The 144,179-nt window shown below is 40.5% G+C and overlaps 3 protein-coding genes across 26 annotated transcripts; 1 reads left to right on the forward strand and 2 right to left on the reverse strand.

The window, feature by feature from the left end:
• Window positions 1-9,067: 9,067 nt before the first annotated feature.
• Window positions 9,068-29,240, reverse strand: LOC148055757 (uncharacterized). The gene is made up of 3 exons (XM_087758388.1): window positions 26,145-29,240; window positions 19,316-25,836; window positions 9,068-9,742 (listed from the first exon to the last, which is right to left on the reverse strand). The coding sequence occupies exons 2-3, from the start codon at window positions 19,508-19,510 to the stop codon at window positions 9,407-9,409; spliced, it is 531 nt and encodes a 176-aa protein (XP_087614514.1). The 5' UTR covers window positions 19,511-25,836; window positions 26,145-29,240; the 3' UTR covers window positions 9,068-9,406.
• Window positions 29,241-29,381: 141 nt separating this feature from the next.
• Window positions 29,382-66,248, reverse strand: GK (glycerol kinase). 10 transcript variants are annotated; one of them, XR_015704941.1, is made up of 22 exons: window positions 66,020-66,248; window positions 58,075-58,148; window positions 57,299-57,405; window positions 56,654-56,731; window positions 55,592-55,671; window positions 54,442-54,579; window positions 53,822-53,931; window positions 53,154-53,220; window positions 52,026-52,043; window positions 50,971-51,006; window positions 50,309-50,376; window positions 48,672-48,714; window positions 47,903-47,983; window positions 45,939-46,017; window positions 43,959-44,055; window positions 42,216-42,300; window positions 38,694-38,814; window positions 37,603-37,746; window positions 36,565-36,645; window positions 35,002-35,088; window positions 34,237-34,309; window positions 29,382-31,848 (listed from the first exon to the last, which is right to left on the reverse strand). XR_015704941.1 is itself a non-coding variant. In XM_087758367.1 (21 exons), exons 1-20 carry the CDS (start codon window positions 66,095-66,097, stop codon window positions 32,974-32,976), a joined length of 1,629 nt encoding a protein of 542 aa, XP_087614493.1. In that variant the 5' UTR covers window positions 66,098-66,248; the 3' UTR covers window positions 29,382-31,848; window positions 32,947-32,973. The 10 variants fall into 10 exon arrangements, 7 of the variants coding, with proteins under 7 accessions (XP_087614493.1, XP_087614489.1, XP_087614491.1 ...); XR_015704942.1 differs by lacking the exons at window positions 34,237-34,309; window positions 35,002-35,088 and adding an exon at window positions 32,706-33,017; XR_015704943.1 differs by lacking the exon at window positions 35,002-35,088.
• A 163-nt stretch (window positions 66,249-66,411) lies between these two features.
• TASL (TLR adaptor interacting with endolysosomal SLC15A4) lies at window positions 66,412-106,978 on the forward strand. Of its 15 annotated transcripts, none has more exons than XM_087758376.1 (5): window positions 66,412-66,688; window positions 72,034-72,195; window positions 74,126-74,334; window positions 75,851-77,941; window positions 104,922-106,978. In XM_087758376.1, exons 4-5 carry the CDS (start codon window positions 77,850-77,852, stop codon window positions 105,796-105,798), a joined length of 969 nt encoding a protein of 322 aa, XP_087614502.1. In that variant the 5' UTR covers window positions 66,412-66,688; window positions 72,034-72,195; window positions 74,126-74,334; window positions 75,851-77,849; the 3' UTR covers window positions 105,799-106,978. The 15 variants fall into 15 exon arrangements, with proteins under 15 accessions (XP_087614502.1, XP_087614510.1, XP_087614505.1 ...); XM_087758384.1 differs by lacking the exon at window positions 72,034-72,195 and adding an exon at window positions 94,331-94,399 and having other exon boundaries at window positions 75,851-77,969; XM_087758379.1 differs by lacking the exon at window positions 72,034-72,195 and adding an exon at window positions 103,938-104,091 and having other exon boundaries at window positions 75,851-77,969.
• The last annotated feature ends 37,201 nt before the right edge of the window (window positions 106,979-144,179 follow it).

Here is a 144,179-nt window from a genome sequence, read left to right on the forward strand (position 1 = left end):
ACTTAAAACCTTGCATGTATTTGTTGGTTTACAAGTTTGGTTTTAAGATTTTGACAAATTAATTGTCCTTTATTCACGAACTATAGTGATCTTGTTGAAGCTAACAAAGGCTCTCTTGCTAGTTTTGCTTAAAAAAAGGAGTAAATACTGTTCTGTTGCTGCTTTAGAAACAAAACCAAGAAGCCTCTGAATGACAGACATACAACACAGGTGCCACTTGATTTTTGACTGAAAGCTTCATTTTTTTGGAGGTGTTTTAAGAAAAAAGTTCAGGCATGTGGCAGTGGTTTTGTCATGTTTTCCCGGTTGATTGGCTTCCAGTTCTAGTCCAAGATGAAATATATCCTGCTTCGGCCAAGGAGGCTCCCCAAGTATTTGATGGTTCCTTGACTGAAGTTATCTAATAGCAAAATTTTTCCAAATTACTGACTTTCGGGCGTGTAAGCGTTCTTGGTGCAAACGCTCACCTTGTGAGCATTGCCTTCTCTCCAGCAACACTTCTGCAAATGAAGCAGACTCTTAGAAGTGAAAAAATCCAAATAGCTGTGTGAACTTTTAAAGACAACTGTGTGAGTGTTGAACAGCTGTGTGCATGCAGGATCTGTCATGAAAAATACTCTTCGTAATTGAAACGCTATTCTGAGATGTTATTCCATCTGGAATAGCGGCTGATGCACTTTGTATCACAGTGCAAGAGCCGCTGTTCATGTAGAGCTTCAAGTGATCCCCCCCCCCCAATCTAATCGTTTAGAAAAGCAGAGAATGGGTTAGGTGTATCAATTTGCTTTTTTGACTGGCTCTTTCCTACATTGCTAGTTAATCCCTAAATTTGGAATTTTATTCCCCCCTCCAGTGGGACTCGGGTGCAAAGCCCCTACCATTTGTGATTCTTTACAGTGTCTATTTTTTTCTAACAAATCCTTAGTAGGAATTCTGTTCTTGTGAGAGGTTGACTATTTCAAATCCCAGCTATGTTTTCGATATCTAGAACTGAGAAGCAATAGTTATTTTTCCTTCTCCTTGTCTTCCTGATGTACATGGATCAATGCTGAGACTCCCTGCAGTCACTCAGGTCGCTAATCTCAGAGCGCTGCTGTGTCCTGCTGCTTTCTTCAAATATACTTCTCCTCACTGGGAATCAAATGGAACTGACTGACTGTATTGACAGGTGCCCACCACCGCACAGGATACGATCTGCTTGAGAAAAGGGGTAGAGAAAATAGTGCCTTCCAGAACAGGGCTTCTGGGGGGAGTGGGGTGGATGTCTTGGGCTTTCTTATTTTTCTGATGCGACTTCCCAGGAGCCCAGTCACTCCCGTCGCAAACTGGCATTGACTGTGTCTTAACTGTTGGTAGCAGATTTTGGAAAGACGCTGTATGCCAGAGGGTCAGAGGCAAGCGCATCTCGGTGGATGGTCAGATCTTGGATGCCTACCTAGGGAAATTCCGGATCTTTTAAATTAGAGCCCAGTGCATCAGCTCTCTCCCCTCAGGAATCTGCTGCCCTAGGATTTTTTTTACATGCTTAGCAAAAACCCATCGGTGTTCTATGGCGTAACTTGCAGTATAGAAAAACTACTGCAGAAGAGATGTGGATCAAAGAAAAAGGGTTGAGAGATTCCTTAATACTTTGACAAGACTGCCAGAGGCTGATTCTCACTACTGGGGTTATGGAAAATCGGATTATTAGGCTCCAAGCTGTACACCTTCAGTCCTTGTAGGTCAGGGTGGGTGGATACCCTGCCTCTGGCAAGGAGGCTGAGAAGTCTTTGGAGGAAAATGCAAGCGTATACAACTGCGCTTGTCTGCCAGGTGCCAGCAGCTGGGGGGGCGAGGGGCCGGGGCAGTCCCTGGCGAGAGCCCGAGCCTGAGCCCAGCTGCCGGGGGATCCGCGTTGGGCACGCGTGCACGTGCTGCCCCTGACAGACGTCCATCCTGATCCGCTGGAGAGGGGATTGGGGCGAGACTGCTGGTGCCGTTTGTGTTCATGTAAACGCCGAGTGTGTCTGTCCACGTGGATCTGTGTGCCCAGCTGTGTGTATCCATACTTGCGTTTTGCACCCCTCTGCGTACGTGTGCCTATGGGGAACGCGCGTTCAGCCCTGCTGCTGCTCTGACCTGGGGGCACAGAGCAGCTGCAGCCTCGTCGCCATCAGGCTACAGGATTCAGCAGCTCCACACCACCGGCTGTATGTAGCCGTAGATATGCACTTTGGAAAGTGCAGGCCTTCAGGAGAACGGAGCTCATAAACCCCAGGAAAGAGACATAATCATACCAATGACAACAGAGGAATAGCAGGATGTTATGCTAAATATGGCTAAGCTATTTCAGTGTATTCCGATTGTGACATGAATCATCTGTCCACCAAGGAGGGAAATACAGATGTTTTCATGAGCTATAAAAATCACCAAGTGTGTGAAATTCCCACATGGTGTTGCCTGGCTTTAAAAATGAAAGCAAGTTTACTACAGCAATAAATGCAGAGTGTGTAAATGTCTCCCAGTAGTTTTCAAAGCTGTTCCTTAAAACTGGAAGTGAAAGATAACCAATTTGCTCTTTTTCCAGCTCACAAATTTGTTCTAGGAGAGAAACTGCTTTGAAAAAAATTCTCTGCCCAGACAAACGAGGGACCTGTTCCTTATCCAGAGGAATAACTTACTCTCTCCCAGAGAAGAGCTTTATCTTGTCTGGGTTTTTACAACTTCTGCAGATATGCAGTTCTTTATCAAGTCGTGCCATTCTTCAGCTGCCACATTTTTTCTCCTGCCTTTGCCAGTTGCAAGTAAAGGCCTTGCTGGCCTCCTGCAGGTCACTGGTCTGATGCTGAAGATATACACATGCATCTGTCACGGCAGAATCTAGGTAGGTTTATTATGTCGTGCCAGTTTCTTATGGGAAGAGGTCACCACTCATGCTGTTCCATTAGGATTCAGAAATCCCAGCACCACCTCGGACACCGGTTCCTCTCGTGGTCTTGGTCACCTCTCAGAGCCTCTGCTTCCCACTCTCTGCTTTTGGGGCAACCAATCTGAACTACCCGTTTTGAAAGCATGCTGACCCAAGTGCAGCGTATTATCATTAAAGACATCTGAACATCTGATAGTGCCTGTATAATGCCTTATAGCTGACTTTTTTCTGTGCCTGACCAGAAGAGAGTATTTTGGAGCTCAGTTCTACAACTGCATGTGTGGGTCCCGCTGAAGAAGAGAGGATCCAGTTTAGTACGCATGTTTTGGCAGATTAAGATTTTTAGTAACAGAAGGTGTGAGAAACTACAGCCAGTTGCTATTTTTGTTCACAATATTCAGTATTCAGAAAAAGAGTTAGATGACAGTGAGGAACGTCAAGAGTAAAATATGTTGTTTCTTTTGTGTAGTTATTTAAATGAAATACTGTATTCATGGCATTGTGATTAACTTTTTATTGGTAGAGGTTGTCCTTCACGGTTACAAACACACCTCTCAAAAGAAGACAGTGGGGAAATTTGAGAGAAGAGCATCATCTTCTCAAACTGAAAACATTATAGATATGCAGTATTGATCGTGCACAACAGTTATATAAGACCACAATTACAAATAGATTTTCTTACCTTCTTGTTTGGAAGGCCTAAACAAGATTTATCACATTAAACCCCATTCAGTTTTTAGCTTTCTAGTTTTCTCCAATTATACCAGTTTGTTTTCTTGTTGTATTGACAAACTTCAAAATTACCGAATGTTAGCATATCTTTCTCTCAGTAGTTATATTGAAAAACCTGTATCTTAGGAAGTATACAGAAATTAGCTAAAGCTGGGCTTTTCCTTATTGCCATAGCAAGCTTTGTGACTAGTGGTTGTCCCTTATTGTCACAGTGCCACCAGTGACTGTTCACATCTCTAACTCTTCCTAAAGCCAATGAAAAAGGGTCAGATAGCATATAGATAAGCTGGTGCTCTAGTTCTATCAGCCAAGACAGACCTGTCTCAGAAAAGTGCATGGCTTCTGGGAGACCAAGGAGAGGGAGAAAGAGAAGCAAGCTATTCAGCATGTCCCAGGGCTGCCATCACTGCCTAGCTATGTCAGAGATGTGCAAAACCTGGCATGCTTTGGCCTCTTACCTTGTGTGTTTCCCGGACCCCAGCTGTCCCGGGGCCTCCCCCAAAGTAAGAGCCCAAGGACTGCTGCAGAGTTGTGTTTCCTTTCGTTTGATGCTCTCCCACAAAATCTCACAGCAAGAGTGGGGGGGGGGGGTGGTGGTGGGGGAGCGTGAATGAACATCAAAGATAGAAATAGCAACCATATTTTGTGCTAATGTGCTATTCAGCAAAGTCTCTCAGGTTTCTTTCTTCCCCCCCCCCCCCCCCCTTCTGTTTGTAAATTAAGTACATCTTGATAAAAAGAACAAAGTTGTGAAGGCAACACATTGTAGAAAAGAGCAAACGAGCCTATAAAAACATCACTTTGTACTAATTTGCTGCTACAGTATTAAAGATGATCTGCAGTCGATAGGGACATGACTGGAAGCTGTCTTCATTGACACTTCTTGCTCCCTAAAAATGAAAACATTCAGTTGGCATTATAGCATTTACTACCAAGGAAACATTGTTAGTTTCTCGAAATATTTAGCTTGCCTTTTGTTCTTGGTATTACGTGTCTGGTAAAGTTTAATTCTCCTTCTCCTGCCACCCACTTTCTCGTTTACTCCTCATTTTCTCATGTCATCTGTCTGGTACAGTCGTGTGGCTGTTCCAAGTGTTTGTACCATAGACCAAGTTCAGTGCTAACTTCAGCTTGACAGATAAAGAGTATTTTCATCTTGTGATTTCCTAATGTTGTCATCTGTTGAATGAAGAGCTCAGACTATCTATCTGCTCCTGAAACGTTCCTCTCCACTGTCCCAGGTTTGTGTGACTGGCCAACACACCCCTACAGTGGAAGAAGGCTCAGAGGAGATGGGCAAGGACGATGCGCTCTTGAAGCTCAGGGAAGAATATAGGGAGTGACCACAGGTATTGTAAAGGAAGATGGACTCATCCCAACACCAAGGGGACCAGAGGGTGGCCTTTATTGTAGATAGATGGCTGTATCAGTTGTGTGGGTCGATGGGTTGTGTAAATGGCCTTGCCTGTGTTATTCAGAAAAGCATGAAGATCTCCCTGAGCCAGTCAGACCAGCATGAGGTAAGTGTCTGCATGGCTCAGCCCAACACAGAGTATAAAAACTGAGCAATCAACAAAACAAACTTTGAAGAGAGCAACGGGCTTGAGCTGGCTTCAAGCCACGTATTCTTTCCCAGCAGTTGGGGATGCCCAGGATCATGATGGTGAACGTATAAGAATCCCCTTCATATTGTGATTTAGCTATATATTGCAATTGCTTATATTATTCTTATGTTGTGATTTCAGTACAGCACTGTATCATTCTGCTGTATCAAAATCCCATGTAATGATGTCAAATATCTTCAAATAAGTAAATTAGGTATTAAAACATTAAACCCTCCTCCTGTGGAATATCTAAAAGAGCCTGGTCAGAAAGTAGTGAACTCGAGCAGTTTGCTGTTGGGGTGTTAGCTGCATGGATGTTCATTACTTCAGGACTAACAAATCCCACTTCTTTCTTACCAAATATGACTGGTTACTTACTAAACAAAATACGAGGCAGGAGACATCAGCTGAAAGAATGAATACATTGATTTTTCCAGCATGTAACAGTAGAGTGTTTGCATCTGCTTTCAATAATATTAATATTAAACAGCCTTATTTTCTCTCTCTCTCTCTCTCTCTCTCATCACCTTGACCTTATTTTCTTCTTTTTTTGTTTTTTTCCCCCTACCTGACTGGGTGCACAGCGTAATTGAGTCCATTAGTTTGGGGGTTATGTTTCTCAGACATGAACCAACATAAACATTCTACCAAGAGGTAAAATGGATTTTGGACATATTCTCACATAAAATGTTAATGAAGCTGCAATGAATATCTTCAAGTCTCCACAGGATCTGTGTTCGCAAACATATTAGTTCATGAATAAGGGCATATTTACACTTCATACAAAAAGAGAGGTAAGAGGATGACCAGAACTATGGACAAGGGCAGCAGAAAAACTGTGTTGGGGCAGGTGGTGTGGGATGGCTGCACCAGTTTCAGCTGTCACGTCCATCTGAGGTTACAACCCCTCAATGGATCGGGAAGGCACCTAAGGGTAGCGTACGCTGCTGCTGAAGGAACAAAAACTGTGGTAGCGTCTTTAACTGCTGCTGCCATTTCTGAAATGTTCATCTGAGCGTATCTTCAGCCACAGGAGTCCGTGCCCAGGCAGTGATGCACCCCCAGACCAGTGAGAGGCAAGAGACCACACGGGTTTGTGCAGGAAATTGCATGCGCTTTCTCACAGAGGCAGCAATGGGAAGACTGAGAAATGGACAGAAACAGGTAACGTGCAACTGAAAAACAGAAGGTTGGGTAGGACATCTTTTTAAATAAAGCAAGCTAGTGACATTAAAAGCGATGTTTATCTCACCTAAGCTTAGATAGCTACATGGCTGAAGTCTGTATCTGGACTACTCATTTTGGGTCCTCTTTTAATATGGAGAGGAGCCAGCACACTGTGTTAATGTCTCTTGTAAAATAAAACATTTCACCCTAAAAGTGACTCTTTCCCTTTGCATGTAGAAAAACAAGCCACCTACTTTTAATCAGATAAGTCCTACCTTAAGACTAAATTATAATGCTGTTATTGGAGGCTGCTGCTTCAAGGAGCATAGGTGTGAAATACCCCAATTTATTGATGTCCACTTGCAGTGACTGGGAATGGAGAACAGAGTGAGGTGGGAGTAGTGGGGGTCCATGTGTATAACTTCTTGGTGCTGTTTTTTGTGTTACCAATGTCATAAGTGCAAGTGTTTGCTTATTAAGAAATGATATCAATAAATCATTTTCCCTGAACATGTCAGGTCAAAGAAATACTGACAGCATAATGATGCCAAACTCCTTTACTTGTAGCTGTCCTCATCTATTAACAGTCCTCCCGGGCACGATACTTTTTTCTGTATTCAGTTCTGTCACAGATCTATTGTGAGGTAGAAAAGTGGGGACAGTAAGATTAGGAACAACTGTATTTTTGTTTTGTTATCTCTTCAAGTGGAAAAAAAAAGCAGTCTACAGCCTGGTTGTCCAACTGCCTCTCATTTAAAAGAAATGTTGCAGAAAGACAGGTTTTTCATTACCTCTTCTGTTTTGCTCCAGACACGTTGTGCATTGGAGACACAAAAAAAAGCCCCTATCAGAAATACACCCGACTTCACTTGCAGCGGCGGCTGCTGCTGGCTGTGGCTCTGCACTCCCGACCAGCAGCACCAGCAGCGGTGCGGCCACGTCCTCTGGTGACTTTGTCCTGTGTTTAGGGAAATGAAACAAAAACCCCCACCTGATTTCACTAGAATTTTGTAAAGGCCATGTAGTGCAAAGTAATTATTTTACTTAGTAAACTCAGGCTTTGTAAGCATAAAAAAAAAAAATTGAGTTTGATTAATATTACAGAGTGTCAGTAGATAATGTGCTGAAACATCCCAGCTACACAACGCTCAGTGAACTGCCAGTCAACAGAATAAAGACTTTCTCAGCTATCACCTGCAAGCAGGAAAAATGCTTCTGAGCCCTAAGTATTTTATGCATTTTATGGCTAAGACTGGACATGGGAAACAAGCTCAGCTCACAGTGAGAAGAGAGTGGCTGTGCTTTCTTGGTCTAATATATTGTAGCATATTATCTTTGGTTTGCCACCATTTAAAAAATCAGAAATGAAAAGTCTGCAGCAGATTAAGACCCTGCATATGCTGGAGGAAGAGATACAATCTAGATTAAGGTTCTAAATATCACACCATCACTGAAAACCCTGTTGCTTATTTTTTTCCTTCTTTTTTGATTCATTTTTTTAAAAAAAAGGTGACCTGATGTGCTGCGCTAATTCTGAACACTGCAGAAAGATGCACTGATAGCACTAAAGCTATACGACTTAGTCTTACCCATCAGCTTTGACAGGATAAGATATTCCTTTAAAATGTACCTCTTGGTCATCAGGTTACCTTTATTCCCACATGGCAGTAGTACAGAATTTCTAACAGGTTAATCCCAAAGCCCTTTTCAAAGATTTCAGCCATTCCCTACAAAGAACAACCGCATTAATTGAGGACTGGAACAGTGGCCCACGTCTTCCAGGAGGAGGGGGAGGAGGGGGAGCCAAGAGCACAAGTGCTGTGGACAGGGGAGCAATTACAACCTGCTACGCATCTGTCAGATTTATCACCATGACAGATTTTGAAAGCAACAGCAATACAAATTAGTCTCAAATTATATTGAAGCGATGTACGGACTTCTCACGTGTAATGTTTTTCTATTGCTTCTCACTTTGCAATTTATGGAGTTTTGCAGTTGCTGTGGTGGTGTTCAACTGCAGCTAAGTCACCAAATTTAGCAAGGAAAAACTACCTACAAAGGGAATATTCATGATATGAACCACAAGATGGGTGCTCATATCTGTTTTGGTTTTGTTTTTATCTGATAGGAAAATATTGATAGATTTACCTGGTGTTTACCTACCCTGTAAGCAGGCTGTTTGGTATGGTAGATGGGTGGAGGGGTGTGTGTGTACACAAGTATAACGGACAATCCAGTTTACTGATAGCTTGTAGCTGGTCCCAGTGGAGCTGTACACTCGCATGCATTGAATTCATGTGTTAAAACAATAAGAAATACATTATGGTGTTGAAACTATAAGAAATGTATGAACAGGTATAGTCAAAAATGGTACAGAGAATTCTTAGTCTAACTTACTATGCCTGACTAAATATACTAAGCTGTATAGGTTTCCCTGTTATGAATGAAGTAAACAATAAGTATGTTTAATAATTATTTATACTTGCTTTTTCTTTTAAAGTTGCTGGTATGGTAAATTTTAAAGCTATATAATTTGCTGCATTGTGATGAACCTCTTAAAACCCTCTGAACTAAATCCAAGTAGGAGAGATAACAGTTAAAAGACAGCTCTTTAACCAGCATGAGGCAGGCATAAAGAGAAAAGAAACCTGGCAAATGAAATTTCTGCAGCCACTTAATTTTATTGAACCAAAAATGTCCTGAAGGTAATGCCTGCTAAATAAATCAAATGAAAAAATTTATATTTCTGGAAGATAATTAGTATGTGTGATACTTAGACGTTAGCTGCAAAATATCCAGGCGTCAGCACGTAATCAAGCAAACATAACAGCACAACTTGTAGTCGGAAGGCTTATTTTAGACAAGCTGACATTAAGAAGGCTCCCTTCTTTCATTGTTTGCATACAACAGCTGTATTTTGGTTTAAAAGGAAAAAAAAATCCCTATCCCACCTTAACAGCTGTTGCCTTCATTTTCCTTTCACCACCCTAATCATTCAGCCGGCGCCCAGGCGCCCAAGCCCAGCACCCCCAGCACCCCCCCTTGAGAGCCCCGTTTCCTTTTCTGCGAGGCTTTGAGCAGCTGAAAATGCCGGAGCGGGGCTGTGGGCAGCGTCTGCAGCCGTGGGCCCTTGTCCAACGCGCCAGAGGGTCCGAGATGTCGCTGCCCAGCGAGACCCGCGCAGCTCGCCCCTTCGCAGCGCTGCAGGAGAAAGCAGAAGACCAGCGTTGCATCGTCGAGAGCCGCTGCAGACAGCGGGCAGCTCCAGCCCGTCACAAGCTGCACCAGGCTGCTCGTACAAAAGGGGCTTTTGGGAGGCAATGCTCCGATCCTAAAACAAAAGCGAAATCTGACATGAGAGATTTGTGAAAATAGCAGATATGTTCCCCTGTGAAAAGTTCGGAATTATGCTGTTACATGTTACGGCGCCTTTTATACTTGTCTAGGTTTGAAAAAAATCATACAGTGTGGTTCCAAATAGCTGGAAAAATAATTAAAAAAAAATATTAAGGCTCTACCCCACTGTCTGAACAGCAGAAACGATTCCAACATAAAATTAGAAACAAGTCCTACATCTCCTTTGTAATAGTCTCTTTTGCTACTCAGTAAAAAACTTTTTCCTGACCCTATGGATCTGGAGGGGATGTCCTTTGTCCTCTCCCACATTCATACCCTAACACCATCCACGAAGCTGTCAGCCTAGGCTTGAGCAACAGCATTTCTAAAGCCATAGTTATCACTAGTTTGAGACTCACAAGTTGGTCAAACCCCAGAAAGCTTCACTTTCTTCCCAAGCTGCTGCCCGTTCCCTGCAGGGATGTGCCACCATCACCCGTCCCGGCTCGCCCAGGCACCTTCCCTCTCCCGGCTCACCCTGCCTGGCCAGCAGCGGGCTCTCCCTCGGGCTTCTTTTTCCTTTCAGCCCTCCTGCTGCTCGCTTCAAATAGGAAACAAACAGAAGTAGGGTCAGGCTTTCTTTCCCCCCCCGCCCCCCCCTTTCCTTCTGATCAGACAACAGGCTTTTAGGTTTGTTCATGTATTGCTGGGGGAACAAGGTGGGGAGACACCACCAGTAACTTACTAAGCTACTGGGCAAAACCCACAGCTTGACTTCTTATATATGTTAATATATGAGTATATATTTTAATATATGAGTGAAGAAAGTCCCTGGGGAAAGGCTCCTTCTAAGCAAAGGCCGGCTGCCTGGGTTTGGGCTGAGGGCTTTTCCTACACTCCGAGTGCAGCAGTGCAACCCTCCGTTCCCTCACCATGCCAAACAGCCGGTGCCGATCCCTTTTTCATTTCACTGTCCACAATGAGCTGCAGGACCCAAGTATGTATTGGTAAAAGATTTCTTGAATTGGAAAGGGCTTGCAAGAGGTCCAGAGATTTACTTGGTCAAAGTCATTTAAAAGAATTGAAGGTATTGAAGCCTTTAGGTATTGAAGCCCAAGAGAGTAATTCAGGTGATGCTGCAGAGCAGACCATCTGGCTCCTGAAGGTGTCTAAAGTCAATCAGCATTTCAACAAGTGCCCAAATACATGCTCCTACATCCTGAAAAGATAGACTGGTCTGGAAAGATAGATAGAAGATGGTGCAAGTGCCTAGAGAAACCTGATGAGGCGATCGTTGCGTTGTTTGCATAATGGCCTAAAGATTAGGTAAGAGGATACAGAAACTACACTCATTATTGTCTTGTGCAACTCTACCTAATTGGAGAGAAACCAACATTTTGTCTTCTGGGAATTGACTTCCTGTGCCTATAATGTCTACAGCGTTTTTGTTCTCAGCATCTGAGACTACAGCGGGTATTAATAAATCTATCAACTGTACCCAGCTAATGCTAAGGCAGTTGCAGATATATGCTTGCAACACTAAAGTTGCCATTCAGCAAAAGCTTTCCCCTCCAAATCCTAATGAAAACAAAGGGGTTAAATTTCTGGAATATGACATAACACATCTTGATCATGTCATTGCATAAAAGAAATTTAGATCTACAGACAAGCAATGGATCTAGCAGGTACAGCAAATGAGGAATCTCAGGCTGGCATCCTCATCTTTCTAGTGGTGCAGTGGTTAGCTTTACGTAAGCTTCATCAACATCCACGTGCCACAGCTCCTATGCTGAGCAGACGTGCCGATATCATCAGTCCTTCGCTAGGTGCAGGAAAATTACCAAGTACAAACATGCTTAGTAGCCCTATCTTGAGGTCAACACTGCGCTGTTGAGTCTCTCAGTAAAGCTGAGAAGCCGTAAGCCAAAGGAACACCAGGAAACCTTGTCTTTTCCTCTCTCACAACCCAGCCTACCAGACTCATCAAGCAGCTCCATTAATCCTGAGCTGGGATAATGAAATAGTTACTTTTCTAACAAAACACGCAAAGAAAAATATTTTTGAGAAGTTAAGCAGCTGGCCTCCAAGAGGACAGCATCGAAGCCAACGCGTTCCCACACTATCCTCTGCCAGCAGCAAAGCATTACCGCTCTCCCCACTTCAAGGGGTGAGCCACAGAAGCAAGCGTCGTGTGACCGGTCCACAGTTGCGCAGCATACACGTGGCGCAGCTGGGAGCTGGATCCGTACCTCTTACGCACATGATGTAACCCCAGCCCTGACATCAGGGGCATTGCGCAAGAAAACATCATTGATGTTTTCTTAATCAGTCAAATAAAGCAAATTAAACTGACTATACTATACAATCTTCATACTTAGTACAAGTTATGACACAACTGTTCACATTGTCTGGTATGTTCAAGAAGCCGCCCCTGAATTAGTATGGGGAGAAACCCAGCACCTGGCTATATTTTAAATGAAACTTTTATAGTTCATAGACCGTATTCATTCAATCACAGGCCTCAGAGAAAATACTGCTATTCCTTTCTATCTGTGGGTTTGATCCTGTAAGGTGCAGGCACCTTTCATCTTCCCAGTGAGCATAGGGGCAGCTGGGAAACTCAGCACCCCATAGAGCTGGGCTGGCTGATATAGAATCATCCGCTAAAAAAAACCGATGCTGGGCAGCAGCTCTTAACAGGGCATCCAAGTTGGTTTAGACCTCCTTCTTTCTTCACTGCTCTTTTCTCACTGTTTTTTTTTTTTTTAAGTCATCTGAAGATATCTGAATTTATCATATTCGTGTAACTCTGCGTAAAACAATGTAGATCCACATAACGCAAGTAAAACATTTACTGAGAACTACTTAGTACCAATTTTGATGTATGACAATTCTTAAAATACTTTACAGGAATATTTATGAGAATGTAATAACCATTGTGTCCAACATTCAATGTGCATTCTTGAGACATCTGAATTATAGTACTTAAGGAGATTACAATGTAGAGTAAAAATATATTAGACTGGAACATATAGTTTTATTTATTTATAGAAGCCAATTTTATCTTACAGGAAAATACGGAATAAATCAGCTCCAACACTAGTGCAGTTTCTTATTTCCAGCACTAAAACATCTTTGCAATAATGGAAACTCAGTGAAGAATATTAACGGAAAAAGTCTCTTTGGTGTTGATGTACTTGGTTCTCCTTTCAGTAAGGAAAAGCATTTTTGTGTCCACATCTTCCACAGATTTCAATGCATCCTTTTCAATTGATTTGTTACTTGTTTTGACAGTTCGGACTGTATACATGGAGGAAGGTACTGCAGACACAAGTCCAGGCACGACAGAGAATGAATAGCAAAATTTGGTGCCAAAACACAGAGGTTACTTTATCTAGCAAACATAACGACAGGGGTTTAGAACAAGGCTGAATATCACCAAAGTAAATAGCAATATTTTCCATTTCTTCCTATCAGACATAATTACTGGTTAAATATCCCTACCTGAAGACCTAGCATCTCTAGGAAAGATCAGAAATAATCACATCCTTCAAAACTGATAAGTAGTCAAACTGTACCAATTAAATTTTCCCCATTTTGTCTGGTAAAAACTGTCAATCACATAAGATACAGCAAACTGGTTAAAAAACTCTGATTAAAAAGAGCAGGAGCAGAAACAGCATATTTTTTCCCCAAAGTAGAAAAAAATCCCACAGCACATTCTACGTAAAATACAGCAATTAGACACAGGAAGAACGTAAAAGATGCCGTGGTTGAGTTTCAGGTTCACTGTAACTTTCTTTTACTGTAGTTTACAGAATTATTAAAGCAGACACTCAGCACAAAGTCCTTTTTATGATTCCTTCTCTACAGGAAAAGTTCAAATGAAATGTAATTATTTTTCCTCAAATAAAGCCTCTACACAATATTTCATTTCTATTAACTAAGACACCAAAAACTGAAATAAAAACAACTGAATAAATTATAGAGACCATGCTATATTTAACATTCAGATCATCTTCCACCTGGTAAAGAGAAGAACAAATAGGGAGTAAACCACTGGTGGCAGGATTATTTTTTTGGTTTAGTCTTCACCAGTCCCCAAATAACACAGAATTAATTTAGCCAATTTAGTCTTCCTTTATTCACAGGATCCATCTGGAGCTATTTGCTGGTACCTTATCAGGTAGGCCCAAGCAGTGTTAGGGGTTTGGCCCACTGCAACGCTGCACAGCTTTTTCCAGCACATTCCTCTTAATCTCATTTGTGCAGTCAGCATTTCTAGTAAATACAATATGAAATGTCAAGGCTTACATTTAGAATTCCCTAAACAAGTCTTTTTTCCCCCCAACACAATCATTTGATCTGTATTGAGGAAAAAGGGTTATCTGGAGCAATTTATCATGATGTTGGTAGACTATTAGAGGAAAAACTGACAGGAAAGGTGTAAAGCAGAACTAGGCAGATGGCTTAATTTGGGGATTTCCTTGTTCTTTATGTCCTACTGTATATTTAATGTTCAAAGATGATACCTTCTTCCCCAAGAAGCAATAGAAAATATAAGGAAAAAAACCCTTGAATCGGAGACAGAAATTAAAAACTGGCACTGACATGAACACAAGCTATTGAAAAAGGGATAGAGAATTATTTTTTGTCTGAAAAAAACCCATACATTTAAATTTAAGGTGTAATTAAACAGAAGGCTGGCTGGCAATCTAATACAGATAAGATGTCAAATAAACATTGCACAATAGTAAAGTGTTTTGGCTGATGGATGAAATAAAGACAGTATGTCCAAACTCTTTACATCACCAGAAATGAAGACATATCTGTACTGTCAATACCACTAGGAATAAAGTTACTACTTAGGCTGTTGTCCTTCTAGAGGCTAGCCTAACCATCTACTACAGTTATTTCCTAGCTAAAGGTCTGGTATTACATTGCACTACTGCCTGTGCTGTCCAGAACTCCAAAATTAATGCTTTTAAATATTTCCGTGCCTTGAAGCAATAAAGAAACTCTACTAAGTGCATCAAAAAAGCTACTAAAAATAAAAAAAAAAAGAAAAGAAAAAAAAGTCCACATTAATTCCACCTTGCTTTAGACACTTCAGTGTCCAGCTAAGTAAGCAGCCTCGTGGTCTATCTCTCCCTGCTAACCAGATTGCCCCCCTGCAGGGGAATGCGGGGCAAGTCCAGATGCTAACTCAGATCACCTCAAATCCCGACTGCGCTCCAGCAGTGACTGTCTGTGCTGAATACAACTGGGGCCCAGGGCAACAGGGTCAGAGCTGTGAAACTTCAGAGCACCTAAACTGGGGGCATGACACAGCTGCAAAAGAAAATACTTTCCGCACTGTAGCTTGAAGACCTTTCAGTATGTTTTGGTTAGAGAACATGATACTTGCATCCAAGAACATCCTCGTTTGGAGAAGGCAACCAGCAGGATTCAATACCTAGTGCTGAACCATCAGTCGCTCAAGGGTTAACCACATAGCTACTGCTACAAGAAGGCTGCACATTGTCCCTGGCTGGTGGGTCTGTATGGGAAGGCAATGAGCAAATGGTCCAAGCCCTGAAAGCACACACACAAATGCAGCGGTTATGAAGTTTCCTCAGAGGAGGGGGGAATTTTTGGTCACCAGGTCGGTATTTGATCGGCATGTTTTCTTTTACAGCATCTCTGGTTAGTCTAGAATTTATTTATACCAGAGTGCAACATGTAAATGCCATGGGTTTAACATAAAATTGTAGTAAGGATGGGCATAAATCAGCTAATGATGTGAAGCTGGGTAATGATTAACTGAAAAACTGAAATAATAGAACTTAATAAATGATCATGTTAGGGTAGAAAAAAACCCAACCTTTCTTTTCAAACAGAAAGGACTGTGTATGAGCCCTCAGACAGTAACAGAAACTTCAGGTTTGTTGTCTGGCAGCTGGAACGGTTCTTCCTTACATACTATGTGGAGCTAATGGTTTTCCAAAAATAAACAGTTGTTGTGACCTTCAGTAGCAAATATGTAGCTTTTGAGGGTGGTAAAAGTCCTTAACTTTTCAGGGTTCTTTTATCTAATTCAGTAATGACCTGCTAGTGCCTTTCAAAGGATAAATATAACACAAAAATCAATACTGAGTTACAGAAATTTTTGGTACCTTTCCCATTATTGATTAAACTACTTTTAAAATTGAAGTCAATGAAACATTTATTACTTTTTCAAACGCTTTTTTTTTTTTCCCCCCCCCCGTGAAAAATTCTTACTCAGGTTTTGCTGTCCTGTCCTTACATTCATTGATATCACTTTGCTTCAGGCCCTCTATATTTCAAAGAGTCTGTGATGTGAGGTACACACTAAGGTTTTCCCTACTTAAATTGGTTCTCTATATTTTACTAAGTCTCCTAAAAGGACGATTTTTTAAAGGATTGCTGTGCTGGATCTGCATATTCATTGTTCTCGCTCATCAAGGAACCCAGACCTCCTGCCCCTACTGGGGAGGAGTATAATTTAAGCATGTAAATTGTTCGAAGTTGATATCTTATTCTGGAAACACACACTTATTTCTTTCTCATTGAAACGGATAACAGTAAAGTACAGTTAAACACCTTTTCTGAATGGAGACATTTCTTTGGATCAGAGCTATTACATCCAGCACTTTGTCCTGGGTGTTATTTTTTTGCACTTGCCTGTCCTAAAAAGACAAAGAAGAAATGCACCGTGAGTGGAAGCTAAAATCTCTTCCTGTCCTTCAACTAAAAGGTGGGAAAAACACAAGAGGAAATACAACAGAAGTGATGACTAGACATCTTTCGATTTACAGATTTATACTAATCTTAAATCATGTTTCAATTATAAATAAAATAGTGATAAACTATTCCTTCATTGTTTTTTTTTTTTATGAGGCTCTTCGGCTATCAAATGGCAACATGCATTGATAGTTTTATTGAGTTGCAAAATCAAGGTGCCATCAAGTATTCATAACTCATAAAGCCCTTTTATGGTATCTGCTCTAATTTTTATACTTCTCTTTTTAAATACTTATACAAAAATCAGCTTAAGTAGACAAAACCCCACCCAGAGCATGGGCTATATTTTGCACTTCACATATTCATTTTTGGGTTTATATGAAGTACTATCAAAGATCTCTACCAATTTCAAATGAGAGTTACTTCGTTTACTGATATCCCAGCATACCAAGCTGTACGCTCCATGCAATTTCAAACTGAGATGTGGTAGCAGCTACCAGAAAATTGATACATTTGCTTTAAACTCCAGCTTCATTCCACAGAAAAGACACAGCCGTGTTTCAGTGCAGAGAGAAAAGAGCTTACAAATTGTCTGCAAAGCTTTTAAATTCTGTAAGACATGTCAATGCAATAGCTTTCCTTTTCTAAAAATCAAAATACAGTCAGACATTACACACTGTGCATTCAAATCCTTCCTCACTGCATTTACAAAGTACATAGCAAGCATTGAAATAAACACTGCTCTAAGATGGGTTGAAAGTTTTCCCTGTGCAAGTTAATATAAGAACAAAAGTATTGCCTGATATGAGCAGAATTTGTAGCAGTTGTTTGAGGCTTGTGCTTGGGGAGCAACAGGGTAAATCATGCGTGCACCGCTGCGGTGAGAAGTCTATGTCAGGCAGAAAGAGCGACTGGAGCAAGGGACTGACGGCTGCTTCTTCATTTCATGGTCATCATCCGCTCACCAGCAGCTCTCAACAGCGCTCCACCAACACTCGTAAAGCAAATGGTGAAACAGAGCACACACCCCAGTGACACCCCCACAACCTGCTTTCCTGAGCCCAACGAAGCCTCCGGGACAACTGGGAAAATGCTGCTGAGAGGTGGGAAGTGCCGCCAGAGTCAGCCACAGTCAGCGGCTCCCCAAGTCTCCGGCAGCCCAGGCATGGGCTGCCCATGCTGGGCAAGCCACACAGCACGTCTTGTGCCAGCGGCCACTGTGTAGGAATTTCTGGCAACAGCTTCCCTTGAGCTACTAAAAACCCCAGTGGACAGTCAAGTCATTTTTATTCCCACTATTTGCACTTAACTGTCTATTGTTTAATTATGGGAAGGATAAAAAAAGATGTCCTTGGGCACTGCCAAACTGCTCCTTCTGCTAGAGAAAATAAGGAGAAAGCATCCTGTCTTCTCTTGATCCCAGTTCATAGCCTTGGTAACTGCTGGAGGAAGCAGTCTCTTCAGACATAGTCACAGTCCAGTCAACATGTAGGCATGGGCCCTCATCCTTAAACTTTCTTCAGTTATTCCTGCTCACTCTGATGAGGTTTCAGTGTTTGAAAATGTTATTAATGTGCAAACGAAGACCTGATCAGACCCCGTAGACATTTAGAGACCCAAACAACAGCCCACTACATAATATTTATCCTGGAGGAGCTACGTAGACATCACTTGGCTGATTTTAAATGACTAATCATGGCTTGGAATAACAATGTTGTCATCAAAAATTGTTTCTTACCAGCAATTAAGTTCTGGGTTTTTAACTGCCTTTGGGGTATTTTACATAAGCATTGCTCATTAACCCCCTCAGGAACAGCAGAAGCAAAATGAAGGTTATTTTGAAACTAAAATGATCATGCAAGGAAACAAACACTCGGGCTCAAAACTTAATCTGGAGCTGATGGGTTGTCACAGTTAATATGCAATAGATCTGTGATAGATTATAAATAATACAAGTCCCACTATGCAGTCTGGAAAGCACAATAATTACAAGGATTTTACACATTTGTCCACCTACTCACATTTTTATTTTAGAGTAGTCTGTGAACTTCTTGCATTCTAATAATAAACCCCTTTATTCTCTTCCCTCCATCAGAAAAAAAAAACCCAAAAAACAAAAAAAACCCAGACTACAATTAAAACAATTATTCATCATGTTACAGATTAAAGCCTAAAAAGCAGAAAATACCATTTAATTGAAAATAGGGGATCAGGAAAATAAAAATGAGCTATTTGACATACTACAACTGTATGAAGCACTATAATCTAAGTTTCTCTTTTAAGAAAGGGAGGTAATGGAAAAATAATAAACTTCAAGTACAGTATTCCTGACATATTCCCACTACTCTACATAGAGAAAAAAATGAAAGGTACATAGAAATAAAGAGAAGATAAGCTCTAGTAGACTCAATAGACCTTCTATCTAAGAGCTGTCTTCCAAAAACCAGTTAGAGGACAGAAATATGCTGCCACATCCAACAACCAAACACTGTACAATTTGAAAAACAGAATTATTTTTATCTTCTTGAGCTTGAGAGAGAGAGAGATAAAAGATTGAAAAGGTGAAAACTAGAAGCTTTAAAATATTTCTGTATATATAATCACACCTGGAAGAAATAATTTTGGTCCAGAACTCTAAGTACTGTAAAACTTGTATTAAAATAATTAAAGTTAACAACAGCAATCCCATCAGGTAGAAAAGTGATCCCTAGGGAGGGAGAAAGCGGAAAAGCAAAGAACCAATGGCCAGAAAACCATCTGTAGTCCCCTGGAGGAAGGGAATAAATCCTGTATATTGCCCGTGCCCCTTAGGGTATACACCTACCTTCATTTGGTAAATACACCATCCCTGGGGCACACATGAGACATCACAACTTTCCTCATCAGTTAAGAGGCTAACAGCAACAGAGAGGCTGATGGCAATGAAAAATATCCACCCCCATCCTGCTGGTATGAGTAATTTCCTAATGAAGAGCTTTATCTTCCACCCCAGAATCACAGGTGTATCATCGAAGCACATTTTGGATACAGCTGTAAATAATTAAATGCCACCAGCTGCAACTCATTTATTGACCATCTAGGAGTGCGACCAGGGCTCTTCCTAACCCAGGAATAAAGATCAGTGGAGTCTCTTGTTGCCAAATGGATGAGTAGTAATCAGGAGAAAAGCATGGGAGTTGGGTGAAGGAGTATGACAGAGCAGCAAAGTTCATCTTTAGTGTAATGCTGAATATAATATCCAGATAATACTGGATCCTGACTATATGAGGGAACAAAAAGAAGCAGGCTGACAATCCTTCTGAGTTTTGTAACCTTTTCCAGATGTATCCTCAGTAATGGCGCTCTGGCTCCTGCTGGAGCTAATCCTGCAAAATCTGATCTTCATATATTGGACTGCCCCAAAGAAATCCCTCTTTACCTGATAACATCTCTTACCTGGGGAGAGCAACTAACAGCAGCTATTGCAAAAGGCAGAGCCCCTTTTCCCCCCTTGTTTCTCAGAAACCGTCAGGCTTTCTTTATGTGCAAAAACAAACACAGAAAAACAGTAAGGAGAAAGGCTAGACCATGTGAAAACCATTTCTATCCGTCCTTCCTCCTGCCAATGGAGCACAGGAGGGAAGACATAGGAACAGATTTAGGATAACAAGAGGAATATATCCCCTTAGACTTGCTGGGGTTTTTTTGACTGCTCTTGAGACTGGATGAAAAATCTGCCTGCAGAGAGGAGAGGGGTCTGGGCTGGGGGGCAGCTCGCAGTGTGCCCAGGTAGCCCGGAGCTCCGGCGCTCGGCTGTCCCCGTGATCCCCACTGCAGCTGGACGGGGGCGGCCGCCCATCCCGTCCCACCCACCCTCTCCCCCAGTGCATCCAGGGGAGAGACGGATTGCAGATTACTCCAACACAGAGCTACCTGTGTTAAGTTAGGCTCTTTGCCTAGAAATAAATGATGCCAATCTTGTATGAAGTGTGCCTTAATTAGGAAGCATTAAAGAGGGATTGTTAAACTCAGCGCGTTAAAGGGGGAGCTTTTTCTTCCCTTTCCCTGCCCTGTATGTAAAGAAACCAGGTTCTTGAAAAAATGTAGAAGGAAAACTCAGAAAATCCAGCTTCATTTTGCCAGAAAGCTGTAATTCGGGGTCAGTTAAGTCAGAACGGGAAAAATAAAGCTATGGCTCTGAAAAGGACACAGAAGGGAGGAGGGAGGGAAGGGAAAGTGGAAGTGATGAAAGTGCCACCTCCACTTTCAAGCTGTTAATGATATCCAGCTGTTTTTCACCACTGAGAATATTACTTTCCTCCCTCTGAAAGTTAAGGTAATGCATTCTATTAAACAGGAAAGAGTTTGAAGTGATTAATATCCACCCTTGTGCAGAGAGGTTTTGGCATGGTATTTTTATTCTTCTCCTTCCTACTCCATCAGTACAGCAGCAGAGAAAGCCATGTTGAACAGCATTACACATTTAATGCAATTTATGCACTGACATTTTCCAGTAAAGTCCTTTTGCCAAGATTTTATTATAAAACTCGGTGGACTCCTTTTACATACTGAAATAAATTTTAATTAAAACTTTTGTAGTGTTTTAAGTCAACTTCCTTTACACAATTTACTTGACAAATTTGATAAACACGTGCAATTACAGTGCTCTGGATTTTTAAATGGGTTTTACTTTTGTCAAGAAGCCTAGCAGGTTTCTAAATGTCACCTGGGCAAAGACGATGTGATGTGAATATCTGAGTGGGAGCTGCCCTTGTCTGCCATCCTAGTTAAGGACTCTGTCTTAGATCACACTACGCTTATCTGTCTAGGTCCTGTCACTTGAGAGTGATGGCTCTGAGTGAAAGCATCCCAGACTCCTGGTGTGACCAAGGGTGAATTACTGAGTCCTATTGTGAGCACAGTGCCTCACTGTCTTTGAAGGTCCAAAATTAATCCTCAAAGTCCCTGAAGTCCCCCAAAAAGTACAGCCTTGCACTACATGTTGGGTACGAATTTAGGGCATTGGTCTGGCAAGCTGCTGGTCCCACCCCCATGGTGCCCAAACATGACAGGGTGGGGAAGGCAGCCCCTCATAGCCGCGCTGTCACCTCTGCCGGGGCACTAAAACCGCGTGGCTTCAGCTCCTGTGCTTGGTTTTTAGGGGAGGCAAGGAGAACACCACACCGTTAGATGTAATGAATAACCAAGGTGAGAATCTTTTTACTGCCTCATGGCTGGAGGGAGTTAGTGGAGCTGGCGTGTGTGGCTTGCTCTGCTACTACACTTCGTGGAAGCATGATTTTGCCTCCCAGGGCTGGCTCTGTTCTCCCAGGGGACTTCCAGGTGCACTCACACAGGTGATGAGATGAAGCAGGAGGCTTACTGGTCTTGATGGGTTAAGAGCTAGGCTTAAATTTATGTAGACATCACAAACAGGATCATTACATCTGTAATTAACCAGGGTTAAGAGACCCTGCCCTTTTTTCATCTCTACTAGGATACCCAACAAGGCATTTTTAAAAAGGAAATACAGCAGAAGAATGAATGAATAACTGAGTGATGTTTACTGCACAGCAATGGTCTAGCATAAATGTTAAGAAATGGCTAGTTGGATTTAAGTCTTACTTTGAGTCATTTAAACACATAGGGGGTGCCCATAACAAACCAGCCAGTGAATAAAGAGAAGAAAAATAAAGGGAAGAAGATGATTGAATGGGATCCAGAATACCAAGTTGTTACCTGACTGATTCAGCCACAGCTTACCAACAGAAGACCGGCGTCCTTGGTGGTTGTTTGCCCACTTGCTGACAACGGGGTTAGAAACTCTTTCAGTATCTGGTAGACAATTAGCTACACAAGGTCACAGTGTAATTTCAGCGGACATCCTAACACCCAAAGAGATGGTCCAGGTTTAACCGGCAACAAGACTCCACTTGCGTATGTGGCGCATGAGGGTAAGAGAGCAAGACTTAGTTTGTTGCCCACGCAGGGCTTGTTTTGTCAATAAGCAAAGGGCTTCTGTTTGTCATACTGCCAAGTGAGCCCCTGTAATTATAACTGACATTAGCTTTCCTGAGAAATTAACGCAGTCAACAAGTGTCTTTTTTCAAATTATAAACAGCCAGTGCTTTTCAGCAAAGACAAAATGTGATTAAAAAAGCTAGAACAATTCTCTGGTCTTTTGTTAAGAAAAACAATTTATGCTTTAAACTTTTAATCAGTCAAAAACTTCAGATTTAAAGCAGAACTTACCATACCCCTACAGAATTTTTTTATATTGCAGTTGTTTATGAACCGCATAATCATTTGCAATTTTCTCTTGTCACTTGTGACATTAACCTAATGCTAACCCAGCTGACGCTAGCAAATGACAAAAACATCAAAGAAGCAAAACAGATGTATGTTTGTTGAAAATGAACATAATAACATAATAAATATCTGTGCAAAAGGCTTTTGAGTACAGAACATGCTTTGCTTAAATAAGAAGAGTCCCATGCATAGGGCCAGCAATGTCTAGTGATCAAATAGTTTTATTTTTACAGTTAGGACCACATTTCCTTAATATCTGCTCTGGTAGGAAAATGACAGTGATGACAAATCTGGCTTTTTGTTCTTTGGAAAATATCCACAATATGGGATGCTAGCAAAGATCAATCTAAGGAACAAAGGGGACTGGAGGAATCAATCGATCTTACCTGCGCACATATCCAAATGAAGTGATACCACCACTTGAGGGCTTTTTTTAAACTCTTACCCTTAATTCCTTTCTCATATTCTTTAAAAGTTTGTCTTCATTGAAGAAAAATTAATTTTGAATAGACTATACTTATTCTACTTTGTTTAAATCAGAAGCATTATGTGACTTGGCCTGAAAAACAAGCCATTAACATTGCTCTGATAACAGTCTGGTGTAGTTCAAGCCTAAGACGCCAAGGCTATGTCTACAAAAGCATTTCTTAATGCAGAGAAGTAAGATAGCAGTAAAGCAATCATGCTGTGGCAACATAGAGATTTCAGATCAGTCCCCACCTAAAACGCCAATGAAGCCAGTAAAAGCACAGCGTTGCCACTACGTCTAATGTATGTGGGCGCTAAGATACCAACCAGGCAAAGTGTCCTTATACCCACGGGTAGCACAGCTGTGCTGGCAAAGGGTTTCAGTGTGGGACTGACTTCAGCACTGAAGCTGGGATGGAGAGGGAGTATTTGAATTTATACAAATGCAAGTATACAGTGCACCAAATCCTTTTTTTTTCTCTCTCCTGAATGCTGTTTTCCAGAAGCAGTACTCTCTTCTTGTCATGCTGTAAGCCAGATCCATAAAACCCCTCTAAGATACTACCCTGAGTCCCAACGAACACCCAATGTGTGGACTTCAGTGTAACTCTCATTTTGCTCATCCCTCTGTATAGTGTTTCTTTCGGGCTGTAGCTACATGGCTGCCTGTCAAGATGCAAGAGGAAGGATTAGCTCTATAAAGGTGGATAAGGAGTAGGTACTCTGAAGAATGTATCTTTTAAGTATGATGTTGTCTGGCATCTAGATGCATGATGACATGTGCCCTAAGACTGTCAGGTGTTATCTCACTATGGAAGCAGGGTGAGGGGACAGATGGAGAAACCCAGCTTACTGTTCCTGTTCTGAGACGGGAATGCTTTTACTGACACGGCGCCCAGACTCAAAGTGATGGAGTAGATATGCAAATTCAAAATCATAAACTAACAGCTGTTAGCAGCCTTCTGAATAGATATAAAATGTTTGAGGTTTTTTCAGGACCAGAGAAGAGAGAGAGGTGTCTTGGAGATGCCTGGGCAAAGGTCGTAGTTCAGTGTAATTTCAAGCAGCACAATAATAAGAACCCATGCCTTATGCACTACAAAACCTCTAACTTCAAAATAAAAGGAAAAAAGAGACATGGATCGTACTTACATCCATTTTCTTCATCATGGAACATGAGTTCATTTCAAAGTCTAGGCAGCGTCCAAGATTAAATATCCAGAGAGAAAAAAATGTTACTTAATTATACTTTTATGCCTACTTTGTGGATTTGGACTGTTAGGTCCATGTGCAACCTTGGTACTGGAACTCCATGACTTTTGGGTGAAAATTCATAACATAAACAATCTTAGGGGAATATCTGTAAATAAGAATTACCACACCTCTTGTTTTTTATTTTATTATGAAAGAGCTTGCTGTCTTTCCTCATATGTGTTCAGTACTACACATCTACTGCAAACTAGTTTGGCAGTACTGATTTACAGCATGTAAATGAACGGCTCATATGCTGATGTTATCTTTGTTTCTATTGTAAGGTAATACAGCTGTGACTCGTGTTTCTGCATAAACATCTAAATTACACTTTCAACATTTACATTTTGAGAATACTGTGCCAAATGCTGCTGTGATAGCTTCAACAGATGCTACTGTGAAAAGCAAGTGGGAATAAATGATTTTTTTTTTAAATGAAGCTGTAACAAAATCTTCCACCAATTTCAGATATCCAAGGATATTGTCTAAACCAGTATCAGCCTAATGTTATGACCTTCAACCATCCTGTTACTTGTTATATTGATCTACTATTGCATTACACTGGGTTCTGAACTGCTAAAATTCTGGTATGGTTTTTTCTGCCTTTCCTAAGTGCTTACCTCACCCACCAAGTAATAAAACCATACCTGCATATTCCAATATACAATGTGCCTCATCTGCACATCAACTGGGACTCGGTATTTCACATACTCATGAATAAACAAATACCCTATTTCAAGATTAGCAAATAAAATCTTTCCACACTATTATGATATGTTTAATTTAATAAATTAATTTAATTAATACGAATTTTACTGAACATTACTTAGCGTTTAGAAGTTTGACAAACCTTGCATTGCATATGCTTGCTTGTTGGTATAATATCAGCAGTCAAACAGAAAGACTGCTAACAGTCAAAGAAATGATGGCAGGATCCAAAATCTGTTGCTGGGTATGGCAGCCCTCGATAACTCTTGAGTCGGAAGCTCATCAATGAGCTGAAACCCAAACCAAGGTAAGGTATGATTTGTTTACTCTGAGGCTTATGTATTAGAAGGTCACAGAACAGAGCCATCGTGTTGCACATGAGGTGGTTTGCACCTTGTTGAAGACTAACTAGAGTCCAAATAAGACTAGCTTGCATTGGTAATACAAACCTATTTCCTGGGGGGCATGGTCTTAAAAAAGACTTAATGTGTGTCTTGAAGTTTAACTGAGACACAACAATCATTATGTAGAGAACAATATTAAAGTTATCCTCTTGTATTTTGCTTCACGACGGAGACAGGGTTCTTGCATGTTCCAGGTAGGTCACTCTCCCCGCTTTTCCCCTTCTTCCTTAAAACAAAAACACAAAACTTGGAGAATACCTGATGCCTCCAGTATTTGTAGTGTGAGAGCTCTAGAAGCTTTTCTTCTTGTTAAAGTGATTTATTCTGCTGAAGAGTCAATTCTTCAGAATTGTACAACTGAAGAATGAATTCTCCCTGAAAAATCAAAGCTGCCAAGCAGCACTGGCACATTCATTTCCAGAAAATGCTGTCCACAAAAGACTTGGAGTTAGATTCTAGTTATAAGCAGGTAGAGATTGAAGCCATTTACGTAGGTTTTCAAGTAATCTTCCTTCACAATGGGGCAGCACTCACCTTTAGTAGACTTCCACCTTGTGGAAGAAAGTGATGTTGATACTGAAACATCATGCAGGGGAGGGCATTAATATTTGTGTTATGCATCCTCTCAGCTGTCAGCTGACCCCTGTTGTTGGACAAAGAGTAGTAACACAGACGGGATTTCTGTGCTCATAAATGATGATGAATCTTGAGTTCCTCTGTATCAAACAGTAGGCTCTATGGCAGGTTTTCAGTAATCTGTTCACCTGCAAGGAAGACGGATAGGACTGATGCAGTCAGAAAACTTGGCAAAAAACAAGTAGCTGAAGTGATATACTCAAAACTCCTGAAGCTGCTTATGAAGTAGCATAGGAAATGTGGGTGCTGTTGAGCACGCTGACTAACCCATCCTGTTGCCAAAACAAATAGAAGACAACTCCAATGGCTTTAGAGTGGGAGGGAAAACTCTTGTTCTAGACAGCGACAACTGATCATCAAGGCCGTCGTGTCTGCAAGTTCTTCCCTAGTTGCACAAGGCCCAACAAGCGTATCAGGCCAGCCGGAAGCTGGAGCTGCTGGCTCTTCAGTTCTCAGAGCGCTCCATCCCTGCAGAACTGAAAAGTAACGATGCAGGAGATCCTTCCAACTGAAGTGAATGCGCTTTCAAGGATAGTCAGAGAAGGAACTCCCAGATCAGCAGCCCATGGATTTAAAGAAAAAACACTACAGACAAAAAGAAGCCGCTCCCAAACCAATGTCTTCCCATTACAAAAATTTAACAAACCCATATTTTTAGGTTTTGCTAACTACAATTTACCTGTGGTCTCTTTGGAAGCACGTTATCCCATGCTTGCCTTTTGGGCTGCTTTGAAGCACCTGGTGGTATAGTTCTCTATGAAAAATGAGGTGTTAGACTAAACCAATCACGAATCTGAAAAACAGTCATTTTGCTTAAACTCCCACTAGCAACTGCTTAAAAGTTTATCTCTCCAAACTAAAACAAGTAAGATAATAAGCCCACACAATAGGGCTGACTCTTCCAAAACAAATACGTACACAGGGTAACATAGTAATAACTCCAGTTGAATAGCGTTGAAATACAACAGTGGGTGAAAACTGATTCAGATGGAGTGAACTGGTTTTGTCCAAATAAACTAGCATTTCCTTTTCCTTGGCTTTTATTATTAGCTGGCTCAAGCCTTCAGCCTGTGCTGGAGGCAAGTTGTGACTGACCTAATCACAGACTCACAGACCCTCTGAGGCAGGGGTCATCTCTGATCGTCTGGTCCAACCCCCTGCTCAGAGCTGGGTCAGCAAGACCAGGGCTTTGTCCTGTCGCGTTTTGAGTATCTTGAAGGGTGGAGACTCCACAACCTCTCTGAGCAACCTGCTCCTGTGTGTGACCACACTCAGTGTAAAAAAGTCTTTTCTTTTGTTTGAATGGAGTTTCCTGTGTTTCAGTCTGTGGCCATTGCCTCTTGTGCTGTCACTGGGCACCACAGAGAAGGGTCTGGCTCCATTGCCTTTACTCCCTGCGTCAGGTATTTACATCTGAGCTCTTTCCAAGCTGAGCAGTCCCCGATCTCTCAGCTTCTCCCATATGACAGATGCTCCAGTCCTTCAACCACCTCTGTGGCCCATCACAGGACTCACTCTGGTATGTCTGTGTCCCTCTCGTACTGCCGATCCCAGAGCTGGACCCAGCACTCCAGCTGTGTCTCACCAGGACTGCTCAGAGGGGAACGATCACCTCCCTCCATCTGCTGGTGATGCTCTGCTTGATGCAGCCCGGGGTGCTGTTGGCCTTCTTTCTTGCAATTGCTGTCTCATGTTCAACTTGGTGTCCACCAGGACCCCCAGGACGTTTTCTGCAAAGCTGCTTCCCTGCGGGTTGGCCCCCAGCACATCCTGGTGCCCGGGGTTCTTCCTCCCAGGGGCAGGACTTGGCACTTCCCCTTGAGGAACTTCACGAGGTTCCTGTCAGCCCGTTTCTCCAGCCTGTTGAGGTCCCTCTGGACAGCACAGGAAAATCATTCCAGCAATGTTCTTCTGTCATATCCGAGCTTTAAAGGCCTGCTGCTCATTTGCCTGCCCTTATCTCCAGGACTGATGAGTACTACTTCTGTAAATGCCAGTTAATTATAATAATTAAAAAAAAAAACATACTGGGCTTGTGTTACAGCTCTTAATGGGACAGCATTCCAATAGCTACAGATCTAGGATTCTTTAGATGGAGAGATTATGGCTTGGATGCTGATACAGATATTAAGAACCAGTAACAGACTAGACATTGTATTAGCTTTCATTGAACAAAAATTCTTTACACATAGAAAATTATGGTACTAGTTACCTTAAGAAAGTTCTCATTTTGTAATATTCCAGCTTAATGAATGATGAAATTTGAGTATGCTCTTGTGCAGCACAGCTAAGGGCAAGGCTGTAATTTTGCCATGTGAAAGGAAGAGTCTAGAGTCTCACGAGCAGAGGGAGAAGTCTGATATTGAGTAACAACATGTTACCTAAGCTTTCTGTGCTGATACGATATTTAAATGCCTTTTTTCGGGGGGGGGAAGGGTGGTGTTTCTGACTCACACAACTGATTTCGATATAGGGGACTAAAGACTTTGTAAAGACTACGGCTGAAGGCTATATCCTTGGTATAATTATGCAGCACTAGATGTGTAGAATACAACTGGAAGCTACATAGAGACAGAATAAACAGGGACACCCCATACATGTACCCTCCACACACAGACATACCCCACGCTACTTTCTTAAAATAAGAGGAATGCCTTACGCTCCTGGCTAGTGCCCCCAGCAATGTTTTCTATTCCACGAACATTTCTTCCCCCAACTCATAATGGCTTTTTAATCTGTAGCAATTACCAGACCATGGTATAAGAGCAAAAACTGTTTGGCCTGTTGGCCCCACTGCGCAATGTTGCCCGAGACCTTCGGATCAAACCTGTATTACAACTGTGTTCCTTTTCGTCCTTCTACTGGTGTTTTCCTGCTGTTTCCTGAATATGGAGGGACTCGAGGAAATGTGATTTTTAATCCAGTCCTTGAAACTGAATATATCACTGAAAAGCAGAATGCAGTACTGCATGTATTTGAGCCGTGTATCTGAGCAAGTTAAAGCACGTGTCTGCGATACTTAAAGAGGGTGCTCTATTGTTTAATATGCGTCAACGTATACTAATGCCTCATGTAAAAACCATTAACGGAAATGTGTCTGAAAGATAACGTTCAAGAATAAACTGACAGCTTACATCAATTTATTTATGGTATTTTAATACCAAGTTAATGCATTTCTCAAGTAAGAATTTATAAATCTGGTAATTTATAGAAAAAAATAAATCACAGCTTCACAAAAAGCTAACTTTCAACAGTTTGTCCCCTCCCCCCCAACACGCAGTTTACAATATATTTCAACTATGTTGGTAGAAAGTTAACAGTGGTGTGAAATTCTTAAGAAATATTTGCAACAGCAATTGAAAATAAAATAATGATTTTTACTCAGTGAAAAAGTAATAGGAATTGTGTTTCCCACTCAAGGATAAGTCAGAAAAGCAGCAAAAAATCCCCCTCCTACTTATTACGTGCTACCTTTCCCCCTGCCACATACATCATTGGCAAAGGCAATGCTTCAACATTAATCATTCCCAGGTTCAGTGGTTTTGGCAAGAATTCATACCCAGAAGTCCAGTGTTTGAGGTGTGTGCCGCCCTTGCCCTGTGTGCTCTAAAGGCTGCTGTTGCTCCTGTTCCTTGGGGTAAGGTGGGATCAGCAACAGCTTTGAGTAAAGGTAAGGAATATAAAGATTTTTCTATGGGTTCATGTTCATTTTTCACCCTTTCTTCACCTCTCTAATACAAACTGGAAAACCCAGAAATTTTAGTTGTCACACCTCACATTTGAGTATTTATAGGAGATACGGGCCTTGAATGATGTTGTTATATTTTCACCTGTGCACAAAAATCCCCTCTGTTGAATTTATACATGCAACCACAGGACAAAAAATGTTCCTTCTCTAACTTCTTAATTAAAAGTCACATTTTCAAAGGTCATTGCACTTGATAATAAAAAGGCAATTAATATGCATTTGATATTAAATATATTGTACAGACCTGAACTTCTGTGCAATCCATTGCTTCAGACACACAAGTATTTAACATCTTTTTAAAAACTAAGCCTCTAATCATAGTTTAACAAAGAAAACCAAACTTTGTTAAAGACTATTTTTTAAAGACAAAAACCTTTAAGAACAAACACGCACAAAAAAACGCTCCCTTTAACTCCTAGTGCATTTAAACACATCTTTGAAATTCTCCGTGTTGTTCCCACATTTAACCTTGCTATCTTTCTATACTGATCTAATGACACTATACAAGAACACATGTTCTCTGACCCAACCAATAAGGCTGGCATTTGTCATGCTGTTGGTACAAACAGGAAAGCTGAAGAGAAGATTATTGCCTCACTCCTTTACCTGTGGAGGACAAAAAGTTTCAAAGCGGATGCAACTCAGTTTTCACACATGTTGCCTGTGAACTCCAGTGGCCTGTTTCAGGTGTCAAGTGCCTACTCTTCCAAGCCAGGGTTTTGGGATGTCCCAGCATATTTTGTGACAACTTGCTGTTAAAACTATGGACATGGAAACTGAAAGGGAGATTTTGGTCCCTGAGATATACCAAATGAGTTCAAGAACTAAAGCACTGATATTCAATTTGGAGTGGACCCTCTTTAAGGAAAACTAAGTTAGCTTCAACTTTCAAAAGTTTAACAAATAGTCGCTAAAATACCCTTGAGCAGGATGACAGAACACACGCAGCATTGGTCAAGAAAGTGCATTGTACAGAGTAGTTTTGAGAGTTATCAGTTGCCAGGGACCCAGAAGCTGTCCTGTCAATAGCGTGTCTTTCCAAACTAACACAAAAATACAAGAATATGAAACATGGCCTTAACCAAAACATCTACTTACTCCTATCTCTTTCAAGGTACAGCTACAGAACTTAGTGTCTTAAATACTCCTAATGGGCAAACTGACTTCATGCGCCAGAAGCCAAACCAAACTTTTTAGCTTTGTAATTGATCATTTTAACAGTACTCTGTAGACCGTATCGGCAACCTCTTCCATGCCAAACCGGTGGCGATGTTCGCTACTGATAATACATTGCGAGCTAGTGTTTAAAAGGTTTGTACTGTTGAAGGTGTTTCAGACCAGTGACCACTACAATAAAAGATCTTTGGCAACCATAGACATATGAAAGGTAATTCACAGCAGCCGGAAGAATTGTAAGACGTTTACAAATTTCTATAGTGCATCATTAACTTTCTGCAGTGTGTTGTATAAAGTACCAAAACCCTGAAAAGGAGAGGTAAACATCTGACATCATTACCTCAGAAGTTGCAGGGTTTTCTTATACCAACTTTCTCAAACAACACTAGGGCTTGTGAAATTTTAGAGGATGATGTGAGATAGTCCACGCAAAGGCCTCCAGTGCAGTTGGAGTTGATGGTGAAGGGAGCAGAGTAATGAAGGGCTGAAGACTTAAGTTTCAGTGTACCACTGGGAGATTACTCAGAGACTGGCAACAGATGGATTCACGAATGGATTTAGTCACACAAGTAGTGTAATCACATTGGTGGTGGAATCTCTTCAGACAACAACACAAAACGAAACAAAAAAAATCAGCTGCATCCAGAGAGTCCACTAAGTAGTCTCATTTACCAGTACCTTAAATAAGAAAGAACGTGCATTAGTAACATAGAATTTACTCTAAAACATTAATAACACTCTATAACACAGCTGAGCTATAACAGGAATTCAGTATAACCGTCTTTTGTTTTCAATTAATGCAATATAAATTAGATGTATCTTGTGACACCAGATAAGCCAGCATTTAAGTGTGTGGGATGTGCACATAGTAGGAGAGAAGACACCACACTATTAAGATGGGTAAATTTTTAACAAGTAGAAGAACTGAAGGAAGGTACTCTAAGCTTATTTTTTTCTGAATATGAGCTCAGCTTTCAGAAATTTGGGAAATATTATTGCAACCAACTTGCAGAACTGCATAGTGATCCCTATATGTAAATTAGTATGCAATTTGGCAGTAACTATCACAACACAAAAAAATAAAAAGGAAAAACAGAATCTTAAAAGAAACCCCAAAGGGTATTTAAGCAGGAAGAATATAGTATTACTATCAGCACTGATACCTTATTTTGTGAGAATAAAGTCAAAGAACTTTATACCCCAAATGTTACGTAAGATCCTGTATATAGCCAATCCCTACCTTGAGAGGTGCCAATATAATCATGCAAAGGCATTTCTTTAAATTTGAATCTAATAAAATATAGTATCACTTTCAGTTAACTCCCACCCCCCAGAAAGAGTACAGCTACAGAATATGTTGAAATTTGTCAGATGTCCACTTCCAAAACTAGCATGAACTTAACAGAATCTTAGCATAAGGACTCCAGTTGCTACACACAACTTGTGTTAATAGTGAGATAGAACAAAATATTGGCCCTTTCTCCCCTGGGAGAGAAGAAGAATGAAGATCATAAAATAAGGTACAAGTAATTCACCTGATTTTGATGAAATTATGAAATGATATAATGAAATACAGTATTGTTCTTCATATTCAGTCATCAGGTGCTGCATGAAAAAGGCAGTTAGTTTAGCAGTCCTGTAAACGCGTTTTTGCCACGTTAGTGTTCTCTGCTCTGCTGCAGCAGATTTTTCCTTCGCATTTCAGTAGTTGTAAAATCATGGCTCTGCCCTACAGAGACACGTTCAACAACAGCACTGCCGCCATGCAAGACTTACTGCTGTTTCAGCACATGAAGGATGAATTCAATCCTCAGTAGATTCAATCCTCAAACCTACTATACTGATGACTGCGTTGGAGTTCCAGTGTTTCATTAAAAGATAAAATGTAACAAATTAATTAATGGAGTTCCTGCACTGAATTAGAAGGAAAGTCTGGTCAGCTAGTTCCGGCTTCTACAAGCAAAAGGATACTTACCAGAGTAAATATCTAAGGGGGAAGCAGCCCTGCTCCAATCAGCAACACAAATTCTATATATCATGTTCTACTCTAGCACACAGCTGAGCAAAACTACAACTTGAACATATCATCACTCATGCTATTCCTTTTTAGACGTCATCATTTCAAAATAAATAAGAGCTGGAAATTTGTTGCAACTTCTCCTGTCCCCAAGCTTACCATGTAAATAATATACCAATATATTGGTATATAAAGTAATTATATTGGTATATATAGTAACTATATACATATAATAACAGTAACTACATCAATAGTTACTGTCATCTGAAAACAAGGGCAAAAATGGGTTCTGAAGGCCAGAGTGAGTTGAGATGAATGTGTTTTCCACTTGTGGGTCAGAAAGGCACTGACAAGCTTAGGGAGGGGAGAAAAAAAAATATCTTTTTTTATGAGTTCCAGCAGTGCAAGTTTAGATATTTATATGCAGGTTACTGATTAGTTGTTTTTAAAAAGCAATAAACCCAGAATTTAAGTTGCTTATCTGCCCACTTAACATTGATCTTCATATTATTTTAGGTATCCTCCATGTGGTGAAGAACCTGACCTGGAATTAATATTCAAGTTGCTTAGTTCAGCTTGTTAAAAATTTACCCACTTATTCACAGCTGGTTTTATTTTACTCTTCATAATCAAGATTGTTCTTATTCACAGATACATTCCAGAGTTAGTAAATCAATGTCAATCCATTTGTTCAGTTTGATTTTTGCCTAGCATTTGTTTAGTTTGATTTTATTTCTCCTACAAGCTCAGACAGTCTCTGCCATGCAAGGAAAATGACAATTGAATAGTTAATTCAGGCTGAATGAGTAGAAACAAAATACAAACACATCATCACAGGAGCATGCTAGAGTCCTCAATTGTCTGTTTAATTAACACCCCCCGCCCATCCCGCCAAAACCAAAACAAAGAAAGAAAACTAAACAACCACCCCCAAAAAGCTTACTAAGCAGCAACAATGGCTATACTGTAAAATATTTTCTTTGGAATGAAATTATGAAACACAACAACAAAGAACAAATGACATCACCATATAAACTTCTTTTTCTTACCATTGGAATATCTTAATGAAATGTCTTACTTCTGGCATAAGTAACTAACACCGTCATCCATATTAAGAATTTTCTTTTAAAATAAAACATATATTAATAGGTTGAAGATGCATCTTCATTGCATATGCACACAGGCCCTTTCCCCAGTTTTGCAGATAGGCCTTTTAAGGGTCTCTTCTCTTTACACAAAATGAATTCACTTATCCATCAAGAGCTAAGTACAAAAAGAATATTCTATAGATTTAGTAATGAAGATTTCTAACCATACAATAGTTCCAAGGGGACCAGAAAAATGAAAGGGGTGCATGAAGCCTTTCAGGGACAGAAGAAAAGTCTTCACTTTATTTAAAAAAGATCCTCAAAATAATTTTAAACATTATGAGAAGAAATACAGGATAAAGAATGGAACCTTATTCTAACTGCAATGCACACTATAATGCAGGCAATGCAAAACTCTGCTAGGCTGCTCCAACCTATATCTATTTTATAAACTGTATACAGTCTGCATAGCTAGACGAAGGGAAGGGAGAGTTCAAGGTTTCATGTGCATCTAACAAGTATGAGTTTCATGGCACATGAGGATGAATTCACTTGGTTCCCTTAGGTACCATATGTCTAATTCACACCTTCAAACACTCGTGTGCATGAACAACAAAAAGCATCAGTCATTTTTGCTAAAAATAAACAGATTGAATACAAAAAAACCCCAAGACTTAAACTAGTGTAGATAGCTTTTAAAGTGATCTAGTTCATATAATAACTAACCTGAGACGTACTTTGCTCCGATTAACATTATCATGCTACTCATAATAAAAAAACCCAAAGGCAGACTACAGAAGATACTAGTGTCACCTGATGTCATCCAGGGGAGGGTGTTTCCAGTCAAGCAAATCAAAAGAGAAATATATATATAAATTGCAATATATGTGTTAAAAATCATATGAACAGCAAAAAATAACAAATGTAGTGACATTTGCAGAAAAACTAAAAAAGATTATGCATAACCCCCACAATAATTCAAAACAGGCTCTCAATATAAGAGTTCAAATCCAAATTCCACTGTTAGCACTATCTAGGTTGAGCCCATTTCTAGTATTCTTCAACCTTAAATAATCCTAGCAGACAGAAGACAAAGTTTCAAAGCAAGAACTAAGGAAAATAACATTTCCCCCTGCAGTGTTAAACCAGAAAATCACTGAGGGTAAGTTTTGATAAACATATCCCTTTTCACATGAGCTGAAGAACAAGATCTAGTTTTATTTTCTCCAAGGCAGAATTTTCTATCCTTCAAAAGGAAATAAAGATATATAAGTAAGATACACATCAAGCACGTGGGATTTTAGGATACATAACAGAGAGTTTTGATGTAACGCTACTACACCATAATGGACAATACTGAAGTGAATCTTATTACTCATGATAAGTCACCTATTTCCCTTCCAAATAGCCTTGACGGAATTGTTTGTATAACCATGGTGTTAAATAAAGCACTTAAACCAACATATAGGATGGTAAAAGGAAAATTTTAGCTTTTGCTTTCAAGAATAAAGTAAAAGACTTCATGCAGCTTGAGGGCTGCAGCTGTGGACTGTGGGAGGAGTTTACATTTTGAGGATTCTTTACTTAATACTTTTCATTCTAGTAGGTTTTCCAACAAAAGGGAAATGAAATGAAGATAAAGCCCATAAATGATGTGTTGTAGGATGATTCAGGACTAAAAACTTATCCTGAAATAGTGCTGAAATATAAATTCAAATTATACATCACAGAAGACTGCAGGTTTTATTTAATTCAAACCTGACAGATGAAAAAGCCTTCTACTTGAAATGATAACTTCTTGCTCTTACCCCTTGTGGGTCAAACCGATTTTGATGTGGCTATCAATCCTTCCTTCCTATACAGCAAATAATAAAGGCAAGGTATAGCAAGAAAAATCACAGGATGAAACCTTTCTCCTTTGCAACATGAGGTTAAAGTACAAGAAAGTTTATGAAATCCCTGCACTGTCTCAGATCTGTGCTGTATCTCTTCTTCTAGGTAAGACTTTTTTCTTTTGTAAACCAATGCTATTCTGCAAAACCTGCAGTTAGTCTTGGTGTCGTGTCCTTTGTTTTTAGAGCCCTACAAGATACTGCTTGTGCCCTCCTTTCAAGAGGAAGACCTATGTATTTTCCTGCTTTGTTTCCACAGTGGTTTTAAGTAATAATTTTTAAATCATTGGAATGGTCCAGAGATGGTATGAACTTAAAAGGTCACCAAACTCAAGATTAACTACCTAGGCTAACTGGCTAATTAATAATACTTGACCTGCATTAATTTCTGGTTTACCATTTGAAGGAGCTTCAGATGTCTCCCAGTCCATAGATTTCATCACAGCTTTCTTCCATCTGGCATAGCGATATTCACTTTCTGAAATTGAGAAATCGGCAAACAGAAAAGCCTCTCAATGCATATGAATACAACTATGAGTATTTAGGAAGCAAAGACTACAACATTAGCTTTCCACTCTTCTGCGCAGTATAGTTTGCACAGCACAATTATTATAAAATGCTGTTTTGAATAAAAAAAAAAAGAAATCCAACCAAAACAAAACAACCCAAAACCCCACAGTTATGCACAGTAAGGATAAATAAACCTTAAAAACAATTTTCTGCATGTTCACCAATAAGAAGACTTAGAAGTAGGACAAAATGAGGCAATTGCTATTCATATAGAAGCCCTTCAGTGTTGAAAATACTGTCTTGAAGTAGGGATTATAGCAGTAATTATAATCAAAATGGTAAGACAAAATTCTATACCAAAAATTAAGAAATATTTGAACAGACAAAAATGCATTTGTCATGCACATGGATTAATGATGTCAAGTACATGCTTTCCATCTCTAGAAGCACTTAAGAACTGATGAAAAAGATAGTTAGCTAAAAAACAATGATTAATGTAGGCTTTTTAAAGCCAAAAGAAAAGTCTCCCAAAACCAGACAGTCTGTCCTTTCTACATCTGTGAAAACTCACAAATGCACAGGATTTCTTTGATTCTACTTGCTATAAATCAAAAGCTACTAATTGCAATGCCCAGTGCCAAGCTGCTTTCAAAAAGCAGAAAGAAAAAAATCCCAACACATTCCGCTGTGGAGTTATGTTTTTCTAACCATTTTCCAATCTTACTAGTCAATAAATGTACAAAACAGCAAATGAAATGCACTTTTCTCTAAAGCAAACACTACAAAGCTGATCTTCAACATTTGTGAGGATATCCATATATAGCCATTTTTATATCAGTATGTTAGACTGCAACAAAAAAAACCCGATCTGTTGGGCATAAAATATTAAGCTTGCAACTTCTTAGATAATATAAAAGGGTTTTACCCTCCGGGTTGATCTGTGGTTCAAATCGTTCACATGTCACTGCTGTCAAATCGCCAGGATTCAGACTCCAGATTCCAACTCCTTCTGCAGCTCCTGCTGCCATAGCAGCTCCTAGAGCTGTTGTTTCAGGCATTGATGGCTTTACTGAAGTAAATCGCAGAGAAGGCCATGATGATTTTTTAAAGAAAGTCACCCTGATGACATCAGAACTAAAGCTTTACATATATATCTAGAATGACAAATATTTTCTACAACTGCTATATGCTTCCTTTATGTTTACCAACTGCAAACCTCATTTTATTGCCATTCACATGGTTATGAGGCTAACCACCTCTGAGTCATCCAAGTCTTTGAAATATCTCAAATCACTACTTCCTTCAAGACTGAATCATGCAATTGCCCATTTTCATACCACATGCAGGGCTGCTGACCTCAACCAACAGTTTCCTTAGAGTACTCCTGTTAATAATATATTATTTTTTTGTCTTCTCCCTCTCTCCTCAAAGCAGTGGTCATTGGCTAAGTTATCAGTCTTGTTCCCATCCTCTAGATACTGTGTTATTAAAAACTTTTATATTTAGAAAAGGCATCTTAAAAGAGGCTACACACCTGTACTTACTAGCTTGTTTGCCTTCCACAGATGCTATAGAGGACCATCCCACCCCCCAGATGTCAATGGTACATCTGTTCCATTAACTCTAGAACATGAGCGTTGGAGGTGCAAAGTTCTGATTTATCTCTGAGCAAGATTCTTAGGGCCAACATGTTGGAGGAGAGTGTTAATTTCACTGATTTTAAAATCGTTAGATGCTTAGAAATCGATATGACAACTTTAAAGTTCAATACAATTGTAGTGCTGTAATATTTCAACACAAGATAAGTCAGTGATTCTCTATGAAAGTGAATGTCAAAACTGGATGCAAGATCTAAAAACTTTTTCAGAAAAAACCCCCAACATTCTCCAACAGTAGCAAAAGACCAGCAACAACAACAACAACACAGACAGACATCCAATTTGCCCTCATCAGCTGTTGCAAACCAATGTTGTTTTCAGCTTTAAAAAGAAAATAGGAGTTGTAATTTCATCTTACCTACTGGAATACAGAGAATGTCTGATTGGAGTTGCATGAGGATTTTGTTATTGGTCATTCCTCCATCTACTTGTAACTGATTTAGTGGTATCCCACAGTCCTTGTTCATGGCATCTAAAATCTTAAGAGCAATATATGTTATGATTTAATTGCAGAGAAATCCATGATGCCCCCTGAGTGTAAAATACTGATAATTCAGCATTCGCTGGAGTGTTAAGCAGATAATTCTCCTCCCCTATATATCAAAAGGGCAAAACAGAGGTAGTGACAACACAATTTTGTTTAATATATGGCAAATGCATTCTATTTATTACAGAAATCCTAGTGTAGGAGATGTTTCTCCTCTGATGCTCTATATCTAGCCTATGTGTTGCTTATATGGTCTCAGAAGAAGAATTTTGAAGGAAAGCTGATGACAACTAAAACATTTATCAAAGTTAACAAAGGAAGAAGTAATACTAAATGGAGTCCTTCAGCTGATTACAGTTTGTCTAGATACTTTCTCTGATTTGATGCGTTAAAGAATTGAAAAATTAAAATGTTTGAACTGGCAATCTGGAAGACACTTCAAAAGGAACTGCTGAATGTTGAACTGTTTTGAAAGAGCAGCTTCTTGAAATATTTTCAATTAGCTGTTGAAAATTGAGAATTTTACATTACATGACATAGACAGCAAAAACAAACTGTTAGTGTAATCTTTTGTAAAATTCTTTTTCCTTCTTTTGGGCACAGTGGAGAGCTGTAAATAAATGAAAAGTGTTAAAGTGTTTGCAAGGGATAATTAACTAAGAGTGGAGTATTTAAGTATTTAATTCACTGATACCTATCAATATGTGTTTTAGAGGGTTTCCTGAAAATGTAAGATTTGCCTCAAACATTAGCTACTGGTAATACCATGGCATTATCTTACAGGCACCTATTAAATGCAGAAGAGTGGGTTTTCTAGGGTTTTGTGAAAACAGTCAATTAAATGTCTCATTTACATTTTTTAAGGTTAGTGCATTTTTGTTGACAGTTAGTCATTAACTAGTGCAGAATGATTTTTTCTTTGTAATTTTTCAATTTATTTGAATAAAAAAAGAGGTGTGCTTCTCTCAGCTTTAGATGACAAAGCAACATAGACCACAAAAAAGACCAAAACTACAACACATTCTGTGCTGTTCTGTAGTTCACAAAGTACCCAGTTATACAATCCTTACTGGGAAAAGTCAACATGTTTTTTAAAAAGAACAAAAAAATTGTAGGTTTGTAAGGCAGTAAAAACTATATGGAGATGAGCTGTCCAGTAGGTTCTACCCATTCCCAGAAAGTAAGTCAGCAAGGTCCCTTACCAGAAAATCTTGAAAGGAACTAAAAGAACTGCCACAGGATAAACAATGGTTAAAAATTAGAAGGTAAGAGTAAAAGGCCAGTTTTCATGGTGGCAGCATCTGTCTATGGGTCTGCACTGTTCAATACATTAGAAATAACCTGGAAAAGAGGATTCATAGCACAGCAGCAAAGTTCACTGGCAGTGTTAAGCTGGTACTACTCCCCACCACTTACTTTCTTCACATGTATCATCTTACAGTTGTCTATGCTGATTTCATCTGCCATTTTTACCATTCAGGACTTCAGCAGTGCCTCATAATCTCAGCTTTACATACACATACTGTTGGAGGCTCTGGCTTTGTTTATCACTGTGCAAGAGCATGTTGGACCATACTATGCACTCAGTAGAGATTAAAAAAATGAAAAGAATGCTAGAAATCAGGAAGGGATGAAGGAACAAAACAAATCATGATCATGCTGCTGCTGTCTCTATTGTACTGAGGTTGGATGAAGAGCAAGGTATCCAAGTATGGAAGTTTTGTCTAATGACAGCATTGTACAGCTCTTAGAACTGAAAAATTGCTTGTTTTTCCATAATGCCTTCTGGAAGAAAAAATGTAACAAGTGTCATCTGCCTGCACAAGGAAGGAGCTTTTTGGATAACACAGAACAGAGACTTCGAAGGATTGGATGGCACAATAAAACAAGCAAAAAATACAATGACCATGAAATTTGAGGGTTTTCCTTAAAGATACAAAAGACTTCAATTTTAACTGGAATTAAAACAAAAGAACTTTCTTTCTGACAAGGCAGAACTAACAATGTATCTTTGAAAAATGAACATATATTTTATCTGTGTCACTAGGACTTAATCTGTTAATTTAAGCATGTCCAGAGACCTAATCAGTCACTCCTGTCATTGTGATAACAGCACATTGGCTAAATAATGAGGAAGTATTAGATCTGTTCAAACAGTTAACTTCACCCTCACTCAGTCTGAGAGCTTTAATCCCCTCCCTGCTACTCCGTGCCACATGCCCTGTCTCTTGTTCTGACATTTGCTACACCCCTCTGCAAGGCAGCTGAGGTCATTAATCCAGCAGAAAAATAGCCCAGCAAAAAGAGGGATAACTTTCTGCTGGAAAGTTCATTGAGCTGTCACATGAGAGGGAATGGTTGGGAGGTGGGACAAGGAAAGAGAGGAGCAGACAAAAAACTAGACTATCAGTTCAGTTCCCTGTAACATTACCCTGACTTCTAGTACCAGAATTAGAGATATATGCTACTTCCAAGCTCCTTCACAACTTTCTGAGGACTCAGAGGCTGTTAGCATAGCTTCAAAAGCAGACACCGGGGTGAAATTTCTGTCTGTCTTTTTCCACATGAATACTCTATTCTATGTCACTACAGAAACAGCAAGCTGTTTTCCTCCTCTCACACAGTTTTAGCTGGGTGTTATTTTAAAACGCAATATGTTTAAATAACAGCAGTTTAAAAACATGCAATCAAATTAAGGTTTGACTGTTATCCTTTGGGGTCTAGGGATTGCATTTTCTCCTGTATTTGTATGGAACACAGGGAGCGTAAATTGATAGTAGATGGTCATATAAAGATTCTAATGCTCAGAACATACTGACATCAACCCCTTTGATTTGGCTGGAGGATTCATTTCTTCTGTGAGAATTTAGGTTTGCTGTTGTGGAATGCTAGCTAAGGCGATGCAAGATGTAATGGGCTGGAAGCGAATCCAGATTTCCCTTGGTATGTTTGCTGCTGTCTTGCTTTAACTCATTTTTGCTCTTGTGTACTGAAAGCCACATAAGCCATCTCCATCACAGCAGAAAATATAAAATGTAGTCTCCTATGTTGTAGAACTAATGCAACTTTTTAGTTATGGCACTGGCCTTGTAATTTTAATGTTTCTATGTTCTGCCTCTCAAAATATTCACAAAATACGTTCACCTTATTTTAAGTGCTGATAAAACGCAGGATTGCCACAAAATAATGTACCACCCAACCAGATCATTGTAGCTAAGTCCACAGGAACAATTTTTCAACTTTAGCACCACGTAAGAGAAGAAGAGCATTCAAGTACGATATAAAGCATATGATTAATCTTTGTTAAATCTTTTCAATCCTCTCTTCCTGAAGAGCTACAGTCCCTGTTATCATACTAATTTACAATTAACTTAGGACTCAATTTGCCTTTACCTCTCGTGTTTGAAAGCAGACCGCTTCTAATGCAGCAAAGGCGATGTGGTTTTTATTTGTAAACTGAGTAAGGCCACAGATAATACTGTTGAAGAGAAAAAAAACCCAAACAGTTAGGACATACTTCTTTACCAGATATACACCATTACTTCAGACATAGGCCTTCTAATTCAAAGCTCATGCAGTTCTATTGTTTGAGGACTGCTTTTTGATATTAAAAAGCTTGTTTCTCTTTAATCTCAACTCTCTCATCCCTGTTACCCTGACAAACATGCTTTCAGTGTTCAACCAATGCAATTGCCATGAATTAAAATTTTATTGCCAATCTGCATGCAAATGGGTGCATATTCACCCCTACACACACACACACAAATTCTAGTGTTCCTTTAAGAAAAGGAAATGTATGATTGTGGCTGATTTTTCTTTAAAAAATCATATCACCTACCACTAAAATCTTAATAAATTCTCTAGTGCTTTCATTTCTTAAGGAAAAGCCCAGCTGGGTCAGTGCTGTGCTCTAAATGCTTAAAATTGGTTTCAGATCTATTCTGATCATTAGTTGCTTCTGCACCTTCAGAGAGATTTTTGGATATGGAAATTATGCTACATCTAACCATGAGTAAGCTGAATTCTGTCAATGTACTCTGAACTGCAGAGCAAATAATCATTCTTTTATTCTATTTCAACATGTGAGGAATAGTAGCATACTACACAGAAATGCTGCTATATTTGGTGCTGGATACATGCAAGTTCAAAGATATTAAAGGACATTTTTAGTTGTTGCCATTCCAAAGATCAGCTTTTAACAGTTAAAAAGTTAAGCGCTGTGATCTGAAAAACTGTAAAAACATCTAACTCAATGATTTTTTTCTTTCTTACATAGAAAAAGCATGTAAGTTCTAAAGATGCAATTACTCATAACCTTGGGAACTAGATATTCTTTAAGATTTCTTTTTTCATTTTAGGAAAGTTATTTAATATTTAAATTTGTTATGCTTCTGTGACTCCCATGGCATGTTGCGATTCCAGCAACAGCAGGCAAGCTCACAATAGCAGAAAAGACAAATAGAAGGTTATTCTTTGAACTAGTAGTACCAGCTAGTTAAGTCTTAAGAACGAGGAAAGGGACTGGAAGGAGAGGAGAAAAGAGTGTTCAATAGACTGGAAAGAAAGCTGGACATAAGGGGAAGAAGAGGGAGGAAAAGTGAGGAGGAATTAAGCAGCCTGTATCATTTGAGACAGTGAATGCAGCAGCCATGGGAAACTGAGCTCAGAAAAACTAATCAGCACTGAATTCTTCACTTTCTACTTTTGTTGCCTGACAGCTCACAGGTATTCAGACCTCCTCTTTCTCTTTAGTGATATGAAAATCCTTTCAGAACCAGAAATGACTGAAGGGAAAGAGCTGGCCCCGTTAGTGGCAAGAATGATAGATCTTGTACTTGTCTTCTGAAATGCACAACCCTGCCCAAATGTTTTCCCTGCTCCCCGCCTCCTTTTTTTTGGAGGCGAGAGGGAGAGCATGGTGAGTAGCTGAGCTAGCTAATCCTTCTCCCAGTAGCAGATGCTGTTTTGAGCAGACTCAATACAAAAGAGAAACACAGTAGTTGCTTGAAGATATCACAGAGGATGATGTATCCAGACACATCACAGGAACAATTTTGCATACCTGGAAGGACTAGTGATAGCATTTGTAGAATCATTAAATCTCCCTGCACATGCAGCATTTAGTCAGATCCTTACCCCCTTGCACTGGGTTCCCAGTACGGTGCATACAGTCCTGAAAATGCTGGCACGAAGTAGCAGCCATAAGAAGTCCCCACTTCTGCAGCCAGTTTTTCTAATGCACACACAAAAACAGTCTTCACTTAGCTTTTCACAACTGAACCAACACTTAAATATGACAATTAAAGGTGTTATTATTTAAATAGGGAAAACATTCAAAATACGTTAGGTAGCTACAAAAATAATCAAGCCACATACAGTTAGAAAATATACCTAACTCTGGCACTCTGCTCCTCATTAACTAGTTGTCCATTTGCAACAATGTGAATGGAAGATGGGGCATAGGGCATTGTGTGAAATGTAAAATGAAAAATCAAAAGTGAAAACCAAAATCGTGTACTCGATATTCTGACCTAGATTCTGTGAGGTTTTCAAAGGGTATCCTGTGGGTAAGGAATGCAACCTTCAAAGCAGTCCAAAAGGTCACACTTTACTTGCATTTAAGTCACGGCAAGCAAGTGAAACTGGATCAAGACCAAAGGGAGTTAAAAACTAAATTTCCATTAATTTCAAATGGATTTAGAGGTCTAAATTCTCAGCTTACGTGTATAATCACAAGGCCATCTACAAGGAAATCTGAAGTTTCTTAATATCGGAGTAATAACTTTGGGTACCTGAACTCCCCAATATTAAAGTATTTGTAATTTTTAAAATTATATTAAAACATCTAGAACTGCCACGGAAGTAATGCTAATGTGCAGCTCCTTCCTATAACAAGAAAGGAAAGTACTTTTTTTCTGCTTTTGTCAATTTCTTCTGTTTGTATTGATCAGAGAAGCACAGCAATAGAGGAAAGAGGTAGGAAAACTTATTCAAAAAATCTTTTTAAAATGGTACTTTTATACAGAATCTACTTAAAAAAGGAGTGAAGACAGAAGGAGGAAGGAAGGACATGTTCAGGGAAACAAGAAAAGATGACGAAGTCTCACATGACTTTAACAACACTGACAAGATTAAAGTTCTTGAGACTCAAATCTTCCAAAGGTCTACTCAAACTTTTGAAGCCAACAGGTACTGTAGTGTTTCAACAGCTGGCTAATTCATGTGACAGTAGTTTATATGCTTCTGTATGATCTGCAAAGTTTTCTTACAGAAAAACAGACTGACATTTTAAGTTTTTGCTTAATCTTTGAAGTTTTACATAGAATTTGAATTCTAAATTCTTCCACCTTTGAATAAGATATCAAGTTATTAAAAATATGTAATGAATTGCTTTTTAATCCTAAATCTCATTAAATCAGTCACTTTCAAACTGTTACAGTTGAATGCTCCCAACATTTTCTCCTTTTTCAAAGTTTGATATATTCCTAGTTTCTATAATGTCACACACCAGCTTGTTTCAGTTCAGCTCCAGCAGAAAACATTAGCTACCCAAATGCTAAAGGATTACTATATTCTTAGCCAAAACAGATTACCATCCTCCACAATTCATTTAAGAGGCAGCTTTGCAAACTGAAGTCCCTAACTCAATGGATATGAAGCCTTCTACATAAATTGTTGCATATGTAGGGCCTCAGATTCTCATGTTTATGACAGGAATGAATATGTAGGTTTAGGATCAAATATGCTCTGGGTTCTTTAATAGAGACTTAAATACTCTTGGCTCTGGAAGATTCAATATTGTATGAAACAAGGAAATGCACTGTAAGTATAGTATCTTCCTGAATATCTGCTTGCTAGGAAAACTACTAAAAATTACAGATTGTAACAGAACAAAGCTGACAAAGGGTTTCAAAGACTGTATTGATATGCTGTATGAAATACATACATCAATGAACAGTGATTTCATTGAACAAATTGTTCAAACACAGCAACATATATGCATCTTCCAGCTTTGCTTTACTTCAATATTTTGAGCTTTCATTCAACATTAGAGACACCAAGACATTGGAAAAGAAAACTTAAAAAACCGAACAGCTCCAAATTGTGAATACTCACCAACTTCCTGTGAAGTCTTAACGATACCTAGGTTGTCCCTCAGCCAACGAACAACAGCACCGGCTATTGCAACAGATCCCTGAAGGAAACAAAATCACTACAACATTAGGGGACAACAACTGGTAGCTTTGTGTTCCTTTTTACAAGACTGGAGCGGAGGGGTACCTGTGGCCCCCAATTGCAGGCTGACAGTCACAGCTTAAAAGCACAACCAAGAATGCTCACAAACCACAAGTTTCTTGGCAGCTGGAGACTGCCATGTAAAAATGGCAGCCTGTTACACAGGCTCCATGTAGAAAAGGTGCATACTGCATGATTTTTTCATGGAGGGGAGTTACCATGACATTTCCTAAGCAGTCGTCTTGTCTCTGTAATTTAGTCATGAGGTCCAGTAGCCTCAGCCTTCTTTTTCTGACAAATTAAGATTTTTATGCTTTGATTTATAAAACCAAGACTGATTAGAGATAATCAGTCTAAACACAAATGCCCAGACAGACAGAAGATTTAGGCACTTGCATTTGCCAGCCAAATTACTCTGTCCCTTCAGCAAATGGCCCTGAATGGCTCCATCATATCACAGATGAATGGCATGGCTCCCACCTCACTCCAAAGTCCAAATGGACTTGTCTACAAGACAGTCTCAAGTCTATTAGTCGAAGCCTCAGGTAAAACAGGAGCAGCATTATATTTTCATTCAAAGCCATTGCTAGAAGGAGCAGGGTGTTTTCTAACCAGCTAGCTATTACAGTTACAAGATATGGGTTCGATTAAAAGAAAAGGCTGAATCCACATTTCTTGCCTCTCTGGAAAGTGTCTCAACCAGCAGATTGTGGATGATTCTAGCATGGAAACAGGAGAAAGAACACTTAATATCTTCCGTTGATGCCATTTATTCAGACAATATCATTAAAGACAGAGATGAGGAAGAAGCAAAGTATACATACACGTGTTTCAGCATGCAGAAATACAAACCACTCTCAAGACAGTTCCAGTTTAAGAACATGGGTTAAAACTAAAACAAACACCTCACACACCTGCACAAAATGAAACCCCCAGTTTGCCAGAACATGGCAAATGCAAGATAAACTTTCCTTAGGGAAAGAAAAGGAAAAGAACACATCCTCCCACATCCTATTACAGTACTGTAAGCTACAAACTATTCTCCCAGTGAAGAAAATCCTGTGTGTTGTCTTTGTCTGCTTCACATGGAAAACATAGGCTCTCTACAAAAGCTCAATGGCAGCAGAGGATTCAGTATGAGTGTTTTGAGAATAACTATTAGATCAAGCCCACTAAGCAACACAGATGGAACGAACAATAATCATTCTATTGAACCTGATGAGGCTTTGGTGCCAAATAGGTGCTCAGCTGATCTGTGCTTCAGAAGCAGAGCTTTAGAACAATGAACCCTGAAGTAAAAATAGAAGTAGATAGTAAAAGATAGTAAAAATCCCATTTTCTACAGAATTTGGATGTCCTCAAAGTTGTGTGGAGAACTGAGGAATTAAATTCTGGAAGCAGGCACCTAAGTCTTAGTAGGCAAAAAAAGCTCAATTGTTAGAGGATTCTTGTCCCAGAAATTTGATTCAGATTTTTAAAAGTTAGAAGAAAAATCCATTAGAATGAAATAAAAAACAAAGACATTTAGTAATGCCTTTTATTATGAGAGGATAACCGAAACAGTAGTACTTTTTCCCCTCTTTTTTAAATGCAGTTTTAGTGTAAAAATTTTTCTTTTTTATTTATTTATAACATTTATTAAAGATTTGAAAGACTGTGTAAAAGAAAAAATGTTTTAACCATCATGCCCTGAAAATAAAAAACCACACATAAGCCTTGAAGCACACAAGCTATAACAAAGCTATTTTGATTTCCATGCAACTGAAGATAACATAAGGATACTGGAAAACAGAAGTAAACAAGAACACGTATCACTAGAAGAAGGAAGAAATTACTGTACTTACCTCTAGTGCATAACAAACAGGTTTGTCTCTGCCCAGTTTGTAAGCTATTGTGGTTAGAAGACCATGTTCAGAAAACACAGCCTAAATGGGGAAAGGGGAAAGAAAAGGTAAAGCATGAACAGAGGCAGAAAATATTTAAATAACTATATTCAAATTATAATAAACAAGAGACAAAACCTTCACTGGAAAAAAAATTAAATATGGAAAGTTTAAACAAAGTAAATTATCAGTCACTCTAAATAAACACCTAAGAGAGAACCCTCAGATTGCTGGTGTTAATTCTTGTTTCCACAAGCTCTCTCAGATCTTTCCAGCCTCCTTATAGCAAGGAATTAGGAGTCTTTAGAAGGAGATGTGAATGAGAAGGAAGCGAAAGCTTTGCATTATTTATTCAACCACGACTACAAAGAAACAATGGGAGAAAATGAAGGGAAGAAATAAAATAGCCAAGACAAGGAGAAAAGCTTGTAGTTAAGTAAGAACACTCCGCACTTCTGGGTGACGTTAAGAAACATATACAACGAAAGAGCAAGAAACTTGCTATGAAAAGTTCTTTTTGGAAACTTAAGGAGCTAGGAAACGGAGTCTTACTGAAATACCTTGAACAAATTATTACTTTCTATTCTTTCAGATTTCAGTATGCACTTTTCCTTACCTCTAGCAATATGATTGTTGCTAATAAGTTTAAGAAAGGCTAATATAGAGCTGCAGTCAAGAACTTAAATAAAGATTGTAAAAATAAAGTGAACAACCAGAAAATGCAACTGACCTTCTGACCTGTATTGCACAGCAAGAAGCACCCTGTTCCATACCTAGCGTGAAAGCAAAGGAAAGTTAAAACCAGGATGTTTAAAGAATAACCTGTTACTGCAACTCATGAATCCGACTCCCCTGTGGAGAATCAAGACTCCACTTTTTACCCCTTGAAGGTTATGTTGCCATTAACTCATGACAAAACCATCCTCAAAAAGTTGATTTAAATACAGCCTGCAGCTGAAAAATCTAGTCCCGCACCTCTCTCTCTGGCTATTTCTTGTATAATACTTGAGCAAGGAGCAGATATGGCTGAAAATTAAGTGTGAATTCCTCTTTGGTGGCAGTGTTTACCTACTTCAATTTAAGCTGCTTATGAAAGCTACTTTATAAAATAAATATTTCACAATATTAAATTCAAGCTTTTGAAGTGGAAAATTGAAAGAAAATTGAAAAGAAACTGTTACTGTCACAAGGAAGAGGGTTTTCTTTAAACATATTAAGTTCAAAAATTTCTAAAAATGGCATGCTCCTCATTTGAAGACCACATCACATGTATGTGTGCATACACACACATAAAAGGACACAGTTTAATAAAAGGAGGACAAAATACATATAATCCACTCTAACTTATTCTAAGAAATTTTGAGTTCCCTATCTTTTTAATACCCTGAAAATTAATAGCTTAAAATAGTACTGAGGAAGTCTTCAGTTATATTTGGAGAGAAAAAGGGTAAAGCAGTAACGCAAATAGGTTAAAAGAATCTCACTTTGACCTTTTGGTTTAGCTGGATTGTTTTCAAAAGGTCTCTTGTGTTATAGAAGTGTTTGTTATAAAAATACTTTGTAACAATATTACTTAGAACTGTGTTTGTTTTATTAAACTAGAAGGCCACTAACCATTAAATTTGTGTATAAATATAAAAGTGAAGGTTAATTAGCAACAAATATAGATTAATGTGTAATTAAATCTGTGAAAGTCCAATACTGTGTATATACCTACATGCTCAGTTAAGCACACGGTTGTAAATGGAACAGTAAGTCATTTAAGCAGAGAGCTTTTCCTGAAATGAATGTTTGATTACACCACTTGCCTGATTTAACTGATCAGCTATTTTAAACAAGGGACACTAAGAGGCTGAGAAATAGGAAAAAAAACAAATGTAAAATTCTCCACACTGAGCTTGACACAGAAGCAAAACTAAGCACTGCAGCTGAAATGAACCTTTCCCATCCAGCAATGCTGTGGTTTTTTTGTCATTCAAGTCTATGCAATCTAACTCACACGGTCTGTATTTGCTTAACTACAGGTCACAATTTAAATGACACTGCAACAGTTTTAACCTGTATTTTGGAGAATTTTAAAACGAAAAACCTCTTGTCACACAGAGATATTTCCTCACAGTGACTTTGTTCCAAAATATAACTCACAAACCATTTAACTTTAATATGTTGACCGTTTTAGATAAAAGTCAGGACACTGTTTACTTTGTAGGTCAACACAGTCAAAAGATAGAGCTGTAGTTATGTGGCAACTACAAAAGCATTTGGCAGTTAGCATGAAAGAGAACATAATACTAAAAAGAGAACTAATACTAAAAAGAACAAAATACTAAACGTACTGTTTTTCTTACAACTTTCATAATAACTTACGTATTTTTTGCCTGCCCGTCTTGAAAACACGTTTGCCCAACAAGAGCAGCAGACTGGTCACCCAAGCACTGAAAAAAGGGATTTTTTTTTTTAGAAAATGTCTGCACATGAATCACATGCATGAAAAGGGAACATGAACAGATATACTTAACTATAATCTATTAGGACCATGCAGGTAACTGAAAGTGAGGAAAAATCTATAAAGACAACGTGTGCTTTTTATTACTCTTCCCTTCACAAGAACTGCAAATGAAATGTGTCGTGCTATTTATGGTGGACAATTTAAAGAAATCAAAATTTACTATCTTTATGCATGTTGTATTTGAAAAAGCTGAGAATCTGCCCCACATTTCTGGATTATGTATATACTGAACTCCTTTTATATATAAAGCAGAGCTTGCTTCCATTTTGTGATGTTACTTATTTACTTAGAGACCCCAAATTTCCAACAGCACTACCCACACGCATTAAAGCTGTCAGCTGTATTTCCACAGCCAGACCTTAACGTAATAATGAAGAACCCAATCAACTAATAATTCAATTTCAAAAATCATCAGCTTAATTTGTAGCAGGATTCACCCATCTCAAAGCTTTTTCCAGTGAAGATATGTTCATGCAGTATCAGGTTCTCATGCCAGAATCTGAGTTGAAGTAGGACTTACCCCAGAAATTGGTACACCTGTCAAAGCTCCAGATTTCTGATTCGCAAAAAGAGAAAGAAAAGCTCCAAATTAGCTATGACTACAGTCTAAGGCAATGAAAAAGAAGCTAAACTTGTAATGCTCAAAGGAAAACAAAGAAGGGTCACATAAGCATCACAGTTCAGTTCAGGTGTCCATTGAACTTCAGCTTAATGCAGCTCATGCGTAAAACACTAAAAAATAGAGAGCGGGAAATTTACAGGTATATTTTATGTCACCTCAACAGTTCTTAACATAAATTTTCCTGAAATCATAGTGTACGGAAAATTAGGTTCAGTGTAACCTGTGCAGTCAGTGTCAAGTGCAAAATGCAAAGTGCAAAAATGGTGAAGTGACTAGAAAAAAACATGATCGTGATGACACACTAAGCAAAGACAGATGCCTCATGTTGAGATACAGCATTTTAAGACTCATACAGAATTTCTTCCAAACACTACCACGTAGTTTTTCAGTTGCATTCTTGCAATAGGTAACATAAGAAATTTATATCATGCCATTTTTTACTTCTTTCTTTAAATTGTTTCTTTGTGCAATTGTGAAAACGCATTTTCAGTGAAGCCAGGCAAGTGTATTTCCAATCTGAATCTTTTTTTCTTTAATTCTCATTTTAATTAACTGGATTTAAGGTAATTGAATTTATAAGTGCACTAAAAACCCCTGCATGAATCTGAGGTTTCACTATAATAGAATGAATATTTGTAGGCAGAATGGCCCACTTTTCTCATTTATAAAATGAGACAGCCAACATTTATTAGCCAGTAGCTGTATTTTTTACTTCACTATAAAAACAAATATTGAACAGCCTGCAAATAAAGGCAAATGCATACATCAAGATTACATTTTAGAAACAACTTTGGCATGAACTCTAATTGTAATATCTCAAATTTGGAAATACCCACCAAATTTATTGGTCTAGAAAGTGTGCTTTTACTAATCCTTAAACCAATGGAAATGCACAGTATCTGAACAGAATGGATAAGATATAGGTGGTCAGCCTAATGGAAGCCTCTACTCACCAGGCTAGGACAGATTTTCTACAGTCAGCAAAAGGAAGAAAAAGAAAAAAAAATGGAAGGAAAGGGGAAGAGAAACAAAAATTCACATTTAAAGTGACCAGCTATTCTGTTTCAGTTGCCAGGTAGTATCTTTTTCCATTCACCTTACTCATTCAGCTGAATACAACTCACTCTCATCTGACATTCACAAAGTCAGCAACGACTTCTAGTGGCATTTCCATTAACAGATTAGCAAAAATACTTACATTTCAGGCAAGTTAGAGTTATATTTTAAATAAAAATCTCGTAACTTGTCTTAATTACAAAATGCCTGTATGTTCTCAGTAAACAATAGGGCAAACTGCCAGGAAAAAGAATGCACAACATCCAGTTTATCTGATTCTGAAGCTTTTAAGAATAAATTAGATGCCACTGTATCAGAAGAGTTGGTGCTGCATCAAAGTAAACTTGAAACCTCAGCCCCATGATAACAATTAATGATTTACTTCTAAGTAATATTCACAGCCTCACTGGAAGCAGTGTGATTAAAAAGACATCACAATATTCCAAAATATTTTTTTCACTGAGTGCTATGTAAATATAAAGGGCAAGAGGAGTTTATTTTTCAAAAAGAAGGCAATCTAAGGTGTCACTTGTAACTTTCCAGTTCACAGAAACTGACTAATCTTGCCTTCAGTTGTGTGGAAATAGGACACTACACATCTTATCCAGTCGTCTTAGTTCATGAAGACTTCTATAGCGATTTTCATCTCTTCTTTTGAATTGTACCACAAGTTAAAATATTGTGCTCTAATAACAGCAATCTCATTCTTTTAATCTATTGATTATACCTTGCATTCTGATGGGTAGTTTCTAAATCAATAAGTAATTGTAATAAACAAACAAAATGTTTATCCTTATCTAAAACCTCTCCCATTTTGTTTTGCCTATTTGACACTTAAAAGAGAAAACAACAGATATTCAACTTGATATAATATTACACAACAGTAGATAACGACATACTAATCATAAATCAAACAATAGTTGTCTAGAAAAAGCCATTATTCTTAATCTATGGAAATTCTGTCAAATTTATATTGATATAGTTATAGTTATTACAAGATTAACTTCACACACAAGAAAACATACCATCAGGCCATAAATCTCAGAGGAGCTTCGTACTTTTGGAAGTATTTCCATAGGAATATCAAAGAACCTGAACACAATACAAAATGATTTATATATGTGGTCAGTGCTAAATCAGAAAGCATTTTGCAATTATTTTCTTAAATAAGTTTAAGCTGTAAAGAAAAAAAAATAAAAGCAATTTCTAGGGTTTAATCCATCATTATGTGTTTTTCTACTTGTTACAGTAGAATTAGGTTACAGACTGAATTATGGGGTAAACCAGCATATATTTGACTATTTTGAAGACATACCCAACTCTTTCATGTGGGAAGTCATTCCTCTTCCAACGATTTCTTTATAATATTGTTATTAATAAATTTAAATTTAAATAGAGACACTATCATTGTAACTGCCTTACAAATTTGATTAAGGAATAAAGAAACTATTAAATGTTTCCATGAACCAGTCTTCCACCTACAGAAAAAATCAAGGCTCTGCTACTTTTAATTAATCCAGACAGTTGCAATTTGGACATCTGGAGAACAATGAATCTTAATTGTTAATGTTAACAGTAAATACAACAGTATGATCTTAGTCTAGATACGAGATTCTTACTATTAAATGAGTTTCTTTACACATCACTTATAGAATCTATTTAAATAACAGTATTACTGAAGAACTGAGCTTACCGGCAGAGCTCAGGATCCCATTCCAAGGAATGAATGTTGAACAACATTGTTCTACTGGCATTGGTTACATCTGTACAGTGAACGCCTCCATTCTTTCCACCTGTCAAACTCTGAACAAAAAAAATATCAACAGTATTTGCCAAGAAAAGATACAGGTTTACTTTAACCAATTAATTACAAAAAAATTTTTTTACATTCACAAAGCTTTCAGCTTGGGACTGAGGACTTTGATATTTCTGCAAAAACTAAAGGGGCAGATTTGATATAGTGGAAAAAAGGCATGAGAGAGGTAATAAAGGTACAGCAGTACCTCCTGGATTCTTATATTGCAAAGGTGGCTAATACATCTTTCTAAAGTCCAAGATTTTTCCAAAACATTAGTAAAATTTTACAGCAACCTATAAATGGTAAACTACACGTAAGCATCTACAAAAAAAATATAGCGATACAGGGACAGTGCAAGTTCATCTTGTAGGGAACTTTAATGGAATTTCTTTAGTGGCTTGTATTGACATCACTGTGTGATCAGTGGGCATCGTGTGTCATAGTACTTTGCACAGAAATTTGCATGACATGAAATTCATTTTAAAAAGAGTAATAATAAACTCACAAATACATACCCATATAAGCCATGAATCAATAGTCCCAAACATAGCTCTTCCATCATCAACTGCTTGCCTAATCTCTTCCACATTATCCAAAAGCCATCGAAGTTTCACTGCACTAAAATAAGTGCTAAGCGGAAGACCAGTCCTAAACTGTAAAATAAAATCATTTAAAGACCATGCAAGTATCTTTTCCATGAATACTGTAATTATATATAAAAATGGTGATAGTAAGTGAAAAACCAAAGACACAAAACTCAGAGAAATGACACAAGCTTGTTATTTAAATAAGTACTAAGCGTACAATACACAAGTCTGAAAATATCAAAACCAAATGACCAATGCATTAATGGACAAAGATCAAAGCTGATCTAAATGCAGTTCAAAGACCATTTACATGGCAATAATTGTTTGCAGAAGTCCTGTCTTATCTAGGATATCTCCATATGACTAGACAGCAAATAATATCAATAAAAATGAGCAGCACAGCACAGGAGAGATGGAATTTGTATTCTACTAGGACTTAAAAATCAAATAAGTTTATATGCTTTTTGACAACCATTTCCTGGCTGAAAATACATAATATATAAAATATATAATATTTATACAATCAATCGAGGAAAATATAAATCAAAGAATTATGACACCTTTTTGCAAGCATTTTTTTTGCAAATTGTTATATATATACCCATATAAAAAAAAAGAATGAATTTGCTCTTTATAAAATATCTTCCCAGTTCTCAGCTCGGTTGCAATTAATTTCAATATTAAGGCATAAGATGAGAAAGGATAATATATTTCACATCAATAAATTGTTTTCCAAACAATTTTTTCCTACTTGCTCTTAATTTTTGTGTGTGATGTTTACTTATCAGTGGATAGGTAGCACATGACTAAGTCTCACTAACGATTACTCATTTAACTTCTCTACTGAGATATGTAAGGAGTGTTAACCACTTATTTTGAGGAAAATAAACATTTTCCAGTCTCAGATCTGTAGTATAGTATTATGCACATTTTTTATTATTTAACAAGCTAAGAAGGGACTAGAAGCCACAACCAACTTACTTTGTTTTGTAGAATTTTAAGCACGCATCTCCAAAATGTTACGTACTGTAGCAATAATAGTTCAGCTACTATTTAAATGTTCTGGAATATCTCTTACCTTAAAAAAGGCTTTGTTCTTTCCTGGAATTCTTTTAAGAAGCCGTTCAACTGTTGACTGGGTTCTCAGGTCAAGCCACACTAAAAACACGAATGAAATTAACTGATCAACTGATTTAATAAATGAAAAGTGATATGTACAAGCTTCTTCTACAAAACTAGAGCTCTTGCTGTTAAATTCCTGTATTTATTTTTAGCTTTTCATGTAGCTGAAAGAATATTGTATTGCCATTGTTTTTTTAATGCACTGTTGTAAAAATTAAAAATGGTTAGATAAACTCATTTGATTTAGAAGAACAAATGATTTGAGAAATCAAACAGGATTTTCCACATAATAGGATATATACTTTTCTCTACCAGAGCATATAATACTACTTTACTTTGTTTACAGCAGATGACTGTCATTAAACTAGGAGGTTAAAACAAATAGCAGGTTGATTATTTACTACTTCTATGAAAACTTTGAACTGAAGTGCTATGTCAGAGTCACCAAGATACAGCTGGGCTTAAAATAAAGATGCAAACAATATATATTTGAATATAGAAGTCCTGATTTTTCAGTGATACTATGCTAAACTAAATCTGGTACTTGACATGGCCTAAAAGAGCAAATCCAGACAATTACCATTTCTCAGCTGACATAATCTGAAAAGCCAAGGTAAGTTAAAAATAAAATTCAAAATGCCTTAAATTCCTTACACCTACTTAAAGTAAAATCAAAAGCATCCTGAAAATTCAGTAAGCTCTTTCATTTAAAAGAAAGTGACTGGGCGTAAGTCAGAACTTCATTACATGCCAGGGATGTACAAACCCCCTCAGGAACACTGATTTTTGTTAAAAGTCCATAAAGCAATTTATTAACTATTAAGTAATAATTTTAACAGAATGGGCTTTTTTTAACTGTACTGGTGTATACAAACACACAGCTTATGACACAGATATCAAAAAATCAAAGAAGTTAGTAGGCTAGGCCACAATGAGATCTGCACAGGAAACCAGGAAAGCATTTTTCTACAACATGCTCATTTTATGATATTACATATTCAGAAAGTATAGTAGTTACCAATAGCATTATAAAGAGGTTCTCCAGTTGTCTTGTCCCAAACCACTGTCGTTTCTCTCTGATTGCTGACTCCAATGGCTTCAGGACAAAATAGAAAGAAGTATCCTTTTCAGAAGGTTTGTTTTCCCCTTTTAGGGGGTGAGGGGGGGAAGGGAGAGGTGGAGAGGAGGGAGGAACAGGTAAGGAGAAGAGGAAAGCAAATGGCAAATAAAAAGCTTCCAACTTTTTCATGTTATAATCTAGAAATATTACTTCTAAAAACTCATCATTCAACTTTTGCTGCTTAACCTATGTGCTCTAAATCTCTCTCTTTTTTTTGCCACAGCAACAACACTGATAGGGAAACTACCTTTTCCCAGTAAGTCCTAATTTAAATTTCAGAATGTCTTCATTCATCACTTGTCTCTGTGATTTTGCAAGATTAGGTTAAGTCTACTTTGTACACGTTGCATTGCTAATATACACGAAGGACTTATTTTCTCATTATTCCTCTCAAACAAACTGCTCTCAACACCAATTTAACATTTTCTTTGCGGCCAGCACATACTGCCACCTTTCTATTTATTGACTTAAAAACTAGAGAATCTGACTTGCTCAACCATGAGTATGTTAAAGCCCTCAGTTACCCTTAAGTACTAGGAATACCTTTTATGTTAGTGATGTCTATGTTCAGTTGTTGCAGTTTCTCACAGGCCTTTTCCACACATTCATGGACAGACTTTAATATTTCCTTTGCATCTTGTTCCACCCATCTTTAACAAACAGTAAACACCAGTTAATAAAAAAAACCAAAAAATAACCTTTAGGGAAAAAAAGAAATTCTAGTCTGAAAAACCAGCTGAGCATTTTGACACAATCATAACTACAAAGTATGTTTTACATATCTAGAAAAAGTGTAAAGAATTTCAAACCCATTTTAAACAGTAAGCTGTATTTTCACAACAAAACCATCTGCAGAAAACAAAGGATTTTGTTTTGTTTTATTCTATACAGAGGGCTTTGGCAGCACATGGTAGGTCAGCTAAGAACAAACAAACAAAAAAACACCTCAGAGAACAAACTAAGCAATTTCTATGGACTGAGCTGAAGACTGTGATTAAATTGTAAAAATGACCAGCTTTACCACTTTAAATGAGACTTTAAGTCTTGTTTAAACTTTAGTTTTAAAGTTTAAGCTTTAAATACGTTAATGAGTGGTCAGAGTAAAACACTAAGTATTTTTAGTTTACGTAACTCAGAGCACGTACCAGAAACGCTATGTGGGGTTTTTATGCCATTTTTCCTACCACACAGTCTTTTATAACAGATACTATGTTCTTAATAATTATTAATCAACTTCAGTTTTGATCATTCATAGATAAAAATACATAAGTTCTACCAAAATGTAGACAAACAAATAAAAAACCATGAAAAATTCATACCCTTCTTTAGGGAATTTCTGCTGTATCTCAACTTGATGGTGACTCAAGAGCTCTGCTGTTTTCGCATTAAAAACCTGTAAATAAATTACACAACAGAATTTTCTATGAACACAGATGCTTAAGCAACAACAAATTAATATTTATTCTTTTGAAAAATACAGTGCCAGAATAATTGATAGTCATTTTCTATCAACCCAGATATCCATATAACCTGGGTTCAGATATACGAATTTTTGTAATTAAGGTGAGTAAAGAATATTTTGGTAAGCTTTGCTGTCAGTTATAACTGCTTTTTTTTTCTTGATGGATTGGGAAAATTTTTTCTTGTGGAGGTTGTAGAAATTAAACCAATGATGCATTTTAGAACATACCTCTCAGTAAAATACCCACTGCTAGGCATAATAACATTTCTTTAGTTCCTGCTCTGATACTCTAATGCCAGAGCTATGCCTTTTCTTGGGCTAGCTCACTTTTAGGAGGAGTGATTTTGAAAGACAGACAATCACATGTAGTTTAGAAATCACAGAAAGGACCAAACTGTGAAGAAAGAAAAAGCACCTAGGCAAAACCCAGTTTGTTTCAAAACAAACTACAAATACAGAGCTCATGAACAAGCTGACAAGAAAAAAATGTCACTGCAGCAATATAATATATTAAAAAAGAGAAGAACATGCAGAAAATTTACTTAGATTTGGATATACTACAATAAAAAACAGCACAGTAGAGAATCCTGAGGACTATACTAATGGCTATTCTTACGGAATAGTAAGTTAGAGGCCCTGCCTTGCAGTAGAAGCTCAGCTAGAATACACAATGATCTTCATTCACCATCAGTGGCCTGTTTCCAAAAGCAATCTACTGTGGCCAAGCTAAGATGAAACACAGTAAATCATGCAACTTAATTGTACAATGAGTAATCCAGCATAACTGACTGGGCAATGACGACACTCCTGTGAAAATGGCTCTTTCTCACTAGGACCATGCAGAATCTTTTGCTTGAAGAATGTTCAGGGACCTAGAAAGAAAATCTAGCAGCAGACTCCGGTGAACTGCAGAACTTGCCAGTAGGACATCATCCTATCTTTTCATGGCAAGCAGAGGAGGGTCAGAGTTAGAAACCACTCTTGTGATAAGGGTACGAAATTCAGTTATACCCATCCACTCTCTAGGATACAACTGAATCTCTTCTAGACTTTCTTGGCAATGCTCTCTTCTCATTCCACAAATTTTAGGAATTTCTCTTAAAGCCTTTAATCCATAAACTCTTGATTTCACTTAGATAGTACAGTTTACTCTGAAACTAACAGAACAATTCTGACAAAGAGCAGATGAAGTTCTGTTCTCCAGTTTCTTTGAAACCTGAAAGTGTATCTTTAGAGTGAAACTTTGAAGTTTAGAAACATTCTAGTTATATATTAGGATCATAGAATAATTCTGGCTGAAAGGGACCTTGAGAGATTTCTAGTACAACCTCCTGCTCAAAGCAGGGTCAGCTATGAGATTAGACCAGGTTGCTCAAGGACTTTTTCTAGGCAGGTCTTGAAAACCTCCATAGATGGAAACAGCACAACCTCTCCGGAAAATATTAAAAGCTAATTTTTCCCCTCCATTCCCCAGAAAAGAAGTCTTAAAAAGGTACGTTTGTTGTTTTCTGTTATCAGTTGGAAAGATTACATAGAAAAAGCACCACTGTATTCTTTTTACCATATTTGCTTCTCTGTGTTTCATCTACCAGCTCAGGGTTGACATGAAGCTATCCTAATGGAAGGGTAAGCTCTGCCAGTACTGCATGCTTGGAAGGAATTAGTATAATGGGATACAGGTCTTAAAACGCTATGCAACATAGTTAATAGGAGAGATCAAGTTTTGCATGTATGCAGCCAGATTTTTTTTACTTGAAATTGCCTTTCTGACAAAGGCATAGTAACATTTACTAAGTTTTTATAATAAAGGTAGAAAGATAGAAGACTTTTTATTGAACCTGTATGTATCTGACCTACTAACAGTGTTAAATATCATGTGGTAATCATTCACCATTAATCATTCAGTATTCCTTGAGACAGAGGGCAGTGCATAAGGATTCCTACTGTTAGCAGGAAATAATTACAGATTCAGTTAGACAAGGTCATTCCTTGAACCTGGAGTGTGTGACCCGCAGACAATAAAGGGTGATGCTCTAACATGGCAAGGCTTTTTGCCTCCTTCTAAGCAAGCTGTTCTAACAGCAATAAATTCTCAACAGAAGCAATAACACTACAGATGCATAGATTTTTCATGCCCATAGAGAAGAACTAGGTAAACACGTTCTCCTAATCCATCACAAACAAAACCGCAAGCTTCTGACATCCTCAACAAAGCAGCAGACACTCCCTGTACCTCAGGGCAAGGGATTAAAAAGTTTCACTGAGAACAATACCATGTTCTACAGTGATAAATAGAATTCTGATACACGAAAGGATGCCAAACATAAATGAGTCATTACATTTAAACCTAGAAGACGATAAACAAAATAAGGAATAAATAGAACAAATGGGACCTCCCCTCCTTCCCTGCCCCCTCTCCCCCAAAAAAACCCTGTTGCCAACAAAACCCCCAAGCACTCCTTGTTTCTCTCAGTGACAGTGGTGGGAGAGAGAAATAGGTAACAATGAGTAATTCACATAAGGTCAATACTTTCCTGTTGAAACAGGTTTGAAGTGTATTTCTGTCACTGCTTTCCTTCCTTTCATATTCATTAAAACCTGGTTCCAGTTTATGATACTGATCTCTCACTTTTTGTAGGGGGAAAAAAAAAGCCAAAGTCAGTTTTGCCCTAATTTTATCAACAGTAGTCACAGAATTGTATAGGCTATTTGGACATTTAGAGCTATCTTGAACAGAGATGATTTGATGAGACAGTGAAAACCACCAGATATGTACTGAATTCTCTGGTGAGAGATTAAAGAAAAGGAATAAATAACACTCGCCTTCCACTCCCAACAAATTATCATACAAGGAATTAGAGCTTGAGCCTTGAATTTCAGAGTGAAGGAGAGAAGAAAGACCTACTTAGCTATGCTGTATGTAAACAAGCAATCACAAGGGCCGATCAGTTAATTCAGGGTCTCTATATAGGGTCTCTATTATAGGGTCTCTAATATAATACATGACATCATATGAAAGGGTGCAAACTGTTGCATGGTATTACATTGAGCCCTTATCATCTTAGTGGAAAAGAATTCAGATCAACCAGTCTAACAGTCTTCAGTGAATGAAAAGAAATATGAGACAAACAGAAACATGAGGCTTATGGAAACTATGCAAGAAGCTGCACAGCTGAAAAGACAATAGTGAAAACATAGATTTTAGAAGTAATTTCTCATTACTCTCAAGCTTTGCCACGTAACTCTGCCTGCAGAAAAGCTACTTCTGTTAGCCTATGCTGTATCTTCATGGGTTTCTGTTAAGCTGGAACAGCTATGGCTTTGAGGCAAACAAGCTCAGAGCTGGAGTTCTGAAATTGCATTGAAATCAACCCAACTGGGGGACGGATGACAGACAATCAATAATTAAACCTTTAGCATTTAACTAGGATTAGCAGGCAGTCAGAATTTATGAATAAGCACAGTTTAACAAGTCACCTAGAAATTGTCTTGCTTGGAAGGCTCCTGATGAACAGACCTCCCTCAAGGAGGTGCTTATGATGATGGGAATAAAAAGCAGAACTACAATGTATTTTAAGTGATAAAAGCTAAGAGTTAGGGAAAAATTAAAATGTTTTCTATATTTTTAACCCTTCTTGTAGCTATACAATCAAGTTTTGCTTTTTCCCAAAAGGTCACGTTACTTCAGTAGAGGGGTGAAATGGATTCCCCTCTGAAGGGTAAGCTCAATGGGTACTAAGTTTTCCTTATCTAAAACCAGTTTTTGTTTACAGAAAAGAATGGTTACAGTGTGATACAGCTTTATTTGAATGTTTCTTCTGGAAATGAAGTAAAGAAAGAAAGAAATATTCCACTGAGGTGGAAAAAAAATTCTCTGTGGCTGACTGACAAACTTAGAACTTGAAGTACTATATATGTACTTCACTGAATATTTTGATTCTTGCTGTTCCTAGATAAAATGCCAAAAAGACTTTACCCAGCAAATACCTTTAAGAGATCAGGCAGTGGTTCAGCTGGCCATTAGCTCCTGATCGCAAGACTTTTAGCAAAAGAAGTTACAACAGATTTTTATTATATGATTCTTGAATAAAAAAGTGGAACATGAGAGATGCAAGTATTTGATGAAAATCTTTGGCAAAACATGTAGACCAAAATGTAGTCATCTGGGTACACTTGTTTAGGCTACTTAATTTATTTTCCTGCTTGATATCTTTAAGAAAATGTGCCTTAAGCAATTGCACTGGTACTCAAAGCACCGTGCTCTCCCTGGTAACTCTGAATCTGCTATCCAGGTTCAACCCAACTTAACAGAAAAGTTGAGATCTCAAAAACAATTACAGTTTATTTTGCAAAAGCAAGTAGCTTAGCAAAGAAAAGATCAAAATTAGGGTCCCCAGAGGGTAAAACTACAGCATAAGCTAAAACTGTATGTGTAGTGTATGTGAGAGGCAAGGATAAATAAGGAGTGACAGTAACAGAAATACACTTAAGTTCTGGTGCTTCTTCATCGTCTATGCTCATACAGCCTCACTCACATAAGCAGGAGAATCTCTCAAAACTTGTGTCCATACACAGAACAATTAATTCTGGAAGGAGGTCATCTAGCCCAACCCACTGCTCAGGTAAGCTTAAAGTTAGACCAGGTTGTTCAGGGCCTTTTCTAGTCAGGTGTTGAGTATCTGCAAGGATGGATATTCCACAGGCTTCCTGGGCCCCTGATCCAGAGCCCCTCATAGTGAAACATTTCTTCCTTACATCTATTTGAAGCTTCCCTTGCCACAACTTGTGTTCATTGCCTTTTTCTGTGCATGTCTGAGAAAAGGCTGGTTCTGACTTCTCTACAAACTGTGGTTAGATAGCCAAAGACATCCCCTTAGACTCCCCTGTGATGAAAAAAACCCTGCTTTCCCAACCTCTCCTTGCATGCCTTGTGCTGCAGTGCACTGATCATGTCAGTGAACCTCTGCTGGACAAAACCCAGTTCTTCACTCTGTTCCTCTGGGGGGGGATCAAAACCAGACACAGTGTTCTCAATGCTGCCTCCTAAGTGCCACACAGATAGCAATAATTACTTCTTTTGATCCATAGTCTGCACTTTTCTTAATGTGGTTAATCTTCACCACCACAAGGACACACTGCTCACTTATATTCAACTATGCTATCCAGCAGGAATCTGGGTCGTTTTTCACCAAGCTGCTTTTTAGCCTTCTGTCCCAAGCGTGAAATTTTGTTGAACTTCATGAAGCTTCTGCCAGGCCCCTTCTCCAACTGGAATTCCAGTCAACTCCTCCCCCTGGTCTGTGGTCATCTGCAAATTTGAGAGGGCATTCCAACCCATCCTCCAGGCTGTTGATGAAAGTACTCCGGGGTATAAGCCCTGGCTACTGACTGCTGTGGAACACCACTTGTAAATTGGCCACCTGTAATTGTAAATTTAGACTCTGAACTGTTGACACTACCTTTTGGCCCCAGAGGACCAGCCAGTTTTTCACCCAGACATCTTTAACCTGGTCAAAAGTGTATGTCTTCTGCCTTAAAAAGACTAGGTTAACAGTTGCACTGTACTACTGAGTACACATGTGCAAAGTAACCAACAATTTGATTTTGATGGGTGACTTGATGAAGATGAAAATGGTTGGAAGCACTAGAGAAAAAAATGTACAGAGAGATCAGTGAGAGAGGTATGCAAAACAACTAACACAGTAAAAGATCAAGAGATAATAAGAGAGCCAAGGAAATAACCCAGGCAAAAAGAACACCACATTACATTTTGACTTAAAAATATTTCAAAGCAAAGTCTCTGTTCTAACTGTGGCAATGTGTTTCCAGCACAGAATTCTCCAGATACATGTATTATTATCTGAATGACTGATGCGACTTGTAGCCGATCCCTGCACACTTTGCCCTCTTCTCCCCTACCCCATGTTCTGATTTAATTCAGTGATGATGTATCTTTTTTGCTCAAATCCACATAACTTTATTTTCATAATAGTTTGATCATGCTGCCAGGTTTAAAACAATGCTGTATTTTGAAATGAATTGAGAAAAAATGAGATGGATACAAGAAGAATTGAAAAGAGTGACAGGCACAAGACACTTTTTAAAAAACATTAAGGAAAAAATCATGGCCTCTTATTTATTTGTGTGAGCACCTGAATCCTCAAACACTGGAAACATATCTCATGTAGACAGAAAAAGACCCCGACTGTATACAAACCATTGATGAATGCATCTAGGGTAAGAAATTCCTTGTTAGAATAACTTGTAAAAATATTTGTAAAAACAGCTTGAGAATAAATTTAAAGCTTGCAGTGTCTCTTTTAGTTCTACTAGCGTTATCCCTTTAGGCTAAGAAAAAAAATAACTTGGCGTACACATAAAGCAGATGATAGAATTTATCTTCAGGTGTTACAGAGAACTTTTCCAAATTCTTTTCCAAAAAGTACTCCTGACTGGCATTCAAGATAGCCCACTGGTGTCATTTGTCAGTTTGAAGCCTTTCTCCACCCCCAGATCTGTGTTTTGTCATTTGACAATCCCATGAAGGTCATGATATTGAGTAATAGTAGTAACACGGGTCAAGAAAATATTCTAGTCTCCTGCTTCATGAAAGAACATTCCACATCGGGGAAGCATTAAAAAAAAAAAAAAAAAGAAAAGAAAAGAAAAAAAGCAAGGGCAATCCAAAACATTCATCTTCCCAGTTCAACATTGTGCATGTTTGACAACATTTTGTATCTAATCATTATCTCTATTCCATTTCCATGGTGGAAATTATCACTGGGATCCAAGTCAAATTATCATGACTTACTGACTAGGCGACAGGACATTTGTAGAGATTTGGAAGCAGGAAGTTTATATAGTGAGTTTCATATATAATCACAACATTAGTTACTGTCTATTGCATAATATGGAAACAACTAGATCCTTAAACTAAAGGGCTTATATATATATGATTAATATATTAATCGTTCCATCCTTAAACAGACTATCTTCCTCCAGCATTTAAACAAGCCCACCTTTCATAAGGTGTACAGGTTCAGTCACCGGAATAACTACAGTGCACAGGATGCATTAACAGTAGAGTTGTAGTCTCCGGAACTGCAGCATTTGCTCCAACAGGCCCAAGTAGATGTTAGAGGAGAACACAGCAGAGTCATTGCATTGTTTGAACACCAGCTAATCACAGTTACTGAACCGACACGGATCTATTTCTCCAGTGCCTGAGCACCTTGTCCATTTGATTTCATTCAGGGCGAGATACTGGACAGATTTAAAACACAACCAGCTCGAAGCAGCGGGATTTGGCAGCCCCCTGAAGCAGCAGCCAGAAATGCCGGCCTCCGGCTTGCTCTGGGGCTGGGCGGGCGCTGCTGGCACCCCGGCCCGCCCCGGCTCGCTCCCTCCCGTTCTCCGCGGGAGAAGCAGCGCTGCTCTCGCCCCGCAGCGCGGCGGGAAGGCGACAGGGGTCTGATCGCCGGGTGACACCGCCGGCCGGAGGCTCCGCCACCGCCGTGTCCACCGGCGCCCGCTTCTCCTCGCGGCGCGGCAGCCCCGTCCCGCCGGGGCGCAGAGGGATGCCGGCCCGGGGCAGGAGGCGGGAGACGGGGCAGCGGTAGCACAGCCCTGCGCGGCCCGCTCCCCCTGCCCTTCCCCAAGGGCACAGCAGAGGCCGGCGGCACCCCGCGAGGATGCGGGAGAGGGAAAGAGCAGCAGCGGCGGCTTCCTCAGGCCGCGGAGCCGCTGCCTGTCCCCGTACGCCTCGGCGCCCGGGGCCGCCCCAAGCCCCACGATATGCTCACCAGGAAGCGAGTGGAGCTGGTGCCCTGATCGATGGAGCCCACCAGTGGCCCCAGCACCATCCGGTCCGAGGCGGCCATGAGCCCCCCTTCGCCGCCCGTCGGTTCCCCTCAGCGGTCCCTCAGCCAGCGGGTAACAGCCGCGCTAACGCTCCCCTGCCAGCTCGCGGCCGGCGGCGCGTGGCTGCCGGGGTGAAGCCGGCGAGGGGGCGGGGGCGGGCGGGGCGGGGGGCGCTGCCGGGCGCTGTGTCAGCCCGCAGCCAACCGGCGCGCGGGGCGCGGCGGGGGCGGAGGGGCGGGGGGCGGGGCCGGGAGGAGCAGGACGAGGGCCGGGGGCGGGGGCGAGCGTCACGTGACGGGCGGCGCGTGGGAGGGGCCCCCTCCCTCCGCCCGCGAGCCGTTGGCCGGGGGGCGGGGCGGGAAGGCGGGGGCGCTTCCTGAGGGAAGTCCGGGGCGCTCGGCGGGGGTCTTCGGGACGCTGGGCGAGGCTCCCGGGAGAGCCTGCTGGGGCGCCAGCCTGGGGTCGTTTGTGTCCCGCGGCCGCATTCCCCGGAGCCAAACCTGTTCCCTTTGTCATCGGCGAGAGCGGGACGAAACGCCTCGCGGGCCCGGCCGGCTTTCCCGGTGCGGCCGGCGGCGCTGCCGCTCTGAGGCGGGATCCAGCAGCAGCGGGTGAGTGCTCGGGAGGTGCCCAGCCGAGATGTCCGCTGGAAATTTTCTGTCCAGAGCGAATATTGCCGAGGAGGTGTTCAAAACTGAGTCACCGTAGCCATGGCATCGGCTGAAAAACGTTAGCAGCCCCAAAGGGTCTTGTTTCATCTTTCAAAGCTTTACTCTGTGTCAAGCAGAACTATTCATTCAGTTTAAAAAATGGGATCTTGATCCTCCTTCCTTACTACATGTTGCTTCCTTACTACATAGTGCTTCAAGAAAAACTGCTGGTGTTGCAAGACCTGTGATAGAGTTGCAAAAGCTAATAAAGCTGACAAACGCACATGAGAAGTTACCTAGTGACACATGTTGACAGTAAGACAGCCCCCACAGACACCACTGAGTAGATTTGTTGTTGTTGTAACTCCCCATTAGTGGTAGTGGTCCAAACTCATGGTGTTTTGTCGGCATTGCTGCTTGATAAGCAAAATCTGATTGCTGCCGTTTGGTAACGTTTTGTGTGACATCTTACCCAATGCTTACAACGTACCCTTTTTTGTTTGTTAGTACTTCAGCTGGCATCTAGGAGCCTTGGCTGGGATGCGAACAGCGCTATCCGCTAATGTGTAATAGATGGCAAGGGATTTAATTGCAGCCCGTAATTGCAAAATCTGAAATGAGACAAATATAGTTTAGTAATAAGATCCATATTTTCAAGAGTGAGAGTAATGAAACACTGGAACCACTTAGCAAATATTATGACGGATTCTCTATTATTCTAAAATTTTATAGCCAAGACTGGTATTTTTGCTTAAAATGTAAGCTGTAGTTCAGAGATCAATTTACTCGGGGACGTGCTGCAACCCATAGAGAAGGATCTGCAGCAGGTCATACTAGAAGGTCATAACAGTCCCTCCTGGCTTTGCAAGCGACCCTGCCCTCTGCATCCTTCAGTTGTCACAGCGTATGCTGCAGGCAGCTTCTACTCTAAAGTCGCGGGCAGCAATCGCAGTTGACTTGAAAAGTTTATGCAGGGCTACAGCATCTCCATGTTGATTAACGATTCAAGGCATTCATCTCACAGGATCTTAGTTAAGTCTGAATTCATTAGTATAATTGCTAGGAAAAGTGTGGGTTTTGCGTTATTTCTTTTGTTTCTTTTAAAAACTGCAGTGTGGTGTTTTGAACTTATTTTAACTCAAGATAAGACATGACTATTTTCAGCAAAGGTTGAGGTCTCTCAGGATCCGAAAAGGGAGGAAGCAATATCATGACTGATATTTATGTCAAACATGAAATACTACTGCACCTATGTAAAATTTATAAAGATCACTGGGTTACAGAAATGTTCTAGGAGGTGCAGATCTACTATTTTCTTGGGTATTCTTTAGCAGTGCCTGTGTATTTTCATAGACCAGGAACAGGAGGGGTGGCAACGATAAACTATGCCATTTCTTTAACCTGCAGCAGACACGCAAGCAAGAGAGACAGAAAGGGAAGAGTTTTGTCAGAAACTAGAAAATACAGAGTCAGGGAGTATAGCTCATTCTTCCTAGCTCATTCAACAATGTACTCTCCCTTCTTTTACATTTCTATTCAGTGTTTGAAGAGAACATTTTTTTTTTCCTGTGGTATTTATTATACAATACATGAGCGTTACTGTTTGCAGAGCTATTAGCACAGATAGTGGGCACTGTCCCAAGTCAGCTGCCTGCAGGGGAAGGAAGGGTGGAGCTGTGGCCGTACCTTTATGGTAAGATGGTGTGAGGCCTCATAGTGCTGAGACAGTTTTAAAGGAATTAGCTTCCTTTAAAGGAAGGAGCATGGATATCTGTGTGGACTAATTTCTTCTTCTTCTGGCTCAAATCTCACTCAGGCAAGTCTACACAATGCAGCTTAAGTTGTTAGCTATTCTGTTCCCCTACTGAAGAACATATAAAATGGGAAAAAAAACCCCGAAGCTCATATCTAGCAAGTGCTTGTTGGGAGCCTTGCATATATTATTCATGACAGAGGGACAGATTTTGGAAGTTAGATATATTTACTAAAAAAATCTTGAGCCTGGCAGAAATAATGGAGGCTCCCATTGATTTTGGAGAACTTAATTACAACAAAGTTGAATTCGGTTCCCCAACATACTACAGTTATGAAGATGGCACTTGTTTTCAACTGCCCATGCAATGCGGATTACAAGCCTGCAACGCTACAGGCTTGGGGAAGAGTGGCTGGAGAGCTGCCTGGCAGAAAAGGACCTGGGGGTGTTGGTTGACAGACGCCTGAACATGAGCCAGCAGTGTGCTCAGGTGGCCAAGAAGGCCAATGGCATCCTGGCTTGTATCAGGAATAGTGTGGCCAGCAGGACCAGGGAGGTGATAGTGCCCCTGTACTTGGCACTGGTGAGGCCGCACCTCAAGTTCTGTGTTCAGTTTTGGGCCCTTCACTACAAGAAGGACATCGAGGTGCTGGAGCGTGTCCAAAGAAGGGCAACAAAGCTGGTGACGGGTCTAGAGAACAAGTGTTATGAGGAGAGGCTGAGGGAGCTGGGAGTGTTTAGTCTGAAGGAAAGGAGGGTGAGGGGAGACCTTATCACTCTTTACAACTGCCTGAAAGGAGGTTGTAGCAAGGTGGGGGTCAGTCTCTTCTCCCAAGTAACAAGGGACAGGACAAGAGGAAGCACCCTCAAGTTGTGCCAGGGGAGCTTTAGATTGGATATTAGGAAAAACTTCTTCACTGAAAGGGTAGTCAGTCTCTGGAACAGGCTGCCCAGGGAAGTGGTTGAGTCCCCATCCTGGAGGTACTTCAAAGACGGGTAGATGTGGTTCTTAGGGAGATGGTTTAGTGGTGGACTTGGCAGTGCTAGGTTGACGGTTGGACTTATCATAGAATCATAGAATGCTTTGGGATGGAAGGGACCTTTAAAGGTCATCTAGTCCAAGCCCCTTGCAATAATGAGGGACATCTACAACTAGAGCAGGTTGCTCAGAACCCCATCCAGCCTGTGCTTGAATGTTTCCAAGGATGGGGCATCTACCACCTCTCTGGGCAACCCGTTCCAGTGTTTCACTACCCATACTGTAAAAAATTTCTTCCTTATATCCAGTCTGAATCTACCCTCTTTTAGTTTAAAACCATTACCCCTTGTCCTATTCCTACTGGCCCTGCTAAAAAGTCCATCCCCATCTTTCTTATAAGCCCCCTTTAAGTATTGAAAGGCTGCAATAAGGTCTCCCCACAGCCTTCTCTTCTCCAGGCTGAACAACCCTAACTCTTTCAGCCTTTCCTCACAGGAGAGGTGTTCCATCCCTCTGACCATTTTTGTGGCCCTTCTCTGGACCCATTCCAACAGGTCCACATCCTTCCTGTGCTGAGGACCCCAGAGCTGCACGCAGTATTGCAGGTGGGGTCTCACCAGAGCAGAGTAGAGGGGCAGAATCATGCTTCGAGGTGTACCTTCTCCAGCGTGGACTTATCCTTGGGCCACAATCCCTTCAAGAGTTATACCTGCTGCGGCACAGACATAACCATGGCCACAGACGCTTGGAGACATACCTGCTCTGGCATGGGCTTATCCACATCCACAGACGCTTCGGGGTGTCCTGCTCCCGCATGGACTCATCCACAGGTCACAGTCCCTTTGACTCGAGTTCACACTGGAGTTCCAGCGTGTCCAGTACAGCAGCACAGAAACAGCAGCGATGCCCTGGCCATCTGCCAGCCCAGGCGCATGGCTATTGCTGTTATCAAAATGTTCCCAGGCACAGCAGAGTAAGATGATAAGCAGTTCAGCAAGCAGCAAAAGCAAAAAGCAGCTACTAACGAGCACTAGACTCTAATATACAGTAAGGCAAGCAAGCCCCATGGCAAGTACAGAAGCCTGCCGATTAATACCTAAACAGCACTAACAGCTATAAATTCAATCTAGCACATTCCAATTAAATCTGTGATTATCTCGAACCCTTCGAGCCCCACGTTGGGCGCTAAAAAGGACTGTCGTGGTTTAACCCCAGCCAGCAACTAAGCACCACACAGCCGCTCACTCACTCCCCCCCGGTGGGATGGGGGAGAGAATCGGAAGAGTAAAAGTGAGAAATCTCATGGGTTGAGATAAAGACAGTTTAATGGGCAAAGCAAAAGCCGCGCGCACAAGCAAAGCAAAGCAAGGAATTCATTCACTACTTCCCATCGGCAGGCAGGTGTTCAGCCACCTCCAGCAAAGCAGGGCTCCATCACGCGTAACGGTTACTTGGGAAGACAAACGCCATCACACCCAACGTCCCCCCCTTCCTCCTTCTTCCCCCAGCTTATATACTGAGCATGACATCATATGGTATGGCATAGCCCTTTGGCCAGTCTGGGTCAGCTGTCCTAGCTATGCTCCCTCCCAGCTTCTTATGCACCTGGCAGAGCACAAGAAGCTGAAAAGTCCTTGACTGGTGTAAACTCTGCTCAGCAAGAACCAAAACATCAGTGCGTTATCAACATCATTCTCATCCTAAATCCAAAACACAGCACTCTACCAGCTACTAAGAAGAAAATTAACTCTGTCCCAGCTGAAACCAGGACAGGTTCACACAGGCTCACCTCTCCAGCCTGTCCAGATCCCTCTGGATGGCATCCCGTCCCTCAGGCGTGTCGACTGCACCACTCAGCTTGGTGTCATCTGCAAACTTGCTGAGGGTGCACTCGATCCCACTGTCTATGTCATTGATGAAGATATTGAACAGCACTGGCCCCAGAATGGACCCCTGAGGGACACCAGTCATTACTGTTCTCCATCTGGACATCGAGCCATTGACCATTACCCTCTGGATGCGACCATCCAGACAATTCCTTATCCACCGAACAGTCCACCCATCAAATGCATATCCTTCCAGTTTAAAGAGGAGGATATTGTGGGGTACTGTGTCAAAGGCCTTACAGAAGTCCAGATAGATGACGTCCGTAGCTCTTCCCTCGTCCACTGATGTAGTTACTCCATCAGACGGGCACTAGGTTGGTCAGGCAGGACTTGCCCTTGGTGAAGCTGTGCTGGCTGTCCCAAATCACCTCCCTGTCCTCCATGTGCCTTAGCATAGATTCCAGGAGGATCTGTTCCATGATCTTCCCAGGCACAGAGGTGAGGCTGACAGGTCAGTAGTTCCCAGGGTCCTCCTTTTTACCCTTTTTAAAAATGGGTGCAATGTTTCCCTTTTTCCAGTCCCCAGGGACTTCACCTGACTGCCATGACTTTTCAACTATCATGGTGAGTGGCTTAGCAACTACATCAGCCAATTCCCTCAGGACTCTGGGATGCATCCCATCAGGACCCATAGATTTATGTACGTTCAGGTTCCTCAGGTGGTCATGAACCTGATCTTCTCTTACAGTGGGAGGACCTCTGCCCTCCCAATCCCCATCAAATGGCCCACTGACCCAGGAGGTGTGAGGAGAGAGATTGCCAGTGAAGACTGAGGCAAAAAAGTTGTTGAGTACCTCAGCCTTCTCCTCGTCTGTTGTTATCAGCTCACCACTACTGCTCATCAGAGGGGGTACGCTTTCCTTAACCTTCCTTTTCTGGTTAATGTACCTGTCGAAGCCCTTCTTATTATTCTTCGCATCCCTCGCTAGGTTCAGCTCCAGCCGAGCCTTGATGATCTTAAAGATCTTTTCCAACCTAAATGATGCTATGATTCTATGAAATGGTGCTCTTGTTCCACATGCAGCTTTTTGACCTCTTGTTCTGCAGACTGAACTCAAATGGAAGTTTTCTCCACCTCTGAATATAGCCCCACTGTTGGGTTTTTTTTTATATTTTAAGGTAGTGAACACAGTTGAAACACATTCATTAAGCATGTAAATATTTACAATGCATTTTTCAGAGACAACATAATTTGGTTCCTAAAGAACTATTTTCAATAGCAAATAAACCCAGTTGTTTGCTTTTGGTTTGGGTTTTTTGGTTTTCATTTTTTTTCCACCTAATTAAATTCTGCTCTTTCTGGCTGATTCTTTTTTATTGACCTCAAGTGAAGGACGAAATGTGACTGTGTCAGGCTACTCCAAGCATATGATACAATGTGAATTAAAGAGTGGATGCCAGACGTCCACGTGTCTTTCCCTTCTGCCTCTTAGTGACAGAGAGGGCTTGGCAGAAGGCTTAGTGACAGAGAGTTGAATCCTGCTCTTCCTTACTGACGTCTGATCTTTGTGTTCCCCCAGGAAGAGCTGAAGGCAAATATTTTGAACTAGCCTGGAACAGGTGTAGGTATAAAGTGCACAGTGTGCCAGGATAATGAGTCACGCTGTCACATACGCCCTTTTGCCTACTGGGAAGATGAGTGGTATGTGTGATAGTGCGTATGCTTGCACACGTGGATAAATTCAGTCTCTCTCACTGGCTCAGGGAGCAAACACAAACAGATCATGACCTTGGCTGCCAATGCCCTTACATTTATATAGATTGTCTGCAGCACCCATATGCAGGGAATCCTTTCACAGATCCAGAGGAAGGAGATGAGAATGAACAACTCTATGTTCTGTCTCCTCGGTTTATTTTGGAAGGTGTCCACATGCAGTACTCTGTCAGCATTTGGCAAGAACAGTTTTATTGTGAAGCCATGACTGTGGTGATGCAATGAAATGTCTCACAGGATGCGTTTTACTTCTGACCTGATATTAGACAATAGTTTTCCCCGAATGACATTTTATATTTAGACTCACTCTCACACTGTTCAAACCCTGAGCAATAGTTACTGCAGTTGCTGTCTTTCTGGTGGACAAAAATAAAACTTAGATAAAATAAATTCACATTTTAAAGACAACTAATACTAAACGCTTTGAAAAGTAGCTATTAAACCAGTAAATCTTTACATGCATAGTATTACTAAAATCAAAATGGGAAAATCAGAAAAAAACACCCAAGAATTTTATGTAGATAAAAGTAAGAATTCTTGGGAATTAAAATGGATAATTCAGAGAAATATAAGTATTCATTAGTGATACAGTGGATACTCAGTGCTTCAAAATCCTTTACTCTGGGATGCTTGATCTTCTAGCTTCCATACAAAAATATGGCAACTTACTGCAAAATTTACTCCTGAAAGAAAAAAGCAGACTGCATTGAAGGGAAACATTAAAACTGAGTTAGTTTTCTACTGGTTTCGTAGCATCTGTATTTTGCTAGCTTTTTTTCTTTTTAATTATTTTTATGAAATTAATTAATCTAGTTTGTGCTTCATAAACAGATGATATGACCAGTTCCCATAGGCTTGTTCTGTTCTTCACTTTCGCTTTCAGGTTAGCAGAGGCAAGGCAAATGCTGCTCATACAGAGCATCTTTTCACATGTATGTTTTTTGCACTGGATAGTGGATATTTCCAAAAATAAGCTTAAGTGAAATTGCTATGTATAATAGGAGGATTAGAAAAAAGGTGAATTGCTCTAAATACTGATATTTGACACTTTTGTCTCTAAATCCAGGCTCAGAATTGAAAATTTAGTGATGCACACTGCAGGCTCTGGTTTCCATATGTGGTGAAGACATTAAAAACAAGAAGCAGCAGTGGAATTCTGTGAGAACCCTGAGACTGTCACTACACTGGATTTAAACAAATTCCATTAATTCCACGCTAACCTGAGCTCTTATATCATGCAGAAGAACTGAAGCAAAGCAGAAAAAAATGTTTCAAGTGAGTGATGCTATATGTCCACAGAGAGTACAGAAGATAGTGTTTATTAAAAGATGCTGTCAAATATATGTTCATTTTGTAGAAATATATTTAACTATATTAAGGAAAATACATATTTAGTATACGTAGGAAAATATATCCCATACTTTTGGTTTTCTGTTCCAGTTTGGTTATTGCATGCTGAATTGCTGTGCAACATCCTCAGAAAGGGCACTGAGAATTTAGTACTGATTATTATATTGTGGTCTAGTCATTTATTCTAGGTAATTAGATGACCCCACGAGTCGTACATATCTTTGTCTATGAACTTCAAAAGCTTTTGATGTATTATCTCTGCAAAACCTCTCGCAGAAGTGTAATGCTTCTAGCATTTTTTGAGAGATACGGAGAAAGGCTCAGAGCAGCTAAATTACCGGCCGGTGGTCACATAGCAAGTCCTTAGCAGAGCAGAGGTAAAGGACAGCTTTCCCTCAGGTCCAAAGGCACTGCATTCCTTAGCCACTACCTTTCTCAGGAATCAGTAACTGCATTCTTGTTGACCTCAGAGAGAACAGGACTGAATTATCTAATAATCAGCAGAGGCAGGATTCCACAGGGTAAGTTGAGCTAGCTGCACATAGGTCCTAGAAGATGATGTTTTTACCACTACCATCCTGATCCCAGCTGTGCAGAGTTTCTGATTATTGTGCAATGGGTCTGGTTTTTGTTGGAACCCTTCTTGAGTTGTCTGAGCTCATTAATATGGCAGAAAACATACCCAGACAAAATAAAAGCAGATTGTTTTCTGCCAGGAAGCTGAATTGACTCACTTTTACTGTAATGAGTGCCAGAGCTGGTGCAAAAGTAGAGCTTTCCACAGCTAGGAGCATGGGAAGGGTTAAGAATAAGTAGGAGATGATGTGGAGACTAGGGACAGCATGAAATATCCAGCAACTGCAACCTCTTAGATTGCCTCAGCTGCTCACGGACCTTCAGCCTCCATATCAACAAATCAAATGTTAGCTATCTGTTGGGAAATTCTGGAGATATTAATGGCTACACTGTTGTTATGAAGACTGAACTATGCTGTCTGTTTCTGAGAATAACCTTAATACATTGCTGTTTTCAATTTTACATCACAAAACTAGTGTATCTCTCATAAAACTGATGGGAGAGTTCAGCTATACAGGGGTCTTCTGGAGATTCTTTATGCTCTGGTTATACCCTAAGGCAAAATGATGTTAGTTACCAGCAGCTGGAGTTCTTGGGGACTGGCAGATAATGTACGAAGACCATCTGAGAGAGCCATGTTTGCTTGGCTGTAAGAGGAGAAGGCCTAGGGGACATCATACTGCTGCCTATAGCTACCTAGCGGGAGGATATAGAGGAGATGATAGATCCAGTCTCTTCTCAGAGGTGCATGATGACAGCACAGGAGGGAAGAGACACCAGTCGGAACACATGTAATTCTGTTTAGATGTAAGCAATGCTAGAAATAAGCAACTTTTTTTTTTTTTTACTTTTTTTTTCTCCCTAGAGTCAGAGTTGTCAAAACTGGAAAAGATGCCCAGAGAGGCTGTAAAATCTCCATTCTTCAGGATATTCAAAATGCAACTGGGCAAGGCCTGACCAACCTGTTCTAACTGGGCCTGCTTTGAACAGGAGGTGGGACCAGTTGGCGTCCAGAGGTTCCTTCCAGCATACATGATTCTGTGGTTCTGTGACTTTTTTTGAGGGTAAGTGCAACAAGCACTCAGTACTGAGTACCTGTAGCCATGCTCCAGCTCTACTCCCTTTAACTCCATGAGAAGTCTGTACGTAGACATAAGACACGTGCTTTCAGTTCCTCTCCATTTGTAATCTAAACAGAGACAAGTTGGAATATGAAATAGAGACAGAGGAGAACATGCAGCTAGTGTACTACTGGCTTACTAATGGCTCAAGAAACTTAAGCTGTGGCTAAGCAATCTCTTTTCTTTCCTTCGGAAGTACTGCATGCGAGTTTCCATGTGACATGTCTCCAAGCAGAATCTAACACAATAAAAGTGCTTCAAGCAAACAATGACCTCAGGACTGCTCCCACTACCTGCACCATTTCCAAATGCTTTAGCAGTTGTGTAGTGCTTCATAGACTACAGTGGTTTAATAAAGAAGCTCTAAGGGACCATTCTGTATTTTTTGAGGATGGAGACAGTCCCGAGATCATTCTGAGATGATTCACTGATGTCACCTTTGCCCTAAATACCCAAATCAAAAATACCTCTGTGGGGCTGGGTGTTAGCAACAGGGATGAATGATATCAGAGAGCATCTGAAAGTTTTGAAATACAAAAAGGCAGAGCCCCATGGACATCCAAGGAGTACAGTGATTCTTCCATTTTAGAGACTGGAGGGCTAGGAAAGCATACAATTTCAGCTAATCTGCTAGTAAATTTGGCTACGTTCTTACATAGAAGCACGATATGTGTGTGAAGGGATACCCCATCAGAAAAAAGGGCTTGTTAGAATGATCTTCTGGAAGTACCTAATCGTCACCTGTGTTGCAAGTGGAACTGCTGATAACTGCGATGGTTACTTCCATACCCAGGTCATCAAGGACTCAGAAGTAATGCAAATCCCAACCTCAGATTTCAGAATATCAAGGAATTTCTTGCCGGAAGAGGAGAATGGGACATGCCTTTGCTTCAGTTTTTAACTTTTGCATCAGTTTTTAACAGCTGAAGACTGGGTAGAAATTGCTACTAGATTAATAGTTAAACAGATACATAACCTACACAGATGGTTCAAAGTAAAGGAATGAAGACCCAGGAGCAAAGCTTGATATGGTAATTGGATAACCCATACTTCAGAGTTGCTGCCAGATTAAAACTTTTCCTCTGTTTTTATGGTTCTAAACTTTGTATGTATTTTTGAGTTTTCTTGCTATTTTCCTAAATAAAAGAAGAGGCTGGGTGTTTAAACAACAAAAAACCCAACCACCCAGCTCTAGAAAGAGAATAAACTCTCAGGTGGAATCAAGTAAAATAAACTACAAGAAAAAGACAGGGAGGAAGCTAACCAAGCTATCAATAAAGCTATCAGTGAAGCTGCCCAAGAGAAAAGTGTGCTTCAGTAGTGGAGAATAACTGAGGTTGTGAGGTAAAAAAAAAAGTAGAGTATCCTGAGGAGAGCCTGAGAAAGTTGAAACATATCTAGTCGATATCATTAGGGCACAAAGCCCAGTCACCCAAAGAGGAAGTGGATATGTGGACCGATCTTCAAAGACTGAATTTGACATTTTGGTAATTTATTGTGTGCTTTCTAAGCACCTGCTGAGATTACATATAAGCATTACTTAGGACAGCTAATCTACATAATGCATTTTCCTGGTGCAATGGTGGAGGAGCATGACACACAAAAAGAAGAAAATCGCTTGTCTGAAACAGTGACTGGTTCAGCTATTCTTGCTCCTCTCCTGGAAGGTGAGGATGAACTGCTCACCACACAGTCCTGACCCAGCACAGGAACCGCCTGCTGCAGTCCAAGAAACCGAGGGTAATGATAACAGTGTTAATACCCTCTTCTGTCAGAGCCAGCTGGATTACAACCAAGCCTGAAGGGCAGGATGCTAGACCAGAGGCAAACATAAGGTGTGTCTTTCCCTGGAGTGACCATAAGGTAACACTTACATATGTAGCGTTGTAGGCAAACGGAGCGGTCAGATTTGCATACTGGATTCTGAAGCACGGGTGCTTGTGCAACAGGAGGTGTTTGTTAGAGGCTTATATATGGAACATAAAGATGGCTCCATCTATGCAATCATCAGTTATGGCTGTTTCAATAGGTTATTATGCAGTTCTGTACATGGTCAAATTATGTGACTCTTATACACTGGCTGAATGGTTTTCCAACAGCAGGTTCCTGTTTTTCTCTAATATACCTCAAAACATAGTTTCCTGCTCATGTTTCCCGAGGTAAGTTCCTGATAACTGCAGCACACTGTAGTCATGTTATTCCTTCATACTCCAGGGCCTTTGACATTTCAGTCTACCCAGCAGTGGTTCGTTAACAGAATGTACTTATATATTTATGTTGCAGCTACTTGTTATTAACTTCGGTCTAATTCCAGTAATGCTTTTGGTCCATTATCAGAACAGTTTACTCATAGGCATTTGGTTCTCTCCAGGTTACAACACTCTTCTGCCGAAGCAGAAGCTCCTTAGGGCCAGAGTTGAGAGCTAGGGTGAAAACTGCTCTAGCTGCATTGTTCGTGAGTCATCCCATGAGTACATTAACTTCTAGAAGCCGAGTTGATTCTTCTGTGCAATTTAGTAACATTCTAATGACTACAAAAGAGTGATTTGTCTGTGTATATTCCTTATTGAGGCTATTAGGACAAAATATAATAGGGGCATAGATAAAATCATACGGCTAGGCATTCAAATGATGAACATCAGTGTAACAGTGGTAAAATTCATCTACTTATTGCAGAAGTAGAAAAATTACCTTTCTAATTATATTATAAGGTTCCTATTATTCTAAGATAAATTAATAGCTGACTGTTCATTCTGTATGAGATTATACTTTTGGTATAATAATACAAAGGAATTTAATTGCTAATTTTAGGCTCTTTTTTACGTTCATTTCTACCATATTGTCTGAGACAGGGAGTCAGCCTGAGGCAACATACTGCTCGGCTTTATTTCATACACTATAGATGTAGTTTATTTTTTCTGTTCTATGCAGGAATAGTTATCTGGCTAATGACCAAGACACTGCACAGTGAGTGCACCACAGCTGAATGTTTCAAAAATACTTTAGGAAAATTCTTGCTCCCCCTGCAGTCAAAGGAAGCTTTTGCAGTGAATTTAAGAAGGAAAGGAGACGTGCATTTCTCCTGTGGATGCTTTAAAATGTGCTTGATGTTTGCGTGTGTGTGTGCATGTTTGTTTGCTTTGCTTTGTCACTGCTTACTTAAGAAAGAAACTAGATAAAAACTTTAACATCAAAATACATTTATCTTGGATATCTTTGCTTACTATCTTTGTTGGCAGTACTTTTGTAAACAAGATAAACAGTGAGTAAACAGAAAAAACGACTTTGATGGTGTATTTTGTACAAAGTTCTCAGATGATTAATGGTGGGGCATGTGAGTCTGCTAAAACAGAAGAGGACAGAGAGTATTAGAAATCTCAGAGGCATTTGAAATGTAGAGAAGTACAGTTCTAATTAATTCACAACAATTTTTTGCAAATAAATGGTGTTAACACTAAATAATTATAATTGTTACATATGTAGGTAATAGATATGATTTAGTAAATGTATTCTTATATATAATATAAACATATATAAAGCTTTGTGTAATAATATATTTCCAGATATTGTATTAAAATAATACCACAATACACATCAAATAGCATGAAGTACTAAGTGGTTTTCTAAGAGTTTAATGCCATTAAGATTTATAGAATAATTTAGGCTTGGAGGGAACTCAGAAGATCACCTCATTACCCTCTTCTAAGATTAAAAAAAAACACCTTTTTTTTCCCTAGAGATTCAGTTAACTATTCCTTAAGTTCCCAGAGGACACAACATCCAAATAAAAGGATTTTTTTACATACCTTCTCCTGGAAGGAGTGATTCTTATTTTCTTTTTGTCTCTGCCTCTTTAAAATTTAGTAATAATTAGAAGTCTGATATAAACCAAGGAGCTTCTCTGTGGCTGAAATGCTGTGTTTTCCTTATACACATCAGAAGGTTTTAGTTTTTATCATTTTGACAACTGACACAGCATATGTGAAACAGGTGATCCCAGCTAACAAAACATATGTCTTGCTTGCTGGGCAGGAGAGGAAGGATTTAATAACTGCATAACAGAATTAAGCACTGAACATTTCAGATGCTTTCAAGTCAGTTCAGAGCTATATATTTTGGCAAATAAAGGAGAGATTTTTTCATCAAAATGGATTAACTCCAAGAAGTTATTTTTAGCTTGGGATATTAGCTTTTCTCCAGGCCAGTCCCATAAAATGTGAAGATCAGATTTATACCCTTATACAGAAAATATCTCGTGAAAGAAAGACCCGGCACACTATCTTTTGGCTATGCAAAAAGCCCTCATCAGGTAAACTGTACACAACCAGCCTCCCAAAGAAATCTGATACACAATCACTCACTGAAGAAGAGGCTGTTGTGGAAGAAAGGTGAGAAGCTGTTTTCCCTGAATGTGTGGTGTCCCTCTGCAGGTAGAGTGGCTGGGGTGCGGATACTGTATTTGTTACACAGCTGCTCTGCCTCTCTTTTGTTGACTTGAGTGCAGAGACTGTCTTGTTCATAACAAATTTCACTGGTCATGGGAAAGTTCATTCTAAATTTTATGAGCAATGCTCCGTTCATTTACCTCAGGAGGCAAAGAATGAGGAACTGGAATGTGCTCTTCCAAAGAAGCAGTTCAAGGGCGGAGTGTCCATTCCTTAGCAAATCTTATAAAACCTGTCTTTTCTCACTAATGCAAATCTCAAGAAGCCCAAACTCTTTCTCTCACCTTTGTGCCTTTAAACATGAGCCATGCCATCTGCAGCAGGCAAGTTCAATAATATTCAGTGATTGTGGGGCTGAGGACTGAAGAAGTGAAAAAAAAAAAAGTAAAAGGATGATTTCTTCCAGTCTGCTGGTAAAAGAGCTTCTCAATTCCCAAATGGTTTCATAACAATAATTTTTTGTAAAGGACAGGACAAAGTTCCCTCTCCCCTGTGCTACAAAGACACCCATTGTTCCTCCTTTCAGGCTGGTGTTCATTGCATTAACAAACATTTCACCGTTTAAGAGGTACGTCCAACCTCCTAATCATAAGAAATTCAGTTTACCACTTAAAATGGCAAAGGGGATAACTTAAACACTTTGAGGCAGATCCTCCTCTCCTCTCCTCTCCTCTCCTCTCCTCTCCTCTCCTCTCCTCTCCTCTCCTCTCCTCTCCTCTCCTCTCCTCTCCTCTCCTCTCCTCTCCTCTCCTCTCGTGTCCTCTCCTCTCCTCTCCTCTCCTCTCCTCTCCTCTCCTCTCCTCTCCTCTCCTCTCCTCTCCTCTCCTCTCCTCTCCTCTCCTCTCCTCTCCTCTCCTCTCCTCTCCTCTCCTTCAGGAGAGCTCATGCTTCATGCTGGAGATACAGCTGGGTCTGTGGAGAAGTTGTGGGATATAACTGGGGAGATATGGCCCCCTCCCAGTCTCTTCTTTAGAGTAATGTGGCTGATTCAAACACTTCAGTTAAAAAAAAAGTCCAACCCTTCAGGGTAGTCATCAGAGACTGAGTCTTCTGTTTACACGGTTGACCTTAGCTGTCATACTCTGGAGCACCTCAGGGCTACCAGAGAACATTAGCTATAATATGACCACTTTTCTCTGCAGTCCAGAGTCTGTGAGTGATAAGCAAACAGCCTGCTTTAAAGGCAGCAAGCACCCTTAATCTTGAGTTTTGCCTAGGCATAATAATATGCAGTTCAAAGTACTGTGTTCTGGTACAAGGCTAGATACAAATTTCTGTGACCATTGATTGCATCATGTATCACATATGGGTGAGTCAGGGATGTTGTGAAATATTTCCTAGTTACTTGTAACAGTAAATCCATAGCAGAATGTGAATTATGCTCTGATGCCAAGTGCTCCTTATCTTATTACGGCATCTGGGTGTGTATAGTTGTTTTACAAACTTCTATTATTTTATTTTGCCTTGGCTGACTCAGCATGAATGGCTCCTAAGTTTGATCACAGAATCACAGAATGGCTGAGGTTGGAAGGAACCTCTGGAGATCACCTAGTCCAACCCCCCTGCTAAAGCAGATTTACCTAGAGCAGGTTGCACAGGATCGCGTTGAGACAGGTTTTGAATATCTCCAGAGAAGGAGACTCTACAGCCTCTCATGGCAGCCTCTTCCAGTGCTCTGTCACCCTCAAAGTAAAGTTCTTCCTCCTATTCAGATGGAACTTCCTGTGTTTCAGTTTGTGCCCGTCGCCCCTTATCCTGTCGCTGGGCACCACTGAAAAGAGTCTGGCCCCATCCTCCTGACAGCCGCCTTTAAGATATTTGTAAGCATTGATAAGGTACCCTCTCAGTCTCCTCTTCTCCAGGCTAAACAGACCCAGCTCTCTCAGCCTTTCCTCATGAGAGAGATGCTTCAGTCTCCTAATCATCTTTGTAGCCCTCTGCTGGACTCTCTGCAGTAGTTCCTTGTCTTTCTTGAACTGGGAAGCCCAGAACTGGACACAGTACTCCAGATGTGGCCTCACCAGGGCAGAGTAGAGGGGGAGGATAACCTCCATCGACCTGCTGGCCGCTCTTCCTAATGCTCCCCAGGATACCATTGGCCTTCCTGGCTGCAAGGATACATTGCTAGCTCACGGTAAACTTCTTGTCCACCAGGACTCCCAGGTCCTGCTCCACAGAGCTGCTTTCCAGCAGGTCATCCCCTAGCCTGTACTGGTGCATGGGGTTATTCCTCCCTAGGTGCAGGACACTACACTTGCTTTTGTTGAACTTCATTAGATTCCTCTCTGTCCAACTCTCTAGCCTGTCCAGGTCTTGCTGAATGGTAGCACAGCCTTCTGGTGTATCAGCCATGCCTCCCAGTTTTGTATCATCAGCAGACTTGCTGAGGGTACACTGTCCCTTCATCCAGGTCATTGATGAATAAGTTGAACGAGACTGGACCCAGTACTGACACCTGGGCAACACCGCTAGCTACAGGCCTCCAACTAGACTCTGTGCCACTGATCACAACCCTCTGAGCTCTGTCATTCAGCCAGTTCTCAATCCGTCTCACTGTCCACTCATCTAACCCATGTTTCCTGAGCTTACCTGTGAGGATGTTACAGGAGACAGTGTCAAAAGCCTTGCTGAAGTCAAGGTAGACAATACCCACTGCTTTCTCCTCATCTACCCAGACAGTCATGCCATCGTAGAAGGCTACCAGATTGGTCAAGCATGATTTCCCCTTGGTGAATCCATGTTGACTACTCCTGATAGCCTTCTTTTCCTCCACATGCTTAGAGATGACATCCAGAATGAGCTGTTCCATCACCTTTGCAGGGACGGAGGTGAGGCTGACTGGCCTGTAGGTTCCTGGGTCCTCGTTCTTGCCCTTTTTGAAGATTGGAGTGATATTGGCTTTCCTCCAGTCCTCAGGCACCTCTCCTGTTCTCCATAACCTTTCAAAGATGATGGAGAGTGGCTTAGCAATAACATCTGCCAGCTCCCTCAGCACTCGTGGGTGCATCCTATCAGAGCCCATGGATTTGTGGGTGTCCAGTTTGCCTAAATGATCTCTAACGTGATCCTCTTCAAGCAAGGGAAGGTCTTCCTTCCTCCGGACTTTCTCTCCTACCTCCAGGGTCTGGGATTCCTGAGGTCCGGCCTTAGCAGTAAGGACTGAAGCAAAGAAGGCATTCAGTAACTTTGCCTTTTCTGTATCCTCCATCACCAGGGCACCCACCTCGTTCAGCAGTGGGCCCACATTTTCCCTAGTCTTCCTTTTGCTACTGATATACTTGAAGAAGCCCTTCTTGTCCTTGACATCCCTTGCCAGATTTAATTCCAAATGGACCTTAGCCTTCCTGACCGCATCCCTGCATACTCTGACAACATTCCCATATTCCTCCCAAGTGGTCTGTCTCTTTTTACACATTCTGTAAACTTCCTTCTTCCATTTGAGTTTTGCCGGAAGCTCCTTGCTCATCCATGCAGGTCTCCTGCCCTCTTTGCTTGATTTCTTACTCATAGGGATGCATCGATCTTGAGCTTGGAGGAAGTGGTGCTTGACTATTAACCAGCTCTCTTGGACCCCCCTACCTTCTAAAGCCCTAACCCATGGGATTCCTCCAGGTAGGTCCTTGAAGAGGCCAAAGTTAGGTCTCTTGAATTCCAGGGCTGTAATCCTACTTATTGCCCTGCTTCCTCCACGCAGGATCCTGAACTCCACCATCTCATGGTCACTGCAGCCAAAGCTGCCCCCAACCTTCACATCCCCAACCAGTCCTTCTTTGTTTGTTAGTACAAGATCCAGCAACACACCTCTCCTCATTGGCTCCTCCACCACCTGTGTCAAAAAGTTATCGTCAGTGCTCTGCAGGAACCTCCTGGACTGTGTGTGCCTAGCTGTGTTGTCTTTCCAGCAGATATCAGGGTGGCTGAAGTCCCCCATGAGAACCAGGGCCTGTGATTGTGAGGCTACTTTCAGCTGTCTGTAGAAGGCCTCATCGCCTTCCTGATCAGGTGGCCTGTAGTAAACACCCACAAGTGTCACCCATATTAGCCTCCCCCTTAATTCTTACCCATCAGCTCCCAGCTCGTTCTTCATCAACCCCTAGGCAGAGCTCAATACATTCCTGTTGCTCGCTCACATAAAGAGCAATTCCACCACCTCGTCTTGCTGGCCTATCTTTCCTAAAAAGTACATAGCCAGCCGTGACAGCATTCCAGTCATGCAAGCCATCCCACCATGTCTCCATAATTGCAATGAGATCGTGGCCCTGCAACTGCACAGACCTCTGATTCTTCCTGTTTATTCCCAATGCTGCATGCGTTGGTGTACAGGCATTTCAGAGAGGTAATGGAGCGTGCATGTTTCCTAGGAGGGGTGCAAGAGGATCCACACCCTTGAGTTGGTTGGCCTTCTGGTTCTCATCTTGGGAGGCAGCTGAGGAACATTTGTGGCTGCTCTGGTTGGCCTGGCTTATTCACCAGTTGGATGAGATGGCGTGAGCATTGCCACTTTGGACCCCACCCCGCTGAGTCCTTCAGTTTAAAGCCCACTTGATGAAGTTGTCCAGCGTGCTGCCAAAGATTCCCTTGGCTCTTCTAGACAGGTGGATCCCATCCCTCCCTAACAGGCTATAGTCATCAAAGAATGTCCTGTTGTCATGAAAGCCAAAACCCTCACGTCGGCACCAGTCACAAAGCCAGAAGTTGATGTCTATTACATTATATGTCTATTTCTGGCTGCACCCTTTCCTCCAACTGGAATAATGGAGGAAAAGGTAACTTGAGCACCAGTATTTTTCATTTGCACCCCCAGGGCTTTATAATCTTCCTTGATTCTGCCCAAGTTCTGGCTTGCGGTGTCATTCATGCCCACATTAAAGAGTAGCAGTGGATGGTAGTCTGTGCTCCTGACAAGTTGTGGCACCCTCTCGGCAACATCTTGGACCTTAGCTCCCAGAAGGCAGCATACCTCTCATGACTCCCTGTCAGGTCAGCAGATGGGCGCCTCAGTGCCCCTTAACCTCCTAGTCACCCACTAGGAGCACTCGTTGTTTCTTTTTGCGATATCCACTGTGAGCTGCTGGTACAGTTTCTCCTTGCAAACCTTGCTCATGGGTGTCTATAGCTGTTAAAGCTTCATAGCTGGTTTTGGTTGTGATGCTGGAGGGTGGAGACTGAAGTGGGGTCCAGCTTTTGTGGGTCACCAGGGTCCAAGGTGCCTTATTCTCTGTGGTGTCCACTACAGGAGCATGGTTCTGAAACCACCAATCTATCTCCATCTTGGCTTCTCTAATACTGCGCAGCCTTTTGGCTGTTTCCTGCAACTCGGCCACCTGATGCAACAGGTCATCAACCTGTGCACACTTTATGCAGGTACTTACCTTTTCTCCAGGAGAAGGGTCTGGGCACTCATTGCATACTACCACCTGTACTGAAGTCTCCTTCCTTACCAGTTCCGTCTGGGTGGAAGCATCAGACATCTCAGGGGCTTTCTCTGCAGGAACACTGGTTTTAACTCTGAGATGAGTGCCAACCATTATGGCAGAGACCTAGAGCACTTCCCTGGGCTGTGGGCCTACAAGCAGGGTGCAGCGCCCTTTCTGCGCGCCCTTCCTGCGCGAACTGCCGCGCTACGCCTAGTCTGGAGCCATTTCAGTCTCCCGCAGTTGCTCCTGGCAATGCCCAAGCCACGTCAGCCTGGCTCGTGAGAGCTGCGGCTCCTGGCGGGCTGCTCTGCTCTTCCTCGGGTTTCCCTGGCTCCAGGAACCTCCTGCCTGCCTCAGTCATGATGATCATAGAATCATTGCATCGTTAAGGTTGGAAAAGACCCTTAAGATCATCAAGTCCAACCGTTAACCTAGCACTGCCAAGTCCATCTATACCATGTCCTCGAGCACCACATCTATCTGTTCTTTAAATACCTCCAGGGATGGAGACTCAACCACTTCCCTGGGCAGCCCGTTTCAGTGCTTGACCACTCTTTCAGTGAAGAAGTTTTTCCTAATATCCAACCTAAACCTCCCCTGGCGCAGCTTGAGGCCATTTCCTCTCATCCTATCACTTGTTACTTGGGAGAAGAGACTGACCCCCACCTCTACAACCTCCTTTCAGGTAGTTGTAGAGAGCAATAAGGTCTCCCCTCAGCCTCCTCTTCGCCAGACTAAACAACCCCAGCTCCCTCAGCTGCTCCTCATAAGACTTGTGCTCTAGACCCTTCACCAACTTCATTGCCCTCCTCTGGAAATGCTCCAGCACCTCGATGTCCTTCCTGTAGTGAGGGGCCCAAAACTGAACACAGTACTCGAGGTGCGGCCTCACCAGTGCCGAGTACAGGGGCACTATCACCTCCCTGGTCCTGCTGGCCACACTATTCCTGATACAAGCCAGGATGCCATTGGCCCTCTTGGCCACCTGAGCACACTGCTGGCTCATGTTCAGGCAGCTGTCAACCAACGCCCCCAGGTCCTTTTCAGCCAGACAGCTCTCCAGCCACTCCTCCCCCAGCCTGTAGCATTGCATGGGGTTGTGACTGAAGTGCAGGACCCGGCACTTAGCCTTGTTGAATCTCATGCAGTTGGCCCCGGCCCAATGATCCAGCCTGTCCAGGTCCCTCTGCAGGGCCTTCCTACTCTCCAGCAGATCAACGCTTCCAGCCAACTTGGTGTCATCTGCAAACTTACTGAGGGTGCACTTGATGCCCTCACCCAGATCATCAATGAAGATGTTGAACAGGACCGGCCCCAGTACTGAACCCTGGGGAACACCACTCGTGACCAGCCGCCAACTGGATTTGACTCCATTTACCACCACTCTCTGGGCTCAGCTGTCCAGCCAGTTTTCAACCCAGCGCAGAGTGCACCCATCCACGTACCATGATGGTACAGATGTCACTGTAATTTTTAAGTTACAATTTCTGTGTTGTAAGTAATGATGTTTGTGCAGCTTGGTGTGATACAAGACAAAAAAAAATTAGAAATGGTGCAAATACTAAACATCTCTAATTTCTGATGATTTACCTAGTTATTTCCTAATAAATATTTTTACCAAGTCATTAAAGATGCCAACTACCTAACACAAAACAAAAGAGAAACAATTTAAAGAAAAAAAAAAAGGAAATAACCAACTTTGCCTGACAGCACAGGCCTACATCTTTCAATATTTCTAGAAAGCCCAGAAAGATACAAACATTCCTTAATACTGACTTAAGAGTTAAAGTTTTCAGTTTAGTAGGTGCTCTTCCTACTCTTCCTGGTTTCATAATTTCTTTTTTAAAACAAACAAAGAAACAAACAAAAACCTGTGTCATCCACATTGTCCTGAAGTTTCCTACCTCTTGTTGATTTTCAGAAATTTTTCTGCTTTTTTGGGATTCTTGATGCCAGCATTCAAACCTGCTCCAGTAATATCTTTCACTATGGAAATGTAATTACTTGGCCTGTGGCCACTTTCTTTGGTTAGCTTTCTCTTAGTTTCCAGTTTTGCTTAGTGGTTACTGAAATCACTTGAATTCATTTCCCCTTTGTGTAACCAAATCCACAAGATATTGTCTCGTTTTCCTGAAAGTATTATGTAAACTAGTACTTGCTATTAAGTCATTTTATGAGTTGAGAAAATTAGTCATGTAATATTTACAGATCTCATTCAGAAACACGGAGGATGTTGGCAGTGTTGGCAATATAGCCCAGATTATCAAATATCAAAAGTTGCTTTGAGCGCAAAAAGCTTTCTTTACTTTTAGTCTCCATTTTTATTCTTTGTGGTTATTCTGTTACCTCTTTGTCTCATTTCATATTCAGCTTTTATCTATTGTGTCATTGTGCTTACAGTCACACATATTGTATTGTGTATCGTATTGTGTAGTGTATTGTATCAATGTGTTTTCACGCATGACTGTTATTTTATGTTGCAGTAACAACAAACATTTGCAGAGAAATATTTGTTGTCTTTTGTACCAAATACTATATTTTCTGTCTCCTTCCTATTTAGAATGACAGACCAGCTGAGGCAGGAAGGCCCTGTGAAGATCATCTGGTTCAAACATCTGCTCAGAGCAGAGTCAGCGAGAGCAGGTTGCTCAGAGCTGTCTCCAGTTGGGTTTTGAGTATCTTCAAGGATGCAGAATCCACAGCCTCTCTGAGCAACCTGTTCCTATGTTGGACCACCTTCACCGTAAAAAAGTGTTTTACATTTACATGAAATTTCTTGTATTTCAGTTTGTGTCCATTTCCTCTTGTCCTGTCACTGGGCACCACTGAGAAGAGTCTGGCTGTGTTGTCTTTACTCCCCCCATCAGGTGTTTATGCACATGGATAAATCCCCCTGAGCCTTCTCTTCTCCAGGCTGAGCGCTCCCAGCAGTCTCCGCCTTTTCTCTTATGTTAGGTACTCCAGTTCCTTAATCACCTTTGTGGCGCTGTGCTGGACTTGCTCCAGTATGTCCATGTCTCGTAGTGGGGAGCCCAGCACTGGACCCAGCACTCCAGGTGTGCCTCACCAGGGGTGAGCAGAGGGGAAGGATCAGCTCTCTCAGTCTGCTGGCAATGCTCTGCCTAATGCAGCATAAGATGATATTGGCCTTCTTTCTACAAGGACACATTGATGGCTCATAATTCTAATTTTTTAATTTAAACCGTTCTACTTTATTCCTAAATCTTTGTATTGTTTCTGTCCCAGTCTCCCTGAATATGTATATGTATCTTCAGTAAGTCCTCCAAGCACCACATTAAATATACACTTTTCATTAACTCATGGAGTTCCACCTTAAAGCAAATATATGTGTTGCTTTCAGAAACCACACTGGATCCATTTTTCTTAAATTGTTTTCTTCTTATTTATGTAACTAAATAACCTTTTGCTATCAGTTTTCCTTGCAAAATCTCAGTTTCAGCCTCCATCTGAAAAAGCTTCCTTGGTTCTCTATGCCTGTATAGTTGCTTGATTTAATGTTTTTCTGCCCCTTTACCAGCAACCATCTCTTTCAAAAAAAACCTCAGCACCCCTTAGCTTTCAATCTGCTTTTCAGAAACTTGTCCATGGTACCATTCCTCCCTGTCACCCCCTCTGCCAGGTCTCATGCCCCTGGATATTGCTTCAGCAGCAAACTGCGATGAGCATAGTTTCTTTGTTAGCAGACGGAACCGACGCTTTGTCCGCAGTCATTTCAGCCTGTAACATTTGCTGCTTTTCCTTTTTTTGTTTGTTCATGGCGCGGTTGCCCAGGACTACATAACTCAAACAAAACTGCAGGCAGTGGTTTGCTGGCATCTGGTTTGTATGGACCAAAGTGCAGGAGGGTTTTCTATTCTTATCTTGTTAAAAGTACCCAGAGGATCAACTGCTTTTTCCATTGCTGCTTTCAGACTTCCCAAGTCATCTCCACTGGAAACCTGAAGACAGTGCCTGAATTCAGACATGATTTTCAATTGAGTGTTACTGACAGAGAATTTGGGATAGCTGAAAAAGTTGGTTGCTGGAAAGATATAAGAATAAGAAGTGAGGGACTTGGAAATCGGAGTCAAAATAAGGCAGTACTTAAGAATGGCTCTACCTAGAAATTACAGACGTGCCAACACACCTGATGTAACCAGACCTCTGTAATACCTCTTGGATTTCTGCAATTTTTGTGGTATTGTGATACACTATCAAAAAGAGTCCCTTCTTAGTAGCCTGGCTGCCTTCAATTTCATTATGTTACACTGAGGTATAGTAAAAAACTAAAAAAGAAGAAAAACCCTATCTATTGCACAATCCTGTTTTCCAGTTAAAAGCACTTTGCCTGACATCTTAAAGCCTCACCACTAGTGACTAGTTGTCACTGAACCAGGAAGTACATTAGCAGCACAATGCATGATTTATTTTTAACAAAGACTCAATGCAAGCGTTGGAATTAGAGTATGTATCATATGGCAGGATTTTATACAGGTAGGCAGTGTTCCAGCCAATCTGTATTGCCTTTGGAAATAGCATTTGAAACTTTTGTAATATGATTAACTAGTTCCTCCTTTGGAATTACACAGAAAATCCTGGCTTGTCCCAGGGAGTCTGTCTAGCCACAGTGGGAATCTGACAGAAAGCCAGGAAGTAAACTGCCAATATTGTCCTGAGATAGTCCTGCAGAGATGAATAGTCTTCCTTGTCCTCAAGATGCAGACAGGTGAACCAACAAGCTCCTCCTCTTATCAGCTGGGATTTGCTGAGGCTTAGAGCTTATTAAATCTGGAGACCTGCTAAGAAGGGAATCCAGAGCTCACCCAGAAGCAAAAAAGCAAAAAAAGTTTCTTAGGGGAAGAAAGCCAAGGGGAGGAGAGTAAGGTAGGCTACACCCTGCTCTGGCAACGTTGATAAAACAACTTCAGGCTCTGCTGCCCTCTTCCCAGGACGGTGTTGTGGGCTGCTGGAGTCTCCGCACTAGACACTGCATCTGTACAAAAGACTCCTTCAAAAAAAGGTGAAACTACTTTCCAAGCAGCAAAAATATTTCCTCCCAGACCTACTGGTTAGTCTTATCACTACTCCAATGATGTGCCTTTCTGTCTGGTACATAGGATGTAATTAGCTGTTACTTAATTAAGTGAGCATATGTGAGTAATCATTTCAGACTTGTGAAGCAAAGAATGCATTATAACATCCCTGTGGGATTCCTGTGGTAGGAAGTGATCTGACATAGTTAGGGACTCAAGCACGTTTTTCGTCTGGAGGAGGTGCTTTTGAAATGCAGGGATCTGGAATGGCTGCTTTATTTGCTTGCCACCTGAAATACTAATTTTGATCACTCCTATTTGCTACGCACACTCAGGTTTACAAATAAAAAATAATAATTAAGAATTTTTTTCACATTGTTTGCTGAAATGGTTTATATGAGTTTCAAGCATTTAAAGAAACTTTCAATGTATGAAAACCATTAAATAAAGCTAACACTGGGAGAAACCACCAACCCTTCAGATTATATATACATATTTTGAAAGTTTAGATACTTACAAAGGCATGATGCATCTTGGTGAAAAATCCAGAAAAAAAGAGACACTGCTAAATTTCCTCTTTGAAAATGGAGTTTTAAGGAAATGGGCAAAGCCTACCACAACACAAATTCTATGAAAGGAGCAGAACTGATGCCTTTGCATCCTGGAAAGCTTAAAAAATGACCCCAGAAGACTCCCTAAAAAGATATGGAAGATGCAAAAATAAGCAGGGTTATAGCTGCTGATAAACCCTTTAGCCGAGCTGCCTGGTGAGATGGGGAAGAATACGCTTCGCTGCTTAAAGAGTGGTTGCGGTTTGCACTCTACCCAGCATACTGCAGTTTCAAGCTCCTCTCTGCTGCTGACTGAAATGCATCATACCCTGAGGTATTTCAGTCAGCAGCAGAGAGCAAGCTATACACAGTATTTACTGTGTACGTTGGTATTTCAGTAATATATGTCTATGTATCTATATATTGTGGACCACCTTTTACCCTCATTATTATTTGAGGCTAAGAGGAGTGTTAAAAAGTAGGTAGCATTTAGATTATTTTTTTGTTGTTGTTTAAAACCATCCATTTCTAAGTTATCATGCTACAAGTTAAAAAAGAAAAAAGAGGAAAAAATAAAAGTTTTTGGCTTTTGGCCAGACATTGACAACGGAAAGAGGGCAGCCTGCCCAGCACACTGCCTTCTGATGCTTTACAGGCCACTTGTGATTCATGCACTGCAGGCTAAATAACAGTGCTTATAAGCTTATGTGCCCATATGTGGTTATGCACAGAAACCACAATATATTCTCTGCCATTAATGGGATCACTTGTACAGTAAGGTACTTTATTCAGAATACATTGGTGCAGCATTATTTATGAGCTTCATTAAAAATTATGGGCAGAACAGTTTGACCACTAAAGGTAAATAAAGGATTATGAATGAAGAGAGGTTGAGATTGAAGGGAAAGATTTCTGAACTTTGACAAGACCAGTCTCCTAGTTCATGTAAATTAGTGAGAGGAGAAAAGAACATGAACTGAAAAGACTTCATTAACTGGCTCTTCATTACTAGAAAAGACTAATGCTGGGAACATAATGTAGAACAGCTTCAATATTTTACGTCCAATACTGCCGTCTTTTCTCACGGAAAACTCCCATTGGCCTTAGAGATTTTATCAGAGGGTGCAATGGTCTTGCTTATAATTTTCTCATATCAAAGGCCTTTCTTTTTTTTCTTGATTTTCACATAGATTGAACCTGTAGAGATGACTGGATATAACAAAAATATTTATGTGAGCCACAAAAGAGAAACGAAATTTATCGTGAGAATAAATTGTATATTTTATTGACTAGAAGGAGCACGTGAGGCAGCAAGTGTTTCCTATTACATTGTCACCTGAAGTACAGAAAGCATATTATAATGCAACAAGAAATCAGGAAATTCATAGCCATTGCCTCTGTAGATAACTAAAAGATTTAGTGGTCATTTGCATGATGAAATGACTATTTTGAAGTGACTATACTTTTGAAGTCTCAAACTCTGGGTGCAAAACTTGATTGATTTAGCCATGTGGAAGGTGCTGTGCTCCCTGACTCGGGTTCTTGGAGGTAAGGCTCTGACCCCCAAGCACAGCCAGACTTCTCGGTGCTGCGTGGGCAGTCGCTGGCCACAGGCAGCTGGAAACAGTAAATACAGGTGGGCACCAAAGCTCCCCCACTTTTTCCAGAGCGGTAGAGCTCTCTGTGCATCCAGCCCTTTTTTTCCTCATCTGAAGTGTGTGCCCAGGAGGAGAACAATGCCACAACCACCTTTCTTCCACATAACAGGCAGAGGGCTGGAGTAATTAATCCAGGAGACTCCCTTCAGCCTGAGATATATCAAAACCAGACTTGCCTGGCACTCATTTGGAAGATGGGAATCCTCACATTTTACCTAGAAAATTATATTGATCTGTTTTCTACTACCAGCAATGAAGAAAGAGAAACGAAAACTGTGTACGATGGAGGCGTCTTTCCTGTTTAATGACTGATGTTTCAGTCAAATAATTGATTATCCTGGTGTAATTAATGCATTGGAAACTGAGTTTCAGGCTCTAATCAAGTGTAGCATACTGGAAAGCTTGAAATATAACTGATTTTGCTGCTGTAAGGAACATAAATCATTCATGATTGATTGTTCTTTATGATGAAGTACTGGATAACGTGCTTATCTCCTTCCCATAACCTCTTCCCTTCCAAAGACCAAAAGGATTCAAAATATCCCCTTTGTCATATTGCACAAAGTAATTATAAACTAGGTGATAATCTTAAGGTGCTATCTTTAACCTTTTGAATTTCAAATTCCTAGTTAATGGTATAGACATACCAAATGGGGATAGAGCTAAAATTGCTTGATAACCTGATAGAGCTTACTGTGTACATACCTGCTTGAATATAGGTACAGGAAAATTGGGTTATTTTCTGCACTTATTCCTACTATTAATTTTAACAAAAAGCTATGCAATGTTAGTCCTCTCAAAGGCTCCCAATTTATAATTTCTAGAATACAGACATTTCACCTATAAGTGATAGGCAGCTGCCTTTGACAGAACAGGTCCAGGCTAAGCAGAGATTTCTTTATACTGAACCTCGGTGGTGGAGCCTGTAGCTATACAGAAGGAACTTCAGCCTCTCTTATGTTTATGGCAGTGTAGCATTATCAGTTACAACACATCATTGACACACGCTAGCTGAATGGCATCGGTGGGCAAGGGTTACTTGGTAAAGAACTGATAAGCTGTCTAGAACTATCCTATAGATGAGTCCCTTGACAGCATTTTTCTGTTCTGCTTACATCAGCCAATAGTGCATCACATTCGGAGCAGACGTGGACAGCGAAACAGCTGATGCTGATAACCTGTTTCCATGGTATGTGTGTTCTGGGAAGGTTATTTTGGACTAGCTCCACTGTGGTCCCATGAAAGCCCATGAGGAAACTTGCCCATGGAAAATTTCAAGTATGGTCCTGGTGTGTGTCGTCCTGCTGGGTTTCATCCAAAAAGAATCTGCTTCACCTGCTTCAAGAGGCAAACCAAAGCAAAGTGAGGGCATACAACTGGCAGGTTTGTTTTGAAAAGAAACTCTTGAACGGAAATAAAAAGCTAAGATAGATGTACTTAGGGTCAAAATTACAGCAGTTTCCTAGAGGAAACTCCCTGGGAGTAGAAGGAACATGGTAGAGAAGGAAACAGGGAACTGTTCAACTTACTTGAAATGTTTTTCTTTTCTGGGAGTGGGGATAATACATTCTTGATGCATTGGATTTGCTGTAGTGAAGTACACTGACAAAACTAAGTTGGCATGGCTTCAGACAATCTGAGCTACATTTACAGATGAAGAGACTGACTGAATGACTTCCTAAGGTGCTGAAGCCTTCCCTCTCCTCTGACACCTATTCCACTGGGTGCAGGAGGCACAGCACATGCAGGCATCTTTACGAAAGGGGTCAGGTGCCACTATGTCGTGTAGTCTCCCAACTCATTCAGCTCTAAATCTGGCCCCCAGAGTGCTACACTCAGAGCAGTCGATAAGCCACAACGTGAAAATTCATATAAGACAATGCTTCTTAGCTGAGTATAACCCTTCCAAGGTCATGAGTGAACATGAGAAGGTCACTAGAATAAACAAGTGTCCCCAAAGCCTAGACTGTCAGGATGTTAATGTGCAATTTATATGACAAGAAATGACAGTTCTCCATCTCCCTTCCATATGCACATATAGCTACTGTGCAGAAATACAAAACAGTGTTTGACTTCCTCTAGAGCACTAGAAACATTACAGGTGCGTGACTGGGAAAAAAAAAAGGCCACTTACTTTTTCCAAATCTAGGTGCCTGAAGGTAGGTCTTAAACCCATATTTAGGTACCTCTATGAAAGCAGATTGATTTTTCAGTGGTTCTGGATAGCTGTGCTTTTCTGACTGTGGAAGCAATTTTTACTTTCAAAAATCTGTCCGTTTGTATCTTGCTGTTTTTACATGGATTTAGATGATTTAAAATTTATTTTGAAAACTCTCTGAGGACCTTTACGGAAATGTTTGTTTATACTACCAAAGCTATTTCCCAACAGTCTAACTAGAAATATTGAGCTCCTGTGTATAAAGAGCTCTCTGGATCTACAGAAGAGGTAAAACTTCCTAGTGATTTATTTCTTGCTCTGCCCAATACTATTTCAACCAGATGGAAACACCGAAAAAAGAGTTGGACCCCTGTAAATTTGACAAGGCCCGAGATTGGTCCATAGTACTGATGAAAGACCAGACAAAAAAATACAATAATGTTAATATTAATGTTAATGTTTAGCATAAAAGAGTTGTCTGTTACTACAGTAGCTTTGTTTCCACAGGGAGCACTTTTACAACAAAGATATCTGTTGAGACTTGCATTAAACTGCCAATTTGGTCCAGTTTTTGTGCTTTTTAGATGCTGTTGATCCTAGCATAGCATATGATTGGGCACAATATTATTTGATTAAAATTCTGTATGAATTAGCTAGGGATGCGTAGGTAGGGCCAGACTGACATACGTACTTTTTTCCATGCCTATGGCTAAGAAGACTTTGGATACTAGTCCTGATCATATATGATATCACAGTGAATATTTAGCAAAATTATATTAATAGAAGCATTGTACTACAACATGTTTTCTGGCTGGCAGAGTTGGAGGCTTCTGAGAAAAAAAAAAAAATAGGTCCTCAATAAGGAAGTTAAAATACACTGAGAATGAAAATAAATTTATCTTATTATTGCAATGTATGGATGCCTGATGATGCCTTTTTAAGCAAATTCTGTACATCCTATTGGGATCAATTCAAACAGTCCAGTTACACCCTTCAAACAGTACTTGTCCTCTGTCCTTCAAGGAACACCAATCTCAAAGCCGTATTCGTTGTCCATACACCTCAAGCTCGGAGGGTGAAATCCCATTTGCCCAAGTATTTTCATACACTGCCCCTGCTAAGACAAGCTGCCTGCCTAGGTATGGCAGGCACTGTGGTACTGAGTGCACCTCAAGTCTAACTTTCGTTGTGACAGGTTTTGCAAATACCAAGCAAAACCTGATAAATCAGTTGAGCTGTGCTGTTTGGTGGAAGCAGAGGTGTACGAGGGTCTGCAGACAGCAAAGTAGGCCCACTGTGAAATACGTTTCTGCTTTGGCATCTCGCTCTTCCTACCTATTTGGCATGACAATCTTGACATGTCTAGATGTCTTGCTGTGTCAATTAAAAGGAGAACGATAGATAGTGGTTGAAATGGGGTACACTGTAAGTTGCCAACAAATGAGCAGTTTCTCTAAGATAGTTCTAACTGTTCAATTCACCAGGATTTTTTTTGTGTAACAGATAGAGAAGTCCGTCTGCCTGGACTGAGTGTGTTGCAATCAGCTATTTTAGCAGTACACAGTTTCACAACGAAGTTTCATTTAGATATAAAAGAGGAAGCAAGTTCAGCATGTTGCAGTTCAGTCAGTTATAAAACCCCCTCATCTCCTAAGGGACTTTCTTTCTATACTGCTGTGCTATAGAGGATTAGAAATAAAGCACATGTAATCTTAGAAGCGTATTTAAAAAGGAAATAAAAACAGAACGTTGCATTTTGGGGTAGGACAGACTCACAGGAAGCTTTAAACTGGTTAGAAGACAACAAATTTTCTGTTCCTGGTCAGCTGCTGTATCTTTGGAGGTAAGAACTAAAATATACTATCCATTATATAAATGTAAGAAAATGTTGCTCTTGCTTATCAAAGTGGCTCAGTTCTGTTTGTGTGGGATCCCAGCTGGTAGCTGGCAAAATGAAGATATACTTTTTCGGTTTTGAGTGCATGTGCGTGTTTGCAAAGTCTTGGCCACTGTCCACATGCAGTTTCTGCGGCCTTAAGAAGTGATGAGAACACTTAAAAAGTGCCATCTTCACAACCGTGACTGACCGTGATTGCAATGCAACTTCAAAATGCAAACCAAAAAAATTTTCCTCAGATATCTGTAAAGTCTTTCATAAAATCATCCTAAAAAATGTTTTTCAGAATACTTTTAAAGGTTGTATTACCAGGTGTGTTGCTTTTATCATAATTACAGTATTTTTACTGATCTTTCTGTGCATGTTAGTGTAATGTCTAAATAATGTCTTCTAAGTGGAGTACTCTATTTGTAGATTAGAAATAAAAGTAGGCACCATAATACATAAACATGGGCATCATATTAGAAAGAGGTTCATAGCAAAAAAGCCGAGACTTCTCTGAAAACAAGGTGATGTTAAAAAGTATAAACAAAGAAGCTTTATCATTGTATTTTCCCGATTCACAGCAAATTTCTTGGTTTGCTGCAAATTCACAGCTTGACATGGGTGTACGCAACGTGCACCCTCCCCCCTCTTTTTTATACTCTACAGCAGATGTGACTAACGTTTCAATGCTCATTAGTGCACCATTTCCCTCACTCCTCCTGGGAAGCCCCTTCAGCCTTTTCTGTCTTTCTTTCTTTACCATTTATTCTTTTCACTTCTAGAAAGTGTATTCTATTCTGTAAGAGTGCATATGAATTTATTTCCCCTTTACTTCAACTCTTTCTTTGGATACAAAATATTGCAGTACATATAGTTCAGTCATGACAACAACAAACAGCTCATGAAAATAAACACAGAAATCCAGGAACATGAAATGATTTCCACCACAGAAAGACATAAAGGTGCAGTGTAGAAATACCATGTAGTCAAGTCATCCTTATGAATGTGCAGCCCGGTCCTTTCCTGCCTCACGTTTCATGTTGTTGCTTACGGCTGTCGATATGAGATGTAAAATGCTATCAAACCAGATTGATAGTGTTCTAAAACAACTTTGTATGGGTATAGATGATTAAGAAAAGTATGGAAAATGATGAACCAGGCTTGCTCTGTACAAAGTTTCAAGGAACTTGAACTGCTAAAACAGACTTGGATGGGAAAATATTTGGGAGCTCAAGAAGCTATATTTACCCACATACAGTTTTCATTGTATTTTTATGGAAGCCTGTGCCCCCAAACTCCACGTAAAGATACAACAGCACTCAAACATACAGTAAGAATGTATTTTTTTCTAAATGAAAGAAACCAGCTGCTCCTGACGCTCACTGCTATCCATTTAACATGCTTAAAAATGGGTAGACACTTGTACAACAAGAACATGCAAACAGTACAACAGACATGAAAAGTGTAATGTGTTCTTGGGTAAGATGTCTCTCCTCACTTGCTTCCTTCAGCCTGTCCTTCAAGGAGATTCCCTCATGCTCTTGAAATACAGGATTATTATCCTCTCAAACCTACTCTACTTGTTCCCCCCAAGACAGCCCACATTCCTAGCTTTCCTGCATCTCTTGAACTGTTGACATGTCAATAAAGAAGATGAGCCGGGCTCATGTTTTCTTCTGTGGGAAGACCAAAAGATCAGATTGGAGAGAGCTGTGGTGAGGGGAGAAGAGAGGTTTGGCTCATGACCGCTGCTAAAAGAGCCTCACGGTGTGGTCCCACAGGTCCCAGATCTTCCAGAGCAGCAGCAGCTGCAGGGAGAGGAAGTTACACATGCAGTGGGTAGTGTTCAGATGCTTGTGCAAAAGCACCTCTTCGCTATTCCTCTTCTCTTCTGCCATGGGCAAAGTGGGCCAACTCCTATTTCAAAAAGCAGCCACTGTTATCATAGAATCATAGAGTCATAGAACAGCCCAGGTTGAAAGGCACCTCAAAAGACCATCTGGTCCAACCTTTCATGGGAAAGTGAGCCTAGATGGGGTTATTTAGCACCCTGTTCAATCACACCTTGAAAACCTCCAGCCATGGAGCCTTGAAAACCTCCAGCCAATGTCCCTGGGGAGTTTGTTCCAGCAATTGATTGTTCTCACTGTAAAAAATTTCTTTCTTAGATTGAGATGAAACCTCTCTTAATGCAACATGTACCCATTGCCCCTTGTCTTCTCCATGTGACTCCTTGTGAAGAGAGACCCTCAGGCCTCTTTGTTGCTGCCCTTTAAGTACTGGAATACTGTGATGAGTTCTCTCCCCAGCCGCCTTTTCTCCAGGGAGAAGAGTCCTGACTCCTTCAGCCTTTCCTCATAGGGCAGGTTCTCTGCCCCTTTGTTCATCTTCATGGCCCTCCATTGGACCATCTCCGGTCCGTCCACATCTTTCTTGAACTGTGAGGACCAGAACTGGACACTCCAGGTGTGGGCTGACAAGTGCTGAGTAGAGTGGGATGATCACATCTCTGTCTCTGCTAGAAGGGCCCCTGCAGATACAGCCCAGGGCCCAATTTGCCTTTGCAGATGCAGTGGTGCACTGCTGAGCCACATTCAGCTTGTTGTCCACCAGGACCCCCAGGTCCCTTTCAGCAAGGCTGCTCCCCAGCCACATCAGATCCTGGCTTGTATTGGGCCCTTTGGTTATGTCGTCCCAGCTGCAGAGCCTTGCAGTTGTCTTTTTGTTAAACTTCATACTGTTATTCCTGGCCCATTCTTCCAGCCTGTCCAGGTCTCTCTGTAAGATGGCTCTCCCTTCTGACACGTCCACCTCACCATGCAGTTTAGTGTCATCAGCATTACCTTTACCCAAGCCAGCCGTGGGCACTGGAGAGTATCATTAGCATTGCCTTTACCCAGGCCAACCCTGGGCAGTGGAGATAATAGCCCTTATCAAATGGGGTTGAGATACCAAAGATATGTGGGTTTCAGGCATTAAGGAAAGGCTATACTCATCCATATGCACAGTTCATTATATTACCTTCTTCACTCTCCTGATTTCCCTACGCTGGCAGCACTGAGGGTTTCTGGGAGCTGTTTCGCACCAGCCCCAGTGGAAGGTGAGATATGGGTCCTGCAACGTATTCAGGCTCGCTCTCCAGCCTATCCTGCTTGCCAGGTGAGCTCTTGTGTGCACATCCTTCAATCTGAGGTAGATCCCAAACCTCACTGAAGGGATCTGTCTGTATCCCCACAGCCTGGAGAAGTGTCTCTTAAAATGGGGAAAAATACTAAAGAGGGATCCACAGGATCTGGGTTCCCTTGAGACAGGGAGAATTTGTCTTCTGGGATGCCATCTAGTAAGTCAGCTAGAACTTAAGGTATACCCTGTGATAAAACTTGAACTCTCACTACCAGCAGCACAACTTTAGTGCCATTCAGAGCCTTGCTCAGGGATCTGAAAGCCAGACGTATTCAAAACAAGCTTGTCTATTCTATGAGTTTCCATCCCCTCCTTTTGCAATGCAAAAGAATCTCCCTTTCCCCACTGAGCTGTGATCCCAGCTGGCACCACGTTCTTTCCGTTCTCCCTAGCAACTTTTCATCTCGCTCAGGTTTTTATATAGGACACAATTTATCATATCTCTTTGGGTACACTTCTCAGGCTTTACTTGGGCCAAGAGCTCCCATTCTGTTTGCCTGCTCCCAGACTCTAATCTGAGGTCTATATGCAAACATTGGCACCATCTCCAAGCATTATAACCCAGCAAATTTGCTGCCATTCAGAAAATACTGGCAACAGCACTGGATTCTCCACATGGCTTTGAACATTCATCCTGCCTTTAGGCTTTTCTTCTACTGAAGAACTGAACAAACACCCCAGGGAAGACATATGAGTTTTTAAGATCATCTGACAGTAATAAAGACTATGTCAGATAGCAAAGACAGCGTAAACCAGGCAGTCTTGATCTAGGTTGTGATCTAGGCTTACATGGAGTGTAGTCACCTCCCATTGCCAGGACAGTAGCCACGCAAAGAAAAATCTCTTTGTTCACCTCACATGCAAAATGCATCAGATCAGAATTGTAAAAGGGACTGTTTTTCCTTGTGCAATGGAAGTCATGCAGTTATTTTCAGGAAGAGAGAAGTGAAATCTGAATTGAAGGAGCATGAAACCCAAAATATTGAAAGACATTAGATATAATCCCTGTGCAGTTGGAAGCCTGGTGTGTGCGTGCATGTGTGGTATGGAAGGGGGATTAAGAGAAGCAGCACGAGAAAGCAGAATTAATGAAAACTGTCATCCTTATCAGACATAAAATGCAAGAATTAAAGGTGACCCAGTTGCACAATCAGCCATTGGTAGTGATGGAATAACTCGAAGGGGTATATATTATGTTAAGTACTAGGACCAGAGATATATGCACCTCTCTTTTGCATTCAGGCTCTCAACACTGCCTATCAAAACTTCAATCAGATTTCCCTGCAGAGCTGGGAATATTGTCAGATTAGTGCAACAGCCCTTGTCAACTTCGGAGGGTCAGCTTGTAACTCATGCAGCAAAACCCGCACAACTCCTGAGCACGATGGGAGCCTAATCTTTTTGAATTTGCCAGTTCTTTTGTTTCTACTCCTGTCTCAGACAGTGTGCTCTAAAACTCTTAAAATAAGTACTGCAGAATGCAGTGCAAAGAAATGAAACCAATGGTTTCATTTCCCTAATGTATCACTTTATGACAGAAACAACATACATCTGGGTAGTAGGAAAGACAGAAGTGTCACATGCTACCTGAACACAACTGCCTTTGCGTATGTTGGTTGAATAGTGAACAGGCCATATGTTATATTTTCACTCATTTCTCAGAATCCACAATAAAAATAAGCATAGGAATAAGTGCATAACAATTCCAGATTCATGCTAGCCAAATGTCGTGGTTTAACCCCAGCCAGCAGCTAAGCACCACACAGCCGCTCGCTCACTCCCCCCGCAGTGGGATGGGGGAGAGAATCTGAAGAGTAAAAGTGAGAAAACTCATGGGTTGAGATAAAGACAGTTTAATAGGTAAAGCAAAAGCTGCACATGCAAGCAAAGCAAAACAAGGCATTCGTTCACTACTTCCCATCAGCAGGCAGGTGTTCGGCCATCTCCAGGAAAGCAGGGCTCCATCACGCGTAACGGTTACTTGGAAAGACAAATGCCATCACTTCGAATGTCCCCCCCTTCCTTCTTCTTCCCCCAGCTTTATATGCTGAGCATGACGTCATATGGTGTGGAATAGCCCTTTGGCCAGTTGGGGTCAGCTGTCCCAGCTGTGTCCCCTCCCAGCTTCTTGTGCACCCCCAGCCCACTCACTGGTGCGGTGGGGTGAGGAGCAGAAAAGTCCTTGACGCTGTGCAAGCAGTGCTCAGCAGCAACGAAAACATCCCTGTGTTATCAACACTGTTTCCAGCACAAATCCAAAACATAGCCCCATACTAGCTACTGTGAAGGAAATTAACTCTGTCCCAGCCCAAACCAGCACACCAAAGTTAGTGGGGACTTTGCAATAGAGCTATCTGCACCATGGATGAGTGGGGGAAAGGAACAGCCTTCACACTGCAAAAGGGGGGAACAGAAGCTGAAGAGACGGGGGGGGATGAGTTGATAACCTGAATAGCTCTAGCATTTGGCTAAGATTTCTGTGGTGGCACCTTAATCACAGCTAAAACCTAAAGCAAGACAACAGTAACATACTGCAGGGAATTCCAAGCCCCAAACATGTTTTTTTTTTTTTCCCCTCTCGTGTAAATACGTCACTTTCTTTAAGTGTTACCTGCCCGTGGGAAATCTCACAACTTGCAGCAGCAGAGAGGATCCAGGGTCACCAAAGAAAGTGTTTGGACACAATTAATTTCCATGAATGTTTTCTTCTGAAGGAAGTTTATTTTCCCCCCAGCCTCCTTCTTCATAGCGTGGAAGTGATTTTTCCCCCCTGAGGAAAGTTTTCTCATTCTGTCTTCTTCTCAACATCTGCCTGAAGTCTATATCCATGCTTAGACAGGATTTAGCCAACACTTATTATTAGTGCAGCATTTTGCACTAGCAACTGTGACACATGAAATACTTTACTAAGAAATGACAGTCCTTTCACTCTTGGAAAAGACATATTGAGCAGTCAACAGCGACATGGGGTAGTACAGCGTGTGCCAGAGAGACAGAGATGCCACCTCCCCATTCACAGTTTGTGGAAAGATGTTCCTGTTCTGGTGCCCCGTCACAGTGGGTGTTTTGAAATAGACAGGCAAACTGTCAAATAACTGGGACATATGTTCATATCTGCAGAGACAATATCCGTAAGGATTAAAAAGATATAATTGGATTAAATAGTAAATGAAAAGTACTTGCTATTAAAACAAAGACAAGTTATTTGTTCCTCTATCACACAAGATATTTTGTTCTATAGAAGGAAAAAAACAATTTTTATTTGAAGTTATTTTTACTTAAGATTTACTTTCTTTTTGCTGGACCACACAATTTCTTTAGGACATCTTTCCCATTGATTGTCTCCTTGACATCTGCTAAAAAAAAAAAAGACACAGAAGTGGACTTAAGAACAATTATGTGGTAGTGGAGCTGCTAAAGCTGGGGCAGAACATTTACTGATGTGCAGATGCATGTGTGTCCTTGCTAGTGAGTTCTGATTTCATTGCTAATATGTCGACGCAGCTTTTGAGACTGAGCTGCCTGCTCAGAGAGTGGAGAGAGTTAACGACTGCTGGAACCTGGTTGTGCCTTTGTAGAAATGCAATTGAAACTGATTTCAGAGCTGGTGATACTCACGACTAATGCAACAATGGAGGAGCCAAAGTACTTCTGAAACGTGAGCTTTCCTATGCATTGCACTGAAATATGTCTCTTCAAAAGTACACTGCAGATTTCTACATCTAGGGTAGTCAGTTTAAGATCCTGTTATAGAAACCGGAGAGTGATAAGCAAATCTAGGGCACAATTCATCTCATTTTGATTTAGGTGTCTAAAACAGGCCAGATGAATCATGCCTTGCTTTTGCCACTGACATTTTCATGTCTAAAAGTTAGAGACAATTAATTCCATCCTGCTTGGCATGCAGAAGTGCTAAGTGCTAATTTAATGATCTGAGTTTTTTTTAATGAAAAGGAACCACACCTACAGTGATTAGTCTGGAACAGAAGGGGTGATACTCTCAATATGAATCTCAAATCAACATAGTTCAGAGGCAGCTGACAAACCACATACAACAAAAATAGCTTCAAAACCTTTGAGAAAAAGGGGGAAACCCCTTGGCTTCTTACTGAAGTCAAGGGCAAAAATATACGTATTTAAGTGTAAGCTATTACAGCAACTATTACCACAACAAACCACTTCTTGTTCCTCTCTTCCCAACTCCCTTGTCATTGGATGTATGGCACATGCCATATGTTATGTTATGCAGAATATACTTTGATGTAATTGAGTTAACAGCACAACAGGGAGACTAGCTGATCACTTCACTCATTGACTCAAGCCCTCTAGAAAGACAGTGACACTCTTGTTCCTGTCCAAATTGGAAACATCTCTCCTCAGCTAGTAACAGATTCGTGAATGTAATCACCACTCAATGATTTTGTAATGATCTAATGGTTTCTTCTTGTCGTTGTTGTGTCTGCTGGCGGTTTCTTTCCTTCGATGAAGGATGCTGTCAGAAGGTTACCTTTACGGAATCGCCTACCTTTGTGAAGACCTGAACCCTGAGCTCTACAGCAAGAGTTCGGCTGAGGAAGTGGTATATGAAATGAGGTCCATTAATTATTCTTCGATGGATGAAGCACAAGGAAAAAGTCTCCTTCAGAGATGCAGATCTGCTGGCAAGTGCATTTCCTCAGTCTGCTCTAGAAGTAGCAAGCACAGCAGAAGGCAGAAGGATAATCTCTTACAGCCTGCACAGCACCCAGCGCCCGAAGGGCAGCCATCTCCAGCTACGCACGTCTGCGAGGGGCTGACAAGAAAAGACACCTACCTGGTTCCATCTTCCTGCAAAAGCATTTGCAAGAACTACAACGATTTGCACATAGCCGGGGACTACGTGGTGCCGATTAACTCGGTCACAACAGATTTTACCTGCGACAGTGGCATAGGCCCCTTCTTGGAGTCCTCAGAGATTCCTCCCCCCATGGAGTCTGTGAGGGTCCCCCCCAGCGACACCAGCCGCAAGCCGGTCCAAGGCTACTCCTCGTGCTGGCGGCTGGCGAGCTTAGTGCCCCACCAGCAGCCCCTCTCCGACTCAGCCCTGAACGACTACCTCGAACAGAAGCTGGTGGAACTATATAAGCAGTACATCATGGATAGCACAGCAAACAGGGCATCCCCCACTCAGATCCTGGCCTCGGAGCTTATCATGACTAACGTAGATCAAATCAGCATGCAGATATCACGGGAGAGGAATATGGAGACCACCAAGGCCAAAGACATTGTCATTAGCCGCTTCTTACAAATAGCCAGTGAAAAAATATCCTCAGAAATTAGCACACCTAGTCTGCACATATCCCAATATAGCCATGCTAATGCATAGTATTTGAATGACTGCCATTAGAAAGCTTTTATGTTCTGCAAAGTCAATTTTTAGTTTCTTAGGACATTTTTTTGCTTCATAAAAATGCATTTAGCATCTACCACTTAAATTAAACCTTTCAGTACATATTAAATAAGTAAAAATACTTGTGCTGTGCAGCCCCTATTGTGGACCAGATGATTTATTGTTTGTTCTTTTTTTAAAAAAAGTTTTTCCCCAAAGGCTTATTTTAGTGAGCTTCAATCATTAAAAAAGTTTTGTAGAAAAATGACTAAGAGTATATGACACTCTTCTGGGTGCTCAGGTATTCGTTTTCTTCCCTATGTGCTTGGCATCTTATTTCAACTTTCCTCTATCTGGAGTTTGCCATTCTACCCCTGGGTCTGTGTGAAGTGAAGGCTTACACCCATGCAAGCACAAGCACAGTGATCACAGAGCCACAGAAATACAGAATTTAGGATGTCATCTAGTTCATCTCCCTGCCCCAAACGGCTTTCCTTATGACATCCCTCAGAGAAGGTTTTGTAATTTGTTCTTAAAGATATCAAGGAATAGACACATTTTGTTTTCTTCTATACTAACCCTAATTATTTCACTGGTGTCTTCATGTTCAAAAGTTACCATCCCGTTTTGTGAAGCAAAAACTGTTTCCATACAGACTCCATCAGCAGGAGTGTGCATGTATACCTGTGTGCTTTGCACTGAACTGAACTTTGACAGTGGATGCTGGTGACCTGTGGTCACATACAGACACCACCTTTGCCAGCTACCTGCAGACCTGCAGCTGTGGAGTGGTTGTGTAGGGACAGCGATGATAATAAAGGGGGAAGAGAAAGAAGAATTCACCTTTGTTAAGAGAATTGCACGTTGAAAAATAAGGGCTAATCCAAAGCCCATTTGGTTAATGTGAACAGTTCCTTTGAATGCAGAAGGAAAGCTGAAACGGACCGCTCAGCAGCATGACTAACCCCTTCTTTTGTTGGGATCGTTGCTGGGTCTCAGAGGTCAAGGTCATTTGAACCTGATGTATTTCTAATAGGAAGGTCCTTTTTTTGTAAAATTTCACTAAGTCTTAAAAAAGAAGAAGAAAAAGAACAGCTGCCTTGTGGACAAGGATGGTTACCTACTTTGAGTCTGTATAACGCATAACACATTGTCAATGTCAATTCATCATTGGCTGAGTTTCTAAGTATCAATACAATATAAATACTAATTTATAATAAATATTCATAGAATGTTTTCAAGTTATTGATTCTGCAGTGTTGTTTTGGCTTTTGTGTTCTTCTCTTCTCTTCTCTTCTCTTCTCTTCTCTTCTCTTCTCTTCTCTTCTCTTCTCTTCTCTTCTCTTCTCTTCTCTTCTCTTTTTCTCTTCTCTTTTTCTCTTCTCTTTTCTTTTCTTTTCTTTTCTTTTCTTTTCTTTTCTTTTCTTTTCTTTTCTTTTCTTTTCTTTTCTTTTCTTTTCTTTTCTTTTCTTTTCTTTTCTTTTCTTTTCTTTTCTTTTCAAAGGCATGCCTTTATGTGTATTTCAAAAACAAATGTAAAGTAGTAAACATATCAGTTTATTCTACTGCTGCTGTCTTTCCAGAGATTACTGGGATAGCTCAGTATACTTTATGCTTGTACAATGAAGGGGTATCCAAAAAACAGTTGCCATAAGAACCTTTGATGTGTGAATCCAGAGACTGTACATCTGTTGCCATAGCAGCCTACCCAAATACTAGTATTCAGCAATTCAAGATAGATAATTTCTGGTGTATAATATTTCTAGACTGTCATCAAATGCAATTTACAAATAGAAAAAAATGCTATTTTTAAGAGAATAACATTCATGGTAATGCATAGGCACGCACGTGTGTTCCGCATGCAAAATCCATTACCAATAGATCTCCCAGACCTCTTGAAACTCTCCCAGAATAAAAGGATACACCAGAATCTATGAAAATGGCTTGCAGAGGACAGCAGAAGTGAGCAAATATAGTAATTTTTATGTCCTACAAATACAGATTCAGGCTTTTCAAAACATGGGGGTTTTGTTCATGCTTATTGACATACACATCACTGAATTTTAGTAGCAGAAGATTAGTAGAAAGCAACTTGCAGAGCTGAATGCATAAATCAATACCCTCGCTGAAAGATCTGGCACCTTCATCAGAGAACATAATCGATTCTTCACTCAACTCTACCCACTCTCCACAGACTGCGCACTGCGTGAACAAAACAGCATTTTATCATCTATTACTCAGAAATCCAGCTCTTGATTTCCGCCCCAGCTGGTAGGGCTGTAACCGAGACCTGCAGGCAGCACCCGCTTGCCATGGCCCCCCTTCTCAGCAGAGACACAGGAAACAGCAAAGGCAGCTGGAGAATAGGGGCTGAGAGGTCTGCCCAGACCCACGTGAAAACGTCCTCTCCTTTACTGGGCTCACTCCATAGCTGCTGCGTCAGAGGGCTGCAACGAGAACTGGGGGCTCGGTATTCGGAGAACAGTGCTATTATAGCAATGCACTATAGAGCAGTGGAGAAGATTAATCTTAAATGTATGAAAATGTCCAGCAGGCCAAGGGAGGTGGTTCTTCCCCTCTACTCCACTCTGGTGAGACCCCACCTGGAGTATTGTGTCCAGCTCTGGGGTCCCCAGTACAGGAAAGACACGGACCTGTTGGAGTGGGTCCAGAGGAGGGCCACAAAAATGATCAGAGGGATGGAGCACCACTCCTATGAGGACAGGCTGAGAGTTGGGGTTGTTCAGCCTGGAGAAGACCTGCGGGGAGACCTTTACTGCGGCCTTCCAATACTTAAAGGCAGCCTATAAGAAAGATGAGGATGGACTTTTTAGTAGGGCCTGTAGTGACAGGCCAAGGGGTAATGGTTTTAAACAAAAAGAGGGTAAATTCAGACTAGATGCAAGGAAGAAATTTTTTTTAAGACGAACGTGGTGAAACACTGGAACAGGTTGCCCAGAGAGGTGGTAGATGCCCCATCCCTGGAAACATTCGAGGTCAGGTTGGACGGGGTTCTGAGCAACCTGATCGAGTTGTAGATGTCCCTCATTATTGCAGGGGGTTTGGACTAGATGACCTTTAAAGGTCCCTTCCATCCCAAACCATTCTATGATTCTATGAAAGCATGGCTGGTGCATATAGAGGGCATGTTTGATTCTTGCATTTGATTAATGGATCAACCACAAATCATTACATTCTTATGCAGCTTTCTCCCAAGCAAATTACTTGATATAATCGTAACTACTTTCAAGTAAAGGTCTTATTTTGTATTGTCAGACTGATATTTATGAATTTTATTTATGGAAGGGTCATAATCATTGCAGAAGCTGATTTATTCTGGAAAGACAGCATCAACCACTTATTACCCACATACGGATATTTTCTTTCCCCTGCTTAAATATAAATCCCCATTTCATTTTGATCCCTGTAGTGTACCTGCTTCTCACATGAATTACATACCAGCCACATCCCATCATCTGATCAGTACCAGCTAGCTCTGGGATTTAAGGCAGTTTCTACATAAACAAACAACTATTTCTTACTTTCCACTGTGCTCAGCTGAAAGTTCATTTATATCTCTGTCCTTCCTCCATTTAAAACTAATCTTCCTCTGCACAGGTGCCTCTTTAGGTGTGGCTGTTTCCTGCCAAATGCACTTGGATAGCAATTAGGCTGCTATTAGCATGAGTCAGGGTGTTATCTAAAGCGATTATAATCTTCTCTCTCCTTCTCCCTCCCTCCCCTCCTCTTCTGCCTCAGGGTCAAGCGTTTAAAGAGAGAGATCCCAATTTTTTAGTAGCTCCATTAAATAACTAATTTTTAGCCATGGGCACATCGTTTCTTGACACGAGCTTATCAAAATGCTGATGGAGTCCCCGTGGCTGGGGAGTGTGTGCTGGAGAGGAGAGTTTGAATTCTGCTCTCATAATACTTTCTAATAATATGGCTATTTTAATATGACTAAGATCACTTAAAAAGGCAAAGAAAATTGTAATGAATATTTCAGTAACTGTTTGGTTGATATCGTGACCAACTGTCAAGAAACTGATCTCACAAGGATAGTTTATAACCACCTTGAGCATACTCTAGCAGCTTCCTGAGGCGTTTTTTACAGAACATGTTACTCATTGCTGATAACATGATTATAGCAGCTAGGAGTTTTATTGTTTATATGTAGTGTGACTGTGCCCCCAAGAGTCTGAGCCCATCACTGTGGCGGATGAACACGACCTGTGTGCCTCCAGGAAGGCTGGGTGTGCAGCGTGATGAGAAAAATCCTTGGCAGGGCGAGAAAAGAGAGGGAAAAGGAGGTTGTCAGCTTTGTTGCAACCTCCAGCTCCTGCATTTGGGTGCAACCCCTTTGCTGGCTCTGATTTCTTGTCCATATCAAGAAGCGGTGGGGGAAAGGAAAAGGAATATCAAGTGCAGGCTGAGCTTTGTGCTGAAAATGAAAGTGAGCATTTCATGCTCCGATTCCTGTGTTCAGATGAAGGCAAAAAGCTAAGCACCTAAAACTGAAATAAATGAAGTTCTGCAGTGCTGACTCCAGCCGGGCATATTGCTGGGGTTTCACCTTGGGGAAGCTGCTGCAGGGCAGGAGCAGGCTGGGACCTCCTGGGTTTGACGGAGCACCCTGAGGTTCAGCTTGTTCCCCTTGCTACTGTCCTTACAAGGGCTGAAGCAATGGGGAGTTATTTAGGACTATCCCTTCTCTGAACTTCTTTCTGCTATGCCTTTCTCTTGGAGATAGGACATGCTGAGGATATAACTGGCTGCCAGTATAAATGGCTTTGGCAGGAGGCGGGTAAAGGGACTGCACGTTTTGTTACCATGTTTATCAGAATTGCTGTAAAATATCTTTGTTACTGGTGTGGACAGGGGAGGTATCCCTTGTTTCCACAGATTCAGGAGCGATGATTACCGATTTAGGGAGATCACCATGTTACGGTGATGAACTGACTACAGATTTTAAACCAATATCGAGATTTGAAAGACCTGCTGCACTGCACTTTTGCTAATTGCTGAAGTCAGTAACTTGCCACAAATCTAGTTAAATGAAGCCTGTTGGACTCAGAAAGACAGCTGTGTGCCTACGACAGCTGGTGTGTGTCCATTTGGCATCTCCATGATGTTTGCAGAAGCAAACCGCCTCTGACAGACTGATACGATGGCTATGGATAGTGCTCAGAAGGGCGGGAATTTCTCCAGCTGCATTAATTACACACAGCATGGACACACCAGGCGGCTTAAATCAGTGTATTTACATCCGCCGGTGTAAATCGGCAGGACTGGCCTCTGGTCGGTGGAGCCATGGCAACTAACACGGACCGAGACCTGGCTCCCAAGATGTAGCGTGCTGGGTAAAACCATCACTGTCTTAGAAGATTATTTATGGTTTAGGAATGTATAGCAAAAAATGACTAACTTATAAAGGAACAGAATTTTAGGTGAAAACAGAATTATTCTGTGCATTGCAGTGTTACTTCTGCTTCTGCTGTACCGGGAAGAGCTGGCTTCCTGTCTCCCCAGTATTAATGCCAACAGGACTAGGGTGACTTTCGGAATATTAAGCAGGTTTTCTAAAGGCTGAAGGGAACAATGTTCCTAAGGCTCATTCTCAGACCTTCTTACATCTCTTTCAAAGCAAAAGTTGGATGAACTACCTTGCCTGAAGTGGAAATCCCCTCAAGGAATATTAGCAGTGCCTCATTTCAAATTAACATCTGATTATTACTGAGCTGCATGCTGCCGTTTCCCCCAGTGTTACCCTCTCGCTTTATCTTTCCACAAGGCTGGTCACTGTGGGCTCCTGCACTTTCACCATGTCAAAACCTCCAGGACTCACCCAAGGTTTCCCTCCCTCCTCCTGCCATGCTACCCGCTGTTTGGTGGTTTTATGTGCCACACTTGGCCTGCTTCTGTGCTCTCTAACCTCCCCTTTCCCCTGTAACCCCCCTCGCAGAAGATGATCCTGGCTCCCCTGACGACCAGGAGAAGGACTGATAGGGCGGCACAGCCGGATACTGAGCGCCTGGAGGGAAGCACTGGCGAAGGGTGAGGGTGGTGGGGAGACATCAGGAGGGCTGGGGGTGGCTGCAGAGTTCCTGTGGCAGAGGCGAAGGACCCCTGTGGAGGCGGAGGAAGCCCTTGCAGAGCAGGGGTTGTGAAACACGCTGGGAGACGGCGGGGAGCTGAGGAAAGAGGTTTCACAATTTTCTCGGTGAAGACAAGTCTGAGAGGAGGCAGCGTTTCCAGCCACTCCCTGGCCGGAAGGAGCGCATCCATATTTAAAAGACAGAAATCTTGCCAGCTTCACCCATGGCATTTTTCAAGCTTAAAGAGTTAGAGCAACCAATGGTGGGGTTTCATTCAATCCCTCTGCAGCCACCGCTGAGCAGGAGTCATGAGGGACCTATGGCCAGACCGGTGCCCTACCAGCTGTGCCGGACAGCTGTGTGCCAGCACGGGCTCCTGCTCCCCAGGGGTGACAGCAGGGACCAGAGGCCGGGGTAGCTGCTGCCCCTGCAGCTGGAGCAGCCACCGCCCAGTCACTCCGCAACTCTCCACCGGACCCCTGCACTGGCTGGCTCAGTGTTGACCACCAAATATTTTGTTCCTTTGCTGAACTTTGCTTGATAAACATGAAGTGGAATAGGAGAGCTCTCTTAAGAGCAAATAATGGGAATGGAAAAGGCATGAGGCACAGAGTCAGGCTGTGCAGTGGCTTTTTTCCAGATTCATGTTTGAGTAACCAGAGCTACAACTATGAGCATAAAATCATAGACGGCAGAGTTAATTTTGGTATTTCCATTGATGCAGTTCTTCAGTTTTCATCTTTGAGTGCAAACTCCCTTGCCTAAAAGTGGATCCTGCTTGGAGGGTAGGGGTAGGACAAAAAAACTCCCACAGTAATATCATTTGAACAGCACCATTCTAACACAGATGACAAATTCCAATGCATTTCGACATAGAAACTATTTATTGAAAGAAAGAAACATATTAAACGTGTTAGATATAGGCTTAGCAACAGTCGGATCTCCAGTTTTAAGAAAGAGAGGTTAGAGGTTGTCAGTTCCAGCACTTTAAACCAATTAATCTCAAGGTGTTATTGACCTATTTAGCAAAAGCTGGCTGAAGTGTCACTTCAGAAGCACAATGCTTGACTAAAGAGAAGTTAAAAAAAAAAATCTACTGAGCAGTCAGTTTTTCCATTAATAAGGTCATATTAAAAATGCACAGCCATGTTCTTTAAAGTCTGGAGAAATCAAGGAGAAATAAAATTATTTGATTATATGCACCTAGAATTTATTATTTTAAAAAAAGCAAAATCTAACAGGTAGGGAAAGGTTTGTCTATCAAAAGACATTTTCCAAATATCAACCCAGAAAAGACCAACAACTGATCCTGAGAGGATCTAGGCAATCACAAATCAATGTGAATTAACTATTTAGCATCAGAATGTACATAGCATAGCTTCAAAAGTGGCCCCTGCTTTTGCATCCATTCTTGGGAAAGAAAAGTGAATCAGGAGCTGGTGGAGGGGGTAAAAGCTCTTACTGTGCCTTTAGGATTAATTTTTGCTGCTTCACAGATGAGAAACATTTAAACTGCACATCCAGAAGCTTCTAACTACTTTAAGAAATGAACCAAAGATTCCTTATTTTGGCAGCGTGTGGGAGCTAACATCCCTTTGGTGTTCACAGACCAGAGCCAGTTTTTGGTACTGAGCTCCTGTGCTACAGGCTCACTCAAGCACGTCTAGCAGAGAGGCCTCCTGGGGTACCGTGTCCTCCCTTGCCTGTGTGTGTCACTGGAATTCCTTGTGGAGACCCCCTTGCTCCGGGCATGCTCCCCTCACGCACCGTCCCTTGTCCTGGCTACCCTGCCCCGTGCGCACACCCACTTTCCCTCACCATGCTTTGCCGCCTTAGGAATCCCAGTTGTTGGGAAATACTGATGGCTGTGGTTCTTAGTCCCAGCGATCCTGAACCTTTCTTAAAAAAAACCCATCAATTGCCACAAGATTCATGGTATATTCCTGAGAAGCGGCATCACACTCTTTGTCTGTGGCTCCCAAACTGAGAGATGAGTTTAATGATAAATAGGGAAGGAGCATGCAGCAGCAGCCAAGAGACAGGATGAGTTGGCAGATGCAAACAGCTGGTGAGACAAAACTCAGGTGGACTTAATCAGCATTACTTTTACATTCTCTCCAGCATATTCTGACTCTTTTATTATCCTGCTTTTTGGATAGACATCCAGTGTCCCCAGATCCTCTTCTTTACAACTAGTTTCATGATCCAAGTGAAATTCTATGTTCCTGCTTCCAGTGCCTCTTCCCACATGGCATTTTTCCGTCTTCTAGACATCTTAGCATCTTCTGAACTCAAGGAGAAATTTCCATACTTGACATAACCATGGCTCAGGACAACTTCTCTCTAATATTCACAGCTGACATTTACCAGAGACCGCACATAGCACTACCACATCCCCTTATCCTTGCTACTTCATGCACGTATCAGAGATGCTTCACCTTGCTTCTGCAGAGAATTTGGACCCCCCCAGCTTCACTCTCACAGTAGCCAAATTTTATCCAGACCTATTCCAGCCCATGCCACAAAAACTGTACACTCAAGGCCATATGCAAATTATTTGGAAGTATGCAACTCAAATTGCTATTAAGATGTTCAATTTCATATGAAGCAGCTGCACAGTTCATGACAGACAGCTATGAGACTAAGATTGGGTGGAATGGTAGAGAGGTATTTATTCGTAGAAAAAAGGACTAGGGGAGGTTATTTTTAATTCACACAACTACTTTTGTTTTGCTTCAGACTATGTTCTGAAACCCATAGCGACAAGTTTATAGTTTTAAATCCAATGAGGCTACCAGCTTTTTGTAAACATTTGCTTTATCAGCTTCTCTTAGCAGCCTTCGTCTGTGAGCACTTATTTAATTTAGTTTTATTTAATTTCCTCTGGTCTTGCCATTTTCTTCTTATTTTACTTTGCCCTTTGGATATACCCCTTTGGTCTTGGCAACTTTTAATGTGCTCTTCTTTGAAATAAGGATATCACAAGTATGTTAGGCAATTAAATCAATGATGATATACTGAGCAGCCCTAAAGTAGCTTTTTTTTTTTTCTTTTTCCTTCTTTGAATTCAGGCCTTGATCAGCTAAACTTAGAAAAGAAGATAGAGATTTAGTCATTGGAAAACCAATTAAAATGAATCAATTAAAACAACATAGGGTTCTTAGAATAAGTATGGTACAGTAAAGTTTCTTTATTTCTGTTAGCCTAGGGTCTATTGCAAAAAAAAATTCCAGACCGAACACATAGTCCAGAGGACCCCTATGGAAAACAGAAGGTCTAGTAATAAATATACTTCTGAAGACCGGAGCAAAGGAGAATGGTACCTGTTAGAATCACATTCATTAAATCAACTTGAAATGATTAAAATAATAGATTAATCCTTTTGTAAAATAATACATTACCTTTCAGGCAGGAACATGATTATTTCCTAATGATTCCATCATATATCTAAGGTACTTGTGTAAAAGTCAATTAATCTGATGTCAGTTGTCATTACATACACTATAAGGGTTATTGAACCATTTACGTATACAAAATATTCTATTGCATTTAAAGATCAAAGGCAGTTGTAAGAAGATAAACCAGTTTGAGATTACATTCAGTTTGCATGCCAATTATCATATCCTGTGAAATGAAGTTCATTGGTGACCTGTTTCTTTATTCTGCTCACAACATGATCAGCAGCATATTGGAAAAATCCGCGATACATACTCTTATCTAATGAAGTCATACAGCCTCTGATCCTTGTCTATTAGATGTGACCAACATATTTTAAACTGCAGTAAAGCAAAATAAGAGGAAAAAGAATGTGTGATCTTTCAAACACAAATTAAAAAAAAATATTTAAAAGACAAGTTTTGTTATAGGCAAGTTGTATCATCTTTACTCCAATTAAATAGCACTTTTCTTTGCAAGTCATTAGCTCAATGGACTGAGTCATGAAACAAAGTGTTATTCAGTTTAAGTAAGGGCATCAGATGCAAGCCTTTAATAAACAAAGAAAGAAAATTTCTGCAAAATATATGAACAGTAACTTCAGTGATGTGATTGTAACTTGGAGAGAAGCTACATGTTCAGGTGCTCCTACTTAGATTGTAGTTCCCAACATAAGACATCCAAATCCGATAATTTTGGAGGTAGCTGTAAAGAGATCATGATATCGTGCCAAGATTCTCCTGAGCTACCTAGGACATGAAGTCATACTTTCAATTTTATATTAGAATTCCAGTTGTGTTTTACAGAGTGAAATAATAGTAAAGAGAAAGGAATGCAGTTGAGAAGTATACTAATATCATGTGGAAAAAACTTTATATTCTGGGATGGGGTTTTTCTGCAAAGTTTAAATGGATTTTTGGATCTGAGCAATGGTTTGACAATGGAAGTGTGCCTAGCCCCAACAGCTGACTCCCAACTCCCCTGTGGACAGAGAGAGCTGGTAACTTTCCTACCAGCCTCCTTTTCCTGGGTCTCTCCTCCTTTTGTTCTTGAAAATGAAGATGGAGAAGCGAACAGAAATAGCTAGTCATTTCTCGTTCCTTACTCGCACTTAAAAGAGAACAGTCACACTGATGGGAAAGCTTTTCCTAGGCAGAATGCCCTGGAGACTATTTTTAACAACGTGGAACTGGTTAAATTTCTTTTACGTGTACTACATACCATGCCTGACTTGTCCGCTTCTCAGTTCTCTCACTCTGGCCTGGGTGACCTGACTTGTCCCACAGGAACACAGCTGTAGTATTGCTTGCATCTGCTGTAGGGGGAGCCAGAAATATGAATGCTTTTGAAAATCAGGCTTCTAGATTTCAGCTGGCTGTAGGAGTGGGACACGGAGAAACAAACTAAAAAAAAAAAAAGCTTCGGCTTGTCCTGATTAAAGGCACGCTACCACAGAGGCCTTGGTATCCAATTTCATGGAATCTAATCCAGCACACACATGGTCCTTACAGCCTACTGTGACTGCATGCTGTTTTGCAGCCTTTGAAGGAACAGATTAATTCAAAGCATAGATTTTGTATTTGTCTTCATTCCTACATTATAGACAGCTGTAGCAATGCAGTCTGGAGGCAACAAAATGAAAGGCACTATGTCCAGATCCATTTGCAAAAGGAAGAATTGAATTTGCTTGTAAGGTAGAGAGAACTGAAGACTCTTTGACACTATATTCTTTCATTGTTCAGACTGAGGGATGAGTTAACCTAATTTTGAGATTTCACAGCACCTGATAAATAAAGATCAGTGTCTTTGACAGAAAGGTAAGTCATAATTTTGGTGTTCCTTGTATGGCAAGCCTTGTAAGGAGAACAGATAATCTGTTGACTTCTTCTGAATTTTAATAAAACTAGAAGCCATGGTTGATCCTTACCTTGACAAATACCTTATATAGATACTGAAGAAGGAAAACAAGATAGTTCATTACTTTTGAGCTGTGAGCTCGAAGGGAAAAGAATAGGTATGCAGCACTGTAGGCAGAAAGCATGTAGAAGTTACTGAATCTTGCCTTTTTTCTCCCTGATCTGAATTTGTAGCTGGATGCATTTTTATATAAGCTCCAGAGAAGTTGTATAATATGAACAATATTTCAAAGCCATATTTAGTACTGTTCCTTCTCCATGTCTTGACCTAAGGCTTAATTTTGAAGTCTTCCTGATGCACATCGTTAGAACTAATTTGAATCAATTTTGTATCCTCATTCAGTTTGTCTGTAAATTAACAGAAGAAAGGCCTACTACACCTAGCATGACATATTTTGATGAATGTAAAATGTCAACTGGAAAGCTTGTCATTTCTTCAAAGTGGAGTTAACTGTTCAAAAATACTCTCTAGAAACAGAAGACTTATTAGAGTGTCTATAGAAATAAGTAGGAACTTGAACTGATCCATAGCACCTTGGGGAATAAAAAGACTATGGATCACTGAACTGTCGTCTCTTAACTGTATATTCCTGTTCCAGATCTCCCTATGAAAAAAGAATAAGTAACTCCTCATTAAAAAATAATTATTTTAAAAGTATTAACTAATTTCTTCATACAAGTGAAATACAAGATGGAATGGGACTGGAAGAGCACTTTGACAACCTTCCATTCTGTTAAGCAATTCTTCAAAAGTATATTGCAGTATGGAAAATTAGATAACTTAAATTGGCTGGCCTCCATAGGTTTTTTTCTGCCTCTCATTAAATTTAGTCATGAGTTCAGTTTTGTTTTGCATGAAATAAGGAGGGACAACAATCTAAAAAAATGATTATAAGATGAAGATTGTGGGTGGGCAATAACCATTAAGCATTTTTTGTGCCTAATCACAGAAATGAAAACAGGCTCAAATCCTCAAATGAAACTAAAAGCCAGTGATACTTGAGTCATGCAAAGGAAACAGAGTTGGAAAAAAAGGCCTTAGCAAGTTGCCATCAGAACCCTTCCACATGCAGGTCAAGCAAAGAATCTCTTCTTGAACTTTTCAGTCTTACATGTTGAACTTCTCTTCCATTCTTAAGAGGGAAAATATAGACTCTACTGTTATTTACAAACAGCTAGACTAATTGTTAAACTGATGTGCAAAGGATGCTTGAAAGCATGAGAAATATTTTATTTGATTATGATTATTTATTCACAGTGGAGTCTGTACAATAAACTGTGCGTAAACGTTGCATAGCTTTTGATTCAGACCCAGGTGAATTTTGAAACAAGTGTTACAAGTGAAATGAGAGACAGAAGCTGAATTTTATATCTACTGCAAGTATCCAAGCAAGGAGTAAAATAACTTTTGAAGATTAGACCTTTAAATTCTATTATTTGAGTAGAGAGCTTTTAGAGAAGTACAGACACATTTTCTTTGACAGTATTCAGCATCTGAACCAATAAAAATGTATCCCATAATCACCACAAATAATTAGCTTGACGATTCCTGTTTCTGTTTATGCTTGCAGAAAATCCAGGGAGGGTAATGTTATTTTCTTGCATTTATTCCTTTGAAAATGTATCTTAATGAATTCCTATTGGCCTTTTATTCCTTTGTGAATTGACTCTGAACAGCTCACTGTGAGTACTCAGCTGAAATTCAAGGTGTGCATGCCGATTGGCCATATAAATGGTGTCAGCTAGCATTGATTTCTTGCCCTGATTGGAGGCTTTCCATAAGCTACCAGGACATCAAATCACTCAGAAAGAGGTAGCAGCTAGAATGGATTAGGCAAGTTTAGAAAATTTCAAACCTCTCCTGGCCACACAAACCTTGTGTGAAGCATCCTTCCTAGAAAGAAACAAATTAGAGTCAAGATTTATTGGTTGGATGCAGAGGTTTAGTTTTCCCCTTCCACCCAAAGGAAAGGAATTCCCGTAGTAGTAGTGGCTGGGCTGCTCCGGGAGCAGATGCTTCCCCCTCTGGGCTCTCCAGCTTCAACGACACCTTAAACTCAGTGAGCCTACTCAATGTCTTCAGTGATACAGGCATGTGAGGCTGGGATAAATGGAGGCTATCTATCTAACTATCCAGGGCTTTGAGGGTTTCAAAACTGTCCTAAGCAGTGTCTTCTATCATACCAGTTGTGTTCTTTCTTATGGGAATGATAAACATAGGAACATACAACTTGTTTTCCACAAATATTTGTGTGAAAAAACATTGATGTTTGCAGAAAAGTAAAATAAAAAGCATCGAGCACAGCCAGTGTAAGATAATCTTAAAGCTGCGCGAATAGGAGCTTTCAGAGTTAGTTTTTTTGTCTTCTAGTAACTAGATATTAGCCCTGAAATAAACAAATTCTCAATAAAAGCTTCATTTTCATGAAGATTTTCATTACTATTGAACAACTACATGTTAAGAAATCTATGAATGGAAAATATGGTGCTAAATATGAAGTCATAGCGGAGAAGCTAAACAGCATGAATGAACTTTGAAAGATTGGTAGGTCCAATGGACACATCTCATTTGTTCAGCCTCTTCTGCTTCCTTTTGATTGCATTTGGTGTTTACAAGCTGCAGAGCAAGTCTTCACCTGCCATACATCTGCTTCACCTGCAAGTAAAAAAAGCCCAAATTTGCATCAAAAAAGCTAGTTTTTGATCAAGTTTTAATTCAGCATACACACTGTTGCAATGGTAGAGGTATCATTGCACACAAGACATTATGTGACTGAGTTCTGTGTAAAAATCTAAATAGCAATCATTAAAAGAAACACAAAAGCAAAACAGCCAAAGTTATTTACCTTTTCCATTTTATGAGTGACTGGAGAACTAGTGAGCGTTTAGTCTGTGAAAGATAGAAGGTTGAGCAAAGCAAAATGAAAAGTCTTTTCATCAGAGTATTTAAAACAGTTTGGTTTTATTCAGATTTGGGGGATTTCTATATTTGATCTTTCACTTTTGTGCCTGGTGAAAGTGTTGAACAAAGGGCATTAATATTAATAAGAAGCAGAGGTATTTGGGTACTTCTCAAAAATGGAAAAAATATATTTAAGGGATTTTAGCATTAATATATGCAACAGCCACAATTGAATTTGAGAGCTAAATGACTAATTCTGAGGAAATATGTAAATAGTCTTCCTCACATTAACAGCCTGATTTAATATTGTGGTTATATTTAGGGTAGTGAAAATATATCTCAATGCAAAGCTAAAAATGTATTAGTTTTCATGGTTAAAGCAATTTGGGTTTAAATTCTTTTTATAAGGTTTAAGCCATAATGCATTTAGGAACATGTTAGCTAAATTGACCTGTGCAGCGGTAATGTTAGTCCACAGCTACTGTGATTGAAACACATTGCATAACACTGCTTTAAAGATGGAATATTTCTTGGCCTAGATGTGTCCTGATTGTAAGATCTGATTCAAAGCAATTTCCTTCAGGAGCTTTAGTCTCAGACAGATCACAGTTTTAAAACAAACCTCTTGTCCTCCCAAAGAGCTCTGTGAATTTGACATATCTTTTCATTATGCACAAGTTCGTAAAAGATGGGCATGCTGCTATGATTTATTTATCGATTAATGTGCAAGTTTGACTGAAGCTAAAATAAATGTTTGAAAATGAGGAGTGAATGGTTGAAGTGAACATAGAGCTAGAGACACAGGAACACATCTTAACCTCTGATGTGATCATGCAAGAATTACAACTAACTAATTGAAAAAGTAATTTTTTGTACAAGATGGTTGTGAAGGAAAGTTTGAAACTGGATGTGATCATAACCAGTATTTTCTTATCTCTCTGAGTCTGCAGAGAGTCTGAAACAACAGCTCCGAGCAAAAAAGTCAGTGTTACACTTGCCAAGCGTAAGCCATTTTCAGAAGTTGTTTTTGATGTGTAGAACAGAAAAAGAGAGGAAGAAAGAGGCCAGCAAAACCAAATCTCCTCTGTTGCCATTTCAAACTGGGAGAAGCCAGCCCAGCTTCAGTGCTGCAGATGCTACGTGAGGGTTCACAGAGTATCTCCACCAGCTGCCCTAGTCCACATTTCCAGTCTCTTCAGCAGCGTACCCACCTTTGTTTCTTACTGGTTTCACCTCAACAAGGGCCGAGTGACTCACAATATTACTTATTTCACCACCAGCAGAAGGCTGTTTAATCAGCACATGCTCTGTGGTCGGCTTGGTGTGGCAGGCAAGGCGAGTGCATAAACAGGAATGACTGGTTGAATATAAGGGTGTGGAAATGGAGGAGAAAAAAAAGTGCTCATTACATTTTGAACAATTTATCCATCCCACTTCAAGATGGGAAATCTGAGCCCGTGCCATCTGGTTACCTGCCAGATGCTAATTCCACCCGGGATAATTTTCCAGAGCTTTTCCTGTGGCTGTATTTTGATGGGAGGATTTCTGAGCTCTAGCAGCTCTTAATTCTAGTTCAAATATTAGTGCCAGGCAGCCCATGGAGAGGAAAGATCTCATTATTTTTTGTTAGGATTCCACATTTGGCAGGAGCTGTAGCAAATGAATTGTAAAAGGCTGGTAAAAGGACGCATCATCATCCTGACATGCAGTTCACACATTGCTTATGTTAAAATGCCATTACTTCTCAAAGGGATTTTACTAGGCAGACAAATTTTGGAGGTTTTCTGAGCAGATAACACACAGTCTCACTGATGCCTGAAGCTGTCAGCTTCCAGATATTTCCAAAACCAGACCTCCCTGAAGCCCCTGTTTATGTGGTGGTGCGCTACCCTCAGGAGTGAAGTCTCTGCAAATCAAAAGATAGGTAACCCAAGGAAGCAAAAGGTCAGAAGAAACAGAGTGATTTGGGTACTTCTCAGAAATGGGAAAAAAATATATTTAAGGGATTTTAGAAGAGTCAGGATTTCTTTATCTACTGTTGTTTTTAAGGTGGTAAAACAATAAAAATGCCACAGTTGTAGTTCACAGCAGGGCCAAAGGGAGTTTAAATTAATCTCCAAACTCACAACAGGGATGATTAATTCTCATTTGTGAGCGGTGAAAGCACCAGTTTTTCTTCATTCCTAGGACTTTACAAACAGAAGGTGAAAATAAAGGAAGAAAGGCAGACTCCTTTTTTTTTTTTTTTCTGCTGTAGAAATTAATGTTCATCAACTCACTTTCTCTAATGACTCATTGAGACAGCAAGAAAGTAAAAGCATCTTATTTGCTCTGCAGATCAGGACATAAATAGTCTATCTCCATGCCACTGTACGAAAGAGGCATTGCACAGCTCTTTTTTTGTTGCCTGACTGTTTTGCTGTGCATAAGCATAATACCTGTAATTTTCTGTCATTTTCCAGCATTTTTGTGTTCTCTTAAACACAGACATGCAGGTATTTGAGCTCCATTGTTTCTACTGCAAGTGCAAACCCAGAAATCTTCACTGAAGTTAGTGACCTGGTGTAAACCAAGATGAATACAGAACATTCACAACTGAAAGACCCAAGATACAGGGTGCTACAAAATGACAATAAAGCACATGTACGATGATTGCGGAAAAACTGTCTTCCCATAAGCTTCATAGCACTGCTGGATGCAAGAAATATTCCAGCACCTGGGCAAGCTGGGATGCAGGTGGGGCAAGAGTGGACATAAATAAGCGGGAGGTGAGGAGAGCCTTGGGTGTGACAAACTTGCCCTTGTCTCTTCTGCACCTACACGAGAGCTAGCAAAGCAGAGATATAACTGAGGACTGGTTTAATCTCTGTCTGCAGAGCAAGTTTACAGGGACTGAAAATGGAAGGTGTAAATTGTCACGTCTTTGCCCCATTGACCAGCAGTACCACTCCTATCAGACAAGAAATCTCCCAGCAACACTCTACTTACTGGCCCCATGTTGATGATTAGATGTAGGATGCCCCATGGCAGGCTATGAAGTTTGAAAGGTGGGAGACGTGGCTGAGCACATACCAAGGCCTGTACTGCAGTCCTGAGCACTGCGCGAGGGTCGTATTTTTGGTATAATGTGTGTTAGACAAGCTCTGTGATTTTTTGGATGTGCGCTGCCCAAAGCAGCAATCACTTAATGCATCATTAGATTTTGCAATAATTGTCTAGTACGGGCTCCTTTACAAGAGGAGAAGTGATTTTCCTGGCATCACATTTTATATAAGTGCGCTATTAGCCATGTGCCATTGCTGTTATATTTGACTTGTTTGTTGTCTAATGTTTGAGGTGAATTCGTATTTAAGATTTATTTTGTAATTTTCACTATGCCAATGTAAAACATACAGTTTGTTGCCATCAGGTTGGAAAAAAATTACCTCATGATGCAAAAAGGATGTCAAGATTTGAAACTTCCCAGCGATAAATGACAGAGGCACCAAATATACCTTGTTCCTGTATCTCACTTCTTTGACTATGATGTGCTTTTTATATAACATTGTGGGTTTCATTCTTGTCCCCAGAATACCCTTGGAACTGAGGAGTGCTGTCCCAGCAATGTTATTATGCTGACAAAAAGATTTTAATTTTTAGACAGTTATAAAATATATGAATGCAGGCATAATGTTTTAGTTGCATAATGTAATACCAGGAATAGCTCACCAGTCATGTTAATCAGATCATCATTCACTCAAAATCCCAATAATTTGCAGTATACCTTGTCTAAATGGAGGTCAGAGAAGACACTGTTAAGGTCAGCAATTAGTGCTGATACTGAAAGCTGGCACTCAGTAGAAGGGACAGTAATTACCAACTGTATAAAACTTGAAATATTTTACATGAGAGGCTGCTACAAGCTTGGGGTCTTTTTTAGTTCCTATGAATTCTCACCCACTTACACTCATTAATGCTTTCTGATTTGAACAGATCCACAAATTAAAGGAAGAGCTGTCTTCAAATCATCAGCTCTCCAGTCTTTTTGAGTTAATACAGTTGATATAAAATCACTGTTTTCAAACCTTCCAAAATCTGATCAGAGCTCTGAAATGACATTGCATCACATCTGTTCCATACAGTTATGCCCATTTAAAATAATTATAATAGAAATTTCTCTTTGCTGAGAAAGCTCTGGACATCTGGAGTCTTCCCTTTAACCTGCATAAAACTAACAGGCATCACATCTTTCTTGTTAGCAATTCTGCATAATGGTTCTTCTGCCAATGCAATTTAAAGCACCCAATTGCCTGAAGGAAGCCCTGGAAGATTGAAAAGATGAACAAGTATGCTGTGTGCTTTTTTAATAAAACGAATATATTAAATAAGTGAAAATGTTTATTTCTTCATTGCAGGAATAATTACAGAACTAACTTGGAGATTTGCTATATTCTTGACTAACCTTTGTCCAAATTATTCCCATCTTTGGAAGGACGCTTGCAAACATCAAGAACAATTTTACGTTAAAGATCTAAGAAAAAACTGGTAGCTGAAAACTTATTAATAATTCAAAATAGTTCTGAGGAATGTAATCTATTCCTTGCCGATGCTTTATCTAAAACTGTGGCTGTACGGGTTTGATTGCTCTTCTGTGCCACAAGGTGTCATTGTTTTACCAATATCAGCTTTTAAAATCCACACTATAGGAAAATATGCAAAAAATCCTTCACCTGGCATTTTAAGAGCTTGGAAACATACACAGATAATTATCTAGTTTTTAGCTGCTTGAGGAATGTAGAAAACGGCAACTTGTCACAGACTAAATCAGAAAGATCTCCTTGACACCTGTTAATGCACCAGCGAGCTTTCAAGGTCTTCAGGCTGGTTTGTTTTTTCCTTCCTTGTGTAAAGGCATGCTGTGCGGCCATTCAATTCCCTTACCTCGATATGTGGTAAGGAATTTTATTTTAATTCTATTTCGATGGCTTGGAGGATGACGTGTGGCATTTTGACAAACCCAGGTATCTGTCCCCCTCAGGCAAAGGTCAGGTGCACAGACGCTGGCTTCATCCCCACTGGGCTGCTTGCCCTGGGAGGGCTGCTCCGCCGCTTGCTTGATGCCAGGACCTGTGTTGTTGTACTGGTATTATTGATGCAGCGCTTCCTATGACACTGAGCCTGTTATGCAGACATCAGGCAGGATAAATACGGTAAAGAAGAAATTCCACTATTAAGAATCTATAGGAAACAAATGGGCTCGAGCATCAGTACTACAACATTTTCTGCAAGTGCCTCAGCCAAATAAAACCCCAAGTATATTTATCCATTCAGGAGATTTTCCAGATAGATAACCAGCTGGTAAAACATTTCTCAGAGAAAGCCTGTGGGGGGTATCCATCACTTCTATAGGGCTTATCTGGTTCAGTGCCGGGAGCTGGCAGCTCAGCTAGGATTTCCTCACTCTTCTGAATGGGAACCACAAAAGGAGCTGCTCAGCCATTACTCTGTTTGCTCTGTGCTCAAGGTGGTCAGAAACACTATTTCAAACCGAGTTCGTTCTGCAAAAACCTTCAGAAAAGCTAGGGGATGAAAGAGAGAGGGAAAAGGAGGGAGCAAGATGAGTTGGCTCACAGATGCATCAGGAGAGACCTGGCATTTACTTGCAAGGCTGGAAGAACCACTGGGAAAGGGGATGTAGCGAGGGTGTTGTAAGGGAATGCTGTGCAGCGGATGAGGAGGTATTGCTTGGGCTTTTCTGCCCAGGTACTTATGACCTTGGAGAGGACACCTGAGTTTCCTAACATGAGATGGTTGAATAGGAAACTTTGATGTGTTAATAAGAACCTGTTGGTACATTACACAGGCATTTGCTGTTGGGACCAAAGATGATGAGCTGTGAGTTAAGAAGGCCGGATACAGCCTTCCTATGTGTATCCATAGATTATAAAGCTAGCAACCCATTGCTGTAATAAAATAAAATAATAAAACAGAAATCCTAGGTATTAAATCATATCACTGTCAGCTGAAAACGGATGTTAAAGATGGTGAGTTGATCATTCATTTTGTAATCTGTCTTGAAGATCTCGGTGGACCTTCCAAAACTTCAAAGCCATTGGAAAGGTTTTTTCATCCTGGCATGAAGATTACTGACAGAATGGCATGTGAAAAGCTTGCTGGAAATTGCTGTCTAAATCATTACCTTTTCTGTGCATAAAAAGTGACACCCTCTGAAGAGTGTTCAAGTATAGAAAAGAAGGAATTTAGCTACAGGAGTTTGCTAGATTATAGAAAGACATTAGGCTATGTTCTCAATATCAGTCAGATTGCTGTAGGGAGAGGAAAATATGGCTCTGTTGCCTCAGCTTTTATTGTGAATTTTAGCCCTGGCTAGTTAGAGATACATTTTATTGAGCAGTCAGAGAGCCAAGCTCTTACTGAGGATCCTTTCTGTAATTCAGTATCAATAGTAAAAAAGTCAGTAGTAGAAGAGCACACAGATTCTTCTCGCTGGGAGTCCTGCTTTTCTTGTCTTACCGGTGAATGTACCAAACATATTTTTTTGTCTTTGATTTCATACACACAACAAACCACACTTCTTTACGCAATGTCTGTTATCAGGAGCTTCTGCGGGTGTCGGCACACAGTGTTTGTTGGCAGCAGCGGCTCGCAGTGTGGCATCCATCTCACCTGGTCCTGCTTTCAGCTCACACAGGTGCACATCTTCTCAGGCGGGTTTCTGTGTGTTTAGCTATTTCACCCTGCTTTTATTTCTGCTTTCATTAGGTTTCACTAGCCAGCATATGTATACTATTAAGTATTTAACTGAAAATCAGTCTTCACAAAACCGGTGTTTACAGTAGCGGTAGTTAAATCTCATACTGTCAGACAGAACATGACTCATGTCTCTGGGACAGGAGGTAACGTAGGACCTTTCTGAGCTGTGTAAAATCTTTTCCCCAGGCTGTCAAAGGTGCCTGTCATCTTTGCTAATGATTCCCCAAATGCCACTGTGTTAATGATCTCTTTTCAGCTCAAACCGTAAGCCATGGCCATCTATTTCCCATGAGACAGATAGCTTTCTTTGTGTATAGACTCCATCTCAAACCAAATGGAAAGTAATAACTAGTAATAACAATTCTGATGGAGACTGCCTTCCACAAAAAGGCTCAAAATGTCATGTAATAGTTACAAAGATAATGTCTCATCCATTATAAAAAAAACCACCAAACCAGGAGCTTTTATCGTGCACTTTATTTGTTCAACCTAGGAAAAGGTGAAACTTCAGCCTTCTCTTTTGCCTCCTCATGTGCCCGTGCAGTAGCAGTGGCTCTGGCCACCATTTGCAGCTGTGGCTGTGACATTGTGGTGGGGATTTGTGGAGCAGGACCTCAGAGAGCCACACAGTTGCACCCTTCCCAGTGACACCATCTGCTGCTGGCTGAAGGTCACAGCGTGGCCTCTCTTCATCTGCAACCCTGGGGAGAACAACCCAAGTGCCTGAGCGCTGCTTCAGCCTTACTGGAAACATTTCTCTGGCATTCAGAGCAGCAAGGCTAAGAAATGCTCATACTCCTTTCAGGGCTTGACAAGCCTCATTTCGTAAAGGCTTTTTGCATTTGCCAGATTTACAGTAGCTGATCAGGAGCTGTTTATGCAGGCGCAGCTTGGTCCCTGAATACCTTCCAGGCAGTGTGTTATCATGTACTCGGTTTGTATAGCGTGGTTTTTACACAGTGGGTATTCAGTAGATTCACTGAGTATAATCAAGCTGTCACGCGTCAAAGAAAAGGACAAAAAATCAAAGTAGTATTTGTGTTTTCAGAGTCCTTCCAGGCTAAACAGGCTGCCCCCAGTAGCACACAACGACAACACTCAATGCTCAGTCAGATCTTGCTCTTGAAATATGTATCCATGTACAATTACCCCTGACCATGGCGAGGGCTGACATGAGTCACGCCGACATGGTGACAGAAATATGAGGACAGTCAGTCTGCCCAATTTTGGTACTCCCTTCATTAAGTCATGCAAAACATTAGAAGAGAGCTGTGTGGACACTGAATGCAGAAACAGGTGGGATACAAGTTAACTTCAACACGGGGAAGAGAAAGTCAGTAAGATTAGAGGGGACTGCCTTAATAGTCAAGTTTTGCATTCACTAGGTTTAACCTGCTCTTTCAGCTCCCACCAGACTGTATTGCTTAACTGGACAGGTGATTCAAGTGGATGATTTTAATCTGTGGAAAAGATAAAAAGAAAATGGGGTGACCCCTTAGAATAACTCTTCTCAGTATAAAGAGTCTGTTTCTGAAGACCACTTAAAAAACAGGCGTCTAGCGACCAAAGTATTTTTCATTCTTTCCCACTGTCATTATGTTAATCAAAAGAGATACAGATGCTCATCTACCAACTTCTCACTAATGTTCAAAGGCACTTAACTCCTATTTTTGCGTTGGAAAATCTCCCCCCCCATGATAGCTAATACATTGCCAGCAGTCCTTCACGCTCAGCATTTATCACATACACAGTAATCCCCATCTTCTCCAGCTTCTGTGCTGACAAGTGTTAGCCCTATATTTCAAAAAAATTAATAACCACAGGGACACATTTCGACTTAACAGAAACTGAGGATTGTCTTGGTTTCCCACAGCAGCCATCAGGAATCCTGGAAGAAAATGGGTCAAATGAAAACATTATATGGCAAGACAGTAGGCAGAAGTATCGTAGTCATATTTCTGGAAGATGGCTGCACAGTTGTTAAGATGGGATGTGTTTTACACACCAATTCCTCTAAATTATTCCAATTTAAAAAAAAAAAAATCATACTTGAACATTTGACCCGTTTTGGATAGAGAGCAAAATTAATGGGTCAAAGGAAAGTAGCACATACTTTCACTTCTGCACGGCATTTTAGCAATGCATTTTCTAGATACTTATGCAAAAAAACTAATTCTGTTTTTCCTGATTGGGGCATTGTCAAAAAAATTATGAATTTGACAGTTAAAGCAATCTACAGTGCAGATAACAGCAAAATATTGATCTAGGAACAACAGGAATTTAATTTTAGGCCAGCTTTCTTTAACACTAGCCTTGGTTAGTAACATGTGAATACCTCACAGCTTTCTGTTGCTTTTCTTGCTGCTAGTTGTTATTTCATCACAGAAGCATTTGGGAGAACCTGTGATGCTCCAGAGAACTACTGTATAGAATACAGAGAGCAGAGAAGATTTTTTAAGATCCTTATGGTCCTTCCCCAAAGACAAGCTGCTCTTTGCAAAGGGTAAGCTAAATATGTTAGTGAATGGTGCTAACTTTTGAGAAAGTGTGAAACAAAACAAAGAGTGTTTAAATAGATCAGGTACTTGGACAGAAAATAAAGCAGGACTAAATTTAGAAATACTCTGGTTAATAAGTCAAGAGAAAATCCCAATTTTTCAATCAAGTAGATCAAGCTTGGGAAGGTATACAGGTTTAACATTGCCACCTTATTTTGAGTAGGAATTGATTGCAATCTACTGAATTCAATGAGGAGAGTAAATGTTCCTCTTGATAAACTGACAAATTCCATTTCAGAACATAGGTGCTATTTTTATAAGCTCAGGAGAGCAAAACTCTTCTCTCCATATAGTATATTGCTTTGGTTTTCCTGAAAACACTTTCCATGGGAGAACACAATCAAATACCTTCTGTGGAGCTTCTCATTGCTGATACATTAGCTGCTTCTGCATTCACTGGACTGAACAGTGTGAAGCATTATTGAAGACTGGTTTGGTTTTGTTTTGTTTTGTTTTGTTTCTTTGTTTTTTTTGGCTGGAAGGCATCATAATACCCAAGTCTTTTATTTCCAGTTACATGCATTATGAAACGAAGCCAAAGATGACCTCTTTCTTCTGCTGGTTCTGTTCAAAATTGTTGCAGGAGAAATGTGGCATTGAAATTTTATATTTGTTTATTTTGTTTTTGCTAAATGCTTCCTCCATCCTTTATACACTTTTCTGTCCTCTAACACTAATTACCATCTACAGAGTTCTTCCTCTTCCCCTTTGGCTGGGGCCTGGCTTAAAACCTATTTCCCACCAGGGAGCAGTCTGGACTGAGTGGTCTTCTCTTCTGGCACTGAGTAACTCAGGCCACAAGGCACATCCCCCTCCATCACCGGGATCTGCTCAGCCACTATCCCAGCTCCATAGAAATACTCCCACAGGTCTGGGTGGAGGTGGGTGAAACCTCTTGCTTCTCACAGACTCTCAGCCGGACTCTCCTCATATCCTATATCACAAACAGAGAACTTTGTTCTAACCCATGTCTTACAGGCATATGAACTTGAGGTTATTTTCTATGTATAATTTAATACAAAAAGCATGGTATTCTGCTTTTACAAATAAACAGGAAAGAAATTAAGCATTAGGTACTGGCTGTTGAACTTACCATCAGGTATTTTTGGAACAAACTGTGACTACAACTATGTAACAAGGGGACTTGCGTAATAGAATTTACTTTATTCTGCATTATAATGTAAATCTCTATATCCTATGACTCCAGCCACAGTATTTTATATCAAAATAGCTGATGATGCAAATCAGATTTCACTGCTGCTGAGACCATACTGTCTGATCTTTCTTCCATTAATACGGAAAAAAAATATACAATTTCCTTCCAAATGTCTCCCCCAAAAGCTTTTAAGATGAACATTTTCCCCCTCCTTTATTCTAATGTAAACTTGAACCCATAAAGTTTCGTCAAAAGAGTGTAAATCTTTCCCCTCCAGAAGTTATCTGCTGTGTTTCTTCTTATCATTTGGATGACTGCAGTAATTTTTATACTGTGCTGTCGGGAGTGTAATGTTAAGTGCTTCATTAATGATGATTTGTGCTGTGGAAAAGTTTAAAATGGGCAGATCCTGGCAAGGGCCTGACATTATTTATTTTCATTCTTTGTATTAAACTCAGCAAAGAACATTTTAAGAGCAGTTTTGCTCCTACTTGGGGATGCTATGAGCAATATTTCACGTGCCATTGCCTCAGAGACAGCATTAATCAGGAGAACAATAATAATGGCTGCACACACTGCTAATAAATATTTGCATTTATTTGTAATAAAAAGGATACATTTCACTGTGTGAAAGGAAGGAGATAAGTAGAGAGATGCTTGTCTGCATTTGGAAACGATGATGATTCAAGAGATTTGCTGCTTGAAGGGTTAAGAAATAATAATTGGACCTCAAGGACCCAGGCCCTGCAGAATGTGGTACAGCAGTGAAGCAGAAAGAAAATATGACTGGAAGCTGGGGATTGCCCTAAGGGACAGGCTGGGGCTCCCTGGGGTACCTCGCTTCAAAAGAAAACCAGGGGATCACACTTTATGTTGGAGGTGGGGAGGGAGAAGGAGGAGCAGGAGGTGGGAGGGGATGTGTCGGCGCTCTGATGTGCTGATGGATTTAGCTCCTGACCTGGCTCCTGGCTTGGGACCTGGTCCTGGATTTGGGGGTGTCCACCGTGTTACTTGCCTGGAGGGCAGAACTCATGCTAAAATGCAGGCAGGATAAAATAGTCACAGCACAACTTAACATACGAAAACTGAAAGACTTTTCTAACATTTCACTGTCTATTTGAATATTAATGTTTTCTTTTTTTTCTCTTCACACAATATTATAATATAAGAGGAAACAGAGGCTCATTTGCTAAGCAAAATTCTTTGTACTAACAGGGTGGTATAAAATACATATGTTTTTGTTGCTTAACTACAATTTTTGCACGATGTTGTAAAAACATGAAATTTATTGGAAACAAATCTGGAGGAAATGTAATTTTTTGTCTATTTGATACATAAATAGACATTTTACTACAGCTTAAATTTCACATGACCTCATTTAAACACTAGGCACAGGGAATGTCAAATGGCAGGTGATTTCATTTGTGTGTTTTAGTTCACTCTGACTATATTTCTCTAGGCAGACCGGGGCTTAAGTATGTACCTTAGAAAACTGGAGAGAATTACTTCTGAAGATTTGAGGCTCTTGTCTGTGAACTCCAAGATGGCTTCTGGAATCAAAGAATGAGAATAAGCTGCCTTTCACAGTCAGAAAAAAAAAAAGGTTAAAAGTGCAGTGTCCCAAAAATCAGGTTTAGGAGCAGTATTAAATAACACTGCAGGAAGGGAACGGAAAGGTCAAACACAGTATTAAAAGTCTTGAATGAAATACCCTAGAGAAATTAAATTGTTAATAAAGACGCTTACAGCCCCTTTATGATTAGTGCTTCTTGGACTTTCGAAGAGACCAGATTGCCTGTGCAATGTAAAATGTCACTGGAAAAATATTTATGTAATCAGCATGGATTAAAATATATGAATCTTTGCCTGGCTCAACTCAGCTGCAATAATTTTCCAGCACACATCTGCAGCAGTCAGATACCAGCCTAGCTGGGTCTGTGGTTCATAGTTCAGTCATTCATTGGTTCCCCTGTACTGGAAAAATCCAGCAATCTGTTTTATAGAGTGAAATTCTACAGAAATTACTGTTCCCACAATACAAATAATAACACAAAGCTATATGTAAGGGGCCCTCACCAATTTCAGTGACCAGACTGCTATTTATTTCAGTACAACAGGGAAAAAATCCCACACAAATGGGCTAACAAGAGAGGAATTATTTACTCCAGATTTTATTTAATTTTACACTTAATCAACAAGCATAATTTAATTTAGCAGTGGAGAAATAGAGCAAACAAAGAGGTATTTCCTGAAGGGGGAGGAAGAGACTTGGGAGGTAAGGAGTCTGCAGGAGGGAAGAGGAGTCATAGAATCATAGAATCGTTTAGGTTGGAAAAGACCTTTAAGATCATCAAGTCCAACCATTAACCTAGCACTGCCAAGTCCACCTCTAAACCATGTCCCTAAGAACCACAACTACATGTCCTTTAAATACCTCCAGGGATGGGGACTCAACCACTTCCCTGGGCAGCCTGTTCCAGTGCCTGACTGCCCTTTCAGTGAAGAAGTTTTTCCTAATATCCAACCTAAACTTCCCCTGCCGCAGCTTGAGGCCATTTCCTCTCGTCCTATCACTTGTTACTAGGGAGAAGAGACTGACCCCCACCTCGCTACACTCTCCTTTCAGGTAGTTGTAGAGAGCAATAAGGTCTGCCCTCAGCCTCCTTTTCTCCAGGCTAAACAACCCCAGCTCCCTCAGCCACTCCTCATAAGACTTGTGCTCTAGACCCTTCACCAGCTTTGCTGCCCTTCTTTGGACACACTCCAGCACCTCGATGTCCTTCTTGCAGTGAGGGGCCCAAAACTGAACACAGGATTCCAGGTGCAGTCTCATCAGTGCTGAGTACAGGGGACAATCACCTCCCTGGTCCTGCTGGCCACACTATTTCTGATACAAGCCAGAGTGCTATCGGCCTTCTTGGCCACCTGGCCACACTGAAGGAAAGAGGGAATTCCAGCTGGAAGAGCATACCATCACCAGTGCCTGCAAAGGGGATAGAAGCTGGGATCCCTCACAGCTACCACACTTCTCCTGACAAGAAACAGTTTAACTTCTCACTCTCTTTGCAGGATGCAGCAGCCTTGACATGCTGCTACTCCGTGGGATGATATGAAAGCCAATAAAAGAAAGGAATGCGTTCATTCTAATTATCAGGGAAAAACAATAACAAAGAAACAAAGAAATGTTTGTGAACTAAAGCTTGTCAGGGGACAGGCCCACCTTAAGAGGTGTCCAGGTGGTACTATTCCCAACAAATCCAATTAATCTGAAGTATTGATGTTTATATCCAGGATTATGATGATCTCACATCAGCAACAATTTGCCGGCAGTGTTAGCACTGGCAGAACTGATACTCAGAAACTCCCAAAACATTTAAAGCAACACAGATGTCATATGTCGACTCCCAGTTAGCAGTACAAGACACTAACAAGCTCAATGATAAGTTTAAAAAAGTTTTATAAAGCCTATATACATCCATTTGCCTTTTGACTAATGAAACTGCCTTGCGGATTCATTTTCCCCTCCCATTTTCTCCATCTAAAAGTAGCAGTTTAGGAGTCTCTTTTCCATTACAGATGCTGTTGGTGCATAAGAGGCAAGTGCCTGTGGAGAAAGCTCCAGATTAGACGTGCTCCCCGTGGAGTGCTCAAAAACCATTTCTGATAAAATATGCTATTTGAGTTATTTTTCCTTTGTAAAGAATCTTATGCAAAACCATGCTGCAGTTTGGTCACAATATAGGAAGTCTGCAGTGCCCAACGCTTGGTGAACTAAGAGAAGCTACAGCAGTGCTGGGTAAAGGCCCAAGAACAGGGTCTGCTCAGGAAACTCCACAATCACAAATAGACCTATATGGAATTTTTCAAATTAATAAATTACTCTCTTGAACTGTATCTATAGATAAATCAAAATAATTTGTCAATGTGTGCTGAATTTCATAAGTAGTTTAGCCTTCCACACCTTCCCTCCTCCCCAACTAGTATGCCAAATGGCAATTTTTTTAAACCTATTTTTACCTTATGGTGGGTTCTTCTCCCACTATAAATCTGGATCTGTTTTTATATTTCAGATTGACCATGTTGTGGAAATCTCAGTTGTTATATTTTAACATATCAGGGATCTGGGTAGATACAGAAAATCCTGTACAGGCTCACTATGAAAAAAAGGCTGAAGTAAATATTCAGTTCGTGTAAAGTATCTGAGGCTCCGTACACAGAGAAAACAAGATGCATGTCCCAAAGAAGGGAAACATTTCAGGGCGAGTTAATGCCTCATCACCTTAGTCACCAGATACTCAGCTATAAAAAATTAATCCTTTGGAAACCAAATTTCATTAGTTCCAGTCCTCACAGCGCTAGAATCTAAATAAAACTTCCTGACTTTTGTGTGTCAAATGATGCTTTGAGATTACATGGACCTCTCGCTCTCTCTCACACCACCCTGCCCCCATATGTACCACAGGTAAATACCCTGAAAATTAAAGAAAATGTTTAATCTCAAATGCAATCTTCCTTACTTTAGGAAAGTATTCCTTACTTTAGGAAAATATTCCAATACACTGGAAAAATATTCCAATACACTGGAAAATATTTCCTTAGGGTCACCCAAATCTATTTTTTTCCATTCTTTATTTCTTTACCATGATTTAAAGTATTTTATTTTCAGAGTTTCAACCAGAAACTGGAGTCCTATCTGTTTTGCCATGGTTAGTGCAGAACAGCATGAGTGGTAAAACTTGTCTTTTATTTTCTGTAGTGTCTGTAAAGAAATACCCATTTCCTCCCATGGCACCAGACCAGAACTGCTCCTTCTTACCGAATCCGATGATCCAGAAGACGTGGGGAGCACAGCATTACTTCACATGCAGTCTTCAAATCTGAGCAGGACTGGGACTGATTATAGCTGTTCTGCCAGATCCGCCTCCTGTCGTCTGGCAGAGAAGGTGATGCACTTCAAAACTGCTATGTGACCAGAGAATTAGGAAAAGGGCGTAGGAAGACAGAAAACTCTGCCTTTAGCTCTGATATGAGAAAGAGAAAGGAAAGAATTGGTGACATGGCCAAGTTTTGATGGGAGTTACTGAGGTTGTAAAGCAGCTTTGCTTCCTATGCTCGGCCAGGTGCACAAGAAGAATGGGGTGGGGGGGGAATGCACCACCGCAACCCCTTCAAAGGCTAGTAATAGAAATAATGAGGCCTTTAGATTCCGATGTTTCTTGCAGATAATGCATCGTGGCCTTCTACAGGTAGACATAAGGGTGCTCTGAAAATGCTCTCTGTAGTCTGGGAACTGTGTGGCTACAGTAGGTCTAGCAGTGTCCTTAAACTAACAAGCCTGCCTGTTGAATGGGTCACTGCCACACTGATGGCTGCATGAAGGTGACAGATGATACAGCTTTTGGCTTATGACAGAAAATGGGCAAAGGAACATCATGCCTGTCTGCAAAAACTGTGTCCTTTGTCAGCTTCATGCAGGTATCATATATCAATCTTAATAATAATGAGGGGTTTTTGTCCTTATCAACGACGGGAACATTACTCCAGGGCCTCACCACTCTGGAAAAGTGGGAGGAAAGCAAGCAGCAAACAGGTAAAACATAAAAAAATGGGAAGCAATCATGGAAACAAAGAGGGGGGGAAATGTCATCCTCATCTGAGAGGAAGATCTTGGAGAAATTGAGAAAGATACTAAAGCATGACACAGCACTGAATGGTGGGCAAACGTAGATGTAGGTGTTTCTCCTCCTGTACAAGGAGAAATTTTGAGAAATGACCTTTATTTCACAAAATTGTTTAGAGGGGACAAGGCAATAAGGGAACGAAAAGCAGTGTGCTGTAATGTGGCCTAAATTGGGTATCTATTTTTTTTTTTAAGGTATTCCTGAAGTTTTATTTCATAATCATGGAATGTCATGGTTCCCTTGCAAATCCATGACATAGGGGTTTGCCAAGATCAGTGATGATTTTGATAGATGGACTGAAAGCTTTTTAGTCATATATTGAAGAAGGGAAGGAAGTTTATTAAAGGAATTTTTCTTCCAACTTTAGTCAACATAAATTCAATGTTTTGTGGCAGTTTGAATAAAAAAGCCATATACTGTATGAATCAAACTAATTTTCTTTTTCAAACACTGAGTGTTTTTCTTATAAAAATTATCTACATCTGTGAAGCCTGAATACTTTTCCATACTTTGACCGCAGAAAATGTGTAAAGCCATACAGATCCAGTATATCAACATGCCACACTCATGAAATGACTGATTGCATTTTTGTCTCTGCTTACTGTGCCTCACATCAGAGAATTGTCTTGGAGGACACAAACTAGATTCCTTGATGAAAGTCAACTGGCGGATACTGTCCTGGTGTGTACATAAGTCACTTCAGCTGCTAATGAGCAATTAGTCCATAAAGCCAGAGTAAAGCTAGTCTGGCATAATCCCCTCTGCAATGCTTATGGTACATATGAGAAGTGCTTGGCGTCAGCTGCTTCAATCAGCAGATCTGCTCCCATGAGTTTGCATTACTTGCTAATGCAGACATAGCTTAGAAGTGGCAGCACCCAGTGCTCGAGGGAACATCCCACCCATGGGGCTAAAGCGCATTTCCCAGTTCCCGGCTCTGCACACCCACCCTGGCCCTATTTGATTTGTGTGCCACGGGGAGACCTCAGTCTGCAACGTAGCAGGGAGATGTGGACACACGGCCAGGGGCTGAAGTATGGGGGATCTCAACAAGTACCCGGGCTGGAAAACTCAGGAGTCAAGACGGTTGGGTGCACTATGCTAATAGAGACCACCTGTCCAGAAGCATAGCCACAGCTGATGAGAAGTAACTGCTCCTATGCCAAGTTGGAGGCACAGAGGATGAGTTATTTGGGGCCAGAAGGTTCACCTTTATGTGAAAATATTTCTCCTGAGAGTCCCACAGGTCATTCTGCATGGTTTCTGTCTGACAAATGTAAAGCTCTGCCTGCTGCTTTTCAGAAGTCACAGCTGCCTTAGACGAATAGGATATCTGTTCTGAACATATATTAACCATTCCTATAAACTCTGCTTTAAATTCGAATTAAATTAACAGATAATGTATGAGAATTCATAAGTTACTGGTCACGTGTACAAGAATGTTGTACTTTCTTCAAGGCAAACGCAAAATTAAGGAAAAACACAACAGGGAATACAGGGAAGACCTTAATTTACTAAAATAATCTTTTCTTTTTTTCACTCAAAAAAAATGTCTGCCTTCTCAGGTGTAAGGCCTCATTCCAAGGGCTTTATTTTTAATGAAAAGAAACCACTTCAAGGTTAGCCTTGAAAAAACACATAGTAGTATATAATCGTACTAGACAGACAGCTTTGTTAAATGATTTTTCCCTTCATAGATTTCTCAGGCTTCTTAGACTGTATGTGTGAGCAATATAGCACATACAGAAAATAATTTCATTCTGATCACAGAAAAAGAGATAGGAACGCATATCACCATATAGACATTTGTACTCACTCATAAACATACATGTATGCTCACATACACTGCCAAGTAATTTTAAGCATCTGTCTTTTGCCATTCTGGCATGCATACAGCTACAGAAGTATCTGTACCTAAATCATTTTGCCCGTCTATATTTCTTTCTATGAATGATAAATAATTAGTGGTGTAGCTATAAAGCTTATGTATCTCTAGCCAATGACACCTTCAAGGTCCCCCTGCTGCCTACTGCTTGACCTTGGTTTAAAAGCACACAGAATGGAAACCTTGAAACCAAGATCAGCAGGATTCATTCTGACAGAAAACAGATGCAGCACAATAGAGAAAAATACACATTTAATTTTAATCTTTTTTTAAACAGCCTATTACCAGTTCTTAAAAAAATCCTAAGGTACAGACTGTCCTTCACACAAGTAGCATACATTTTAATACTCCAATTACATCTGGATTGGATAGCGTTGCAACGACAATAACTATAGCACCATCTACATTATTCCTCCCTTTAGACACGGTAGCAGGAGAACACATACGTACCTGCAGAAGCAACATAACAAAGGGCTATGGCCTTAAGATAAGACTTCTTAATGAAAGGTTCCCGACTTCATAAAAGCACAATAAGAAGCATTTTATTTCATAATACTTGGACAGGGAGGTTACGAGGCTGCAATATAGGCAGATGATACACAGTGATGTGACCTTAAAGATACGGCTTTTGTCTTGTGTTACTTTTCATTTTTGTGTTCTGTCTCAAGCCAGCTAATCTTAGCTAGGTCTTAATAGGCTTCTTGTTTTCTGAAAGGGAATGAAAACAATATATTTACAAAGTGGGGAACAGAATCTGAGATCGTGTCACATAACACCAGTGCGGGTCCATATGAAATGGATAAAACCATGCCCGGCTCTCCAGCTGCACTTGTCCATGGGAAATGATCACTGAATAGAAGTCTGTCTCAAGTCTTCCCACTAGGATGACTGCTTGCCCCCGTGTTACTCAGTGCTTTTATTGGGAAGAAAATATAAACCTTTGCTGATGTTTGCTGTCAATGTCACAAGATAAAAGTGGTGCTTAAATAATAAAAAGAGGCAGATCACTCATACAAAGCTGCCTGGATTCCTTAAGCTGCTAGTGACCAAAGAAGGAATGCCTTAATACCCCTAGAGAATAGGAAAAAGGATATAGGACAATGTTTATGAGGTTATCCTGGAAAGCAGCAACACTTAAAAGAATTAACTTAGAATAATGGTAAAAAGGACTAGCATTATATTTAGATGAAAAAAGAGGGACACACTAAAAGAGTAAAAAAGATACTTATAATGGCATCTGTAGGAACAGTACTGGAAGACAGTGTACATATCCAAAGTCTGTTCTTCATAAGAGTATGTGGAGATGGTTTGTAAAGACAGGAAGGTCTTGAAGACCTTTCTAATGATTTGGGTAATTTAAAGAATTGTAATGCGAGCATCTGATTTTTGGAGGCACATGAAAATTAACTACATTCCACAAATGGTTGAAGATTCAATATAACAAGAATTATTGACCCTACTTTGACAAAGTAAAAGATGGTTAACAAATTAAAAAAGTAGGTGGAATGGATTGCTATGACAATTGAATCTCTCTTTCTGTCATGCCAGAAGACATTTCTGCAACAGAAAGGACTATTCCTTCCTTTTACACGGGCAAGCATCGTAGAATTTGGTAATCCATGACTCAACCTTTCTCAATTTGTGGCTATATAGCTATTTTTCAGCGCATATGCATAACCTTCTAGAAATTTCATGTATGTAGATGGTTAAACAATTTCTGAACTTGTTCCCTTCTGTGAGTTACATAAAAGCAGCACACAGGCTTCCAGAGGTTTCTTCATCACACATTAAATATCACACCATTCTCTTTTCTGTAATGGACACCTTTATGAACCTCAAATCACCGATGTAGTCTCTTTCCAAACCCTTTCTCAGTTTTTCTGTTTATCCAATTCAGTGCCAGCCTGATGACAGTCTTAGCCCTATAATTCAGCCCAATACTTGCAAATGCAAGAATTCCTTCTGGTGTTTTCATGTCATGGCTGGTCTCCCAGTTCAGCACAGAACAAACTTCTCTTTTTGCCTTTTAGTAGGAAAACAGAAACTTTAATTCTCTGTTTCCTTAAGGATCACTGTCTTCAGGTATAGTCACAGAGCCTTTGTCATACATATTTTAGTAAGCTGATTTTCATCTTTGTTTCCATTCCTGTGTACGCACATACACAACACACGTTCACACCCATACCTGAATATTTCTGAAGCTCAAAAAAGTTTGACTGTAAAGCTAAGTAAAATTTAGGAAAGGAAGTGATTAATTTGTTGTAGGAATATGGTTGTGTATAGTTGAATAGGAGGCTTGTCTGCTATGTTGCTATATACAGCCTTCTTTTCTTTCTGTTTTCTTCTTCATAAATTGAACTTTTCTGTGCGAAAAAGTGCAGATAATAATGAGAGCTTTAAGCACAAAATGCCTGATAATGACAAGAACAATGAGAAGAGAAGCAAGACGGATAAGAGAATAAAGACACTGGAAGAAAGGCAGAAAAAATCCTGGAAATCTGCACACAGGCCTGGGAGCATATTATTGAATATGAACCATAAACTGTATTTAATGTAATTTTTATCCATTGCACCTAACTACAAGGGTGAACGCAGGCAGAGGTAGGAAATATTTCTATGAATTGTTATGCTTACTGTTTCTCTCTTCTATTTCTTTCCATGATTAACCACTTTAAACTAAATTAACTTTTAGTTAAGACCATTTTGTCTATAAAACTACAAATGCCCTATAGCATGTTTTTGAAGGCAAAATAAGCTCCTAACTTGAGCGATGAGTAAGAGGAGCCTGAGGTCTTTTCATCAAAGCAGCCTAAGAAATGGTGCATTGCGGACTTCAGCTAAGATAGTGCAGTTAAAGGGAAAGTCAACTGATCACAGGAAGAGAAGAACAAAGATTAACATCTTTTATAAATTAAATTTCTAAACTATTGTGTGGGATTCAGAGTTCACAGTTTTGGGAAAAGGTTAAAGCAAGAGATTTTGTTATGCAGGAACAAATATCCCTTCAGAAATCCATTGCTATTTAAAAGATCCTCTGACCAGTTTTCCACCATTAGGTTGCTGGAACAAAGCCTGAGGACCAGTCTCCTCACCAGTGGTTACTGTCATGCTGGTTAGGATATGTCATTACTTCTGCCTGTACTAAAGCACCATAAATTAGCTACCACATGATGTATTTCACCCTTTAAAACAATGAAATCAGGTAGGGATGGGTTTTTCTGTTTGTTTGGTTTTTTTTGCTTTTTATTGTGTGTTTTTTTTTTTACCTGAACTGGTCTTTACAGGCTTATGCACTTGGCAAAACCTTTGCTTTGTATTTTAGTTTTAGGCTGCTTCTTTAAGCTGCTTAATCATAAGTAGAAATTTCCCCTTGGAAGCTGCTTATGTTGTTTTTGAAGAACTATTCATGAATAGGGCAGGTGTCAACTTCTTATCTTTTGAAGTGGTGTATCTCAGGGAGTCTGTTACAGCTTTGAATTAACCTACAGCTCTTGTAGGCAAATACAAAGCACTGACAACTCTATAAATAAAGACAACTCTGTAAATAAGGAGAGATCAACTATTCATACACTCCAAAATGTATACTGATCATTGAGAAATAAGAAATGGACTTCAGAATATTGAAATACATAAGAGACACTGTCTTAATTAGTTTCCTGTATCAATTTAGAGCTTAGAAGAACATTCTCAAAAGGCTTGATTCAAAAAGAAAAAACAAATATCTCTGATTTTCCAAGTAACGACTGATAGTTTCATTTTAATGACATCTAGATTATAATTTGGTAACAGGTTGTTTTTTTTTTTTTTTTTAAATGAGGGTCTATAGTAAGTCCTACATTACAGTGAAATAAAATTAGACTTTAGCTTTGGCTTTTTTCCAGATCTTAAGCCAGAAATTGAATTTTTTATAACATTTATGATTTATCTTGAAATGAATGTATTCAAACTACTGTTTAAACATTAAGTAATATTAACTTTGCTTCCAAAATAATATGATTTATATAATACCTGAAAATATGGAGCAGAGCATGAGGCTCCTGCTTATCAGCTGAATTAAGCTGTTCAGTGAGTTAGACTTCAAGCATTTAGAAAGTTTTAAGAAATTAACAACTCTAATCTATACTTCCCAGTCAACATGTATATATGGACTTTGCCATACCTTTTTACTGATCCTGCAACTGTGTTGAAGCTGTAATGGGAACTGAGTTAGAAACTTCATGGAGGCTGGCTGAAAGCTACCGAGCGGGCTTGTTGAAGAGAACAGAATCTCCTTCCCTCCTTCTCTCTGCCTGGCTCATGGTGTCATCTCAGCTGGTCCTTGCCGGGCAGCTCCTGGGACTCCAGCATGTGAGTCGTACTGTGGAGCCCTTGCACTGCTTGAGAGCTTTATTGGTGGTGTCTCCAGTAAGCTTTATTATGGTGTAAGACATGCCCCTGGACATCCCTAGCCATGAAGCACTACCAAGTCAGTTTCCAAAGTGGTTGCGCGTAAAAATGGCCTGAGACAGTGCCATCATTAGAGACCTTCAGAGACCTCAGGCAGCTGCCTCCCTTGTCGGTGCTTTCCTGCAACCAGGTCATAAAGTGACTTGAGATCTGATAATCCATAGTTAACTGTAGCATTACTTTTGTTCTATATTTATAGAATAATCTTAAGGCACTTTGGGCAGTCCATTTTCAGGAGATGTCTGCCTTGCTCCCCAGACTGAAATCTCTATTCCCTTAGCCTTGTGACTCATAATGCACCTTTAGTCATATTTTAACCTTCAGCACTGTACTCTCTGTCACATCTTATTGCTTAATACATGCTGTTGAGCACAGCAACATCACACCACCAGATAAACCTCAGTGACTTCTGTATGAAAAGCAAGTTCTCTTGCCTAGTTTTTAATAAGAGTTCCCCTTTAACATGAATGCTTAATATGAATGTTCCCCTTCAACATGAATGTTGAATGCATGCCCTTGACATACTTGCTAGATAATAATAATAATAATGTCTGTATACGCAAGGGTAGAACAGGGTATTTTTTGCCGTATTATAAAACCATGCTGGTTTACAGGGTTTCATCTCATTAAATTTAATAATTCTTTTTTCAAAGTCAATTGAGCTATAAAACACAATAGATTTGAGGATGTTTCAGGAATGACTTTTATCTCTTTACATTCAGAGCCACCTTCCCTGCCTTGTATGTATTTTATATGGAATCTAGCGAAATAACAGTAGCTGTGGGGAGGTAAAGGAGCCCTGAAATGCAGTTGGTATTTCAGATGCATCAATAGTTTATTCTATGTCTTTACAAACCATATAGCTTTACAAAACCATATTCTATGGCAAAAAAGTGTCTTATGCTATTTCAAAAAAGATAATCTATAGAGGACTATGATATGATGTTGCTAATCCTCACCAGTCAAACATCACATTAATAAAAAGATAATGGGAATTTACCTTATCTAATCTTTAAAGGCAATTTTTTTTTCAATTTGTCTTTTCGTTGTTTTCACCCTTTGGAAGGAACCTATTTGTTTTCATAAGGGGATAAAAATCCTAGGATCACTATTCAGACTCTACCACACACAGGAAATAGAGACCTCACTGTTTATTACTCATCCAGATCTCCCTTTTCTTTCCTTGTTCCCTAGCATGTGAGCAGCTGTGATTTTCATTACCTTCTGTCCCTCTGGCCAGGATGCAGAGACGACCCATTCACAGCTCTTTTTTGGAGATCTTGTTTTCCCACATATCTTGCTGCTGCATTGGCTTGTGACCATCCCAGTACTGTCAGGGAGCTTCCAGCTCCAGCCAGTGCCTGCTGCTCACTGTCCCTGGCAAGCCCTGCCCATCACAGCTCGTTCACCTTCCTGCACAGCTCTGTTATGGACGCCTTCACATTCCTTTGACCCTGCATTTGACTCTCATGCGGTCACCAAGAGGTTTTTTCACACCAACCAACTTCAGGCCTCTAGCATGGCATGTTTTCTTTAGGCTCCTCCAAGAGC

The sequence above is a fragment of the Nipponia nippon genome, unplaced genomic scaffold, assembly GCF_047370975.1.
Source record: "Nipponia nippon isolate SJK-2023a ecotype South Korea unplaced genomic scaffold, ASM4737097v1 scaffold_2, whole genome shotgun sequence".
In the NCBI taxonomy this organism is placed as follows: domain Eukaryota; kingdom Metazoa; phylum Chordata; class Aves; order Pelecaniformes; family Threskiornithidae; genus Nipponia; species Nipponia nippon.

Excerpts from the sequence above, each read along its gene's own strand:
- LOC148055757 (XM_087758388.1), bottom strand. The coding sequence starts at position 19,510 with ATGTGCTTCGATGATACACCTGTGATTCTGGGGTGGAAGATAAAGCTC. Across the intron at positions 9,743-19,315 it reads GGTGTATTTACCAAATGAAG|GATCGGAGCATTGCCTCCCA; the intron begins GTAGGTGTATAC and ends CTTTTGTTTTAG.
- GK (XM_087758363.1), bottom strand. The coding sequence starts at position 66,097 with ATGGCCGCCTCGGACCGGATGGTGCTGGGGCCACTGGTGGGCTCCATC. Across the intron at positions 42,301-43,958 it reads TGGGAACCCAGTGCAAGGGG|TATTATCTGTGGCCTTACTC; the intron begins GTAAGGATCTGA and ends TCTCTTCAACAG. Across the intron at positions 38,815-42,215 it reads TCTGCTTTCAAACACGAGAG|ATTTTAGATGCCATGAACAA; the intron begins GTAAAGGCAAAT and ends ATTGCTCTTAAG.
- TASL (XM_087758371.1), top strand. The coding sequence starts at position 94,475 with ATGGAAAATTTCAAGTATGGTCCTGGTGTGTGTCGTCCTGCTGGGTTT. Across the intron at positions 94,573-104,921 it reads AAGAGGCAAACCAAAGCAAA|GATGCTGTCAGAAGGTTACC; the intron begins GTGAGGGCATAC and ends CCTTCGATGAAG.